The sequence below is a fragment of the Pan troglodytes genome, chromosome 8, assembly GCF_028858775.2.
Source record: "Pan troglodytes isolate AG18354 chromosome 8, NHGRI_mPanTro3-v2.0_pri, whole genome shotgun sequence".
In the NCBI taxonomy this organism is placed as follows: domain Eukaryota; kingdom Metazoa; phylum Chordata; class Mammalia; order Primates; family Hominidae; genus Pan; species Pan troglodytes.
In genome coordinates, this window is record NC_072406.2 from 57,884,481 (window position 1) to 58,028,659 (window position 144,179).

The following is a 144,179-nucleotide window of genomic DNA, read 5'->3' on the forward strand; positions in this document are numbered from 1 at the left end:
AATTCACGACCAGCAGAGGTATCAACAACTTCAAGTAGCCGTAACAACTACTTTAATTCTTTGCTAAAAGTTTTTCTAGGTCAATAAAAAAGAAGGGGTTAAAAAGTAAGAGTGATACTTCGATAAAGTTATCAATAACAACCAAGACCCAGAAAGCTTACCCAGCTAGTCAATGAGGACCCATGCATAAGGCTGTTACTACTAACCCCATGCTTTTTCCACTACATTACGCAGGGAGCTGAGCAGGGTCATCTTTCATCAGCAGTTTCTAAGACACGGGACACTACAGCTGCAGAACACAGCATCGGGGAAGGTCAAACCTATAAGAGCTGAACTCTGGTCAATGACAAATGTTTCTCAACATTTGTCATTGTTGAGACATTGGGTGTCTAGGTGGAGAGTAGTTGCCAAGAAGAGGAGGGAGGTTGTTCAGAATTGCTACATTGGGATAATTGTTATTCATGAAACCCAGAACTAAGTTCATTCATCAGCAACTTTATCTAGTTCTGGGGGTAGAACAGTGAGGCAGTTCCTCTGAATGTGGAGCTCTTTAAGCTGGGTAAGCTCCCCAATTTCCTTAAGCAGTGAGATCAGGTCTTTATCCCTATTGCTGAGCTAAACAGAAGAAAACAAGGAGTTGTCAACACATTTCCACATTAAAAGGTGCTCCACAGAAACTCTCATCCTCCTCCACGTCCTCTCTTCTACCACAGCTCAGTCCTTTCCATTTATTTACAAGTGCTGGCGGATAATCAAGAAACACTATCAGAAGCAGTGGTTTATTCCTGCAAAACAAACCTTACTTCTGCTCAGATTTACTTGATTCTACCCCTACAAGGCTGCAGCAGTGAATTGATTTTCTAAGAATTTAGATAACTTACTTATTATCTGCAACTTTGTGAGCTTCCCAATATCTGGTGGCAGGATTTCAAAACCATTGTCACTTAGATAGAGTGCGCACAGGGTGGCTGCAAATTAAACAGCAATATATAAACAGGGTGGCATGGAACCCAACCATTTGAGGTCTGATCAATACGAGGGAGTCAGCTTTGATTAATAACCCTGGCTTGGTGAAAAGCCTTTGACATACCTAGGGCTCCCAATAATAACAAGCAGGTCAAACTTACATTTACTGGCTTATTGTGTAGCTGGTGTGTCCAGGAAAACATCTATATCCAAGAGGACTGATACAATTAACAATGTGGGCACTAGCATTTTGGGGCACAGAGTTTCAACACATTTTCAAAAAAGATTGCTATTTTTCTCACAGATTACTTTTGATTCACTTTTATTTCTCCATTTTCATCCAAAGTAAAACAAAGAAAACTACTGTGCCACTTTTATGGATACCTAGGGCAAAAAGGTTCTTTCGAGGGAATACAACTATGTTAAAATAGACCTTTTTCTATGTAAATAGCACTGTGTTAAAAATTAATGAAAGGCTTTCTGGTGATGGAGGCTATAACCACAGCTCATCAGTTCCATAATCTGACTAATTATTACTACTTGTTTCTACAGCCTTAAGGCCAAAAGTAAATGAAGAAAAAGGGGCTAAAATAATGGCATGATGTTAACAGAGTAAATCCTAACTTCAGCGGAATATCAGCAGTCAGAAAACCTAACTTAAGCAGTAATATCAGTAGTCAGAAATTAAGCAGAATATCAGTAGTCAGAAATTTGTTCACAATTACTACACAATGATAATACGATTACAAACTACTGAAGGCTAAAATTCTAAAGCATCTGTTTATCCTCAACCAAAAAAGCTGAGTATAATTAGAGGTATGTTTTGTTTAACAGTATTTATTTATTTTTTAGAGACAGAGTCTCGTTCTGTCACCCAGACTGGAGTGCAGTGGGTCACTGCAGCCTCAAATTCCTGGCCTCAAGCAATCTTCCTACCTCAGCCTCCCGATTAGCTAAGATTACAGGCACATGCTACTATGCCTGGTTAATTTTTTAATTTTTGTTTCTAGAGACAGGGTCTCTCTATGTTGCCCAGGCTGGTCTTAAACTCCTAGCCTCAAGTGATCTTTGGAGCTCAGACTCCAGAACTCTATGTTAATGTAACATAATAAAAACAGGTGTTCCACTGCCCAAGAAAATATTTTACAGTTGGTTTCATGTGCTTGAGAAAGTCATAGAGATAATGTATATAAGGTAAAAAGTGAAATTTTAGAGACCAGCTCAGAAAATTCAGATTTTCTGAATGCCACATAAATTACTAATTGAAGAAATAGAACACTCATTTAAGAGAAGCAAACCTTGTCTGAAATAGTGCATGAGTTCCCAGAGGAAACCATTTTTTAATTTTCAAAAGCATCTTCAGCAAGAAATTTGTTGGCATATAAAAGAATAAAGTGTGTTCACCTATGGCCAATAATTTCTTAATGCCTGTGTACTGGATAAATAGGTCAATAAGAGCACTTTTTAAAAGGCTGGAAATAAGAATCCTGGCTAGAAAATTTAAGAATTCTGTTAGTGATTTATTAATAAATATTTTTATAAATAACTGATTCGGACTTCCTGGGCAAATATCCTGCAAAGAATTAATACCAACATGGGAGGATACTTTTTTTTGGCATGCTATTTAAAAAGAAAGTCAAGTCTCCTAGCTAAATGTGAGGCTTGATCTCATTTAGGTATATAATCTCTCTCAGAATGTTAATATGATGTTACTAAGTCCACTTCAGCCCAATGGTGTCACATAACGATATATCAAATGCACATAGTGCTGAGCTACTAAGGAATATTCAAAAGGAGTCTCTAAAGAAAAGATTATCTCTGTCCAATAATTTCTCTTGGAGTTTAGGTCCTGGCAAATAAATTTCACTCTGAGAAGGCAAAGTATAGTGTTGAGGAGATTTATAGAACTGAAAGTTTCTTACTCAGGTAGAAGTTTCCAGGGGGCCGGGCACGGTGGCTCACGCCTGTAATCCCAACACTTTGGGAGGCTGAGGTGGGCGGATCATGAGGTCAGGAGTTCGAGACCAGTCTGGCTAACAAGGTGAAACCCCGTCTCTACTAAAGATACAAAAATTAGCCAGGCATGGTGGTGCACGCCTGTAGTCCCAGCTACTCGGGAGGCTGAGGTAGGAGGAGGCAGAGGCTGCAGTGAGCCGAGATCACGCCATTGCACTCCAGCCTGGGGGACAAGAGTGAAACTCCATCTTAAAAAAAAAAAGAAGTTTCCAGGAAGAGAATTTTCGTTCGAGTTGTAAGTCAAGTCCAGAACCTCAAGAGCTGGCAGGGAGCAGAAGCCTCGTGGCAAAGTGTTCAGCCTGTTCATGCTGTTGCAGGGGGACAAAAATCTACATCAGGACACCAAAGACACATTTATACAGACTATCAAGGGCACCTCTGTTTCACAGGCTGAAAGTGTAAGAGAGTGCCATGATCCTAGAGTCACTTTATTTTTATTTTTTATTTTTTTGAGATGGGGCCTTGCTCTGTTGCCCAGGCTGGAGTGCAGTGGCACGATCTTGGCTCACTGCAGCCTCGACCTCCATGGGCTCAAGCAATCCTTCCACTTCAGCCTCCCAAGTAGCTGGGACCACAGGTGCACACCATCACACCCCACTAATGTTTGCATTTTTTGCAGAGATGGGTTTTTGCCAGGTTGCCCAAGCTGGTCTCAAACTCCTGAGCTCGAGCCATCCTCCTACCTCAGCCTCCCAGAATGCTGGGAGTATAGGTGTGAGCCACCATGCCCATCCTATTTTTTTTTAATTAAAAAATTATTTATTTAATATTTACATTGACAAATGAAGATTGTACATACCTATGATGTACAACATGATATTTCTGATATATGTATCATCCATCGTGGAATGCCTTAAATCACACTATTTATATATGCATTGCCTCATATCATATGCTTGTCATTTTTTTGTCTTTTGTGGTGAGAACGCTTAAAATTCACTCTCTTAGCAATTTTCAAATATACTACATATTGTTATTGACTGCAGTCACCATGATGTACAATCCATCTCTTGAACTTACTTCTCCCGTCTAACTAAAATTTCGTGTCCTTTGGCTAACATCTCCACAATTCCCCTCTCCCTCCAGCCTCTGGTAACCATTTTATTCCCTGTTTCGATGAGGTTTACTTTTTTACATTCCACATATAAGTGGGATGATGTGGTATGTTGTCCTATTTAAACTAATAATTTTAGAGAGCTTATATATTCCTGAAACATTTGGAAATTTCTTAGTTGTCATTTTTCTCCAGTGGTGAAATTTAATCATTGTTTTACACAAAAACTCAAACCATCACAAAATATCTGTCCTTGTAAAGAAAAACTTCCTGATGAATGTAGTAATAATATCTGAAACTACACACATGAAGCTTTGTAGTTTTCAGATTTTTGCTTTATTTCATTTCATTTTTTCCTTTTAGGAGGGAAAGTCATGTTTTTTTTTTTCTACAACTGTTAAAATTCAAAGTTATCTTCAATTAGAATGGTGATGGCCAGGGACTGGAGGGAGGGGCAATGGAGAGATGTATTTTAGTGGGTGTAGGATTCAGGTTTGCAAGATGAGAAAGTTCTGGAGATTGGCTGAACAACAATGTGAATACGCTTAACACCATTGAACTGTATACTACAAAGACAGTAATTTTTTTTTTTTTTGAGACAGAGTCTCGCTCTGTTGTCCAGGCTGGAGTGCAGTGGTGAGATCTCAGCTTGCTGCAACCTCCACCTCCCCGGTTCAAGCAATTCTCCTGCCTCAGCCTCCTGAATAGCAGGGACTACAGGCATGTGCCACCATGCCCGGCTAATTTTTGCATTTTTAGTAGAGAAAGGTTTCACCATGTTGGCCAGGATGGTCTTGATCTCTTGACCTCGTGATCCTCCTGCCTCAGCCTCCCAAAGTGCTGGGATTACAGGCGTGAGCCACTGCTTGGCCAGACAGTACATTTTATGTGCATTTTATCACAACTTAAAAATTTTTTAAATCGTACAATTGACTCTTGAGCAACATGGGTTTGAACTGCCTGGGTCCAATGACACATGGATATTTTTCTTCTGCCTCTGCTACCCCTATGACAAGAAGACCAACCCTCCTCTTCCTCCTCAGCCCACTCAACATGAAGAAGAGGATGAAGACCTTTAAGATGACCCACTTCCACTTAAAGAACAGTAAATGCACTTTGTTTTCCTTATGACTTTCCTAATAACATTTTCTGTTCCTTAGCTGACTTTATTGTAAGAATGCAGAATAGAATACATATAACACACAAAATATGTGTTAATCAACATTTATGTTTTGGTAAGGCTTCCGGTCAACTGTAGGCTATTAGTACTTAAGTTTATTCAGAGTCAAAAGTTATGTGTGGATTTTCGACTGCATGGGGGGTCAGTGTGGTGCTCCCTCCACCCATGTGTTGCTGAAGGGTCAATTGTGTGTGGGTGTGTGCGGGGGTGTGTCGTGTGTGTGTGTATCTGGTGTTGTGTGTAGTGTTATGTGTGTGTGTACGGGGGTGTTATGTGTGGTGTGTGGGGGGTGTGCTGTGTGTGTGGTGTGTGGAGGGGGTGTGGTGTGTGTGTGATGTGTGTGGGTGGGCGTGGGGTGTGTGTGTGGTGTGGTGTGTGTGGAGGGTGTGGTGGTGTGTGTTGTATGTGTGTGGTGTGTGTGTGGGGGTATGGATGTGGTATGGTGTGGTATGTGTATGGGGTGTGTGTGGGGGTGGGGTGGTGTGTGTGTTTACGCAGTATGTGTGTGTGGTGTGTGTGTGGGTGTGTGTGCATGTTTGTGTCTGTGTGTGTGTCTCCAATGAAGTCTAAGGGAATTTTTCTTTTTTTTAATTATACTTTAAGTTCTGAGGTACATGTGCACAACGTGCAGGTTTGTTACATAGGTATACATGCACCATGTTGGTTTGCTGCACCCATCAACTCGTCATTTACATTAGGTATTTCTCCTAATGCTATGCCTCCCCCAGCCCCCCACCCCCTGACAGGCCCCGGTGTGTGATGTTAAGGGAATTTTTTTTCTACACTATCTTTTATCCTTTTCTTTAAGCCCCTTATTTTTCTTAATGCCGTTCCCTTTGAGCATACTTAAAAGCCAATTAAAAATAAACTTTAATAAAAGTTGACAGATATTGAAAGGTGGAAGGGACTGTGACAATAAAAATCATTCTAGTCATCGATGCTTCTCATAACAGATCCAGCTCGGTCCAGTCCTACCAAGTGGGCCTCACCAGAAACAGCAGACAGCAGGGGGAAACCAAAATGGAAATGTGGGTTCCCCCTCTCAGGCAGAAAACGACCCAGACAGACTACACCCAGCAAAACTACCTCCACGACTATCTACTGCAATGACAGCAACAACGAACATTCTCCATGAAGTCACAATTTGTGAAGCACATTATGGCAAGTACTTGGCTTGTTGTATTACCTTGTAATTCAGGCAAGATGGAGCTTGTAATTAATGCTATCTTGAGATGAAAAAAAAGCCTGAGAGAGAGTAAGGAGCAAAGATTTCAGAAGTGACTGATGAAGGTGACATGTGTCTGGAAGCACCCTGTACCTCATGGAGGTCCTCCCTATAACTTGCCTCACTGTGTGGTATAATTCTTTATGCCATTTGAGGACAGAGGTATCCTTTAGTGAAACCCATCTTAGCTCCTTTCCCAAAGAACTGGGAGGTTTTTTCAAACTTTGACAACTCCGTCTATGTAGCTGTGTGATTAAATACAAAAAGCTTTACGCAATCAATAAAGCACCAACAGCCCCAAATGCAAACAACTCCAAAGAGAACAAGAAGGCAACTAAGATGCATTCATTGAAAAAGAAATGTTTAGGGCTGGGGGCAGTGGCTCACGCCTGTAATCCCAGCACTTTGGGAGGCCAAGGTGGGTGGATCACCTGAGGTCAGGAGTTTGAGATCGGCATGACCAACATGGTAAAACGGCATCTCTACGAAAAATACAAAAGTAGCTGGGTGTGGTGGTATGCACCTGTAATCCCAGCTACTCGGGAGGCTGAGGCAGGAGAATCTATTGAACCTAGGAGGTGGAGATTGCAGTGAGCTGAGATCGTGCCATTGCACTGGAGCCTGGGCAACAAGAGCAAAACTGTCTTAAAAAAAAAAAAGGAAAAGAAAAAGAAAAGTTTATGGCTCTGTCCTATGGTGCCTCAAACCAAACAGAAAAAAACCTGAGCTTATTATTTGCTTCCCAAACCTGTCTCCATCTGTTCTATTTTTCAGCTGTCCAACACAGAAACGTAGGTATCATTCCATCCCATCAGTTACTGTCAATGTTACCACCTGTATATTTTTCATATAAAATCCCTCCCTGCCTCCACAGTCACTGTCCTAGTTCACATGGGACATGAAGCTCATGTTCTTACTGGTCTCCTAACCTCTAGTTTCCATCCCTCCACCCTCTTCTCCACACTGATCTTTCATAGGAAAATCTGACCATATCTCATATCCACCACTTGGCTATGCAAATTTCTCAATGGTCAGCATGATAAAATTGGAGCTCGTTTATTTATTTACTTATGTATTTTTGAGATGCAGTATCACTCTGTCACATAGGCTGGAGTGCAGTGGTATGACCTCAGCTCACTGAAACCTCTGCCTCCTGGGTTCAAATGTCTCTCCTGCCTGAGCCTCCTCGGTAGAATAGCTGGGATCATAGGTGCACACCACCACACTTAGCTAATTTTTTTATTTTTAGTAGAGACGAGGTTTCGCCATCTTGACAAGGCTGTTCTTGAACTCCTGGCCTCAGCTGACCCTCCAGCCTCAGCCTCCCAAAGTGCTGAGGCTACAGGCGTGAGCCACCACGCCCATGAGGAGCTTGTTTATTTAGCACAGAGGACTTTCATTAGCACTTTTGATTCCCTGCCATTATTATAAACATTTATTTGTTTATAGTTGGTTTCCTCAACTGTAATGGAAGCTCCATCAGGGCTGGATGGCCAGTAGCTAGAATAATGCCTGGTACACGATTGGGAACTTGGTAAATCCTCATTCACTGAACAGCAGATATCCAGGATTCCCTGTCTAGCCTGACCTCTGACCTTACAGCCACCTGCCTCACACTTTATACTCAACAGTGCCAAAAAACCGACAATTCCTAGGCCCCAGGCAGGCAGTGCTGTGAGTGTTTAAATATGTCATTCGCGGCTGGGCGCGGTGGCTCATGCCTATAACCCCAGCACTTTGGGAGGCCGAGGAGGGTGGATCATGAGGTCAAGAGATCGATTGAGACCATCCTGGCCAACATGGTAAAACCCCGTCTATACTAAAAATACAAAAGTTAGCTGGGTGTGGTGGTGTGCATCTGTAGTCCCAGCTACTTGGGAGGCTGAGACAGGAAAATCGCTTAACCCTGAGAGGTAGAGGTTGCAGTGAGCTGAGATCGTGTTACTGCACTCCAGCCTGGCGACAAAGCAAGACTCCGTCTCAAAAATAAAAATAAAAATAAAAAAATTGGCAAATATCTGTCCAGCATCTATTGCCACTCCACGTCAATCACTAATTTAACCAGAGCGTTTAGTGGCTACAATTTAATGAGTATACGACTTTGCACAGAGACTGAAGCATGAGTGGGCAGTTTCATCTAATAGCTGTGCCAATGAAGATGGAATTCTGATGTTGCAGTTCCGGTTGGGGTCTATGGATGTATTCGTCTGTTCTCCCATTGCTATAAAGGAATGCCTGAGGCTAGGTAACTTACAAGAAAAGAGGTTTAACTGACTCAAGGTTCTACCGGCTGTATAAGAAGCATGGCAGCTGCTGCTTGCGGGGAAGCCTCAGGAAGCCTTTACTCATGGTGGAAGGCAATGCAGGAGCATGTGTATTACATGGCAGGAGAAGGAGAGCACGAGGCGTCTTGCAATAACTCATTCACTATCATAAGGACAGTACCAAGAGGGGATGGTGCTAAACCATTCATGAGAGCTCCACCCCCATGATCTAATCACCTCCCACCAGGCCCCACCTCCAACAATGGGGATTACAATTCCACATGAGATTTGGTGGGGACACAGATCCAGACCATATTAATGGAGTCTGATGGAGCCTTTAGACCCAGAACCATGGGGTTCTCTTCCCAGCTTGGCCACTAACCTCAGGGGTGACCAGGACCCAGTCCCTTAGCCCCTTAGAAAAGGCTTGGCTTCCTCTGTATAAAATGAAAGCACTAAAACCTGCTTTCCCTACCTCACAAATGTTAAGAGGATCAAGTGCTGCAAAGCAATACACGAAGACATGTTATCATTATTATTATTTACCGCTCCCCAGTTCTGCAACCTCAGTTGAACCAAAACTCCTCTCTTCACCTTTGCATAAAGAAAGACAGAGGATTGTCACCTCTCAACTACAGAGAAGAATTGCAAAAATGAATGAAGCAGCATTAGGGAATATATTCTTCCCTCCATGGCATGAAGGTGCTTTATAAACTATTCCTATTTAACACAGACAGAAAAAAAAATCAACCATACTACAACTTGTCTGTCAGTTCATGCTATGCAAATAAGTCCCTTCTTGGTCAACAGAACTGAGATAAAATTTTACTGGACACAAAATACAGTAAAAATTTAACTTCCTTATTGTGCCAACTATTAGCTTCTCAATTAGCTCTCAAATCTTCACTAATGTAGGCCACCAAAAGGATATATTAAAACAATAAAACTTTTTTTAAAACCCAAAACACAAAAAGAAATTAGAAATCCACTTCTGTGTAATGATATAAATGGAATCCCTCCCCTGGCCCTACCCAGCACGCCCCTTCCACTCTCTTTCTCTCCATCCTTTCCTCTCCACTGATACTCACCCAAGGTTCAGGTGTTTGAGTTTTTGAAGCCTGCTGATCTGTGTTGGCAGCTCCTCGATCTGGTTATTTAAAAATTTGAGCACTTCCAAATTCTTCAGTTCTGCTGTGTTTGGTGGCACCACCATGGAAACATAAATGCTGAGTGTGAATCTGGGAACGGAACTCCTAGCAAGGGATGGCAGCAGCACACTTTGTTTTTCTTCAAAGCTAAGAAACTTATAACTCCAAAAGGACCATCGAATTCACCTATCGGTCTTACTTATTTTTTACGGGTTTTTCATAAGCAGTCACTCACTTCTGAGTGGCCGCTGAAATGCTCCTTCGTATATCATTAGCTAAGTGTTTGGCATAGTTTGTTTCAGACAGACAATGAAGAGGGAAACAGAGCAAAAAGGCACAAAAGAGAATTTCTGTACCATAGCAGCCTATAAAAGTGAATATTACGAAGCATATACACTTATAGCTGTCATATAGGATCTTTTAAGTGCAATTGTTTTTTTCTTTCGGTTTTCTTGCATTGCCACCAGAAGAAAGACAGCAACCTCCAAATCCCTTCCTGGGTGATGTACATTGAAGCTGTTTAACCCAGTATCTGAAGAGCTGTCCTCTTAACATTGCATTATATTAGCTCAATTTTAAATAATGAAATATTCAATCTCCCTAGTTTCTGATTTTGGCCTCTGGAGTAATGTATCTTGAGCAATACCACACACACATACAAACATACACACATACATACACATACACGCACACACAAAGGTTACATCAGATTAGCAACACATCGATATACTGTTATTATATGGAAATAAAAAAGTCAACTCAGTAACATGCTATGAACACTAGTGTGCAGATCAAAGGTGAAAATCAACCACTGGGGACCTGAAAGGTTCCTCCTTCCCTAGCATATATATACTTGAAAATACAAATGTAAAAGCCAAAGGCATCTTTATCTCAAAAGTACAAGCTATAAATTGGCAGTAGAAGGACTTTCCATAGGCTGTAATTCATCTATCCCATTTGCTATTCAATCATTCTACAAACATTTGTATGGGCGATAAGCTTGGCCATGGTTCATGTAAACTCTGATACCAAGACTATCCAGGTAACTAAAAACATGAACAGGGACCTGGAACCCAGTCTGAAAAAGTGTGATATCTCATATCAGTCAGGTTTACTTCCCATCCCATCTGCTTCCTCCAGGGGTGCCCCAGGAGGCCAGAAAACCAACCTGCTTGCCTGCAGTCAGACCTAAACTCAGACCCAAGAGCACTTGTGATCAGAACCAGTACAAAGGTGAGTGTAAAATGCCAAACATACATCTAAAATATTTAAGCAGCTAGCCATTTCAAGGAGACCAATTGATAACTCCTAGGGCAACAAAATTAAAAGGACAGGCACATTGCTAATTATAGTTTTGAGTAATCATTTTCAGCTTTCTGAAACGTCTACAGTATCGCTGACCTGATTTCTTTTAGAGGGAAGCCTTGGTGAAAGGTAAAAGAAACGTTTTCACTGGAAGAAGGGACTGCGAAGAATAAGGATTACTCTGAACTAGGGCACATGGGCAGGGAGCAGTGGTCTAGTGAGCAGTCCCTGGGTGAGCTCCTGAAGTGGCTGTTGATAGCTGGAAGTTCCTCCAGAACCCTCCCTCTTGGATACCTGCAGGAATTTAAAGGAATCCTACCTGTACAATATGGACACAAATGCACATTCTTAGGTGCACACTCCATGGAACACTTCTGTGGAAATGAATGGTATTCACCTTGTGTAAGCAATTATCAAGAAAATCACCAGGGCCAGGAGTGGTGCCTTACGCCTATAATCCCAGCACTTTGGGAGGCCGAGGCAGGTGGATTACCTGAGGCCAGGAGTTTGAGACTAGCCTGACCAACACGGTGAAACCCCGACTCTACTCAAAATACAAAAATTAGCCGGGCATGGTGGCAGGTGCCTGTAATCCCAGCTACTCGGGAGGCTGAGGCATGAGAATCACTTGAACCCAGGAGGCAGAGGTGGCAGTGAGCTAAGATCATGCCATTGCACTCCAGTCTGGGTGACAAGAGTGAAACTCTATCTCAAAGGAAAAGAAAATCACCAGGCTGTGTCTTCTAGGTCACTGGATGTCATCTTCTCCCCCCAGATCATAAAGTATATACAGTGCAGCTGCCCACAGACCTCATCCCTCCACTGTCCACCCTCCAGCTACCACTAAGCCTTTATCTGATTAGTTTGAAGAGCAATAACAAAAGTTAGTGAAATCAGGAGAAAATGATGATCTCAAATTAGCCACAAACCAAGAATAATGCAGCCAGAATTACTGTCATCTTCCCAAAGTTACTCTGCCAGTTGAATTAAATGCTCGTCTAAAGGTATCGCCTTTTTGACAGGATGAGAGATTATTTCACTCTCCTTGCTAAATCAGTCCAATTTAAAACCACAAATTATGCTAAATGTGGTTTAGGGCTTTGTCTTGTGGATGCAAACAATAACCTCATATTCAATTTACAAAACCTCTCCCAGCCTTTTGGTGAGCATGTGAATTTTTTGCTTAAGACTCCATTCAAGCTAGATGAGAAAAAAAATTACACAGCTAATATTCTCCCTAATATACAGAATTTTTTAAACCCCCAGTCATAGTGAAAATCTAAAGAAATTAACATGCAGACCCGTCTGGATGGGATGGTATTCACTCTTTGAACCAATACTTAGAGAATGCTGATTAGGTGCACAGCACCATACTTTTTACACATAGCATCTCAATACTTTGGGGATAAAGTAGGAGAGGAATGTTACTTAAGGAAAGTAAGTTACAAAAGATAGGGTATCAAAGTCAATAAACTGAAACAGGCCTAGTGCTTGGAATATAAACTACTCCCAACCAAACTAGTTGTCCAGAAAAAATAACCAGTTAGCAATATGAATTGTGTCATGACTAAATCATATACATACGTGGCAGGAACAATTTTAGCTATTTCAAAAAGGCCACTGCAATATCTTACCAGTCAAAATATTTTATTGGAATTTTCCAAATAGCTATAGGATGCCTGAGCAAGAAGCATTTAAAACCTAATAGTGCGTGTCAGTATATTTCTTATCATGTCTTTGAAACGTTCCTTTTTCATCAATCTGTCCAGCTTCTGACCTATGACCCCAGCTGACCTATGACATCAAACAAACTGAAGAGCAATGTGGTCCTTGGCCCTACAGTGCTGTGTGTGCCCTTACTCAACTCATAACCTCTCTGGGCCTCTGTAAAATAAGAAGACTGGATTATGACCATTTCCAAGGTCTCTTCCACTTTGTTTTAACATTCTAGGATTCTAAAAGGAGATGGATTATGAAAATCAATGATATGGCTTTAAATAATTCAACAAATGGGGCCCTCAATTGGGAAGCTTAGTCATGTAGAACTTTGCTTTTGACAAAGAATTGAGTATCATTTTCTGCCTAGCCAAAGACGGTTGCTTTAAGTTTGAGACTTCAGTTGCTAGGTTTGGGGGAACAGTCCCAAAGGACTCAGACATTCCCTGGCTCCTCAATGTCACATTTTGCTCTAGCCGCAGGATCACAGGACTGCTGGGGATGCTCTTGTCCCAGAGCATCTGCTGGTGTTTTGGAAAGGTGACAAGGATGTGGTCACATCACCCCAGAGACAAATCTCAAAGTTTCTTCTAGGCTCTGCAGCAGTTCCACCTAACACACCTGGCATGACCTTTTTTCCTTCAAGGTCTCCTAAACTGAAGAATCTGAATGTGATTCAAGAGTTTTGTCCATCTGATGTGCCAGCCCTAGACTTGGCAATTCAGCACCCCTGACTCCTGCAGCACAGTTTCTGGAAGGTTCCACAAGCAGCCCAAAGTGCCTGAAGGGCTCATTAACTTCTCTTTGGCTGGAAGCACCTCCACTTTGCTGGACAGGCTGGAGAAACCAGAGTCCATCTGTGCGAAACACTGGCACAGCCCCTTCCTGAGCAACAGCTTTATTCCTAAAAGGACATGTATCTACGGCCATTGGTTATATCTGCAACAGGCATGAGCCACCCGGCACTGCACAGTTGATGCACATTCACAAAATCAACAATCAATCAGCTCAAGAATAGGCTTCCCCCAACCAGCCAGCAGCCCGCAAACTATCTCCCCTCCACACGAAGAATCAAAATCAACTACTGTTATAACAATAGTTTCAATTCTGTTGAATTGAGTAAGGAAAATTCTGTTCTATGATCTAAAATTAATAATTCCACAACCAACAACTTAAAGCATTTTAGGAGTTTACACAATAATAATTAGCAGGGTGTGTTCTGGGGCTGGGCTATCTGATGGACAGCCACTAGCTATATGCAGCTATTTGAATTTAAACCTAGATTAATCAAAAATAAAATGATGAATGCTATTGTTTGGTCACAGCAGCCACATTTAAAGAGCTCAACAGCCACATGTGGTGTCTAGTGGCTCCACTACTGCATGGCAGGGATACTGACCGTTTCATCACCACAGAACGTTCTATTAGACAGCCCTGCTCTATGGCAGTGGGTCTCAAACCACGGAGACATCAGAATCACCAGAGGCCTTGCTAAAACACAGATGGAGGGGTATCCCAGAGTTTCTGATTTAGTAGTAGGTTTGGGGTAAAGCCTGAGAATCTGAATTTCCAGCAACTTCTCAGGGGATGCTGATGTTGCTGTTCTGGGAACCATATTATGGCTCAGAAAAGTTTTAATTCATTGGCAGCATCACGATTATCGATCCAACACATATGTCCCTTACCCCATGCAATAATGCGATGAGTATAATAATCAATCTTATCCAAATGAAGACGCCTACTGAGCCTGGGGATTGATGAGAAGTGGAACAAATGATACTCTAGATAGTTAACACGTTCAACGTGGGTGCCACAATCAAACCCTTTCTAGTCAACTTCTGCTTCCCCACACAGGATTTTATGGTAAGATCAGTATTGCTTAAGATGGACAACGTTCCAGAGGAGAAAAGCCTTGAATTCCCTAGCACACTGAATTAAGTCACTCGGTGGCAAATTCATCATGACCAAGGGTGGCCATACAAAGAGATGTCACCTGCTATACTGCTCAGCTTCAAAACACTGAGCCTTAACGGCAGGATGCTGGGTGGTAGTGATGGCACAGACAGACCGGCTTGGGTGCAGCTGATTAGGGGGCTTTTTGAGCAAAAGCATCTTGTGGCCCTTGAGGCAAAGAAACAAAGCTGTAAGGAGCGACAGACTCTGGGAGCAGCAGGCACAATGCAAAAACATAAGGACAGGAGGTCCGCTTGGGTGCAGCCCACGGGAGGGTCAGGGGGTCACACTTTGGTCTTTAGAGTCATATGGTTACCAGCAACAGTCAGGTTCTCTTCAGCTCCAGAAGGATAGCACTAGACCCTGCACCATGCTAACGCATACCCACGGCTGCCAGGAAGCCAGAAGCTGCTCCAAACACATGGCACTTTCCATCCACAGCACGGGCATGAAATCTGGCGGTGACCTCCACCCACCATCTCCACCAAACTTCTGGGGAGTTGGGGGCTGCACTACACCCAACTGTTTTTGCAGAAGCACCAAAGGATGTTTTTAGAGCTAGTGATTCCTGAGCTAGGGCTGGCCCAGAGCATGAAAGCCAGGGGACAAAGCCTCTTTGAAAAAAGTGAACTGATGGCTGAACCTCTGCTTCCAGTGATGGATGGTGAGTTACAGCAAGGGAATGAAGAGGAGGACTTAGGACAGGCAATTGCTCACAGCCAGGGCTAGGACAGCAGGTGGCACAGGGGCATGCCCGCCCTTGTGCTGCAATGGAGGCAACATACTGTGCCGTGCCCATTTCCAGGATGCAAAAATGCCACCAACCCTCAGGCCAAAGAGTCCCCAAAGAAACCACATGGAATGAGTCACAGCAAAATGAAGCTGAGTAGCATTGCTTCTAAAAACCTGACATACTGCTATTTTTAAAAAAGGAGGTTTTTGTCTGTTGCCATAACAAATGAAAATGCCTGGTCAGATGTTCACAATGTCGTATATTTCTACAGCTTTTTAAAATAAAGCATAGAAGGATAGAGGATGGTAGAGGATATTAAAATGAGCTTGTCACTTAGATAACTTAGTATATTACATTACTACAATTAAGTTACTAGAAAAACCACTAAAAACCTGAGAATAGATGAAAATGAGTGAGATTATTCATTATATATACGGGAGAGGGAAGGACCACTTATGAGAAAATGGTGAAAGTAAACATTTCCTTGCCCCAGCATTTGATGAATATGATACTGAAAAACAAGTGCCCCACTTTGGCCTGAATGAAGCAAGGGAGAAAAAAAACAAATTAGCAGAAACGAGATGAAATATGACTTGGGGCATCCGTGGTCAAAGTGAAAGCACAGGCTTTTTAATCTCTAGCCATAATAACTGGAGAACATTAGTCCATTCACAGCACAAAGGTGGTGTCTAGACTAATTATAGACATGCCAAGTCTTTCAGCAAATCATAGTTCTCAATGCCATTTTAATGATTTTACATAAAGAAGAATCTTCTCACTCTCGCGTAGGAATAATTAAACTATTCAGCACTTTATATGCAAAAAAGGTCATTTGTAGTTATAGTGATTAATTACCTTCAAGTCCTCCTAAGCACTTTATATGCAAAAAAAGGTCATTTGTAGTCATAGTGATTAATTACCTTTGTTTTCTGGCCAAAAACACAAGGTGGATAATGAACTTATTACACATTACCATAAGAGTTTGAAATTCGAAAGTATACTAATGATAACTGGCTTCACAGATTTTATGGAATTTCACCCAAAGCAGCTATTAAAGCAGTGAATTACAGTAGTTCTAGGTTATTTAAAGTTTATGAAACAGTGAAACAAATTCTCATTTAAAAGGTTCTACATGTTCCTCAAGGTAAACATAAAATAGCAAAATATCTAAGCATCTACCCCAAGAAAGGCCAACAAATATTATTAGCTTTATAAATAACAAAGTTCTCCAAATATTATTAGTTTTATAAATAACAAAGGTAATGCTACTTTCAGTTAACAAACAACAAGTATTTACTGAGAACCTGTGTCCCGAAAGCACATGCTCACTCTATCCTATTATGAGCCGCCTCAGGATTCTATAGCCTAAGTCATTTTAGTAAACAAAAATATCCCTGGCTTAACTCACTGCAACACAATGGTCCTACTCTTTCAGCAGCTATGTGAAAAATCAATTACATGAAAATTAGAGAAAAAAGGTATAAGCAAGTAATAAGGTAGATTTTAGTGTATAAAGCCAAACGTGCAAAAATATATGTTCCTGAGCTATAAAAAGGTGTATGCATAACCAAACAAATCTCCTAAAAAACTGACAAGCATAGATTTCTTCTCCTCTGAGGATATAAAAATTAGTTAATTTCTGAATCTTGTGTTAACTTCCAAAGCATCTTCAGGAGGACATATGAACTCTGAATTCTTGCAGGAACACCGCTTCTAAGTTGCACTCCAGTTCTGATGTGCTACCCCTCCAGCAAAGCCGTACATCAAAAAAGAGCTTTAACTGGGGAGCTGGGAGGGAGAAGCAGCGCTGAGAGGAAAGGAAGTGGCATTCAATGGCATTCAGTGGCCTGGGGAGGAAGTGACATCCAGCGAAGGGTAAGAAAAGGAAGGGTAGGAAAAATGCCCAGGAAATTCCAAAACACCGGGAAGAGAGAGAAAGAGAATATGAAAAAAAACTTCAACCCATCAATGGAGAATAACAAGCTCAGTGTTATAAAAGGAGTGATCTAGGCTCTTTTATATGAGTACATGTCTTTATTATGTATAATATATATGAATGTATATCTATATGTAAGCCTCGATTATTAACATTACGAGGTAGACAGTAAGCAAGTCACATTCTATCTTGCACTCTCTTACACGCACACATAAAAAGCATGTTTTGTCATTAGTTTCTGTCTTGTTTTACAATTAAGAATTAATCTAGGCTGGGTGCAGTGGCTCACAATTGTAATCCCAGCACTTGGGAAGCTGAGATGGGTGGGTTGCTTGAGCCCAGGAGTTTCAGACCAGCCTGGGCAACAGGGCAAAACCCCACCTCTACAAAAAATTAGATTGGCATGGTGGTGCATGCCTGTAGTCCCAGCTACTCAGGAGCCTATAAGGTGGAAAGATCACTTGAACCTGGAGGTTAAGGCTGCAGTGAGCCGAGATTGTGCCACTGCACTCCAGCCTGGGCAACAAAGTAAAACCCTGTCTCAAAAAAAAAAAAAAAAAAAAAAAAGGAATTAATCCAGCAAGAGGCCAAAACTGGACTGCTTCTCTTCCTACTGGACCTTATCTTTAGGGTCACTGCATGAGGAGGGCAGGAATGGGAGGGAAAGGAAGAGGCCCAGGGCTGGGAAAATCCACCAAATCCACATGGGAGCTTTGATCTTCCCCTTTGAACTAACACAACTATGGCTTTTAACCTTAGGAAATGTCCCTGTTCTTCTAATGGAATGAGTAAGGATCCAGAGCCACAGGAACACTTCGTCCATGGTGCTCCTAGATTGACCTGATGGGGCATCTCAAGTGCACAAGTGCACACATATATCACTTGCAGAGACAGCAGGGGACATGGTGGAGCAGCCACTTGGAAGCCATGCAGAAAGCTCTGTCGTTCCCTCGTTCTGGTCACTTAACCACTTTACACCTGTTTCCTCCACGTGATATAGAGTGGGGGTTCAACAAATTTGCTCTTTTCCCTTTCATCTCCTGCTGAAGTTATTACATAGGTGTTGTTCTTGATGGTCCCCAGGCTGTGGGGTACCTTGTATTTCTTTCTACACAGTGCTGGTTCAGTTGGATGAAAAGGAGGGCTTCACAGAGAAAGATGAGCATTCATCTCAACTTTCTGAAGGATGAGCAAAATTCAGAGAGAGGGGTAGGAACTTAAGATTTTAGAAAAAAACAGGTAACTAGAACAAAAAATATATAGGCAGGGGAAAAAAAGCTAAAGAAATAGCAAAAAATTAGACAAAAGAGGGTTCAGACTGAAAACAGCAAAATGCAAGGTCCATTAGTTTGTTAACTGGTTATCAATTGTATTCAAGTGGTTTTGGCCTATGAGGCTGACTGACGAAGAAAGCGAAAAATGGAAATGGGAAAGGTATTCCATTTAAAAATATCTGCATGTGTCCACACCATGTTCCATTCAAGCCTGGGAGCTAAAGATTACAAATTCTTATTTAACCAAATGTAAATTTAAGCAGATAAATAAGGTGGCACTTATCAACAATTTTTAAGAAGCCATTAAAAATGAGTTCTGTGATGCATTAAAAATTATCTAAAGTTTTAAACGAATTTCCAAGAAGCATCTCCTTTAAGAAATAGCATCACTAGGCCAAGGCAGATAGATAGCTTGAGGCCAGGAGTTCAAGACCAGCCTGGCCAACATGGTGAAAGCCGCCTCTACCAAAAACAAAAACTAGCTGGGCATGGTGATGCATGCCTGTAGTCCCAGCTACTAGGGAGGCTGAGGCAGAAGAATCGCTTGAACCTGGGAGACGGAGGTTGCAGTGAGCCGAAATCGTGCCACTGCATTCCAACCTGGATGACAGAGTGAGACCCTGTCTCAAAAAAAAAAAAAAATAGCATCACTATGTCCACACTGCATACAAACATACTAGTGTTATCTTCACCCAACTCTGGAGTTTCTAAATCTGAGCTACGTAGACCTCTAAAAAATTTGTGGATGAACACAATGGGATCCATGAGCCTGCTGAAATTAGAACCATCATGTGCACTTCTCTATGGATCAGTGTTGTAGTTTTCACTCTATTATTTAAAAAAGTCAGTGACTTAAGAAAAGTTAAGAAGGCCAGGCACAGTGGCTCACAGTGGCCTGTAATTCCAATACTTTGGGAGGCCGACGAAGGAGGATCACTTGAGCCCAGGAGATCGAGTCCAGCCTGGGCAAATTAGCCAGGCGTGGTGGTGCACATCCATCTAGGAGGCTTGCTTGAGCCCAGGAGTTTCAGGTTATAGTGAGCTAGGATCATGCCACTGTACTCCAGCCTGGGTGATAAAGACACTATATCTAAAAAATAAAAACATAAAAAAAGAGAAGAGATGCTCTAGAAGAATGTATGTACCTAAGTATCACACTTCTTAGTGTATCTCCTCTAACATCCTGTACATACACTCACATATACACACACACCAAGTTATTTAGGAGAGAGTGCATCAACTGAAAATCTATGTATAATATTTTGCTATTACATCAATTCTGTTTGATAGACATTCTATCATCAATAGCAAAAGAAATCTTTTTCAGGATCAGCCACGCACATGGGCCAACTATGAGTTGGAAAGTGACAGACTTACACTCCCCCATCTTATTTTCTCCACAGCCTGCCACCATTCTGAAGTTCTCACGATTGGGGTGGTTCCATTTAAAAATATACTGTGGAGGAATTAGCATGTTAGCTAGCTTCCGCTTAGCACAGAACAGGACCTCAAGAAAAAGGATTCTGGAACAGGTACATTTTGGTTGGTGGGGCCGAGAACAAAGAGAATGGGGGCAAGGGGGTGGCCACAGTCTACAAGCTGAGAATAGATAAGATGCCATCGGGCGGACACTTCTTCAACTTCACCCGCTGGCCTTGGGTTGCACTGGTTCTGGGTCCCTGGGTCAACAGATCCTCCCATGGGACAATCTCAGGAGCTCACTCACTAAAGCCAAAAATAGCAACACATGCCCAATTGCCAGTGATTTCTGCTCCTCTCCCTTCTGCCACCCTCCACCCTATTAAATGAAAAGAACATTCCATGCTCATAGATAGGAAGAATCAATATTATTAAAATGGCCATACTTCTCCCCCAAATTTACAGATTCATTGCTATTCAATGCATTGAATGTTAAAACCCAGATTCTCATCGTGTGCAATTTGTCAGTGGCCAATGTGGAAGAACTCAGAAGTGCTTCTTTAAAAATACTGAGGTCTCGGGGCAGGTACAGTGGCTCATGTCTGGAATCCTAGCACTCTGGGAGGCCGAGGTGGGTGCTCTGGAGTTCGAGACCAGCCTGCGCAAGCTGGGCAACAGAGGGAGACTTCATCTCACAGAAAAAAAAAAAAAAAAAGGCAGGGTGGTAAAGAAAAGGACAGGCAGCACCATTGCAAGGACAGGTAGCACCATTGCAAGCTGGAGCCAAAATGATATCACCCCTGATGGGTCCTCCTTTTTGAGAATCCCATTATCTCCTACGAATCCTGATGTTCTGAAAAAAATGTGTGAGCTGCTTGGCTAAGTTGCAAATGATGGTAGAGTAGATTCTCAGGACTGTATTTTCATGCTGTTTCCTTTCTTTCAATGTAGGAGACAATGACTTGGCCCAGCAGCTAGCAGTTCTCTGTGGCAGAGAGATCCCTGGGCCCATCTGGTCTACTGAGAGTACATGGTCATCCGCTTCACCTTGGACTCCAGTGTAACCAGGGCAGGCTTCAATGCATCCTTTCACAAGAGTAATGAGTTTAAATATTTTTTTAATCCCATGTTATCCCATCTCCTCTCCTTTCCTCTCTCTTTCTCTCTTCTTAATATAGTTTTCTGGGCACCAGGACGCAAGGCAAGTCAGAGGACATGGGTCTCTGCCCAGGTTCTGGATGGCTGGCTCCCCTTATGTCAGTGCTGAGTCCTGATCCAAAGCACTGTGGCCAAGTCGTACAAAAGTGTCCTGCCTTAAGGTCTCTGGGTGGGGCATCTTCACTCCAGAGGAGGTGTCTCCATGAAATGCATGAGAGAGAGCTTTAAAGCAATTTTTCAGCCTAACTAAGGGCTGGAACTAGAGCACAGCTCATATCCATAACTCATCGAAGGAGCAAAACGTCATCATTTATCCTTATAAATTAATTGGTTAAAGTCATCCATTTGAGGGTTGGCAGGAAGAGTTTGTTGCTCTTGAAATATGAACTTGATGAGTCAAAAACAGGCACCATATATGGGATGCCATCATGCACAATATGATTGAGACTTTTAAAACTTGACATGTGAAGTCCAGTAACAGCCTTAAATCCAAATCAAATGAAAGATAATAAAGTAGTCCATGGAAGAGTGAAAGACTCCCATGTTTTTAACTGTAAAACATAATTTTAAAGTAGATTCTCAATCTAACGTTAAAAATTAATCTAATATTTCCTCCATGCTTATATATACCTTTTATAAAGTAGGGAGTAACTGATGATAAATTGTGTTCCTCATGCTCAACAGAGGAAGGCTGCATAGTGGCTTAAGAACACGGGCTTTGGAATTAGACCTAACATAAATTTTCACCTCTGCAATTTAACTAGCTCTGTGAGCTGTCTACCTTTCCTTGCTGATGAGCTTCTAGTCCCTGAAAACTGGAGAATTAATGCCTGCTCCTTTCATCCTCTTCCTTCATCTCCTGCCCTCTCACTCTCATGTATATATTAATATGTATGGCAGTTCATTGTACATACATACATATGTGTATGTATATAGTGATGGTAGAACCATTGTAATTTATTTGTATGTGTGTATATATATGTGTGTATGTATGTATATAATATATATAAATATGTGTGTGTATCTATGAGTGTGTGTGTGTATATATATATACATGGCAGCTCATGGTCTAGAATATATTTCAAATTTAACCTGTGATATAATGGACTTTGGAGACTCATAAGCAAGGAGGATGGGTGGGGTATGAGGGATAAAAAACTACATGTTGGGTGTAATGTATACTAGTCAGGTAACCAGTGCACTAAAACCTGAGACTTCACCAGTATGCAATTCATCCGTGTAACCAAAAACCACTTGTACCCCAATTAGATAGATAGATAGATAATTCATAACAAAAAAAATTAACCTTTGAAAACTGAACACTTAATTCCCACCCTTTTCCATGCCGCTACCCCCGCCCCCAGTTCTACACTCCTCACAATGTTAGCAAATGGAAAGTACATTTTTCTCATTATTTAAGGCAAAAATCTTGATGTTATTTTTGATGTTTCTGTTGGTCTCATACTTAACCATCAACAAATCACACTGGCTCTACCCTCACAATGTATCTAGATTTCAACCACGCCTCTCCATTTCTGTTGCTACCAGCCTAGCCCATGCGCCTATCATCTCTCCTTGGCCTCAGGCAGTCCCCTTTTTATTGGACACTCTGCTCCTGCCCTTCCCTGCCCTCCACTCCTTACAGTCTAAGGACTGCACATAGAGTGATATTTTCAAATGTAAGTGAGATCATGCCATTCTGATGCCCAAAACCCTTCGTCTTCCTCTTCTTACTCAGAATAAGTCTTTTCAGTTTCCTGCATGACCTAGACATGCTGCTACCTTTGGAATCTCTCATTCTGCCTCATCCATTCTGACTTCCATGATGTACCTCTGCCACATCAAGCCTTTACATTAACTGTTTTCTGAACTGGAATGTTTTCTCCCACATAACCATCTGGCTTGATTCTTTTATTTCATTAATGTCTCTGCTAAGATATTACTCCAATGACGTGGCTTTTCCAACTTAACTCTAACAATAAAATACCCTTCTCCCTCCTCCCGTCCATTTTTCTTTATAGAATTTATCACCATCTCACATATTATGTATTTGTTTATTTTATGTCTTCCCCATCTATAAAGAAATCTTTATGAAAGTAGGTAATTTGTCTCCATTACTTACCTCTATATCCCATATCTCAGTCAACCACCACAAACTGAGTAGCCAATAGCATATGCTCAATACATGCTTGTTATACTAATCATTTCCTACACTCTGGCTTTATTTTCAAGAATTTTTATTGCCTACACTTTGAAAACCCCCCAAGAAAACTAAGAAAGCATAAAAATCCAGTTGCCAATCCTATTTAAATAATCTACCTTTGTTTCTTTGTGGGAAGGCTGCGGTGGATATTTGCATGCAGACACGGGATCATCACGTCCCCCAAGTATCCGGAGACCTACCCATCCAACCTCAACTGTTCTTGGCACGTCCTGGTCCAAAGTGGCCTGACCATTGCTGTCCATTTTGAACAGCCTTTCCGAGATTCTTCTTGCAACCAGGGGGATTACTTGGTGGTAGGTCTTTCTTGCTACCCTTTCTAATTACGTTTTCCATAGACTTCATTCAGAAAACAAAATGATAATTTTTCTCTCCTGGGACATAAATGGACAAGAATTATGTACTCTTTCTTTTGCAATGTAAAGGAGTTGATGCAATTTTAATTTGTCTTTCCAGCTAAGAAATGGTCCTGATATCTATTCTCCACCCTTCGGACCCTGTGGAGGAAATGGTCATTTTTGTGGCAGTCGTGCTTCATCGACTCTGTTCACCTCGGATAATCAAATGTTTGTCCAGTTTATTTCTGATTAGAGTAATGAAGGGCAAGGATTTCAGATCAAATATGGGGAAAAGAGTTTACGTAAGTATTTTCACTGAGAATTAGATATACTTTTCCTGCAATTGCTTGGTCTTCTTTGATTAAATAGATTTGAGAAAAAACATATAAAGTTTTCTTTTCTGAACTAACAGTAATGGAATTAATAAGAATGCCTACTCTCAAGTACTTATTATGTTTGATACATTCAATATCTCATCGTGACTACTTTTCAAGTAAAGTATCATTATTTCGATTTTAAAGATAAGTAAAATGAGGCTTGGACTTTTCCAAGGCCACATATCTAATTAATGACCAAAGTGAAATGTTCCATGAGTATAAGATACACTATTCTTCTTGATCCCTGAAATTCCTTAGACCTTTCCATTATAAGATGTCTAATTGTAAGTTAAATCTAGTTATAGAAACATTATAAGAATTACACTTGCCCTATTTTGTAATAATGTGTATGCTGTTTTTAAAAGAATACATAATCTTTTGATTCTATTATTACTGATTTAATTATATATTACCTAAGATCTTTACTTAATTGCTTGTACTTAATTACACTTGATTATAATTGCATTTAATTTTACTGTAATGATTTGATTTTGGTGACATTTGCTTTTTAGTAATGTTTAATTGAATAAATAAATAAATAAATAAATAGGCATCACTTCCAAAAAACGGAGTAATGTCAGTAGAAAGCAATATAATAATAAATTTTTGCTCTGTCCCACCAGAAGTTAGATAATATAGATTTCAAAATGATCCTATGACTTGTATCCCAGATTCCTAAATGTATTTATATATATATATATAAAAATATCAGTGAAATCATGTTTTATTGCACATTGTATGAAATTTAAAGTCAACATCATTTCTTCATTTTGCTAAAAGAAATGAGTAAGAGTGTTTACCATCTGACACACAAAAATAATCGAATAGCTGGAGTAAGGTCCAAAACACCAGAGAAGGGGCTTTGGTCACTTCCCAGTGCACAGAGCTCTGACACAAGGAGGGAGCTTTAATGCAGCTCTGTGGGCACCTGCACTATGGCTTTCTAGGCTAGGACCTTCTCATCCCTCCCTCTCTCCATGCTGAGCTTTGCAGCTGAGTCATGGATTGGCAGGTTTTCACCTGGTACCAAAGCATTTCAAGAGTAGCAGTGTCTTGAGTCTAGTGAGTAGATGTCAGCCCATCCTACAGGACTCTACTTTTCTATTTTTATTTATGATAAACTCAGTCTTTTTTTCTTTCTTGAGACAGGGTCTTGCTCTGTCACCCAGGCTGGAGTGCAGTGGTGCAATCTCAGCTCACTGCAACCTCTGCTTCCCAGGCTCAAGTGATTCTCCTTACTCAGCCTCCCTAGAAGCTGGGATTACAGGTATGTATCATCACGCCCAGCTAATTTTTGTATTTTTGGTAGAGATGGGGTTTCATCATGTTGCCCAGGCTAGTCTTGAACTCCTGAGCTCAGGTAAGCCAGCTGCCTCAGCCTCCCAAAGTGCTAGGATTACTGGAGTGAGCCACTGTGCCCAGCCAATAGACTTAGTCTTGATTTAAATTTTTAAAGTCAACATTTAATGGTAATTCAGATACACTAAGAGATACACTAAGGGTATATTTGACATTGCACCTCTTCTATTTTTTTGTGGACTCACTGTTCATGCAAGTATGGTCATGGCTGTTGCTTTCTCCCTATCTTTCTTGAAGCTTGTTATGACTGACGTTAACATCAGACTTAAACAAAAGTATTTTGATTTCACAACCTATTGTTGGCAACCTGAAACAACAGCATCACTCTTATTTCTCTCTACTTACCAACTCAATCATGTTCCATAACTATAGCCAGCCTTCTACTTCCCACATCTATCTGGCTATCTTCCCACCATATCTGCTTCCATGCCACTCTTATTTCTCAGCCTTTAACATAGGTCCTTTTGTGAACATCTTTCGACACTGAATCACCTAGTTTTATACCGTTTTTCTCCAGAGACACTCCTTCGCTATGGTTGATTGAGATTTCTAGGATCCTGTGGTAGATGCCTTTTATTCTCACCTGATTAATAGGCCTATTAATTAATTAATCAAACATTTACAAAGTGTTTCACATCATGAAAACTACTAGAGTTCTGGCAAGGAGTTCACAGCGTGGTAGACGAGACAGACAAGCAAAGGCACAGTTAGAACATGATGTAGGGCTGGACACGGTGGTTCATGCCTGTAATCCCAGCACTTCAGGAAGCCAAGACAGGAGGATCACTTAAGCTTAGGAGTTTGAGACCAACCTGGGCAACACAGAAAGACCTTGTCTCTACCAAAAATTTTTTTAAAGTAGCTGGGCATGGTGGCACACTTCTGTGGTGCCAGCTACTCAGTAAGCTGAGTTGGGAGGATCACTTGAGCCCGGGCAATTGAGGCTGCAGTGAGCCATGATCATACCACGGCACTCCAGCCTGGGTGACAGAGCAAGACCCTGTCTCAAAAAAAAAAAAAAAAAAGAACATGGTATATGGTATATGGTATAATAAGCGCTACGTACAGAACAGAAACACCTACTTCAGCCCAGGACATCAGAGAGGGCTCCAGAGGAAGTAGATGAAGAGATTTGCCAATCAGTGATAAAAAGATGTGAGTTAAAAGTCATATTTAATAATTTGAAAGAATTCACCACTGCTTTGGAATAGAGTCAAAAAGAGGTAAACATAATAGTGATGAAGCAGGCAGGAATCACTGTGCTCAGGGCCATGGATGCCACCATAAGTTAGTTAGATGTTAATCAAAAAGTAATGGGAGGCATTGGAAGATTTTACTCCAAAGCCTGAACAGTGTGATCAGATTAAAAACACTAATGTGGCTGCAACACTGAAAACATTGGAGGCAGGGAAGACTAAAGAGAGAGAGAGAGACCAGATGAAAGAGTAATTTAGGAAAAAATATTACTCCCTGAACTAAGGCAATGCCAGTAAGAAAGTAGGAGAGAGGGCATATCAAATATATTATCAACACGGGATAGAGTGAATTTGGAGGTCAGCTGGATGTGAGGCAGGAGGGAAGGGATGGGAGGAGCCTTAGGAGCAGTTGTTAGGTTTTTGGCTGGGTGGATCCATTCATCCCACAGACATTTATTCAGAACTTTCCATGGGACAGACACTGTATTAGGTCCCGGGGATATAGCAGTAAACAAACAAAATCCATGTCCTCATGGAGCCTAATCCTAGTGTTAAGACGTAGACAATAAATAAGTAAAATATATAACATGCCATATGGTGAAAGGTATCAAGGAGAAAAATAAGGCAGTAAGGGTGGATACAGAGTGTCCATAGGAAGAGGGGCTGATGCTGTCATCAGCAGACTCAGGTATGGAACTCTGGATGATGAGCAAATGAGAGTGTTCATTTGAGACATCTTCAGTTTGAAACTTCTGAATTACCCCCATTGGAGATGCCCAGTAAGTGGTCGGAACAGGAGTTTGGAGGACAGAACAGGGGTCTAGACTGAATCTGTAAATATCAACAGAATTTGAATTATCCAGAATTTGGAATTATCAATAGACTGCTTATAGTTTAAGTCATTAGGATGTATAACAGCAATTGGGGAATTATTTAGAGTGAGAAGAAAGGCCTACAGGAGGATTCCTGAGGGCCTTCAGCAATGTCAGGGAAGCCCTGAAGAGAGGCGCCCAAGAACCAGAGGCAGAATGATGCGAGGAGTAAAAGGAGGAGAAGAGCTTGGTGTCACAGAAGCCAAGCGACAAAAATGTAAAGAAAGACAATGTGATCAACAATGTTAAATGCTGTGGATATAAAATAATAATTTTAAAAGTTATTTGGGCATATAACTGTGAGGTGACTTGGGAGAACACGAGTGCTTTCATAGGGTTGAAGAAAGAAGGGCGAAAAGAGAGAAAGAGAGAGACAGACAGACAGAGAGATTAAATAGACCAGGATCCCGGAGGAGACAATAGGATGGGAACTTGATCCAGAGATACAGGAAGATAATATACAGAGGAGAAAATAGAGCGTAGAGATGTGGATGAATTTATTAAGGATAGTAAGAAATGAAGGCTAAAAAATGGAAGGGATTATTATGTAATTTCTTCTATTTTCTTTGTAAAGTGGAGCCTAATGTAGTGTGCTGAGAACCAAAAGGAATTGGGGAAAGTCAAGGGTTTATGGAGTAAAGTTACAAAAGGCTGTTGTAGTTTATATGAAAAGAAATGGGTGAATTGCTTCGCAGTGTTGAGATGGGAGAACATCTATTTGCAGAGGCATCAGTTTCCATGAATGAATGGATTGACTTGAACACAACCACGGAGTTGGTATTTTGCAAGGGAAGTCTGAAGGAAAGACATGAAGCAAGGGAGTTGGAGGTCATCAAAGGGATTTGCAATTTAGAGTTTCAGAGATGGGGGAGTTGGAGGTATTGACAGAATTCAGGATGTGACTGTAAGTGGATGAGTGACAGTGGACATAAATGTTGCTAGAGTTGAGCAGATCAAGTATCTGTGTGGCTAAGTGATTGGACAGGTTAATTTCACTGGCATTGTAAGTACATTTACTCCTGTCTGGTTTGTTTGTTGAAAATGCCAAAGAATATTTATTGATAATAGAAAAGTATTTTTTGATAATACTTTGTTTTTTTTAGAAAAGAAGTATTAAAAAGCTCCTTTATCTTCTGGCAAAACATGGCTAATAAATTGTCTGATGCCATTGATCTTGTTTCTCAAATGCATCTAAATCCCGAAGAAATGTAATGAATGAATGCTCCCAGAGTTGTGCAAAGATATATCTGCTTAGTCTTTTAAATATACCAAGATCATAGCTCTGCATCATTCTGCTGTACTGAACGCTCAGTGGGAAGTGGTAACTGCTAGCATACTTACATGCTTATCGAAGTGCTGGATATTTATTCATGCTTCTGTGATGTTCTGCCCCATGCACATGTGCCATAATCATTTGGTTGGCTTTAAGAAAGAATGAAATTTCCAATGAGAATAGATAGATGGTCTGGCAAATTAAAAAGTGTCACACCTGGTAGCTCCCTCCATAGCAAATCGAGAATTCATTTGCTGGAAAAAAAAATGAAGATCATAACAGATGAAAGGAAATTGAGACAAGTTACAGAGAAGTCGACTTTAAAAGATGATTTGTGTCCATTAAATGCATCTCCTTCACCAGATCGTAGACTGATTTAACTGTGTTTGCTACAGCCTGTGGGGGCAACATCTACATCCATGAAGCTGATTCTGCTGGGTATGTGACCTCCCCCAGCCACCCTGATAATTATCCCCCTGCACGCTGATTGCATTTGGATCTTAGCAGCTCCACCGGAAACAAGCATACGGCTGCAATTTGAAGGTCAATTCGATATTGAAGTAACACCCAAGTATGTCACTTCCATTTTCATTTTTTTCCTACCCGAAGTTAGTATTTTTTAACTGTCATGTCTCAGAACAATTCATTTCTTTCAGTAGCACATACTGCAAGGAAATCTAGGGGAAAAGTGAAATGCTTAATAACTCAGGCCTGAAAACAGTCTGCCAGCAACTCTCTCATCAGCTGAGCGGGTTATGTACATGGATACTGTCCTTTGTGAACCTAGACACTTCCTGCAAGGGACGCTGAGGGTGGCTACTTGAGATTGATGTTTATCCATTCTTCCTCCCACAGGAAATATATCGTGTTTCTGAGAGATGAATATTTATTTGCCCAGCCTCGTATTCAGTGTCACAAATGATAAAATGTCTGTTTAACAAATGGGAATTTGTGTGGTATGTCACCAGGGGTCACCAGTGTCAGAACAGTACTAAAGCACTTACAGTATAATTTCTCAGTCTTTATTTAATAAGAGTTCTGAAAGTATTACAAAACAGAGAGTAAGTCTTACTACGTTGAAGAGAAAGGAAAACTATACAGATTGTAAAAAAACTGTTTTTCTCTTTCCTTTAACAAAAGTGTGTATACGTTTGCATGAATGCAGCTGTGGTGCAAAACTTAGATATAAGAGCTTTTGTTGCTATTTCTGACACTGGATTTAATACTACTCTTCCACTCATGGAGCATTAATTAGCTGATGTAACTTCCTCAAGAAACGCTAGATACATGCTTGTCTACTTTTACGGACACAGAAAATTCCGGTTGGGACTCTCCGTTAGTCCCAATTACAGAGCTGTTAGAGAATTTATCTTTGTCATGTGAAATGTATCAAATCACTGTGTGGAACAAAATACTCGTTGTTTTTTGAAATTCATAGGGATTAATTTGAAAACAACATTTATATTTGTAAAAGCAATACAGAATATGGAAGGGAAGTAAATATTCTTCAGTGTAGAACATGTAAAACCTGTCTTTCTGAGCTGCTAATCAAAGAATGTATTATTAGGAAAAATATCATACAGCATTTTAATGTGACACATGGCTTACGCTGAGTCTATCATAGTCTTTTATGCTAAGAAATGAGGATTTAATAATATCTTCAAAGAAAGTAAGTGAAGTTGTCATTATCAAAATAAGTCAAGGCAATTGACCATGTAAATTTAACATAATTTTGTTTCCGCTTTAACTGTACTTCTAACTACCTCTAGTTGTGGGATGGAGTGGATTCAGATGCACCAATACTTTCCAAATTTTGTGGGACATCTTTGCCCAGCAGTCAGTGGTCCTTAGGAGAGGTTATGTATTTGAGATTTTGATCTGACAACAGCCCCAATCATATGGGATTCAAGGCCAAGTATTCTACAGGTTATATATATTTTTTAACTTTTATTTTAGGTTCAGGGGTACATGTGCAGGTTTGTTATATAGGTAAACTTGTGCCACGGGGCTGGTTGTAAAGATTATTTCATCACCCAGGTACTAAGCCTAGTATCTAATAGTTATTTTTTCTGCTCCTCTCTCTTCTCCCACCCTCCACCCTATCAAATGAAAAAAACATCCCATGCTCATAGATCGGAAGAATCAATATCATTAAAATGGCCATACTGCCCCCCCAAATTTACAGATTCAATGCTATTCCTATCAAACTACCATGACATTCTTCACAGAACTAGAAAAAAACTATTTTAAAACTCATATGGACCCCAGAAAAACCCAAATAACCAAGGCAATCCTAAACTAAAAGAACAAAGCTGGAGGCATCACAATACCTGACTTGAAACTATACTACAGGGGTACAGTAACGAAAACAGCATGGTACTGGTACAAAAATAGACACATAGACCAATAAAATGGAATAGAGAGCTCAGAAATAGGGCCTCACCTACAGGCATCTGATCTTCAACAAAGCTGACAAAAGCAAGCAATGGGGAAAAGACTCCCTATCCAATAAATGATGCTGGGAGAACTGGCTAGCAATATGTGGAAGATTGAAACTGGACCCCTTCCTTATACCATATACAAAAATCAATTCAAGATGGATTAAAGATGTAACTGTAAAACATAAAACTATAAGAACCCTGGAAAACATTTTTATGTTAAATGAAAGAGTTGTTATAGAATGAATATGTTAAAACTTTTTTTAAACCATGACTTTTTAAAAAGAAGTCATTCTATCTGCCTAATTTTAAAAATATTTTAATGCTAGAAATAAGGAGTGTAAATGTTTAAAACCACAGTCATCAACTTTAATTTCTCTTTTAATTTTTATTTTAAAATGTAATCTTAGTAAACTTGAATATTTTACATTTTTTTCTAACTTATCTGGGAAGAAATATGTGTAGTTAAATCAAACTCCTGTTTCTCCTGCTTACTATGAAATTCAGTAGTTCTCTCTTATCCATGGTTTCATGTTCCATGGTTTCAACGCCCTTGGTAAACAGAGGCCCAAAAAATAGGTGAGTACAGTACACCAAGATATTTTGAGAGACCACATTTACATAACTTTTCTTACAGTATATTGTTATGATTGTTCTATTTTATTATTAGTTATTGTTGTTAATCTCTTACTATGTTTAATTTACAAAGTAAACTTTATCATAGGCACATATATATAGAAAAAAATTGTCTATATGTCTATATAGGGTTTGGTACTATCCAAGGTTTTAGGCACTCACTGGGGGGACTTGGAATGTATCCCCCAAGGAAAAGGAAGAACTACAGTGTGTTTATTACTTTAAGTAATAAAACTATTTAAGAACCAGATAACTATATTTAGAACAATGTCTTTGAATTCCTCATCATATATAAAATAATTAAGCTTTTTTTTTTCTCTGAGTCTCTAGTGCCAAATCAGTCACTGGATAAAAAGCAAATATATCTCTTCAGGATTTTGATTTCCTTATTTAAAAATTGAGCAGTAACTTTGCTTGTTGAAGATTCACTGTAGTATGGTCACAATAGCACAGAATTTAGTATCTAATAGGTCTAGACACAAACCAAACAAATATTTAATATAGCAAAAGTTCAGAAAGCCTAGTTGTAACAATATTTAGCTACACCATAGATCATGTTATATCCTGAGTCAAGCTGCATATAATTCAATTAGCTATCACATCCAGCTAATAAGACATAATTGAATAGTAATTTTCAAGGCCCTGAGATATCAGTTACTGTAGTGAACAGTTTAATTGATAGTAAAACTAGAAATGGCAGGTGTCCCCTCTTCCAGCTAAGCTTGGGTTCAGTCTTTAGAATCAACACAGGGTTCTAGGCAGGTCACATGAGTCTACCAGTTTGTTCTTGAGATGAAACTTGCTTGCAACTAATAGCTCTTATATGGTGTCCCAAAAGAATTAATGTGACATTACAGAATATGCCATTTGGCCGTCATCTTGTTTACCATTATTGGATTGGACTTGTGGTATCATTTCTGTTTATATCAACCCTAGAATTCAAATAATGAGGAAAGCACTAACCATTTTCAGAATTTTAAAAACTTCAATTCATAGTCACTTGGCACCTAAGTTTTCACATGTGCTGGTGAAATGAAAAAAAAAAACAAACAAAATTTGTAATAGAATCTTTCTTTCTTTCTGTGTTTCTTTCTTTCTCTTTCTTTTCTTTCTTTTCTTTTTCTTTCTTTCTTTCTTTTTCCAGCTCAGTGTGGGGGAAGAGTAACAGGGCAAAGTGGTGTTGTTGAAAGCATTGGCCATCTAACGCTTCCATATAGAGACAACTTATTCTGTGAGTGGCATCTCCAGGGGCTCTCCAGACACTATCTCACCATCTCTTTTGAAGATTTTAACCTTCAGAATTCCTCTGGCTGTGAAAAAGACTTCGTGGAGATCTGGGACTATCATACTTCTGGTTAGTGAAATATATCTGCTCTCTTTGGGGTGTTTATTTTCGCATGTACTTATTCAGCCTCTGAAGTTTCTGCACTTCCGAGAAAGGCAAAAGCATGTCTATACTCTGCAGAGAAGTGCAGATTAATGAGCTTTGGGCAGTACCAGTGATTCTCTACCTCAATTCTACCATTACAATGGATGTCCAGAGCCCAGGTGTCATATAGCCTACCCTGGAGGCCACCTGGGGAGAGCAACGGTAGTGGGAAGGCAACCTGTTGCTGCTGAGGCATCCCATTGCCACATGCCATTATTTGAGGGGTGTTCTGTAGCTTGAGGCAGACAGAGGGTCATGCATGTCTCCTGGCAGTAGCATAAGGCAGATATTTGTCACTCTGTTTGTCTCAGACCACTTTTTCAACCAGGTAAGCAAGCCTTCCTCATTGTCCTGAGATATCCTTCCCCTAACTGGTTGCATTTTTTTCACTTCTTCATATATTTGAACATGTTAATTTTCATTCATGTTTTCCTGTTTTCTTGACAGAGAGTAACTTTTCTTCATGGGCAAGGTCTTGTTTTTTATTATTTTCTTTGTACACGCAGGACACCTCGAATAGAGGTTAAAAGAAATCAATCACCTGGACATATATATTTAATTATTTGTCTCTCACAGGAAACATCTTGGGAAGATACTGTGCAAACACCATTCCTGACAGCATAGACACTTCTAGCAATACTGCCGTGGTCAGGTTTGTCATAGACGGCTCTCTGACTGCCTCAGGATTCAGACTGCAATTTGAATCCAGCATGGAAGGTGATTTCATTGATTAATTCAAAACAACATTGAGCACCTGCATTGGACAGACACTATGCTAGGCACTGGTGTTACAATAGTTTGAAAAGCAAAATAAAACATGACCTCTATCTTCTTGGACCTTAATCAAAAAGTCACACTGATAAATGAAAAACTACAGCTGTGATCAATGCTATAAGGGAAAACTAGTTATAATAAGAGGATGAGAGTTATACTGCAATGCTCGCCTTAAGAAAGTCCTGTAGTTACTCAGAATTTGCTTTACTGCAAATCCAACAAACTCAGATGAAATAAAGATTTTGTTTGGAAAAACTGGATACTTACATTAACCTCCTGATTTTCCTGATTTTTTTTTTGTAAAAATAGGGTCTTGCCTTGGCCTCCCAAAGTGTTGGGGTTACAGGCTTGAGCTACCACTCCTGGCTGATTGCCCTGATTCTTTTTTTTTTTTTTTTTTTTTTTTGAGATGGAGTCTCACTCTGTCACCCAGGCTGGAATGCAATGGTGCGATGTCGGCTCACTGCAACCTCTGCCTCCCGGGTTCAAGCGATTCTCCTGCCTCAGCCTCCTAAGTAGCTGGGATTACAGGTGCCCGCCACCACGCCCGGCTAATTTTTGTATTTTTAGTAGAGACGGGATTTTACCATGTTGGTCAGGCTGGTCTTGAACTCCTGACCTAGTGATCTGCCCGCCTTGGGCTCTCAAAGTGCTGGGATTACAGGTGTGAGCCACCACACCCGACCCGATTTTCCTGATTCTTAAGTTCATTATATTCATTGGTCTCTTATATTTCTTGGGTCATGATGATAATTAAATTGCTGTCTGTGGACTATCATCCATGGAAGCCAGGGTTAAATATTAATAGAGATAGGAAATGAATGTATATATTCACTAAAATCCTCACGCACATAAATATGGAGAATAATTTTGTCTAGAAGGGTAATTTTTAAATACATGAATTTTGAGAGCTTTCCTGATGGAAGGAGATATTTTGATTTGATTGGAAGTTTTCTTGGCTTTTTTCCCCCACACCAGCGTGTGGTGGGGATCTCAGGGCTCTGCTGGAACATCTACTTCTCCCAACTACCCGAACCTAAATCCTCATGGCCGGATCTACGAGTGGAGAATCACCGCCCCAGAAGGAAGGCAGATCACCCTAACGTTTAGCAACCTGAGGCTGGCCACGCATCCGTCCTGCAACAGTGAGCATGTGATAGTAAGCGTTCCCTGTGGCCTGAGATGTTATATTCCATCATTTAAGGAGTTTACTGACCCATAAATCATAGTCAGAAAACTAGATCAGGAAAATTGCTGTCTATGCAACTATAACACAGACAAATTCTAAGTATTGTTGAGAGAACAAAACACGGTAAACTGTCAAAATAATTGTAAACATTGTTTTAAGAGACTATCAGCTATCACTCCATGCATGAGGGTCATAGATAGAATACATTTTAAGAGTGAATGATAATGACAAATGGCAAAACCGGGGAGGCTGTGGGAAGCTAAGCCTACAGGAGCACATAGATGAATGGGACCAGAGTCACAGCACAAGCCACCACCGAAAATTCTGAGCAGATGGGTTGTCCTGCATAATGACTGCTCTTTCCAGGGGTGCAGAGGGACTCCTGGTGGGAGAGCACTACTACCTGACCTCCATGTCGCCAAACTCCAGTGGTTTCAGATGTGCCCTCAGCACTCTCAGCTTCCTGCAGTGAAAGAAAGCAAATGAGATCCCTGAGTGTGAATAACAAATAGATTGTTAACTGTGTAGTGCTACACATACATATGTGTGTGTAGATAGGTAGACTGGATTAATATTAGTACATTTCTCCACCCAACTTGCCCCTTCTGCAGTATATGCTATCTCAGTAAATAATTCCAAACTTCTGGTTGCTAAGGTCAAAAATCTTGATGTCTATTTTGGAATACTTCCTCTCACACCCTATATGGCATCTATAAGCAAGTATCTTTAAAAATATTCACAAACTACTTGTTATATCTACTACTGCCACCCCCACCGTTCACTTGGATTATTTTATAAGTTCCCTCTGGTGCCCCTGCCTCCATTCTCATCTCCCTACATTCTCAACACAGCAGCATGTGATGGTTTTAAACCTCAATCAGATCATGTTGCTCCCTTTGAAAATCCTCTAATGGCTTCTCATCTCACTCAGAGGAAAATCCCAAATTGCACCTGTGGCCCACCTGGCCAACATTATCTGCTGCCCCTCCCTCTTCTACCTGTCTGTGTTATCTCAAACTCCCCTCTTCTCTGCTCGCTGGGGTCCAGGCACCTGGCCTCCGTTCCGTTCCTTGAATGTGCTGAGATGCTCCCTGTCCAGCTGTTGCCTTCATCTGGAATGCCCCTGTTCAGATGGCAGCCTGCTCCACACCCTCACTTCATTCAGGTCTCTGCTTGAATGCCTTTTAATCCATAGGGTGTAAGTACCTTATATTACAGACCCCACCCTAGCCTGACACTTCTCTGCCATGTTGTTTTATAGCACTTTACAACTGCTGCCATACATCATTTTGATTTGTTCATCAGTTTATTGTCTGCTTCCCCCACTAGAATGTAAGCTCCTTGAGCTCAAGCCATAGTTTCATTCACTGCTGGGGACTCACTGAATCCCCAATGCCTGTATATAATAGAGATAAATAATTGTTGAATGAATGGATAGTAGAGGTACTATCATTATCCCTTTAATAAGAAGCCACTTTTGTTTTCAGTTTAATTGTCTCCTGTTGGGTAGTGAATCTCAAAAATATGAAATATATTTGTAACTTATGACCACTTTGTATCACCTTAAAATGATCTCATTCAACCTTCAGATTTTATTTCCAAGTTCTAATATCTGAAGGACGGAACTATTGTCTTTCAGATCTTGAAAATAAGAAACCAAGTGTGTTTTCTTTTATTTGAGAGCCAGGAAATTTTGGACTAAGGTTGTTTATTATAAAGAAACTTTGTTTCCTATTATTGATTGAATATATATAAAGAAAGATGAAGTAGAAAAAATACTAACCACTCCCACTATACCATATTTTGATGCATTTTCTCATCTCTTCTTGGCAAAGCATATTTTAGGTACTTGTAATCATGTGATGTAAATCCACTTGAATTCTAATTTTAGTCTATTTTTCTGGTTATAAATATCATGGATGCTTATTGAGCAATATTTGGAGAGTTCAGAAAATAAAAAATATAAAGATATTTTTAATTCTACTCATCTATTACTAAAATTTAGATATATATGCTAACAGTTGTTTTTTACCTTTGAAATTATTTTTATAGTTTAAATCATACTGAATATAATGATTATTAGGAATTTTACAAGCAGAGTATTAACATGTCCTTTAGGAAAGAGAATACGAACAGTCATAGTTTTGGAACTCAAATAAAGATAAAAGTTATAGCCACAACCACAAATTCCAAAGCAGATCTTACTTGTCATCTCTCTATACCTTAGTTATCAACTTATAACTCTTGCAGCTACTGCTGGTGGGTTTTATGTCCTTATTTCTAAATAATATTCCTATTCTACTACTCCTTGCTTTTTTTGGACATTATCTATCCACATCCTACTCTGGAAGATGAGAATTAGCCCTCTGCCACCACAAATGCACATGGGGTATACACAGTTTATATACTTTCCCAAAGTCCCTCAAAATACATATGTCACAGCTTTTGCTGAAATTGTCATTCAGTTGACATTACCATGATTATGTAAACACCATTCACAACTGAGCCAAGTAGTGTACTATGGCAACATTTGCTTTTGTTTTCCCAAGGAATAATAATAATTGTGTCCTCTTTACATTTTCTTGGGTTTTACGCATTGATCACTAATTCTTCCACACCCTTTCCACCCTAGGTGTGCATCTTCACCTTCTGTAGTAAAACAAGTCAGTTCCATTTCTTTTCCTCAGTAATATCCTTCCTTGAGCCTTTGTCCATCAGCTGCAAGCCTGATGATAGCTGTCATTTCAGAATTTCCCTTTGCCATCAGATTTGCAAGTTCCTTCATTCTGCTCCTGGGCTAGAAAGCTGGCTTTGTGTTGCTATGTACATCCCTTTCTTGGTTAATTTCCTCTTTTGTGAGGCATACCCTCTTGTAACTCCCCAAGGAAATGGGCAAGGGCAATACATATTTTAAGAAATGATATACCTGAAATTATCTTTATTTTACCATTGTTCTTCGAAAAATATATATTTAAATATTTTATATGTTCACTATATTAATATATCCATGAATATATTAATAATTTTGAAGTTTTGTGTTGCTTATCTGGGGTCAGTTTTGTTCATGTTCCTATCTCATGTTTACTTATATTGGTCTCTGCCTTTTACATTAGTCACTTCCCTAAATATCTGCTGATCCTTGGCTATTCATTCATATTTAAGAATGAATTACCGAAAGGATGACTGGCATCTCTGTATGCATGAGGGTGCCTTGACTCTTTAAATAGGGAAACCTACAAACCTACAAATGTCATATCCACAGGTCTTTTCTCTTGGGGAGGTTAAAACTCCAGCAAGGAATCACTCTAAGAATTAATTTTTTTCTGAATCTTTAGCATAATGTCCACATTCCTTTTTCTAAAATATATTTTTATATGTTCAATGTTTATTTTGGTTCCTCTTTACTCTGCTCCAAACAAGGGCATGTGGGTTGGCCTTTGCCCCCACTCTATTTGATTGAGAATTTGCCAAAAAAAGGAAGAAGAAAGCTGAAAGAGGGAGAAGAAGGAGAAGGAGGATGAGGAGGAGGAGAAGAAGAGGGAGAAGGAGAGGGAGAAGGAGACAGAGGGAGAAGGGGAAGGAGAAAAAAAGAAGGAGAAGGAGAAAAGGAGAAGAAGAAGAAGGAGAAAGAGAAGGAAGAGGAGACTGAGAAGGAGAGGGAGAAAGAGAAAAGAAGAAGGAGAAGAAAAAAAAAGAGTAAAGAAGAAAGAAGATCTGCTGGTGCAGAGGCAGCTTTAATCTTCATTGCACTGCTTCGTGGCTAATGCCTTATCCACCTGGTCTGAGCCTAAAATTTCTCCAAAGCCACCTGCCTATCTGACTCTCTGTACAGACAGAGAAAATGAAAAGCTATGCCACCCGGTGTGACCTACAATATGACCTATATCTGATTTTGTCCCGTTCATAGCAAATTTTATAGCCTGTCCTAAATCTCACGTACCTACAGCCTATCCATTTGTATTCTGAGAGTTGTAGTTTCTGAGTACAAAAGGGATTAGAGGACAACGATGGGAATTGCATTCTGGTTGCTTCTAACAGCAGAAGTCCATGTGATAAATGGATGACTATAACATGTTCAGTCATTGTGATTCTACGCCAAAGGCAGACTCAGAGGCAGGATAACAGCCATCGATCATGGTTTCCAACATGTACTGTTAACCTTGCAGTTGGTTCTAATACCTTTTGATTTTGGCAATGTGATGCCCATTCCTGTTTTCAGTATTATAGAAATATTTGTCCTCATCTGTTTCTTTATACACTACTTCATGGTTTGGAATCAGAAGCATGGTTTGAATCCCAGTTCTATTATTACTAATTATTTGAACTTCAGCAAATTACATCATCTTTCTGAATTCTGGTATCTTAATCTGGAAAACAGGGATACTATGATCTGCCTGGGAGGGTGTTGTGCTGATTAGATAAGACAGACTGAGTAGATGATGAGCAAAGACTGGCATTTTTGCCTGCTCAGTAAATGATAGCAAACTCTTCTTCTGGTCCCATGAGCCGGAAGACACTTTAGACCAGAAGCCCCCAGGCAGCTAAATTTAATTAATTATAGTAAATTTTAAAAGCTGACATCTTTTGTTGTGGAGTGCATTCTCCTACTGCATAACTTTTAGTGCCATAGTCTGAGTCATTACTTCTAATCTTGAGTCATTCAAATCCTTTTAAACACTGGAATATCAATCACTCAATGAATTATTGTTTAGTTATTTCATCTAAATGTTTTTTTGATTTTGTACAGCATTGGAACAATGTTTGCCAATTATTGTAACTATGTGAATGACTACAGTTATTATTTAATATTTTGGAGTCAATAATAATCCATTCTTAAAAACTCAACTGAGTAAGAAAATTGAAGCTTTGAATCCATAACTAATAAGGAAAGAACTATTATGTTTAATTGCATATGGAGATTGATTTTTCAAATTACTTTTCAAGGTATTTAAAAATATCTGCTTGCTGGTCATGGTGGCTCACACCTGTAATCCCAGCACTTTGGGAAGCCAAGGCAGGTGGATCACTTGAGGTCAGGAGTTAGAGACCAGCCTGACCAACATGGTGAAACCCCATCTCTACTAAAAATACAAAATTACCTGGGCACAGTGGTGCATGCCTGCAATCCCAGCTACTTGGGAGGGTGAGGCAGGAGAATCGCTTTAACCTGGGAGGCAGAGGTTGCAGTGAGCCGAGATCATGCCATCGCACTCCAGCCTGGGCAACAAGAGCAAAACCGCATCTCAATAAATAAATAAATAAATACATAAATAAATATTAAAATAAACAAAAACATCTGCTTTATTATATACATCAAATCATCAGAAACTAACATTTAAGCTTCCTTTCCAAATAACAAAAGTCCTGATGCATTGTTAAGAAAAACTGCCCATCAGTGAGCTCTGCACACCACATTGTAAGCACGATGGCTTATCTCCTTTACATTGGGAGCTCGGTTTCCAGTTCCAAACTGTATAGCAGCTTTTAATCTATCACCACATGGCAGGAAGGCATTACTGCAATACTTTCATTCTAGTGAAATCACCCTGAGGTCACAAAATGTGTTCAGGGTAACATAGTGGCTTGTGGCACTGGGATAGAAACCTGCATTGTTAGGTCATTCATTTTAGGGGAGGGTTCCCATAGAAGAAAGTGGGTCTGGGCTGGGAATATCACCTCCTAGGAAATATGCAGTAAGACGGATTGTGTGTCTAAAGGTTAAACTCTTTTTTCCAACAGGTATTCAATGGCATTAGAAGTAACTCACCCCAGCTAGAGAAACTGTGTAGTAGTGTGAATGTAAGCAGTGAGATTAAATCTTCAGGAAACACAATGAAAGTCATTTTTTTCACAGATGGATCCAGGCCGTATGGAGGCTTCACTGCTTCTTATATCTCCAGTGAAGATGCAGATAAAGTGGGATGTTGTAAATGTACTTCATTTTAATCAGGTGCATTGCAGATGCCCCCCAGCTACTGCCAATGGCAGCAGAGCCATCCATTTTCTCTTTAGTGATCAAAGTTCACTTGGAATCTTTGACATAAGACAAACACATATAAGCAGATCAAAAACTTACTGCAGACAGAAAAAAGCTTTCTGATTTCAGGAAGAAGCTGCTATGGTGAATTTAAAACTTGTAATGCCATTAGATGAGCTTCTAGCACAGTTTCAGTCATGTTACCATGAGGATTGGTGTGACCTGTTCCATATTCCTTGGTCCATTATTTGGTGCTGAAAGAGACCATCTACCTCCTAGAAGGTAACTTAGTCTCGGAGAGTAATTAATTTTGCTGGGGACAGAACAGGCTTTATTGTTTCTGGTCGTCTATTCACACACGTATTTCCAGTGAAAATAAATGGGAGGTTTGATGTGATATAGAATATTTCAAAATTAAGCAAGATATGGCCTCTAATTATAAATATCCTCCTATTTCCTGGATTGGTGCTATTATCTAAGGGTTTTAAAATTTAGAAGTGGGAGTGAATATTTAAAAAAACCCACTAAGTTATTTCACTGGTACAGGAAGCATCTGTTCCTTTATTAAAAGGGGGCAAATTCATTGGTAGGCCAAGGTCCTATTATCTGTTTGATTTAAATTAAATTATTAGATCAAGTGGATAATTGCTAATCAAGCCATTAGGACCTGCCACCGTTATATTTGGGTATTCCTCTAAATTAAATATTAATGAGCACAGGGCCTCAATATTTGGACAAATTGATACAGAGCCAAACCCCAGCCACCTGATCTACACCAACAAGAAGATAGAGAAGTTGTTGATTTTTGCACATTTTTCCTTTTTAAACTTGCAGAAACTTCCATAATTTGCATGCCTTTTACCCATAATCCTGATTGCATCTAGAAAAACAAATCAAAGAAGTAATGTTGATGTTTTAGTTACTGTTCCTGTATTGTTTATCTCTTCTGTTGTGGCCTGAATCTTACTACTAGTTTCTGTTGCCTTCTGTTTTCTTAGTGTGTGGTGGGTCTCTTCCAAATACTCCTGAAGGAAACTTTACTTCTCCTGGCTATGACGGGTCAGGAATTACTCGAGAAACCTAAACCGTGAATGGACTCTCAGCAATCCAAATCAGGAAAATTCATCTGTTTATATTCATTTTGAAGATTTTTACCTAGAAAGTCACCAAGACTGTCAATTTGATGTCCTTGAGTTTCGAGTGGGTGAGTTCTAAGAACACATTCTCCCATTTATCTACAATATTCTTTTTATCTTTTTGTTGTTGTGGCTGCTGTTGTTGTTTTGAGACAGGAGCTCACTCTCTGCCCAGACTGGTTGTGGGCAGTCCAAACCTTGGGATAATTTGTTGTAGGAAGATTGAGGTAACCTCTTTTGCCCTCTTGGTGGTGGTGGGAAAGGCTTCAATCTGCCTGTTGAAAGTGGTCAACAGGGGTGAGGATATAGTCATGTTTCTTGAGAGGGGGCATATGAATGAAATCAATTTTCCAGGTTTGTAGTGGCCTCTGAACACTGGAAGGTGCCCTTTAGCTTGATTTCTGGGCTAAGTGGGTGGTCTGAGTGCTCCCTGGAAAGAAACTTGTTTGCAGATGGTACGGGCCTGCGTGAGTTGTTGAAAGGTGGTGGCCATGGCAGGAGACTGCAGGTGAGGTTATAAAAACTGAAGCAGAGGACGATAGCTGGTGTGAAAGAGGCTGTGAATGTGAGTGAGTATGGATTTTTTCTGGGACATGGGCAAAACGAGCTTATTGTCTAGAAAGAACCAGCCCTCCTTGTTTGTGGCCCCAGCCAAAGAAAGATTGAGGCTTTCTCCTTGTGAGTATGAGGGCTGTTGAGCTGGGAAACAGGTAGTATGGGCTGGGGCTTAAGGGCTGACTGTTTAGCTGCAGAACCAGCTAATGAGTTTCCTTCTGATAACAGGTTTGTTAAGAGCCTGGTAAGAAGTGCAAGATTGACAAAGGTAAGGTTAGTAGTGCAGGTAAGTGAAAGCTTGAATATAGGAAACCTCGGACCACTTGCCATTGCAGTGGATAAAATTTTCAAGATTTCGTTGAATTTGAAAGTCAAAGATTCCATTTTAAAGCCATTGACTACCATTGTCCAGTCGCTATTGGGGCCAGGCCAAGTTACAAAGGATATTGAACGTTTGGGCTTAATGTGAGGACTGCGACCTAGAGTCTGGAGGTTGCAAGGGAGAGAGTCAAGTGACGTGTCATGGGGAAACCTTCTTCAGGTGGATTTTGAGGCTTCACTGCAATACCAGCTTCCTGTTGCTGCTGCAACAAATTATTATTATTATTATTATTATTTTTTCAGATGGAGTCTCACTCTGTCGCTCAGGCTGGAGTGCAGTGGTGCGATCTCAGCTCGTTGCAAGCTCCGCCTTGTGGGTTCATGCCATTCTCGTGCCTCAGCCTCCCAAGTAGCTGGGACTACAGGAACCCGCCACCACACCTGGCTAATGTTTCATATTTTTAGTAGAGATGGGGTTTCATCGTGTTAGCCAGGATGGTCTCGGTCTCCTGAGCTAGTGATTCACCCGTCTTGGCCTTCCAAAGTTTTGGGATTACAGGCGTGAGCCACACACTTAGTGTCTTTAAACAACATATATGTATTCTCTCACAGTTCTGGAGGCCAGAATTCTAAATTCCCTCCCACTGAGTCAAGGTGGGAGCAGGGCAAGTGCCTTCGGAGGCTCTGTGGGAGAATCCATTTCCTGGCTCTGGAGGCAGCCTGCACTCCTCGACTTTTGATGCCCTCCTTGAATGACTCCAATTTCTCGCTTCCATCACTACACTTCCCACCACTCTCCCATCACCTGCTCTGCTCTTACAAGGATCAGTGAGTACATCAACATGCCACCTAAAGAAGCCGGGATAATCTTCCCTGCCAAAGGTCCTTAACTTCATTACATCTGCAAAGCTTCTTTTACCATATAAGGTAATGTTCACAGGTTCCTGGATCAGGATATGGGCATATTGAGGGGCCACTTATAAGCCTAATACAGCTAGGCTGCAAAATACTACAAGTAGACTGCAAAACCATTACACCCTCTGGTGTTTTAATGATTGGGAGAAAAACAGTTGGGATTTTTTGCTTTGGGGTACTTAACTTTGAATTTTTAAGGTCTAGGGTCCCTCTTAAACTTGTTATTTGTAAGGTCTAGCCCTCATCAACCCTCTCTTCCAACCAGAGGCACCCACTGCAGTGTTTCCTTGAAAGTCTGGTGACATGTCTAAATCTAAGTTCTGATGAGAGGCACAGGGCCAACCAGCAGCCCCCACGGCAGCCCCCTTGGCCAGAGAGTGCCCACGTAGGCCAAACCAAGTGACTGAAACAAGCTCATGGCTGGGAAGGAACACAGAGAAGGATCTAGGGCCTGGTGAGGGCACCATGGAGGCCATGGGGTGAGCGAGGTCTGCTAGGACAGTGCAGGTCTGCGGAGCTGAAGTGAGGCTGTAGAGCCTGGCCTAGTGCCACAGGAGCCGGAGGAAGCAGCTGGGGGCTATCGTCCTGGTCCACAGAGATGCTGGAGACTGTGGCACTAGGAGTAGCCCTGAGGCTGTGGGGAGAGCATCTCTACCCCACAGCATCTGGGGGTGACGGCAATTTCCTCACCTGACAAGGGCAGCTTCCAAGTCCCAGATGCTGGGCTTTTTCTTTGTACTCAGAGACTAGTGGGGGCAGTGACAGGAAGCCAGGGAGCCTCTCTTGCAACCTCCTCCATGCTCTGTATCCAAAGACTGAGGGAGGTGGAGCTGGCTGGGAGGTCGGGCACTTCATCCACCTGCTCTTTGATACTGGTCATCTGGAGGTGGGTGCAGAGGTGGTCCAGCCATTCCTGTTGTTCACGTCACCATAGGTGCACCGGGTACTTCTTGAGCATTGGGATGATATGCTTCACCTCCAGTCACACAGCTTGCAGGCACTGGGAGTGGTCCTCCTGCAGGATGTTCAGCTTCGACTTAGCCAGGTATGGAGGCATATGGCCAGCTTGGTCCAGGGCATCCACCAGGCCCCTCGTCGCAGCAGTATGGTGATGACAGAGTTGTGGTTGGTACAGGCCAGAATCTGGTCATTACCATTGCAGGAGACAGTGTAGAGCTGTGCGGCCCTTGTCAGCTGCACAGGGATCCGTGCCATCTTCCAGCAGCTGCCGCACTTTTTCCACATCGTTGGCACTGGTAGCATTGGCATTGTCTCCCTCATTCTCTTCAGAGCTGCACCTCTTTGCTCATGGGCCCGAGCCACCAGTGAGTCCTGGCAGTGAGCCTCAGCCGCCAGCAGCAATCTTGCAGCACAGCTCCTGGTGCAGCTCTGCGTCATACTGCCACCAGTCGTGTAGTAGTGCAATGGGGACTTGGCCCAGGAGGCCTCCTGGCCCGGGAGGCCCATGCAGCTGCCCCAGTGCAGACCCGAAGTCAGCGAAGGAGAAGAGGCCCCAGGTACCTTGCAGCTTTTGTTGTTGTTGTTGTTGTTTTGTTTTTTGAGGCAGGGTCTCGCTCTTTTGCCCAGGCTGGAGTGTAGTGGTGCTACCTCTGCTCTCTGCACCCTCTGCCTCCTGTGCTCAAGCCATCCCCTGGCCTCAGTCTCCCAAGTAGCTGAGACTACAGGTTCACTCCATCAGGCCTGGCAAATTTTTGTATTTTTGGTAGAGATGGGGGTTTCACCATGTTGCCCTGAGCTCAAAGCGATCCGCCCGCCTCAGCCTCCCAAAATGCTAGGATTACACGCCTGCACCACCATACCTGGCCACTCTAAAGTCTTATTTCCACACAGCTAAGACATGTTTTAGGAAGTCTGCTAAAATACCCCTGGAGACCTCCTTACTGTGGTCTCCCTTTTGTCGTGTTTAGTTTGATTGATCTTTTCTGCCCTCCTGCTTTTCAGAAATTTAAAGGCTAAAAAGAGGACCTAAACTTTAAAACTTCTCTTTTAGTCTCCCATTAAACTAATTGTAAGAACCACCAAAAAAGGGAAAAGTTCTTTGGAAAAATTATTTGGAAAGCAGTAAAATGATATGGACGTTAGGATGTAAAACATTGGATATAAGTCATTATATGTTAGTGGTGCTCTGACATAGGGACCTATTACTGAGAATCAACTTTTGCTCAATTTTCAGAGAAATGGAATGGTTGCATCACTTATCTATGTAAACAATTGAAGAATTGTCTGAAAGAAAATATGGTATGTTTAAACTGGAAAAGTCCTGTAATACTTTGTTCATGAGCATTTACACAGTGGAGTTACTGTTCATTTTGGGGGTACTGTGGACAAGCCCAGGGCTGCCAGTGAATCGAGTCATCCTTACACGTCTCTCTTTGTAAGGTGCTTTGCAGTGTCTGTCTAAGTATTAGAAACATTCTTTGTTTCTAGATTACTGCAAAGCTAAGGAAAAGCTATATTTCTTTAATTATCAGCTAGCATTTCTTTTAAACTTTTAGCATGGATATTTGGGGATTTATTTACCTATTTATTGCAAAGCCCTGGATTATAGAGATTTAACTGAAGATTTTTTAAACTAATAGTTTCTCTGAATCTGCTTTGTTAAAATCAGTATGCACCAGGATGTCCCTGTTGTCTCTGTTTTTATCTTAATGCATCACTGAGTTGACGTTAAATTTCAAATTCTTCTTTGCCCTTAATACTATTCTATCCTGAAGCCACCTTTATATACTGATGAAAGAAGTAAGCAATCTGTTATTATCATCTGTTTGTATATATCAAATGCTCACCTCACAATAGCATCAAACAGTGAAAAACATCACGTTTTATTGTTTTTATTTGGATAACTATTTACTTTGCAATCAACTAGCAAGGTATAAAATTGTATGATATGCAGAACTTTAACTGGATTGCTTTAAGTGAACATTTAAATATGATAAGCCATATTAATGATATTTATGTTAATACACTTACAATGAACATGTTTTGTTCATCATGAGTAATACAACCTACCCCTCAATGAAAATCTAGAGTTAAATTTGCTCATGAATTCAATAACTTTTCCATAATATGTTTAGTTATTTGGTTAAGGTTCTCTTAATGATTCTTTCACTTTTTAATAGTTTATGCCTTTTTTGCCTGTGTTTTTTATTGGTTTGTTTAAAGTAAAATCTCATACCATGTGATACCTGGAAGCACTGTAACCTAGTGGCAAGATCATAGGCTCTAGGGACACACTGCCGGGCCGCGTCTCTTCTCCTGTCTGAACCTTGGTCTTTTGTGGTCATGAGAACTGAAGATCTATCCTGAAGATTGGATAAGATAGTAAAGTGCTTCACATTAATTCCTGGCATATAAATACATAATAAATGCTTCCACTTTATCTTGGCTCACTGCAACCTCCGCCTCCCGGGTTCAAGCAGTTCTCCTGCCTCAGCCTCCTGAGTAGCTGGGATTACAGGCACTCACCACCATGCCTGGCTAATTTTTGTATTTTTTAGTAGAGATGGAGTTTCACCATGTTGGTCAGGCTGGTCTTGAACAACTGACCTCAGGTGATCCACCCACCTTGGCCTCCCAAAGTGCTGGGATTACAGGCATGAGCCACTGCGCCTGGCCTATATTCTTAATTTAGTACTATTCTGAGTAAAAATAATTAGCTATTAGTTTTATAAATTTACCATGACTATTTTATAAACATCAGTGCTTTCCATAAAGTGAAACAGGTTATGTTGTGGTGCATTTGTCTTTACCTTGTGCTGGCCAATCCCTCATTATGCTGTTCCCCTGTTGTAATACTTACATTAAATGTTACCAGTTTGTATTTAAGTGATTTATGTCTCCTGATTGGACTCTGACAAAGAGAAAAATGATGCTAGGAAGAGTACCAGGAGGTAGCCCCACAAAGATGGGATTTGGGCATAGGTTTGGTTATTCAAGTAGCAGTGCTTAGCTTCTTGCCAATGGGAAATGGAATGCTGGTAATTTATAGGAAGTGACCTCACAATGAACCAAGCTCCTGTTTGTTGATTGTGATGAAATGCATGCTGAGGCACATGCCTTGGGAGCTAAGTGGCAGCTATACTTCACCACTATGGCAGTAAAGATGACTTTAAAGACGGGCGGGGGATGGATCCTTTCAAACGTACTTGAGCTGGGATGCCCAGCTTGTGGAACGCACAGCAGGAGGTGAGCAGTGGCCGGTGAGTGAAGCTTCATGTGTATTTACAGTCCCTCCCCATCGCTGGCATTACCATCTGAGCTCTGCCTCCTGTCAGATCAGAGGCAACATTAGATTCTCATAAGAATGTGAACCCTATTGTGAACTGCCCATGCCAAGGAAGTAGGTTGTGTTGCCCTTATGAGAATCTATTGCCTGATGATCTGTCACTGTCTCCCATCATCCTCAGTTGAGACTGTATAGTGGCAGAAAAACAATCTTGGGCTTCCCACTGATTCTACATTATGGTAAGTTGTATAATTATTTCATTATGTATTAGAAAGTAATAATAATAGAAATAAAGTGCACAATAAATGTAATGCACTTGAATCATACTGAATTTATCCTCTCCATCCATGGTCTGTGGAAAAATTATCTTCCATGAATTCATCCTCTTCCTTTTTTTGCTGCCCAGGCTGATCTCCAACTCCCAGCCTCGAGCAATCCACCCTTCAAAGCCTCCCCAAATGCTGGGATTACAGGCACAAGCCACAACACTAGGTCAAAACCACGTTTCTTAAACAAAATAAAAACTTGGCGGGAAGATTGCTTGAGCTCAGAAGGTTGAGGCTGCAGTGAGTACTTATCACACTACTGCACTCCAGCGTAGGTGACAGAGAAAGATGTTATCTCAAAAAATAAAATAAAATAATCCCACTCTGCCCACATCTTAAAAAAATATATTGTCCGTATCTTCATGACTCTCATTCCTGGCCCTTAAAATTCTCCTCACACTGGACCTTTGTATTCATCCACTTGTTTGACCCCTTCTGGGACCTGACCTGTCCCAGGAAGAGTCCCCATTTTCCTCCAATGCACTTGTCTTCGAGTCTACCTGGCCAGACACCCAAGAGTTACCTTGAGGTGTTACTTTTCTCCCTTCCCACATCCAGCCTAGCAAGGCCTGCTGATTCTGCCCTGAATACAAATCCCAGACCATACCCCATCTTCCTTCACTGCCTTCCAGCGCTCAGTCAAAGCCATGCCACAGAGCAGCCAGGTCAGTTTCATTGGAAGTAGGAGGTGAAGCCTGTCATTCTCTGGTCTGTCATCTGTAGTGGCTTCCCACTGTACCTGGAATAACCTCACAGCCCCTGATCGGGCCTGTAGGGGCGCCGGTGAGCTGTGCCCTGCTGTTCCTCTGTCATCCCATCATCCCCTCTGTGGATTGCTTGCTCTGTGCCAGCCACCGTAGTGGTCTGTGTACCTTTCTTCCTCTCAAGTCACAGCCTCCTGCACTGTCATGCTGAGGGGTGGTGTTTGTGGAATGCTCTTTCTTTAGGGCTTTCTGTGCCTCTCCTTTCTATTTGTGTCACAGTTTAAACATGACCATATTGGAGAGGTCTCACTGAGGTCACACCTCAGCCTTGAGGCTCGCTGAACTCATCATCCTTTTATTTTCCACGAAGCAGTGCTGACTGACATTTTTCCTCTTACTGTAGCACAGTAAAAAACATCCAAGGTGAAGGATTAGAGCTTTAAAAAGTTTGGTAGTGTCCAGGCACAGTGGCTCACTCCTGTAATCCTAGCACTTTGGGAGGCCAAGGCAGATGGATTGCTTGAGCTCAGGAGTTTGAGGCCAGCCTGACTAACATGGTGAAACCTGTCTCTACTAAATACGAAAAGTTAGCCAGGCGATGTGGCCCGTACCTGTAATTCCAGCTACTTGGGAGGCTGAGATAGGAGAATTGCTTGAATTGCATTAAGCTGAGTTTGCACCACTGCACTCCAGCCTGGGTGACAGAGCAAGACTCAGTCTAAAAAAAAAAAAACGCGAGAAAAGAGAACTTTGGTAGTATTTAAGGAAAGCATACAGAATGAGTAGAAGTTTGCCAGGTGAAGAGTCAGGAGGATGATATTTAGCAGAAGGAAAATTTAACCAGATTGTGTGTTTGGCAGAAGGAACATCTGAAGGAACACCTGACGAGGCTGCACCCTTGGCAGAAAGAACACCTGACATGGCTGAAAGCTTGGTGGAAAAACCACCTGATGAGGCTGCACCCTTGGTGGAGGGAACAGCTGACAAAATTCAATGTTTGGGGAAAGCAACATCTGGAAAGTTTGAACAGTCAGCAGAAGAAACACCTAAGAAAATTATGAGGACTGCAAAAGAAACATCTGAGAAATTTGCATGGCCAGCAAAAGAAAGACCTAGGAAGATCACATGGGAGGAAAAAGAAACATCTGTAAAGACTGAATGCGTGGCAGGAGTAACACCTAATAAAACTGAAGTTTTGGAAAAAGGAACATCTAAGATGCTCACATGTCCTACAAAAGAAACATCTACAAAAGCAAGTACAAATGGTAAGATGCTTGAGTGAACTTTGTAAGGTTTATTGGCATTTCAGGTTTCTTAGTGAAAAAAGTGTGATATGGGAGTAGCTGGGAATGACTTGAATATCTAAATAAGGCAAGCTTAGGCAACACTTTTTCATAGTATAGAAATAAGTAGATATTATTCCGTAGGCCCTGGAAAAATTCTCACAGTACTTCTGGCTGTAAATACTAAGTGAACTAACTAACAATGGCTAAAACCATAGGAACCAAAGTTGTTTTGGTGATACAGAGATATTATAGGATCCCACATTTTTTTGTTTGTTTTTCATTTGAGACGGAGTCTCACAGTGTTGTCTGGGCTGGAGTGCAATGGCAAGAGCAATCTCGGCTCACTGCAACCTCTGCCTCCTGGTGATTCTCCTGCCTTAGCCTCCCAAGTAGCTAGGATTACAGGTGCCCGCCACCACTCCGGATAATTTTTTGTATTTTTAGTAGAGATGGGGTTTCACTATATTGGCCAGACTCGAACTCCTGACCTCATGATATGCCTGCCTTGGCCTCCAAAACTGCTGAGAATTCAGCCATGAGCCACCGTGCCCAGCCAGGACTCCACTTTTGGTTGGCTAATTAGCAACAGCTCCAATCATCATGCTCTCTCAAGACAATATTTAAAGGCTGGAAGGGCTGCTTTTGTTCACGTTTCTTTTAAATAGGGAGAAAACTTGGAAGCTTGCAGTAATCTTCCTGTGACATTTTATTGGCTGGATTATACCACATGCTCATTTCTAAACCAGTCACTAGGAAAGCAAATGTAATTACTGTGATTAGCTTAGAATAATGATTTCTCTTTTTGAGATGGGATGGGGTAGTGGAATAATGAATATCTAAATAAGCTTGTGTTTCTGCAGCAGGAAAGAATAATGTCTTTGCATAGGAAGCCAGCAATGTTTTCTGCAGGGATTCATTGGAAAAGTTTGAGCAAGGGAGTCACAAGATTAGATTTGAGTATCAGGGCATACTGGTCATGGTATAAGGCAGAGATTGGCAAACTTATCTTGTAAAGTGCCAGATAGGAAATATGTTAGGCTGCCGGACATGGTGGCTCACGCCTGTTATCCCAGCACTTTGGGAGGCCAAGGCACGTGGATCATGAGGTCAGGAGTTCAAGAACAGCCTGGCCAACATGGTGAAACCCTGTCTCTACTAAAAATACAAAAATTAGCCAGGTGTGGTGGCATGCACCTGAAATCCCAGCTACTCAGGAGGCTGAGGCAGGAGGATTGCTTGAACCCAGGAGGCGGAGGCTGCAGTGGGCTGAGATTGCACCACGCACTACAGACTGGGTGACAGAGCAACACTCCATCTCAAAAAAAAAAAAAAAAAAGAAAAAGAAAAAGAAATATATTAGGCCATGTGGTCTCTATAACAGCTATTGAACTCTGCATTGTAGGGTGAAAGCAGTCATAGATAATGTGTGAGCAAATAGGCATGATTGTACTCCAATAAAACTTTGTATAAAAAACCATTTGGTAAGCTGAATTTGGTCTGTGGCCTATAGTTTGCTGGCCCTTCATATAAAAGATAGATGGAGGGTAATTACATAAAAAGATTTAAAGACAAAGTAAGCTTGTGTAGTAATTCATGCTATAGTCTCCCTTTTGTTTTTTTGTCACCAATCTGTGGCCTAGTATCAATCTATTATGAAAGTTTGACCCATCCAGGATAAAATGAATCAAGTTCAGAAGCTCAGTTTACACATTTAAATATGTAAGTCTTTCTTTGCCATTATTTTATTTTGATTTGTTTTACTGAAATTTTTTTAACTTAAAAAATAACAGTAGTAACTGTTAGGGTTTCTTTTTCCCTGTGAAAGCCATCAGTTAAGGGGCCATGTCTAACTAGGCAATATAAATATAAAATAGTTTGTATTTCCAGTGGCACTGGAAAGATAAAGCAAAGGCAGAAAAGAGGTACAGTTAATATGGTTTAGTGATTATTGAGTTTAAAAAGCTAGGGGACAGATACAATCTCAGGTCATTCATAAGTTTCCAGATTGTGCATGAGCATTTACAATGCTCATGGGGAAGGAGTAGGAAATTGTCAGGTTAACAGAGAAGAGCAAACAGTCATGGGACAGACCAGCAGTTTTCTTTACATGATGAGTTTAATGAAACATTCATGTGGGATATTTTCAGTAGGTAATTGGATTATAGGCATTTCTAGCTGGAGATAGAACTCTGGTTGGAGATGTAGGCTTAGAATAATTTTATTATAATTATTGGGCAAAGCCATAGATCTCAATGAGCTCATCCGTGATGCAGAAGATGTAGAATAAGAAGAAAGCCATTGACAAAACCCTGGGAATATCAACATTTCACAGAGTCAAAGGACTTGGTAAAGGAGACTGAGCAGTGGCTAAAGAAAAGTAGGAGAGGAGTCAGAGAAAGTGATGTTGCAAATTTTTTTTAAATGTGAGAATTTCAAGCAGTAAGATTACTGAAAAGTGAATTGGATTTAACTTACAAGTTCTTCATTGGTAATCTGTTCAAAAGAATTATTTTAGAGTTGCTAGGTATACTGTTGATGTGGTTGATATTTCTGTTGTCCAAGAAGAAATCTCCCAAGATCCTACCTAACTTTTTGTAACTAAAGCAGCATACATACACAGGGTCTGGGAAATTATCTAGACTGGTGAGTACACCTGCCAACATTATTCCAGAATTGTCAAAACCTAAGGGTCATGTGTGAGGAAAAGTGTTGTCTTTTTTATCTGTTTCTTGTGGATAGTGGAGATCTGTGTTGTGTGTGTCTCTCACACGAACACACACACCCACATACACAAATAAGTATAGTAATTCACCCTTATCCATGGGGAGTATTTTCTAAGACACCCAGTGAATGTCTGAAATTGTGGATAGTATGAAACCCTATATATACATGTTTTTTCTATTTATGCATATTTATGATAAAGTCTAATTTATAAATTAGGCACAGTAAGAAATTAACAATAACTTATGATAAAACAATAACAATATATTGTAATCAAAGTTAGGTGAATGTGGTCTCTCAAAGTGTCTTGTATTGTACTCACTCTTCTTTTTCGTGTGATGACTGTGAGATGATATAATGCCTGTGTGATGAGATGAAGTCAGGTGAATGAGGTAGGAGTTGTCATGTGGTGTTAAGCTACTAATTATTTCTGGCTATCTGACTACATATCAGAAGGTGGATCATCTGCTTCATGTGGATCATTGAGCCATGATAATGTTGATGGTTGGGGTTCAGGAACAGACCATTTTGATGACTAATGGGCAGATAGCGTATACAAAGGGATGATTCATGACCTGGGTGAGATGGAACATGATGTCTTAATACTTCATCGTACTCTTTAGAATGACACATTATTTAGAACTTATGACTTGTATATTTCTGGAATTCCCAATTTAATATTTTTGGACTATGGTTGACCATGAGTAACTGAAATCATGGAAATCAAAACCATGGCTATTATATTGTGAAACATATGTTTGGTCTTCAACACTGTTTTCTGGCATACAACTCATAAAATGTTTAGAATCTCCAAAGTGATGTCTTTGTATGCTAATAATTGAGTGATGGCTGGCAGTCCCTAGGTAGCTTCAGGATAGGAGCTGGTCACAAAAAAGAACAAGGCATGATTAGTGTGTTGGGACTTTCAGCCCCACCCCTCAACCTCCTAGGAGGTGAGAGGAGATGAAAGTTAGGTCAATTACCAATAGCCACAGATTTGTTCATTCATGCCTATGTAATAAAGCTTTCTTAAGAACACAGAAGGACTGGGATCAGAGACCTTCCAGATAGTTGAATGTATGGAAGTGTTTGGAGGCTGATGTGCCCTGGGAGGGCAAGGAAGCCCCATGCCCCTTCCCCTATAACTTGCCCTATGCATCTCTTCATGTGTCTGCTTTGTGATACCCTTCATAATAAACTGGTAAATGTGTTTCCCTTAGTATTTGGGGCACTCTAGCATGTTAATCAAACCCAAAGAGGGAGTCATGAGAACCCCAACTTGAAACCAGCTGGTTAGATGTTTCAGAGACCGATTTGCAACTGTCATGGGAGGGCAGTCTTGTGAGACTGAGCCCTCCTCCGCCTGTGGGATCTGAGACTATTTCTAGATAGACAGTGTTGGAATTAAATAAAGGACAACCAGCTGGTTTCTGCTTCAGAATTGGTTGCTTACTTGTTGGTGGAGAAAATCCTCCACACATTTGGTCGCAGAAGTCTTCTGTTTTGATGATTGTTGTGGTGTGAGAGCAGAGGGAAATCATGTTGTGTGTGTTTCTTTCTACACATAGAGCAGATAAAGAGTGACTACTGTATACTCTGTTCTAACTGCTTCTAGTTCATTTGTCTAGAAATTGTAGTTTCTAAGATTGACACTGTCCACTTACACTAATTCTGCTAATAATATAATTTTCTGTCAGTCTTATAGGGTTCTGTTTGGATTATGACTATTGTATACTGTAGTTCACTTGTAGATATCAAATTGTGATAAATTCTATCTTTCCTTGCACTTGAGAACTATAAAGGAGTGGAAATAAGAGTTGTTAATGCATTAATTTCCTACCAATATTATGCTTAATAATAATTTTACTATAGTCTCAATGTATGGTCCCAAATGAATGCTTTATGACAAATCATCTGAGTCTTTGTAACAAAGTATTGGAGTATTATGCTTTTTTAAACAAGACCTGAATCATGCACGAAAGTGTGCATGATTCTTTTAAATTAAGTTGAAGTCTCATGATGTCTCCCAGGCTGCTTTCAGACTCCTGGGCTTCTCAGGTGATCCTCCTGCCTCACCTTCCCAAGTAGCTGGGATTACAGGCATGTGCCATCATGCCCTCTTATGTTTTTAATATTCTGTATTTTTTATTTATATTTGTTGATTTAATATATTTTACTTTTTTTCTTTAATAGTGGATGTGAGTTCTGTAGAGTCTATATTCAGGTAAGACTTTCCAGTTTTTTAAAACATGTATGTTAACTCAGAAAATATAGAGAAAAGAAACCACTATCTTTTGAGTGTTCTACTCTGGGATAGACAACATATTATGTGCTTAATATGTATTATCTCACATAGTCATCACACAGTTTTGCAAAGCATCTGTGCTACTATCACCTACTTTGTATTAACCAGGCAAATGTGGTTCAGAGAGGTTGATTAATTGGCCTATGATTTCATAGCTAAAAAGTAGCTGACCCTTGAGTTTGCCATCAGCCTACCTTGCTCCCAAATCCCTTCTGTTGCCCCAAGGCATAGATTGATGGAGACCTGTGCATCACTAGAATCAAGGTACAGGTCCAGATGGGATCAATTCACAAAGTCACATTTTGTTATACGTTACCTCTTTTTAGAGTTTTCCCTTAGAACACTGGTTAATCCAAGACTTTGTTCTAATATGTTTAATAGTCAAAGTGATAACCAGTACCTTGTTTTTATTACCAAAGTTTTTAGAGCAGACCTTACTTAGCTGTGGCCACAAGACATAGGTTTTTGTTTCATAAGCAAGACCTGGTGAATCCTATAGATGAATTATTTTACTCTTAGTGGAGAATATCTACATATAGATATATTAATCATATTTAGAGGCTATATCTTATAGATTTCTCTATTTACTGACTTCCCAGTTTAGTTTTTCTTCAAAGCAGTACCCTGCCTAGTTGCATGCACTCTTCATTTTTTTTTAGAGTCTTTTTTCTTCTTCCATGACTTTTCTATAGTCTTTTCCTGATTACTTTCTTCTCTGCTTTCCTCGGTGTTCTTTTCGTGTATGATTTTATTCTTTCCACCAGCCCCATTTTTCTATAGCTAAAATTAAAAGCACATGGAATTTTAGGATTGTAAGGACTCTTGGAGACTAATCAAAATACTTTCATATTTCAATCTGTATTTAATATCCTGGAAAAATGGTTGTTCAGATGGAGAATCTGAAACTCAAAGTGACTTATTTAAATATCAGAGGTAGCAGAAGTAATATTTAAACTCATTTCAAAGCCCACTACTCTTGTTTTTATAACATCATGTAAGTGAGTGTTTGAATAATAGAAAGAAAAGGGAATGGGTCTAATTAAACAAATGGAAAGGGATAAGAATGGAATTAGCTGGAGAACCCAGTGGAAGTAGATAAGAATGGAATTACCAGGGAAAGGCCAAGTTTGAAGAGAAACAATCCCAGGACTGGTAGGAGTAAGGATTTTACCAAAGAGATCAGAATATTGGATCTTATGACAAGTTTGATGAAGATAAATTAGAGGAACAAAAACACAGATGACATTGGGAGTTATCTAGAAAGTCATACTAAAATAGGGTTCAAAGGAAGTCCTGAATTAGGTCGCTGCTTTTTTGCTTGTTTAATTGGAGAAACGGACACACTTCATGCTTTCTATTGAAAGATTTAAAAAAAAAAAAAAGCCGCTGCAAAAAGTCTCTGCAAGCAGAGAGAAATGTCCTATTGTGTTCTTTCACCCCAAATCTCACAGGAGTGGCTTAGAGCCCCTTGAGTGCTAGGGGATTGAAGTTTGCTGAATTACATAGATCTGTGGCCCAGGGCAGGTGTCCCCTCCCCTTTGCCTCTTTTTCCAAGCCTCTGATGTCTTACCCATGTACATGTAAAGCAGGGGTAAGATTGGCTGTCAAATAAGTCATGGTTCAGTTGGGTTTTTGATAACATGCTTACGCTGGAGGTGAATGACTGACTGAGACTCCATTTAGTTGTTTTCCAGGAACAGGTAAATACAGAGCTTCTAGGTTGGTCATTGAGTTTATCTTTTCAGTAATCTGTGCTTTGATGAGCAGAATATTTAAAGGTTGGAGACTGCCATGAAGCTCTGCAGAAGAAAGATCTGGAAGTGGGAGACACTTTTACTATATATAGTGGCTCCCACTTCCAGATCTTTCTCTCTGTGTAAATATAGTATTTAGAGAAATCCAACTATCAGGACTCAGTTTTTCTAGCAGTCTCTCTCCTTGGGTATAAGTACCTATGAAGATTTTTAAGGCTTTTCTAGTTTATGTAGACCTGAATAAGGAAAGACAAGTACAAAATAAGTAATTAGATTTTATTATTTTTAATGTTTCAATTTTTGTTGAGAAAAACATTCCCAATAACAAATATACATTTGTGTTTTGACATTTGTAGGTTCAGCTTTTCAACATTTCAAATATTTCAGGGCACTCTCTGCAGTGTTTTAGAGTGAAGGGAAGCAACAGGGCCTTCTTAAGTGGTTTTTATGCTGAAAAACAAAGAATGTCATTTTCCAGTGACACAGATTAGTCTTTGAATCAGAGATAGATAATGGAGAAGAAACAAGGTAAATGTATCTTTCTACCTCATTTTAGGTTATCAAGTTTGTTCCAGTTTAGATATCAAAAGTTATGTCAGCCATTAAGTAGATTTTCAGTTCATCATTGAGGACAGTTTGTGAGGACGAATTATACTCAGGGTATGCCAATTATATTGGCTATCACTACTTATTATGGAACTAAGAGTCAGTCTTCATTGGATGTTATAGGTTGGGGAGGTAGAGTCAAAAATAGGTAACTAAAATCTTTTTTAAAAACAGAGGGCATATTTTAATTATACCAAGAAACATGATTTAATATACAAAGACTGATTTTTCCCAGATTTTGGTTTTTGTTTTCATTTTTTGGAGTGAGCACCAAGATATGAACTAGCAGATTTTCTTTTTAAATATATGAATTTGCTTATTTTTGTTGTATCTTTTTTTCTCTAAAGTCTGTTCAGCAAACTGACTATTGAAAATTCACAGTCTACAAAAGTTAAGGAAGACTTTAATCTTGCTACCAATGTAAAATGGTCTGTTATGAAGTTGATTTTCTCAGTTGGAATCTAGTTCTGTATAGTATTTACTTTTCATGTTTAGCAGTGGTGTAATTACCATTATTTCATGTTGGTAATATAAAGTTGGTCAGATAAAAACATTTTATGGAAATATGAGTAGTTGATTTAAAGTTTTTTTTTTTTACTTTAGTAAATAACAAATGATTGGTAAATATTTTGAGGGTGTGAGTGCCAACAAAAGCAATGGACTGGAGAATACACAGTGATAGGAACATTATATTAGAAAAAACTTTTCCACAATAGAGAATATATAAAATCTGGTAAAGGTTTATTTGGATAAGTGTGCTTACTGTGACTTTTAAAATTATTCTATTGTCACTTAAAAAACTCATGCTTAAATTTATATTTAATGGATCCAGTTACTTACTATAGTAATCAAGGAATCTCTCTGATACTGTTCAGTTCCAAAACTGTGCCACATAGCATATAGGGTTTTTTTTGCACGTATTATTTTGATATCATGTAGTTTTTAGGGGAGAGCTTTTTCTCAGTTTCTCTTCTTGGTTCTTTAATTACACCAAAATAATATTAGAAATTGTGAAAATTTTTTGGGGCATGGTGGTACATGCCTGTAGTTCCGGCTACCAAGGAGGCTGATGCAGGAGGATTGCTTGAACCCAAGAGTTTGAGACCAGTGTGGGCAACATAGCGAGACCTTATCTCTAATTTTATTTTTTATTTATTTTTTATTTATTTTTTTGAGATGGAGTCTCGCTCTGTCACCCAGGCTGGAGTGCAGTGGCGCGGTCATGGCTCACTGCAACCTCCGCCTCCTGGGTTCATGCCATTCTCCTGCCTCAGCCTCCTGAGTAGCTGGGACTACAGGCGCCCACCACCATGCCCGGCTAATTTATTTTATTTATTTATTTATTTATTTTGTATTTTTAGTAGAGATGGGGTTTCACCGTGTTAGGACAGTCTCGATCTCCTGACCTCATAATCCACCCTCCTCGGCCTCCCAAAATGCTGGGATTACAGGCATGAGCCACCATGCCCGGCCTATCTCTAATTTTAAAAAATAATTGTAGAAATTTAGAAATGTAAATTCTCTTTCTCAGAGTCTGTATTATTAAGGCATGCCAGTGTGTTTTCTAAATTATTTCATTAAAAGTATATTTTACACTCTTCATCTCAATGAAGAATGCAGGTTTTACCCCAAATAAACAACCAGTTTATGGAAGCAGAGATTCTTACTAAGCATATGGTAGGATTTTAATTTCAGAATTTTTAAATTGTAATTTTTAAACACATTGTTCAAAGACTTTTTACCACATTTGAAAATTTTAAATTTTGGAAGATTTTGTATTGAGTTGTTTAAATAATCGTTTTGAAGTTCTTGCATCACTATAAGATACTGCAGGTTAGAAAACATACTTGTGTGCAGCCTAGTGTACCTAGAATACAGTCTTGCCTATAAAAAGAGTTTTAAAAGGTTTTCAATGTGAATAAATAAGCAGAAAAATGAATTTTTATGTAATGAAATGTTACAAGTAAGATAATATGCATAATATATCTTATAATAAAATCTAATGCATTTCCAAAATATGGCTTAAATTTATATTTTCTTTTAATATTTAGAATGCATAAATTCATGTGAGTTATCTTGAGAAAATATGTCTTAAATAAGAAAATAAATCAGAGGTATGTAGTAAACAGGAAAGAAGGTTACACTATATCCTCCAAGTGGAGTTTAGATTAAAAAAATTTTAATATATTTTAGTCTCAAGTCATGTTTTGTTTTTTGTTTTTTGTTTTTTTTTTTGAGACAGAGTCTCTCTGTTGCCCAGGCTGGGGTGCAGGTGTGCAGGTGGCATGATCTCGGCTCACTGCAACCTCCGCCTTCTGGGTTCAAACAATTCTCCTGCCTCATCCTACTGCGTAGCTGGGACTACAGGCGTGTGCCATCACACGCAGCTAATTTTTGTATTTTTAGTAGAAACAGTGTTTCACCATGTTGGCCAGGATGGTCTTGATCTCTTGACCTCATGATCTACCAGCCTCGGCCTCCCAAACTGCTGGGATTACAGGCGTGAGCCACCGCACCCAGCCGAAACTCATGTTCTATTAAACATATCATTTCAAGGAATACATTACTCTTTAGAATTCTGATTACCAAAACTTTCTTCAGGTGAAAAGTTTACGAAACATTCCTTTTTAAATTTTGTCTCTCTGTAGTAAAAATGTTCTAGCTTTTAGGTATTGGCTGAAGACCATGTTTAATTAATTGAGTGTCTTATTATATAATAATGAAATTAAAATCTTTATTACACAGGTATTAACAAAATAACTAATTGTAATGCAAATACTGACCAGCATTATAGGAATATATTATGAACAGAAGTCTGTATTTTACGTATTTCATCACATGTCTTATATAGTAGTTGTTTTTCCTTTTCTTTCATGACTGAAGCTCATACTTGATTGACTGGTTATGTCTCTTGTTTGTTTCTCCCTCCTCCTTCACCTTTTAAAAATGATTTACCCCAGACTTTTTTCTCACAGAATACATTTCTTCAGTGTCTGCTTTTTAGGGCATCTCTGTCTCAATTGTCAGCATATTTATTTACAGGTTTCTATTTAGTTGCTATGTATTATTTTCATTAATCAATCATTGCCGCCCCCCATGATTTATTCTTTTTTTTCTCTGTTTCTTGGAAGAAGCAGAATTTATACAATTATTTATACTTAGCTTTTTGCCACACAGAATAGAAACAACCTATGCTATTTCAATGCAAACCCAGTTAAATAAGGTACTATTAAAAACTAAGCTCTCACACTTTTCCATACAAGAGGTAATTAATACAACTGTAAATTGTGAAGAGATATTTCAAAATATAACATGTAATTTAACATTTTAAATTTTAATTATTTCTACAATTCTATAATCTATGTAATGGTAAATTTTTGTCCTAGGTTATTTTGGTTAAAAAAAAATCTAATGGATACCACCATATTTGTATAATAATAAATTAGATGAAGGGGGATGAAAGGAAATTATTCATTGAAGAAGGGTAAGATAAACATAGAGACTACATGAGAGAGTCAAGATGAGACAGACTATTATAAAAACACAGCAAAAATAGTGGTTTAAATGAGAGCAGAAACTCTCTAGAATAAAAGATATAATAATAAATTATTTAAAATAAAAATTAAGAAAACATAGCCAGGTAATAAAACACTGCTCAGGTGTTTTCGACTGACTTATAGCTGATTTTAACAAAAAGCTGAAAGAAAATATAAGGACGAGTATAGGTAAGAGCAATTTGTTGTACTCTTTAAAATATCTAGTAGAGAATAATTTGAATGTTTCTAGCATAAAGGAAAGATAAATACTTAAGGTGATTAATATCTCAATTATTCTGATTTCATTATGTGAATGTATTAAGTTATTATATGTACCCTCAAAACATATACATTTATATTGTGTGAACAAAAAAATTATTAACAAGGAAAGAATTTAATTCTCACTTCATGTTTTATATTTAATCTAGTCATACTTATATTAATGCAGAATGCAAAGTTAAATTGGTTTTAGGCCTTGTCAGCTTTATTGTGAATTATTAATTTTTGACTCTTTGGTTTCTGGTTTAAGATTTCTAACTTAATGTTTGACATATTCTTAGGTTATTTAACTAGTTTATCCTACTCTTTGATATAACCTTGGTAGCTGTTTTGAATATTTTTGTTAATAGAGTATAAATAAATAAGCATTTTATTTAATCTTATTAAAATTAAATTTTCTGATCATATGAACAAGGTTCTTAATCTGCATCTCTTAAAAGAGAAAAATCTTTTTTCTTGAGACCACCATGGCTAACATGGTGAAGCCCCGTCTCTACTAAAAATACAAAAAATTAGCTGGGCGTGGTAGCGGGCGCCTGTAGTCCCAGCTACTCGGGAGGCTGAGGCAGGAGAATGGCGTGAACCCAGGAGGCGGAGCTTGCAGTGAGCCGAGATTGCGCCACCGCACTCCAGCCTGGGCCACAGAGCGAGACTCCATCTCAAAAAAAAAAAAAAAAAAAAAAAAAAAAAAGAGAAAAATCACTTTTAAGCTACAACACTCTCAAAGAAATAAATGTAGAAATTATTAATCTCTAGAAATATTCTGACATCTTTTGCTCATAATATCTGTATGTAATGGTATTATATGCACACATCAAATGAATGTAATCAATCTTTGTGAATTTTTTAAAGTAAACTACCTATTATTATAGAATCATATGTAAGGAAAATTGTTAACAGAGCAAACAAACTTATCATTGGAAGAATTTTTTTGCTCTTAAAAAATATCTCTTGCAATCGGGATATTTTATATTATTTCCAGGAAGCCTTAACTTTAGTCTTCATAATTATTAAACCTTGCATATATATTTGTTTATTTCTAAAACTCAGGAATCCTGTCGACTTGAATTTTGTAGTTTCTTTCTTCACTTCTCCTGTAAATACTGGATCCTGCTTGACAATCATAGATGTATGTAAAAACTATTAAATCTTCAACTTGAATAATTATTGGTTAATTTTCTTTATATGAGATCTTTTCTCCAATTTTAAACTACCATCCTATATGGTGTAAATAGGCAATGTGAGCTAGCATTCTATTGTTTACAGGAACATAAGAAAAACATGTGAATTTTAAAACAGGGTTTCACATTTCTATCTCACTTTATAGTGGTACTTAAAAATGCCTCATAATTCTATAATTAGGTAAGCATTTCTCTTGTACAATTAAAAATTTCAAAGTTAATTTTTATAAAGTTTCTTTTGCAGAATCTTGGTGTTTTAGAATTAAATGTTTTCATTCAATTCAAAGACGCATATTGCAATGTTTCAGAAATAAATATTTACCTATATAAATAAAATTATTTTTTTGAAACAAATTTGGAAATATATAACTGAGAAACTTAATCCCATGTTTTTGTCTCTCCTTTGATTTTAATTTTCTTTTTTTTTTTTGAGACAGAGTCTCGCCCTGTCACCCAGGCTGGAATGCAATGGCGTGATCTCGGCTCACTGCAACCTCCACCTCCCAGGTTCAAGCGATTCTCCTGCCTCAGCCTCCCGAGTATCTGAGAGTACAGGCATGCGCCTCCACGCCCAGCTAATTTTTGTATTTTTAGTACAGACGGAGTTTCACCATGTTGCCCAGGCTGGGCTCAAACTCCTGACCTCATGATCCACCCGCCTCGGCCTCCTAAAATGCTGGGACTACAGGCGTAAGCCACTGCGCCCAGCCCGATTTCATTTTCAAAAATTCAACAGTCTGCATAGGTTACTTAATTCTACCCATTTAGCCTATCTTATAAATATTTATCTTATCACTATGTAATTTTCCTCATGTAGGTCATCTACTCATACTCCAAATGTATTTATCCAGATCTTTCTTCCAAGCCCCTTGGGTGCCCCAAATCTTATAGGTCTCAAACTGAAAGCATCATTTTTATTCTGTTCCTGTTTTCTGACTCTTCGTAATCTACTCTGTCATCTGGTTTCCCCATCCTAGGAAATAACACCTAGGAAGTAGCAGTGAAACACTCAAGCACTTAAACCTGCACTTCAACCCTCCCCCACATCCTAAACTTCAACCCTTTTCCATGTCACCCATCCAGTCACACACCTAATTTTGTATTTTCTACCTTCTTATAATTTTCCATATCTTATTACCATAATTAACTCTCTACCTATAATTTTGAAGTACTCCTTTCTAGTTTTGCCCCATCTCCCCATGTTCATCTATCGTTACATCGCTTGAACGGTCACCTTTCTAAAATGTATTTGTAATGATGTAACTCATCTGCATATTGAGTGAATACCCATTACACGAAGGGGTAAGTTCACATTCTAGCGTGACACATATCTTATATGGTTTGGCCCCATTTTATCTCTTCATCTGCTTCCTCTGACTGTTCCAGTTTTATGACATCATTTTGGCACCCCTCAATTGCCATGTTGTTTCATGCCTTATTATTTTACACATGCTATTGCACCTAGAGTCTTTGTATCCTGACTCTGCACTTTGTCTGTCCTTCCCAATATGGCCCCATTATGGCAGCATTTTCTATGCTTTTCAGGTAAAACTGATTGTTCTCTCCTTTGTGCCCTTCTGTATTATATTGACTTAAATTGTAGAACTGGTGAATTATACTTTTCTGTTCTTATTTGTTTTCACATGTCTCTAACATTTCTTGAATATAGGCCAGAATCTATCTTCTGTGTATATTTCCTGCTTCTCCCAGGATAGTGCCTGTGATTCGATAGATACAATGTATGGGTTTTTTTGTTTGTTTGTGTTTTGTTTTGTCTTACTGACAAATTGAGTGAATGAGTGAATAAATACAGTTTTTTCTGAAGTTGTTTTTTGGTGCTTTTTGGTTTTTGTTTGTAATAGAAGGAAGCAACAAAGACAGCAACTGAACAACAAGAAAATGATGTTGGCATTATTGAATGAGCGCCATAAGATCTAACAAGTAATGACAATTTTCTTTTTTTATACCAAAATAATAGAAGGGGTAAGTTAGTATCTCTGAAAATTTTTCTATGCTTAAGTGCTATTATTTAGAAAACAATTTTATAGACTGAAATACAATGTCTACCTTAAAAAATACTTTTTGCTATCTTTCATCATACTATCAATTTTCTGAACCTGCTTTGATTCTGAAATTCTATATTTGCTATTACTTTTTGAAATATTCATAAATGGAAATAGATTTGTATGTTTTTATAATTTACAGTAATAAGTGTTCTCATATATGTGTCTGTGAATACCATTTTGTAGATAAGATGCCCACATCAGAGTCAGGACAAAAAGAAGATACGAAATCACCTTCAGTTTCTGAGGTACCGTGTATTGTTGTTGTTATTTTAAAACTTAAGTAATGAGTAATCTTAAAACATAAAAAGATGACTTTATTGTCTCACGTCTGCATGTGTCCATAAGAAATTTTCTGACATTTATCAGAACATACTTTATAATCATATGCCAAGTAGATAACAGCTGCATAGTGCAATTCTGCTAATTTGAAGGATTAATTTACAAAGCCAGTGTAGAATAGAGCAAAAGAAAATAAGGCATAGAAGAAACCAGGAATCTATTTGAGTTCTGAAGGTAAGTTTGTCTAAAAACAAAATAATTTCTCTGCATTCATTTATGGGCAAATACATGATTCTGTGTATATCTAGATGTATGAAAGCTTTACTTGGATTCAGGGAGAAAGAGTTTAAACTGTAGTCTTAGTCTTGCTCAACTTGGAACTTGAAAAGATAATGCCTGGGACTTGAAAGTATTGGTATATTTTGATTATCCAGTATAGATCTGAAGGAACATTTCAGGAGTTGGATAAACGTGAGAAATAGGACACCTGTAAAACTATAACACAACAATTTGGTTGAGTAGTATTTTAATAAGTAGACATTCTTTTCACAAATAGAACTCTTTGAGTCCCTTTGTGGCAGCCATGTTTGCAACCACATAGGTATCAGATAATGATGTATTCCAAGGTCACAGCTATGGATGTGGAAGAGATAGGAAAGGCCTCACCACTTAAGATAGAAGCAGCAGCTGCATAGTGGTAACAGCAATGAGTGGATGTCAAAAGGTAAGTCTGTATTTTGATTCTGTCACTTACTAGCTATGGGAACTTGGAAAAAATCATTTAACCCAATCAAATACCAGTAACCTTGTGTATAAAAATAGTGCTCATATCTACCTCTTAGGTATGTGTGATGAAATAATGTTGTAACAAATGTGAAAACATTTTGTAAACTGGGAAGTCTGTATCCAAATGTAAGACAAAACGATCAAAGTGGCATTTATGTGAAAGCAGAATTGTTAGCACAAGAATAGGGAGTAAGAACAGGCATGTGGATTTCTAATTTTGGGTAAGAGGATGGTAACTTTCAGCAGGCTACTACTGCAGATTTTCCATAGAAATATAGCAGTTTGGAAAATTAGACTTTCCTGTTGAGATTTTCAATGTTTTGACCTGGAGTAATTTCTTTCTAAGTACCAACTGTGTGCTAGGCAGTGAGTCTCTGAATATCCAAGATGAGGGATTATGCTGCAGTAGTAGGAAGATAATAACAAATGAAAAACACTTATAAATCACTATACCTTTTTCTTAAAAACAAAACAGAGAATGGTTAGAGAAAATTGAAGAACTTTATAATTAGCATGGGTATGGGAGTGGCAGTGGAATTCTATGGTCAGAGTAGATCTTTCTGCGACTGCCATTCAATCTCCTGTCTCAAAGATGAGGAGTAAGCCATATGAAAGTCTAGGAGGAAGACATTCTGAACAGAGAACAGTGGACCATATTTGTTCATCATTTTGTTCTTAACAACCTAGAATGACTAGGAAGCAGAAAGTGGGGTAACCACCAACATCATCATCATCCTCATTATTCTAAGGTGAAGAAAAATCGGCAAATATGTCTGGCACATGTTAGATGTTTCACGAATACATGTTTTTATTTTTCTCTTTTTATGAAGGCTTGCTCTACTTTTCTGAAGTTATGTCTTAAGAATCAATTGCATACTTTATCTAATGATTGTTTTCATTTAAAAATAACATATTTTCCTTATGAATCTTTCATTTTATTCAAGCAGTTATCAGCAAAAACTTATCAAAATTATTCTTATTAAGCCTTTGTTTTCCTAAATGAAACAGATTTACAGAGTTCTTTTCCTACTCCGCATGACATACTCTGAAAATTCTCTTCATGCCATGCATAGTTTTTAACAAAAATTCTGTAATTATGCATATGTCAAATGTTTAATCATATTGTATTTTGTTTGCAATGCCCTATTATTTTTGGTGAGGACTACAGTGTAAGGCAGATACTTTGAAGTTAATTCCTTTTGAAATATACACACAAGTGAATTTTTTTGGGAATATGATTTATTTTTCATGCTCAGTAACCCAGTCAATAGCCACATGAAGATAAAAGATAAGCGTGATCTACAGAGCATATGCAAGGTTTTCTCTTGAAATGTCTTGGTTTTCAATATGTGAACAGCCTGAAATCTAATTGCCTTTAAAGTAAGGAAATGTGTTTTTAAAAAGATTTGAAATAAAAAATATTGATGCTTGTCATTATTTTTAAATCGAAATTATTTATTGAGGCAGAATGTGGTGGCTCATGCCTGTAATCCCAGTATTTTGGAAGGGAAAGGTGGGTGGATCACTTGAGGTTAGGAGTTTGAGACCCACCTGGCCAACATGGTGAAACCCTGTCTCTATTAAAAATACAAAAAAATTAGCCAGGTGTGGTAGGCAATCAATATATATTTGTTCAGTGTATGAATTAGTGATTGTTAAAATATGCTGTCCTTTATATCCCAAAGTACTAATATATTTTATTTCTATCTCCTCCTCAAGACAGATTCAACTAACCTATCAAAATTCTTGGGTGCAGTTCCTTCTCATGAAAGAGCAAGGGAACTTAAAAAATATCACTGTGAACAACTTACAGCAAAAATAAAACAAATGAAAAATAAGTTTTGTGTACTACAAAAGGAACTATCAGAAGCAAAAATAAAATTGCAGTAAGTGAATCAAAAGGTTAAATGTGAACAAGAGCTCTGCAGTGTGAGGTATGACATCCTAGTTTTAAATAAATATTTCAACTATTTATACTAAAATTATGTAGGATACTTTTTGTAATAGCTGACTTACCTTCTGAGGTTTAACTGCAGAAAAAAACCTGTCTTGCAGAGTGTCAAATTCCTTTAAATAATACAAGTTCTTAACTTTGAATACTTCTGATAATTAAATGCATATTTATTTAAATCACAATTTTAATGACTATATAGAAGGCCATTATTTGGAAATCCCATTATTTACTTAACAAATTAATTTTTTTGATTTTTAATTTTTTGTATTATAAGTGCTGCAAGGCATAACTGCAAGTAAATATTTTTCTACCTTTCTAATTATTGACTTGGAATAAATTCTTCAATATAAAAATATTTGGTTAAATTATAGGAAGTTTTAAAAAGTTCTTTGTTCATTACTTCCAAATTGTTCTCAAGAAAATTTATATTCATTTACAGTTCAACAAAGAGAGTGTGAAACGGCCATTCCTCGCCCCCCAAGGATCAATTTCCTTTAATTGTACACTTTTAATCTTAATGTGTATGGAATATAAGGAAAATACTTGTTTATATTTTTAATCTTTTCCTTTCAGAATTGTGATAACTAAAAGTGCTTGTTACAATGTCTCAACTTATAATTTATAATTCTTAAAATTATATTTTTAAAAATAGAATATCTATAGAATATTCTCAGGAAAAAGGAAATGAAAGGGCTTTGGGAAATTTTATCTGTCTAAATATAAGCAGCACTAATATTGCGGGAACTGGCCAGCAGCCCGCAATGCAACGGGGCTCCTTCTTTGTTCCCAGGCGGATTGGCAGGTTGAGAAATAAAAGACACACACAAGATAGTGAAAGCTGTGTCCAGGGGGGTCACCACCTTCTGGTCCTGTGATGCCGCCAATGCACTGGATATACCAGCATTTATTATTAAGTTTAGTGAGGGTGGGGATAGGTTAGTGAGGGATTTATGGTCATTTGATTATGAGGTGAGATGGTCACATAAGGATGAAGTAATTTAACATAACATCAGTATGCAGAAGTACAGTATACAGAGATAAGAATTTACAATATAGTGTGTGCATCAGCAATTTCTAACAGAGCCTTAAAACAGAAACAGTCTTTCCATAACCTATGATTAGCAAGATATTAATCACCAGTAACAGTTGCAGCAAAAGCTGGTTGCAAACAATCCATAGAAACAGGACGTGAAGCTAGACAACTGGTTAGACCACAGATTCTCAGAAGGGAGTATGCTTTAACCCTAAAGAGGCCTAGAAGAGCCGAGGCAAGATAAGGGCATTTATAGCCCCATCTTATCCATATGAACAGGCACCCCTCATGCGTTCGTTTATAGGCTCTCCACAAGAGTCGCATTCCATTCCCAGAGCTATGAACATCTGCTTTTCTGGGATAGGAATCATGGTGATGTGAAACCTCCGACTGCATATCCGTTCATAGGCTCTCTGCAGGGGGAAGCATATCACGCACTGTTGGCTTATTCTGGCAGTCCAACCTGGCATTATCTTTACACAATCCTGCATGCAATTTTGTATTTATAATAATCAGGAGTATTTCATCTTTTATTCCAAAGCAATAGTTTCAAGGGGTCTCCCTACACACTAAGGCTTCTAGTATGGGGTCTTGTATAGGTTAGACATCAGGGTGTAAATCAAATTTTTGTATGTAGTCAAAGTGATTAATCTTTTATTTTATGCTTTTGCATGTGTTGTAATCCAGGGAAAGTTTGTTTCAATTCTGAAGCTCTTAAATTCTCTAGTCATTTCTTTTTTACTTTCATGAATTCATTGTGTTCAAATAAATGTTTGAACTTTGGGGAATTTATGCTCTATAGCATTTGAAGTTTTGATTCAATGGTTCTTCAACTGATACCTACTTACAGAAACCCTTTCAGTGTATAAATGTACAAATTATTCTTTAAGAGGAACCATGATATCCCATTTTATTGAGTGCTAGCTAAAAATTTATTTTATTTAGGTTTCTCACACTTATGAAAATGTAAATGATCTCTTACATGAAAATGGCATGTTGAAAAGGAAATTGCCATGCTAAAACTGCAAATGGACATACTAAAACATCAGCACCAGGAGAAGGAAAATAAATACTTTGAGGACATTAAGATTTTAAGAGAAAAGAATGCTGAACTTCAAATGACCCTAAAACTGAAAGAGAAAACATTAACAAAAAGGGCACCTCAGTATAGTGGGCAGCTTAAAGTTCTGATAGCTAAGAACACAATGCTCACTTCTAAATTGAAGGAAAAACAAGGCAAAGAAATCCTGGAGAAAGAAATTGAATCATGCCATTCTAGACTGGCTTCTGCTATACAAGACCAAGATAAAGTGTGACATCAAGAAAAAACCAAGAACTTGCTTTCCACAGTGCTCATTTGCAAGAAAAATGAATGTTGATGTGAATAATATAATATATAACAATGAGAAGCTTCATCAACCACTTTCTGAAGCTCAAAGGGAATCCAAAAGTCTAAAAATTAATTGCAATTATGCAGGAGACGCTCAAAGAGAAAATACATAGGTTTTAGAACATGCACAAAGAGACCTAAGTGAAACATAGTGTCAAATGAAGAAAGCTGAACACATGTATCAAAACAAACAAGATAATGTGAACAAGCATACTGAACAGCAGGAGTCTGGAGCAGAAATTATTTCAACTACGAAGCAAAAATATGTGGCTTCCACAGCAATTAGTTCAGGTGCATAAGAAAGCTGATAACAAAAGCAAGATAATAATATTCAGTTTTTTGAGAGGAAAAAGCAACATCACCTCCTAAAAGAGAAAAATGAGGAGATATTTAATAACTGTAACCATTTAAAAGAATGTTTATACCAATATGAAAAACAGAAAGCTGAAAGAGAAGTATCAAAAAAAAAATATTTTTCAACCTTCCTGAAAGAAAATTTAAAGTCATATTTGGCCTTAGATAAATGCTGAATCTAGTTTAATATAGATAATAAATATATTTACCATGTCAGCTTAGAAACATGGCTTATTTCCACCAAATGCAAGTTAAAGCTGAGAGATGTTTTACTTTAAGACATTGTGTCACTTATGAAATTTTAAGAATTTAAGTTAAAGGTTTTTAATAGATTAACATTAATGACATTGGCTTATACTGCTGAAATAAAGGTTTTAATATCTCTTTGTGGTCACATTTTATGACCACGATGAAGCAGATAAATGGGAATGCCCATATCAGCAATGAGTATTTTGAAATTGATTCAACAATTTACTTTGACAGTTAATTCTAAATTTTCCAGAGGAACTGAAGTGTATTTGAAGTATATTTTGAAGTGCACATTTCTGCATCTTGTAATACTACTTTTTCAGTAAGTTTTTGTATATTTTAGTTGGTAGAATTTTATTTTCATTTATGTCAATTTGACTTAAATCTGAATATATCTGAATCTCAAATTATGTATTGTTATGACATCTTAATTTTTTAAAGCCATCTGTGTTTTATTAAATAATAGCTTAGGACAAATGTAGTGGATTTTAGCAATATCAAATTTGATTTAATCATCCCACTGGTATTTATAATTTACTTTGAATATTGTTACAAATAATTTGCTCATAATTTCTATTTCAAGGCTCAAAGACTGTCATGTGGATAGAACTTTGTCCCAGAGAAAGATCATTGTAGCTATCTGTGATTTATTAGCTTTGCATTGGATCCCCATTTTTCAATTCATGGGGGGTGGCAGGGTTCATGTATAGTACAAAAAAAGTGAGTAGAGGACAGAAACTTAGCAGCTGCGGTCAGGAGGGATGTGGAGACCAGGTTACCTAGGGCCTCTAAAGCCTTTGAAACAAAAATACTTTTATTCTAAGATAGAAACCTGTTGGAAAAATTTCACCAGGTGATTGAGTATGTGAGGAACTTTGATGTTGATTTGTGCTTCAATAAAAAAGAAGGAAAGCATTCCACAGCATAGAATTTACCACCACTAGTCCTGCCCACATATTTTCTTGACACTTCAGTAAGTTGTGAAGCATTACAGATTCATTAGGGGACAAATGACTAGTGGGATGAATCTGTTGTCTAGTAAGAGAGTACCAGTTTGGCAGGAAGATAATACCTTCTTGTGTCCTTAAGTGGATTCAGTAATAAGCAGGAATGTGTACACATAAAGAAAATAAGCTGAACCAATATATTTGGGGATATTTTTGAAAGTAAATATTGTTAATTTGATAAGGTGATTTACAAATCAATAACAAACATGTCAGGTCACTGTGAGACAACTTCAAAAAAAATTGGCTGATCTCAATAAACAATGTGTGTCTGAGGCTTCACTAGAAGCTGCATCACATTACCACATTAATCTCAAAGTTGAGGTACAGGATTTAATGAAAAAATGATTTCGAATTGAAAGTCAAGTATGTATTAAAAGTAACATGCCAACAGTGAATCTATAGCTGGTGAAATTATATAAATTGTTTTATGACACTAATCTCCATGGGGAGACTTCTTTTATATGTTCATTATAATTAGTTGTATTACAATTTTATTATCATTATAATGTGCTTATTTTTAAAACTGTGGCTATAATTCTGCAATGTTTTTCTTATAATTAAAAATTTTCTCATAATATCTACCCTCAAGAAGGTTAAAAATTATACATCATTTATCCCACAAGTTGAGAGACTATTCTTCAGATAAACAGTATTTTTCAGTGATTTATGTTGCCATGGTGAGGCAAGCGGTATTTAATCAGAGAAGAATGTTTAATGGAATATTCCAGAAAATTATCTGTCTGAGAGGCTGCCTTAAATACTTCCTAAAATGCTTGCTGAAGAGTCCGGCAAGATGAATATGACTTGGAGGCTGGGTGGCAGGCCGGTTTTTTGGAGGCCAGCCTACAGCCTGCCTGCATGGGAGTCTGGTCGAATGACAAGTCTTCTGGCAGGGGGAGAGGCTTGCTGGAATGCTGATCGAAATGCTGGCTGCATGGAAGGCCGGTCTTCAGGCTGGCTGGCTGGCTAGGAGGCTGACATAGAGGCTTGCTGGGAGATTTGCCAAGAACCCGGGTGAGAGGCGGCTGACTAGGAGGCTGGCAGAGAGTCCGTGTGAGAGGCTACCTCAAATTCTTGCTAATTTTGCTTGCTGAGGGCCTGGTAGGCTGAGTCCGGCTAAGAGCCTGGTTGTACCAGGCTCGCTTGTTAGGAGGCTGGCTACAAGATCCCGTGAAAGCCTCACAGCTCTACTCAACAAATTTCTCTAGAAAGAGGCCGGAGTGTCCAAGGGTTTCACTAGACCACACTTTTTACTGATGTTGGGCCGGATGTGGTGGCGATTAAGGGCAAGGGCGAGCGGCGGGGGCTGGGGCTGGGGCTGGGGCTGGGGAAGGGCGAGTGGGAGGAGCGGCCTCTCTCTTAAAAGGTGGCTGCAGCCATGCAGAGGCTCTCTGCCACTGCTGTCAAGGGCGTGACAAGCCTGGAGTGCCAGAGAGCCTTCACTCAGCTGGTCTACCACCAAAGACTCTTAAGTCATCCACTATAGGGATATCAGAAAGATGCACAGAGCTGCCTCCCGGGGCCACGCCTGGAAGCTTGCAGGCGATGATGTGAAGACGAGGACCATCGACCTGAACATAAAAGATGCGAAGAAGAGGCGCCGTGCCCTGCCTGAGCTGGGGCTGCAGGAGGAGGTGACAGCTGTAGGAGGATCGCCCCTTCAGCGTGGGGTGTGGTGGGTGCCCCCGGGACAAAGGCAGCAGGTGGAAGAGTGGGTCGGCAGCGGGGTGGAAATCTTGGGCCCCGGTGTCTGGGCCTTCTTCCTGGGCAGGCCCCCAGTCCTGGGATGGGGGCGCCCTGCAGGGCAGAGGGACAAGGCCACCTTAAAATCAACCCCAAACTTTGGCTGCCTTCTCCTTCACTCCCACTGAGGCTGTTGGAAACGCTGGCTGCAAGGGAGGCTGGTTTTGAGGCTGGCTAGTCAGGAGGCCGCCTAAGAGGCTCTCTGAGAGGTGTACTGGGAGGCTGGCCACGCCATTGGTGGCATGGGAGGCTGATTCTGAAGCTGGGTGGCTAAGCGGCTGGCTAACAGACTTACCTAGAGGCTGGCTGGAATGCTGGCCAAGGCGCAGGCTGCATGGGAGGCTGGTGTACTGAAGGACTCTCTTGAAAAGTAGCATAGAGACTTGCTGAGAGGCTGGCTCACTGGGAGGCTGGCGTAGAGCCTGTGGGAGAGGCTTTCTGAGAGGCTGCCATAAACGCTTGCTAAAAGGCCTGCTGAGATCCTGGCAGGCTGAATCTGGCTAAGAGTCTGAATGCAAGTCTGGCTTGTTAGGAGGCTGGCCTAGAAGCTGGCTGCATGGGAGACTAACCAAGAGGCTGGCGAGGAAACTGGCAGAGGGGCAGATTGTCTGGCTGTGCAAGAGGCTTGCTGGATGGCTGTTAAAAACGCTGGCTGCATGGGAGGTTGGTCTGGAAGCTGGCTGTCTGGGAGATTCGCTTAGAGACTTTCTGAAAGGCTGGATCGGAGGCTGGCTGTCTAGGAGGCTGGCCAAGAGCCTGTGGGAGAGGCTGTGTGAGAGGCTGCCTTAAATGCTTCCTAAAACGCTTGCTGAAGAGTCCGGCAAGATGAATGTGACTTGGAGGCCTGGTGGCAGGCCGGTTTTTTGGAGGCTGGCCTAGAGCCTGGCTGCATGGGAGGCTAATCAAATCACGAGTCTTCTGGCAGGGGAAGAGGGTTGCTGGAATGCTGTTCGGAATGATGGCTGCATGGGAGGCCAGTCTTCAGGCTGGCTGGCTAGGAGGCTGACACAGAGGCTTGCTAGGAGGCTTGCCAAGAATTAGTTCAACCATCGAGGAAGGCAGTGTGTTGACTCCTCAAAGATCTAGAAGCAGAAAGACCATTGACCCAGCAATCCCATTGCTAGGCATATATCCAAAATAATATAAATCATTATATTATAAAGAGACATGCACATGTATGTTCACTGCAGCACTATTCACAACAGCAAAGACATGAAATCTACCAAAATGCCCATCAATGTTAGACTGGTTAAAGAAAATTTGGTACATGTGCACGATGGACTATCATGCAGGCCTAAAAAGAAACAAGATCATGTCCTCTGCAAAGACATGGATGGAGCTGGAAGCCATGATCCTCAGAAAACTAATGCAGGAACAGAAAATCAAACAACACGTATTCTCACTTATAAGTGGGAGCTGAATGATGAGAACACACAGATCCATGAGGGGTAACAACACACAATGGGACCTGTTGTGGGGGCAGGAGGAGGGAGAGCATCAGGAAGAATAGCTAATCAATACCGGGCGTAATATCTGAGTGATGGGTTGATCTGTGCAGCAAACCACTATGGCACACGTTTACCTATGTAATAAACCTGCACATCCTGTACATGGACCCCAGAACTTAAAAGCTGAAGAAAAAAAAAATAAAGAAACTTTAGTGCTGTCCAGGGATGCACACTGAACAGAAAAAATGGCATGATGCTTGTGATTTGCTTTATAATATTCCTGTAAAGATAGATGAACAGATAGATGAACAAAATGTAGGACAATCTTGATCACAGAAATTGAATAATGGGTATTTTAGTGTTACTTTTACTATTTTCTCTACTTTTGAATAGGTATACAAATTGTAATTAAAAGATAAAAATAAATATATTAATCCCTGCTTTGAAACCACATACAAACAGTACTCTGAAAAGATTCAAGCAATTTACATGGTACTATATGGATCTCCCTCGCACCTCTGTATGTAACATTTAAATATTTTGCAACTGGCCAGGCACGATGGCCCATGCCTGTAATCCCAGCACTCTGGGAGGCGGAGGCAGGTGGACCACCTGAGGTCAGGAGTTCAAGACCAGCCTGGTCAACATGGTGAAACCCTGCAGGAGAATTACTTGAGCCCGGGAGGCGGAGTCTGCAGTGAGCCGAGATGGCGCCACTGCACTCCAGCCTGGGTGACAAGAGCAAGACTCCATCTCAAAAAATATAAATATAAATAAAATAAAAGATCTTCTTTCTTAAATTCTTACTTCATGTTATTAGCACCAAATCTGAAGGGCTCCATTACAGAAACTCTTTGAAATAAGAAACAAATGTATTTTTGAGAAACCACACAAGATGTAGTAATTATCATAGCTGTTAAAAGAAATGTGCTCATAAACAAATAACAGTAAAGGATTAGAGGCTTTCGGTCACACCAGGAAGTGATATTAATTATAATTCTTCTGTTAATTCTGAAAGAAAATATATAAACCTACTTCTAACAAACTTCCCATAAAACAAAACAACAACAAAACTCTTGGAGTTGAGAATGAAAAGCAGAAGTTCTAGAAAAGCAGAAGTTCTAGAAGTTCTAGATAGCAAGCAACTGTGGAACGCAGCGCACTGCCTTCTGCACTGCCCAGTTTCTGGCACCTGACTCACAGGTGCCAAATGGCTGCAGGATTACGACGTTGGAAGTAGTGAATATTTCCTCAATACGTGCAGTGGTTCATAGCAATGAAAAATCTAAGATTTCCTCTCTGCCTTTCAGGAGCTTTAAGGGAAGCAGCAAATACTACTAGCTTCTCACAAGTGGTTACGTTCCAAGATCCACCTAAAGCCATGAGCAGTACAAAGAGAGCCAAGCTTTTATTGTTTACAAGTAAATGATTAATAAACTGTTATTAATAAACTATTGTTTTAGCTATAATAGCCAAAATATTTTCCAATGGCCATATGATGTGAGCAAAATAACTCGACAGTCTCCTCCTTCTATGAGAAAGAAGTAAGCTTGCTTGGTGGCAAGGGTCAATGATTCTATTAGGTTTAGCTGATTCTTTATCTTTTTTTGTTAGGGGCAGGGTCTTACTCAGTTGCCCAGGCTGGAGTGCAGTAGCCTCAAACTCCTGGGCTCAGGCAATCCTCCCATCTCAGCCTTCCGAGCAGCTGGGACCACAAGCACATGCCACCACACTTGGCTAATTAATGCTTTTGCAGAGATGGGGCCTCACTCTGTTGCCTAGGCTGGTCTCAAACTCTTGGCCTAAAGCCATCCTCCTGCCTCGGCCTCTCAAAGTGCTGGGATTCCAGGTTTGAGTCACTGTGTCCAGCCAGGTTTAGCAGGTTCTTTTTACCATGCTCAATTTCCAAAAAAACACAGGAGGGCAGAGGTGAGGCCTCTCATGCAGATCCTTCTTCTCAGGTGTCATCTCCTCACGAATCCTAGTGACATCACAGTGGTATCTCTAATGATAAACAATGTTCACCACCTGACCTATTTTATTGCATGACTTAAAAATATAATGATTTGAAACGTGGGAGAGACTCTTTATTGATCACTGGCTGATTTATAATCAAGTGTTAGGGGAGATCAAATATCACAAAAAGTAATGAGGAGTAGAAACTTAAAATTTTCAATTTTTTCAATATATGAATTTTTAGAGACTTAAAGTAGTATAAATAGTTAAAAACTAAGTACATGAATCCTGCAAGTAACATACAAACAGTGACCTAAGTTTGTAGTTGCCAAATGAGTTGCACCTAAAAGCTGGCCTTTGAAGACTCAGTGAGTGCCACACACCCCACTTCAAATCCATAGGGATATAAAACGTCTGACAAATGCTGAATATGGTAACGACATGACATAATAAGTAATTAGAAGCTCCCAAAGGGGTTCTAGCACAGAATAAGCGCTAAATAAATAAATAATAAAAACAAGAAAAATGCTTAGTACCTTAATAAAGTAGTAAATAATAAAAAATGACAATGATAATAACAAGGAAGATGCTTAGTACCTTAAAGATACCTGACAGTTATTTGTTAAGTGGACAAGTGGATAAATAAAAAACATTTTTTAGGAAATTCTGTTGGAAAAAATGCAGAAATTCAATAGGGACAGCTCTACTGTATTATGAGCACCTTAAAGACCCAGACTATGTGTATTCCATCTTTGTCTCCTGCAACTTGCAAAACCTAACTTATCGTTTGATAATTTATCCTTTGATAAATATATAATAAAGATGTGCTCATACAGTTCATATTGTACCATGCATTGTGTCACATTTAGATATCACAGTAGCATTTTTGTTATTGTGAAAAATGTTTGTAATTTTATTATAATTTGTTGAGCCTAGAGTTAAGCTATTTGAATATTGATAATGATAATATTTTGGCTATTAGAAACAGAGTATCTTGTTGTAACAAAATTACTATTAACACACTAATTATCCAGCAGATAGAACAACATATCTTGTTCTAATGAAGTAAATATATCTTATTTGGTTTCAGCTTGGAATGAAGTTGATAATAGTGAGACCTTGTAGGTACAAGACTATGTAACACAACCTGCACTTCTCAACAAAAAATTGCTTTTCTGACTTCTGCACTCAGTAGGTATCTTTGGAAAATAATCTCCTATTGGTACTGAGGCACCCTGGCTAAGTTTTGTAATTCTTGTTGACATTTGTTCATGGTGCCAGAAAAGTATTATTAAGTATTATTAACTATTCTAAAGATAGTTACTTTTCTTTAAGACAGAGTCTCGCTCTGTCACCCAGGCTGGAGTGCAGTGGCATAATCTCGGCTCACTGCAAGCTCCGCCTCCCGGGTTCATGCCATTCTCCTGCCTCAGCCTCCTGAGTAGCTGGAATTACAGGTACCCACCACCAAGCCCAGCTAATTTTTTTGTATTTTTAGTAGAGACAGGGTTTCACCGTGTTAGCCAGGATGGTCTCAATCTCCTAACCTTGTGATCCACCCACCTCGGCCTTCCAAAGTCCTGGGATTACAGGCGTGAGCCACCGCGCCTGGCCAAGATAGTTACTTTCTTAGTGACACAAGTCACTATGTCACAAAGTTGATCCTTGAATAAGGGTTTTCACTGTAGGAGCCCACTAACAGACAGATTTTTCTTTTCCTTTGGCACTGCAAGATAGCAAGACAAATCTCTCCTCTGCCTCCTCCTTATCAGACTACTCAATGTGAAGGCAATAAGAATGAAAACCTTTATGTATAATAATTCACTTCCACTTAATAAATAGTGAATATATTTTTTCCTCCTTATAACAGTTTTCCTCGAGTTCACTTTATTGTAAGAATACAGTATATAGTACATATAAAATCGAAACTATGTGTTAATTGACTATGCTTTCAGTAAGGCTCCAGGTCAACAGTGGACTATTAGTAAAGGTTTGGAGGAGTCAAAAGAAACAGATTTTCATATGAAGCAGATTTTCAGCTGCATGGGGGATCAGCACCCTAACTCTCATATTGCACAAGACTCCATTGTAATTAATTCTCATTTACTAAATGCAAACCGTTTATTGTAAAAATTAAATAGAGCCCAGAAGTTCAATACCAGCCTGGGCAACATAAGGAGACCCTGTCTCTAAAATACATAAATAAATAAAACCATGTTTCTTCATAGGTTATTGTGGGAGTTCAGTCAGGCTGGTGGGAAACATTTTAAGATGAAGTTATAGGACATAGACACAAATCTTCTTGGAATGCCAAAGGTTTTGTAAAAGTCTCAAGATAGGGTTATGGCTGAAAGCAGCCTAATCCTTACCTTGAGTAAGTAGCTTAAAGTGGGTACAAAGAAAGGTAGAGTAGTTTATCCAAATAGCTTGTTTACTCATGTGGTCTTAAGACTACCCTTTGATCACCCACAGTCAAGATGGCTCTCCTGGGGTAGGGGCACCCAGATTAATTACCCACAGGTGTGTTGGCTCAAAGCCTTTATCATTAAAACTTTGCTAATAAATGCCCACAGGGCCGGCTAGCCAGGGCTGTGGCTGCTGACTCTTTACAGCACCTTCCTTGGTGCCTGTAATCGGCTCAGAACCCTTGCTGCTCTTTCACTGAATATTGGTGTCTGGGTATGTGTCTCATCCGTCATGCAGCCGGGGTCTGTGGGACAGACCACCGCAAGTTAAAATATTCAAATGTTACGGTTTTCTGTTATTAATTCCTACTTTTCATTATTAGATGGTCAATTCTTTGTGGCTTCTAATTCAGGGCATGTAAGCTACTTTAAAATTTGTAATAAAATTTATTTATAAATATATTAATTCATTAAATTGGATAACCTGATCATCCCCTATTACTGAGCTCATCAATCACACTAAGGGTTATACATTTTGTAACAAGCCTAAGTTGTTATGACAATTGAAGAAACATACAATATACAAACTTAAACACTGCATTACTTATTTATACAAAAGTATTATGTAGGATTTTAGGGACCATAATTAAACAAATATTTTTTCAGATAATATTTTTTGAGATTATAAGCTACCTACAACTAAATTCTTAACTAATTCTGAATTATAAACTAAAAAATTTAAATCAAAGCTATATATATATATGTATATACCCACATATATGTATATATGTAAACACATGCTATTTACACATTGCTTTTTTGAATTGCTTTTTTGTGATCAGTAGTTCCATAATCTTATGGTAGCACCACCAAGAGTAGTTTACTATCAGAGGTCTTACCTGGATTGCTATTTTGAGGATTTTTAGATATCTTTCATATATATCCCAAAAGTTGTTGATGAATGCTATGTATAAAAATGTAATAAATAAAATTACTATTTTAACACTGATATAAAAAACATTTACCAAATTTATTAAGTTATTAGGGTATTTCAGATAATATCAGAGCTAACATCAGAACATTACTTATTTCATAGACTTGGAGTTTATAAGCTCTATGAACTTACTAAGCTTTTAATTAAAGAAGAAATAAAGTAAGATGAAATACTCATGAATTGAGGGCAGTCTAACTCAGTAAATTAACTAGAGTTAGCTTGGCATAACGGAAAATGCCCCTAACTCAGAAAAACTCCTAGCATGGTAACCAACAGGTATTTTTTCTTGAACAACTTGCTTCTCTTAGGCGCAATGTCTTCTAAAAATGAGGATTTTAGAGCCTTATTTCACTAGGTTATTATAAGAATTTAACAAGAGAACATTTTTAAAATACTCTGAGAAATAGTGAAGCAATGAAATAATTTGTTCTTGAACCTTATTGCTGAAACTATTTTAAAATTCCCAATAAAACCCAATGTGTTGGCCTGGTGCAGTGGTTCATGCCTGTGATGCAAGCACTTTGGGATGCTGAGACAGGGGGATCACTTGAGCCCAGAAGTTCAAGACCAGCCTGGGCAACATAGGGAGACCCTGTGTCTACAAAAAATAAATTTTTTTAAAAAAACTATTTATTCATAGGTTATAATGTTCAAATGTTACAGTTTTCTGTTATTAATTCCTACTTTTGGTTATTATTAGATGTTCTATTCTTTGTGGCTTGTAATTCAAGGCATCTAAGCTATTTTATAATTTGTAATGAAATTTATGAATACATTAATTATTAAATTGGACAATCTGATTATCCTCTATTACTGAGCTCATCAATCACACCAAGGGAACAAAACTAATAGATGTCAGCATCTGGCTTGGACTACTACTAATCTTTCTCTACCTCCCTAAACTCTGAACCAACAAATCTTTCTTAGAATGATGCTTAATCACTATGTTCATTTTCAGCTGCTGTGGAAGAAAAAACCCTACCTTTATTTTTTGTAAGTTCCACAAAGAAGATGCCAGTTGGTATTTTCTCATTGGCCTACTAACAACATATTGCACACAAGATCCTATGTGTTACCACATCTCATTTCATAGATCACCTTACATAAATATTTTTCATATGAAAATCACAATTGCAATACTGGCTGTCACCCATTTTGCTTTGACTCACACCATTTCCTTGGAGCTAGTTAGAAAGTAGTCAAATGTCCTTTTGGGGACTGCAAGAAATATACAACACTTCACAGATTTCTGTGTCATCCTTGTGCAGGGACCATGCTCATCTTCTCGACATTGTTTCAATTTTAGTATATGTACCCCTGAAGCCAGCACAAATCCCTACTTTTATATGTGAAGACTCATCAGTGATGGATGAGGCTTAGCTCTGTTTAATCTAAGCAACCTACTTGAGATAGAGTGAAGTCTATTGAATGGCTTCATGGTAATGCAGAATTTGAAAATATTTTAAAAACCCGAGATAGAGATGCAAGTAGCACGGGAGATTTTTAACTTTTGGGAAAAAAAGAATCACTTGAGGGGACAACCACAAGTTGGAACCCACTACAACTTTGGAAAGATGACAGAGGATCTTACAGAATAAGATGAGACCTTCCACTACCTACAAAACGGTGCTACACGGGATATAAAGTGCCAGGGATATAGATCTGGTAACAAAATAAAAATGGAACTCTAATTCCTTCCTGTAACATTATTTCAACCTGACTTACAGTTTTAAACTGTCGCAACTAATATTTGCTAGAGAAAACAGAAAAGTCACTCAAAGGATAACTTATGAAGGTCTAGGTAAGTTCAGGCTAAGATGTGGGTTTCACATCAGGTTTTGAGTGGGAGAAGGGTCAATTTGCTCACTATGTGTGTGGCAAAAGATAAAAGTCCTAGCTGCCAGAGCAGGGTGCTGGTACTTTGGAAACAATGGCTGAGAATATATATGTGAACTTTAAAAAACTGTAATAAATTTGAAGTCTACATATGGATCACCATAAAATCTGTGTTAGTAAGGGCACCTGGTCGCAAAGGTCAATCATTACCAGACTGCAGGAACAGTTTCAATGGCAACGATGCAGCAACAGAATCAATGGAAACAACAAAATGAAGAGAATGGCCATTTCCCCCCGCCTCCAATTCTTCTGACTTACACAAAATGAATCTCTTCCTTGTACTTAAGGAACCCGTTAGATTCTTTTTAAAAATTCAAGTATTAAGGTATGGAAGAGAGCCCCCAGGGGACACTATCAGGTTTTCTGGTAAAGTGGACATTTCAAGACCCAAATAACTAATTAGAAAAATCAAAATTGTGACACTATGTTTATCCCATGCATAGGGGTTATACTTAAAATCAAGTACACAACATTAGGATCCCTAGGGATAAAGCTGTTGAAAGTCCTAAAATAAAGAATCCTGGACCCATTATTCCTTCTAACTAGTCTAGCTTTTTGACTAGTTTCTGGCCGATGAAGTGAACTAACTCACTGTCATTCAAAAATTACCTGAAACAAACTATAAAATCTCACCTAGTCTTTAAATGTAAACACCGATTAAGTCCACAAGCAACAGCATAACGTTCTGCAGTCATTCCACATGTATCTTCAGCACAGATGTCAACATTTTGCTGAAGAACCATGCCAACTATCTCTCATGCTCCATGACATATGGCAAGCATGAGGGCTGTGCTAAAATAACAAAGAGTTAACTTCATTGTTAGGAACAGAACCAATTTAATATGTGCCTGTCAGTGTAGAATTAACCATTTACATGTACTAACAAACATAACTATCTTGAGTGCTCAAGTGTTTATCCTTGTAAATCACCACCAAGGCTAAAAGGAAGGGGCAAAAAGACTCGTGTCCCACTGGAATATGGCATACTAGAATTGGCTAACATAAAGTCCTTTGAGGGGCAAAGACTTATGCTTTGTTCACTAACCTAAAAGAGGCAAAGATTTAAGTGAAGAATTATCTATTTCTTCCTTATTCTGATATAATATTTTGTACTTCAAAATCAGCTAGAAGTCAGACAAATAAGAGCAATCTGAAGGCTTAAAACAGTATTAGGAATAATGATATTAGTAGTAGTTATAGTAAGTTTACTTAATGATGCTGATAAGAATGTATGAAACACTGAATTAAATGCTGTTGATATTTATAATGTTACTTCAACACAATCGTCCTTAAAGGACATATTATTATTCTCCTTTTCATATAGAAAATCATAGTTGGTATTAACTAATGTTTGCAAGGTCACACCTATCAAGTGAGGAAGCTAGAAATTAAATTTAGTATTGTGTGAATCAAAAGCCTATCTCTTTTCTCTTTATCACTCACCTATGGCTTATCTTAATTAACTAAAATGTTAATCCAATTAAAGATGTCTTTCTTCCCTCTACCCATACAAATTAAAAATAAAAATACACTATGAATAAAAAAGAAAAAAATAATAAATTCACAGTATCTGGTGATAGCAATTAATAGTCACGTAGGGATAACCTAAAATTAATACTCTTCAAAGAAAACAAAGCAAACAATCATCCTAAAGACAAAATGATTTTAAACTCCTATTTATATTTAATATTGCTTTTTCTATAAGGCAGAATCTCACTCTGTTACCCAGGCTAGAGTGTGGTGGCACGATCTCAGCTCACTGCAACCTCTGCCTCCCGGGTTCAAGCGATTCTTGTGCCTCAGCCCCCCAAGTAGCTGGGACTACAGGCATGTGCCACCATTCCCGGCTAATTTTTGTATTTTTAGTAGAGATGGGGTTTCACCATGTTGGCTAGGCTAGTCTCAAACTCCTGGCCTCAAGTGATCCAACCACCTTGGCCTCCCGAAGTGCTGGGATAACAGGCAACAGCTACCGTGTCCAGCAAATATTGCATTTTTTAAAAAGTGTATAAAAAAACGGAAGTTAGAAAAATACTATAAAAGTGTTAATCATTCAATATTGAATTACAAAGTAAACTAAAAAAAGTTCATACTTCTTAAAACTAACACAGAACCACTTTAGCTTATGGAAGATAATGCAACCAAAAACATCAGATTACACATAAGAATCAATCAATATAATAAGAGAAGTCCTACTACATACTGCTCTTTATGTTGACCAGTCCAAATAATTGCTTTTCTTCTGATAATTTGTGTTGATATGTTTCACTATAATCTAATAATTTTAAGTAAATATTAATTTAATATTTCTGACTTGAGTGTTATTTCTCTAGAACACTACTCAAGTGTTTTTTAATTAAAAAAAAAAGAACTACTATACCATTTAAACTTATTAACTGCATTTGCATTTTTTTTGTCTGTAAAAATTCCACAATTTGCTCACGTCTTTTCATTATGGCCAGTAAAAGTGGTGTGAGGCTAGCCTGTAAAACAGTAAAATGATTTATAATTCATGAAATTACATATTTCTCAGCCGAACTGAATACTTTATATAATATCCTATGAACTTAAACACATAAAATATAAAGTCAATCAATAGCAATCCCTTCCTTCTCCCTTTTCTGTGCTGTCTCATGCACTGCACCTTATCTTGTTTCAGCCTCTGCATCACCAAATTAACTCTGGTTATCTCCAAAAATCATTATATTGTAATGATTTTATGGTTTCTCTTCTAAACCAAGAGCTTCTTGAGGGCAAGGGCTGTATCTTTTATCTCTATATCCTTAAACCCTAAGACATAGTAGTAAATATTTTGTTTTTGACTAAATTAGTAATCTAAATTATTACCTCTAGAGCAGTGTTTCTTAAACTATATTCTAAAAGATAATTACCTTACCAGAAGTAATGTACCCCAACAGATTCCACCATTATCTATGTTGAAGAAATATTATAAAACTGTGAATTAAATGTCCATTATTCAATAAATGACTTGAACTTTGCCTAATCCTTATTTGACAATATATTTTTGTGGCAGACATTAACATTTTACAAATTAGAATTTCAGGGATACAGTTTTGAAAGCTTTGCAAGAAAAATGGAGGTTTCCTCTGGGTGATACAAACTCGCATGATTCTCTTCTACCAATAATCCCAAGATCCCAGATGCCAATGTCAGGCACATCTGCTCTAAATGGGTCACTAAGGAAGTGGCTCTAAATTAAAAGAGTTTGGCTTCAAATGAACTTTGATTGCTTATTATTAAATAATAATGGGGTTTCTCCTATTACAAGACAACAGAATTTTATCTCAGCTATTAGAAATTCAGTATAAAAGTTTATTCTCAATTATAATAATCATCCTAGGATCCTAATGCATATCTTTTTAAAATGCAATAATCCATTTTTATTCTGGTTTCTATTGTAACTGCTACTTAATTTTTGGCAAAATATCAACAATATTAATAAAATGGCCTATTAATTAAAGTTCTAACTCATCTATGTGGATTAGCATAATATAAGCCACTAAATCACTTGAATTTTAAGGGACGATTCTGAGGAGAAGGATATAATATTTTCTACAATATGCACAACCTATTCAAATACAACCATGATTAATACAAAAAGGCTTAAAGTCATTCTAATAGAAGATGATTATTTATGGTTTATATACAGAAAAATCATTGTTTAAAAAATCTTCTAAATTCTAGAAGTAGCCCATTATTAATGAATTAATGTAAAATATAAACTATATATTATAAACAGCTATCAACTGTCTTGAATACCTTGAAATCTCTACCAAAATATACTATGAGAGAGGAATTGATAACTGAAATATTTACAGAGGCAAAAGAGGTAAGTTGAGGAAGTGATGTAACTAGGTGGGCACAGTAGCAAACTGGAAACATATGCTTTGTGTAAAGTTAGAACGTCTTCATAGCATACCAAACAGTCATATGGGCTCAAGAGACACCAGATTCAATCCTTTAAGAGGAAATCCAGATTTCTGCATGTCTCCTACATTTTACATGTTGACTCAATTTACGCAGGCAAATTTTGCTTTCCTGTAGTTTTACACTAATTGGAAAGAAAAAAAAACTTGGGTAGGAAACAATATTTGAAAAAGTTTTACCTTTAACAAATTCAAATATTTATCATAAATGCATAGAAAAGCCACACTCTCTGGTAATTCTTGTAAAAATATTAATATTTAAAGTAAAATCTTAGAAAATTAAGTTCTTTCAAACCATTTTCATTCAAGGAATGTTTGAGCTTCCAAATATAAAAAACCTTACATATGTTAATGTTAAAACAAATGGATTTCAAATATTTTGAAAATAACATTGGTTAACGTCCACCTTGTTTTGCACTTTGATGACTGCACCATGGGACAGCAGTTTTGCCACCATTGACAAATTCTCACTATAAACAGTATAATGGAGAGCCGAGTTGCCATACACATCTACAATATTTAGATCGGCACCAGAATCTGTGAGAATATTTGCACAAGCCTCCCTCTGGCATTGTAGAGCCTGTCAGTATTAAAACAAGAAGTAAATTATAAATTATGGGAAATCAAAATAAATATTCCACAGGTTTCACAAACTAGTTGTATTTCAGTGAGATAAATTCATTTTTATTCTATGTATTTAAACCAAATCCATCTCCTGCTGAAAAAACTGGCTACGATTTACCTTCATCAGAGGTGTCCAGTTTTTGCCATCAAGACGTCAAGCTGGCACTTTCTGTCTACCAGAAATGTTACTACTTCCGCATGGCCGTTGACACAGGCCCAGTGTAGAGCAGTCCTACGAGAGTGAGAGGACTTTTAGGCAAAGTATAGTCCACTGTCTCAAAACATACAACGATTTATGTAATTGTAAACATTAAATACCATGCTCTTTCTCTGCCTTCAAAAGAAATATTTAATATTCTCCTGAAGAAAGTACAACATTTGTTCACTCTTATTACTCACTGCATTAATGAAAGAGTGGCCTATTTGAATAGAAAGAGTTTGGCCTTTGGATTCAGTTCAACTTGGGCTTGAATATTACTTTAAGAAGTTTCACTTTCTAGCTGTCACTTAAACTTTCTGCACCTCGATTTTCTCATCAATAAAATGAAGATGAATACAGCAGTTATCTCACAGGACATCACTGTGATGCCTCAATGAGAATCTATGCAAAGTATTTTGGAGAGTTCTTAGCACATGTAACAGCTCAGTAGTTGTTAGATATAATTATTACTACTACTTAACAAAGGCAACATTTTAAGTAAAAGGTGCAATTATGCCTGCTTTGTGGTGTGCTTTAAAGGTTAGAGATAACACGGTATTTTAATGATTCTAAGATGCTCAATTTCTCATATTTTAACATTTCTGACATTGAAATGCCACTTATAATTATTTATTACAACTATATTTAGCAGAAATTTAAACAATGTTTTATTGGTGCATAAAATAAGGAGGCATCACACAATTCACAGTGCCTTCCAAGAAGTGGAATATGGTATATACAACAGGACGATGGCAGTCCTAGTCACAGGATTAACATTGAAAGAAATTTTAACTTTTAAGAGTACTACGCAAAAAGAGAGTTGAAATAAAAACAACTGTTTAATATTTAATATTAAATTAAATTAATATTTAATAACTTCTTTAATATTTTAAAAACTTCAAGCCAAAGAAAACTTGGGATTCAAATAAATAGGTATGGCTCATTTTATTCTGTATTTAGATTTACAGACTGTATGTAAATTCATATTTAAATTTATAGAACGCATGTAAATTAGATATTTCCAATGATTAATATTACTCTTTAAAGCTGTTATAAATGTCCAACATCGTGGGTGGTAGTTATCATTTACTAGTTTCCCACTTCAGAATTGTTTTTGTTTTAAAGATGAGAGGGAAAGCTTCAACTGAGATTCAGTCCTAATACTCCAATTTTAAATCTCTCACTTTGCTCAGGCTGAGCAGGTAACTGTGAAATTTTTAAGGAAGAAAAGGTCTTCAGAGTTAATAGGATGTCTCTTCTACATAATAGGCATTCAGCTTACATGTGATAAATGGATTAAAAGAATGGATCAATACAGTTGGGAAGTTCAATATCTTAAAAAACTGCTATAAATAAAGCACTTATATTTGCTATTTTATTTTTCTAATAATTACACTAAAATGATTAATCTATAATTATTGACATATACATAAGTCTATATATGTGTCTAATAAAATGTATATGTAAATCAATAACCACAGATAAAAGATTCTCTTCTGAAGATGCTAAAAGTTCACAGAATATACTAATCCACAAAAAAATTATAGAACATGAGAAATTATTTTTATCTGTGAAAAATTCATATTCCTGCACTTCTCAAAAATTATTTCATTAATAACAAACTTTTACTAACAGCATTGTACATGCTCAATGCAGAAATCACAGATAATAAAAAGGAAAAACATTTAAATTTAAACAAATGCCCTCAAATAATAAATTTTATCATATTTCGTACATAATTTCAGATAAGACCATAGTCTGTATGTGTAATCAAACTGAACTTTACCTTCACTTGATACACCAAAATATATTTTCAAATGTCAACATACTTCTGTATATATTTCTACCTTGAGTGGTCACATATTATCCCATGCTGTAAACTCACTGAAGTGTATTTATAAAAGCCATTATATCGATTCTTCTTAATACACTGATATTTTAAGCAGTGCTCAGAAAAGAAATTGTGTGTATGTTTCATTATTTTGTAAAAACATTTTAGTATAATAGAATTGATCACTAACAGGCATAAACAGTTTTTAAATATGGTACTTACCATCAAATTGTCTATTGAAAAGTCATCTGCAACTTAAACTTTAAGGAGCACTATAAATATCACTGCTTTTTATCCTCACAAACTTTGTGGACAGGAAACAGTATTTGAGTCCTCTTTTAACTTAAATGCCTTCTCTAACCAGGAACACTAAATATTGTTTCCTGTGTGCATAGGCCACTTACAGATCTTAAAAAAGGACTTTGCCCAATTTTAAATTAGAGGTCAAGTAGTTTTTTTAGATCTGCAATTTAGACCTCTAATTTATGTTGCCCAATTTTAAATTAGAGGGTTTTTTTGTTGATTTGAGTGAATTCTCTATAAAATGAAGATTTTTAAATCTAATATGTATACACACACGCATATACATATGTAGTAAATATTTTACAAGTATGCTGCCTTTTATTTTTTCTCATATGCACGGTGATTTAATTTTTGTTTTACTAAATTAACCTTCAGAATGCTTGCTTCTGAGCTTCTTAGAAAGGTTTTGTCAACATAAAAATGTATCTGTGTGAACAGGCATTTTGTTTTCTTCTGGTATTTTTATCATTTTGTATATTAAAAACTTTGGAATTCTGTGGCATAAAAATCTAGTTTTCTCCAAAAAGCAGGCATTTCACTTATGAAACTAGTTATTTTCCTACTAGTACAAAGTGTGACCATTATCAAGATCTAAATTCTTACATATATTTGGGTGTTTCTGGATTTTCTATTCTATTGTATCCATTTACCTGTTAGCAAACAGTTTGTGATTTTATTTATTTTATCTCATTTATTTATTTTTTGAGACAGAGTCTCACTCTGTCGCCTAGGCTGGATTGCAGTGGTGGGATCTCGGCTCACTGCAACCTCTGCCCACCGGGTTCAAGCAATTCTCCCGCCTCAGCCTCCCGAGTAGCTGGGATTACAGGCACCCGACATCATGCCCGGCTAATTTTTGTATTTTTGTAGAGACGATGTTTCACCATATTGGCCAGGCTGGTCTTAAACCCCTGACCTCAGGTGATCCATCCGCCTCGGCCGCCCAAAGTGCTAGAACTACAGACGTGAGCCACTGCTGCTGGCCCATCTTGTGCAAATTGATAGCACATTTTGACATCTAGAAGGGCAAGACTTTTCTACTCAATTACAAAATATTTAAAATGTCATCACAGTAGTAAAAGACAGCCTGTGTAATTTAAAAAAAAATGTTAAAACGATAACTTTATTTGGTTTATGTAAAACTGATAACTCGCATCCTGAGAAAAATGAGTCTTCTTAAATTCAAGAACATAAACCATCTTCCTACCTCAAAGTTTCCTTTCTAAGACCCCTCAGCAAAGAACATATTTACATAGACATTCATTGATATCAAAATGGATATTGGACTTCATCCAAAGAACTTTTAGCCAAGAAGTTCATATATTATAGGAATTATTTCATTATGCACCATTTCATAATGTATCTAACATTATCTTTTAAAACCTGTACATTAAAAGTAAAACCCTGTATGTACTTAATTTTGTGAGTTAAATCACTTTAAAATTTTCTACACGGTGCTCTGTGAGAGGAAGTGGAAGTGAAGGAGAAAGCAGCGAAAGTTTGGGGTTGATTTTAAGGTGGCCTGGGCCCTCTGACCCGCAGGACGCCCCCATCCCAGGCCTGGGGGGCCTACCCGGGAAGAAGGCCTAGACCCCGGGGCCCAGGACGGCCGACCTGCCGTTCGCCACTCCTCCACCTGCTCCCCTCGTCCCCAGGCCTCCCAGCACTCCATTCTTAAGGGGCGATCCTCCTACAGCCGCCTCCTCCTCCTGCAGCCCGGCTCAGGCAGGGCCTGGTATCTCTTCTTCACATCTCTTTTGTTCAGGTCGATGGTCTTCCTCATGGTTATCCCCTCCAGATTCCAGGCTTGGCCCAGGGAGACAACTTTGTGGATCTTCCTGAGATCCCCATAGTGGATCACGCAAGAGTCCTTGTTGGTGTAGACCAGCTGACTGAAGGGGCTCGGGCGCTCCGGGCCCTTCACGCCCTTGCCAGCTGCGGCAGAGAGCTTCTTCATGGCTGCGGCCACCTGCTAGAGAGAGCCTGTGCCTCCCGCTCGCCCTTCCCCAGCCCCCGCCGCTCGCCCTCGCCCTTCTTGAGTCCCCACACCCGCTCCAACACCAGTAAAACTTGCTGTCTGGCCAAGCTCTTGGACACTACGGCTTCTCCTGGGAGAAATTCGCTGAGCAAAGCCATTAGGCGCAGTGCATGCGCAGCTCAGCAGGCTGAGGAGACACGCGCCCTGGCCGCCCTCCCCCGGGCACCGCATGCAGGTGGCACCTGCCGCTGAGGCGCTGTCGGGCTGGCCTCCCTGGAGCAGAACGTGGGAGACGCCCTGCCACACGGTCCGCTTGACATAGCCGCCCCTGGCCCCTCCTCGACCCGCGATCCAGGAGCTGGGCCCTGGCGCTGGGCACCGTGCAGCCTCCTCGATGGCGCTGAGCGTCGGTTCCTGCCCTCCTGCAGCTGGGGACCCACCCCTGACTTAGAATCCCTGGACGCTTCTGGCCCAAGGATCCGCGCTGCTGGTGGCGCTGACAGGGTCCGGGTTGGAGCCCCTGCTGCCGCGTCCCATGTTCAGATGAGAGCTGCACCTGAGTCCACGGTGGAGGCTGCAGGGCTGGGCCCAGACCGCTGAGGGTCGTCGAGTGAACCGCCCTACCACCCTGGGCTCTGCTCTTTCTTGGCCGGCGCTAGCAGCTCAGGCTCGCGACCTCTGAGCCCCGTACAGCTGCCGAGATGAGGCACTGAGGCAGATTCCCGCCCTCCTGCCCTGACGTCCCACCGCCTGACTTAGGCGCAGTGGCGGCGTTCGACCCTAGGGTGCGCCGCTGCCGGTGACAAGGACAGGTTCTGGGGTTGCCACTGCTGCTGCCACGTTCGAATACCAGCTGCAGCTGAGCCCACGGCGGAGGCTGCACGGCTGGGCCCAGAGAGCCTGAGGGTCGCCGTGTGGCACACGCCCTCCCTCTCTAGGCCCTGCACTTCTTGGCTCGCGCCCAGAGCACTGGGTTGCGGGCTCCGGACACTGCAGACGCCAGGATGGGGCTGAGCGGCGGGTTCCTGTCCTGGTGCAGATATGGGGCGGACCGACTGACGTCAACGCTGTAGCAGCATCTGTCCCTGGTCCGCGGTGACTGGGCCCAAGGAGAAGAAGGAAGTTTAGGGTTGCTCGGCCATATTTGCCTGTTCGCCAAGTGCAGGTAGAGGCTAAAGCTCAGACAGCGGCATGGACGGCGGGTCCGTTTGACGGCTTCAGGTTGCTGAGTGTGCCCCCTGCTCGGCCCCAGCGTCCCTTCCTCGTTCACCCGCATCTGGAATATGGCGGTGGCGCTGGGTAATCTGCAGTCATCCTGGATGTGGCTGAGCTGCGGTTCTCTCCCTTGGGCTGAAAGGGAGACTTAGTTGAGTAGAGCAGATGGAGAAAAAGTTAGATTGAACTCATCCTGCTTAAAGACTTGCAGGCTGGGTGCAGTGCCTCGTGCCTGTACTTCCAGCGCTTTGGGAGACCAAGATAAGAGGATTACTTGATCCCGGGAGTTTCAGACCAGATTAGACAACACAGGGAGACTTCATCTCTACAAAAATAAAACAAATCAGACAGGCATGGTGGTGCATGCCTGTGGCCCCAGCTACTTGGGAGATTGATTGTGGGAGGATCACTTGGTTCCGGAGGTTTGTGGGTACAGTGATCTGTGATTGTGTCACAAACAAGGAATGAGAGGCCTTGTTGCTCCACATCCTAGACAGATTTGACATTTGCAGTCTTCTGGATTTCCGTTATTATTTGGTTATTTCTGCCCCTGCATTTTAAGCCTAGGCAACACAGACTCGCTCTCTAAATAAATAAATAAATAACTTCTAGTCACTATATCATATCTATGTCGAATTCTTTACACACGAAGCTTGCAGAGTTGAAACTCCCAGCACCCTCTAATTATGTGATAGGGACCATGTGATTAAAGTGGGTGACCACGTTCTTGCTTTTGGTCATTCCAATAGGTATGCAGTGGTAGTTCATTACTGCATTTCCCTAAGGAAATATTATGTGGACCATCATTACCTATGCTTATTTTTTATTTGCATATTTTATTTGGTGAGATGCCTGTTACAGTCTATAGTTCACTTTTTAATTGGGTTGTTTGTTTCTTATTATTCAATTTTAAGAATATTGGTATATTTTGGAGAAAATTCATTATTCAAATATGTTTTGCAAATATTTTCTTCGAGTCTGTGGCTTGTCTTCCCTTTCAATGGCTTTCACACACACAAAAAAGTGACATTTTAATCAAGTCCAACTTATCATATTATTTCTTTTAGGTACTGTAACTTTGGCGTTTTTCTAGAGATCATCAAACCCAAGAGAGTCTAGATTTTCTCCTGTTATTTTCCAGAAGTTTTATAGTTTTGTATTTGACATTTATGTCTGTGATTCATTTTGAGTTAATTTTGGTGAGGGGGTAAGATCTGATTCATTTTTTTTCACTTGTGGATATTCAGTTGTTCCAGCACCAATTTCAGAAGAAACCAATCTTTGTTTCATCATATTGCCTTTACTTTTCCATCAAAGATTAAATATATTGATTTGTCTCTATTTCTAAACTGTCTTGTTTCATTAATCTGTCTATTTTTTCATCAACATGATACAGCCTTGATTACCATAGCTTTACAGTTAAGTCTTGAAGTTGGGTAGTGCCTGTCTTTCCTCCAACTTTGTTCTCTCCTTCAATATTGTGTTAGCTATTCAAGGTCTTTTTCTTCTCCATATAAGCTTTAGAATTAGCTTTTCTATATCTATAAAATAATTCACTTCCATGTTGAGTAGAAGTGCATTGAATCCGTACATTGGGAAGAGCTGACATCTTGACAATATTGAGTTTTTCTATTCATTAATATAATGTATCTTCTCCATCTGTTCAGTTCTTTTTTGATTTCTGTCATCAGATATGGACAGTTTATGAAATTACATAACTTCCTCTACCTTGACCAAAGAACAGTGATGAATTCCTCATTCTGCAGCCAACAAGTCACCTGTGAGAGCCACGTGTCTAAACATAGACAGGAGGGTAAGAAAATGATAAAGAGATCCTGGGAAACATAGGAAATTCATGAATCAGCAACTATGTCTAAGTAACTCCTTTCCATATCCCCAGTGCACCTGTTGCTTCAGCCAATACCTGCTGGTGTGGCCGAGGATGCTGGTGCTCCTGGCTTTCCCGGCCCTGCCCCCAGGGCTACCTTCGGGTGTGTGCCTCTTGACCTTAGTGAGAATGTAGTTCTTTATCCCTACCATGGGTGAAATATTTTCGCAAATAAACACTTTTTAAAATAATGTCAACTTTTATATTAGAGGTGCTGCGTGTGCAGGTTTGCATGTGTCTTTTTGGTACAGTGTTGTATTTTCCTTCGGTATATACCCAGTAATGAGGTTGATAGTTCAATTAGTAGCTCTATATTACATTTTTTGAGGAATCTCCAAACTGCTTTCCATAGTGGCTAACCTGATTTATATTCCCAGTGACAGTGAATAGGAGTTTTCTATTGTCTGCAGCCTCGCCAGCATTTGTTAACAAATATTTATATATTTCAGGCAAAGATCATCTGTTAGTTTTTATTTCAGCACATCCTCTGAAGAACATAGTGTTTTTAACAACCAAAGATGATTCAACATTTCAAACTTGTTTTTTTATTTTTCTTTTTCTGACGCCATGTGGAACTTTCTGTCTGCCTCAGTTTAAGGTATAGGTTAAGAGCACTGTACCTTGAAGTGACCCATCTCAGTGGCCCCATGCAGTGTTCTATCCCAGAACTCTTCACAAGCTTTTGCCCTGTGTGACCAGTGTGGAAAGGAGCCCCCCCAGATAGTGTTTCACCAGGCAAGTGACCAACTAAAGAATTACCACAATTATGTGTGACTGTTCTCAAGGTTCCCAAACATACAGAGGGGGACAGTTGCAGGTAATAAAGCTTTATTAAAGGCAGTAACATCTCAACCCAGCAGGAAACATACTGTGGGCTATGAGAACAGGTTACAATAAATATTGTGGAAGAAAAATTCACTTTAATCAGATATTTGCCCCAAAATCCTCTTGCTCAAATATTAAATGTTCCTCCTGCACACGTGGCAATACCAGACTTACAGAAAGCACACGTGGTGAGAGACAAAGCCTGCTGCCTATCTGTGAGCTTCAGTGCCCAATGAGACTCAGCAAGCTGTTCATCTCTTCTTTCTACACTCCTGCTTTTATTGCACAGTACATTTTCATATATGTTTTATTCCATTTTTGAATGTTGTATTCCATTGGTCTCTCAGACTAATGATGAAACAATATGACACAATTTTAATTTCCAAGTCTCTACAATATTTTACAGGGGAAGTCACTCTCTCAATTTTCAGACTTTTCATGGATATTTTGTTTGCTCTTCTATACAATAAAATTTCTATATTCAGAACACAGATGGTATCTACATTGGAGTTAAACTCAACTTATTTAATTTTCGTTATTTATTTAAATTTTAACCTTAGGGGTACATGTGCAGGATGTGCAGGTTTGTTACATAGGTAAATGTCTGTCAGGGGTAAGGGTTGTTGCACAGATTATTTCACCACCCAGATATCAAGCCAAGTGTCCATTAGTTATTTTCCTGATCCTCTCTTTCTCCCCAACTTCCACCCTCCAGTAGACCCCAGTATGTGTTGTTTCCCTCTATGTGCCCACGTGTTCTCATCATCTAGTTCCCACTTATATGTGAGAACATGCCATAGATGGTTTTCTGTTAATGCATTCCTTTACTAAGAATAATGGTCTCCACCTCCATCCATGTCCTTGCAAAGGTACATATACACCATGGAATACTATGCAACCAAAAAATCAGCTTATTAATTAAAGTACCTTTGATGTCTTAATAATGTTGACCCTGCCTAATCATGTAATGTCATAATTTTCATTTATACAAATCTATTTTGATGTTTTCAAGAAATATTTTGCAACAATTCCATACAAATTGATTTAAAATAATTGTTCAGGAAATTTTGGCATTATCTGTTTTCCATCTATGAACATGAACACAAGACAGTCTCATTAATTCAATTAACATAATTTATTGTGTTAATGAATTTCCTAATTCGATGACTCTCACTTGCATTTCAGGCATAAATGGAATTCCTAATGATCTAATATTTTAATGGGTTGACACAATGCTTTTTAACATTTAAAAATTTTACTTTCATATAATATGTTCTTATTATCTATAATATTCTATACAGCATCAAACAAGTAAAGTTGTATCACTTTTATATATCCTTTCTAAAAACTATTGGGAATATTGGTTACCTTATAACTTTTAAATAGTTTAAGCAGTATTGGTATATTAATTAGTTCATGAGTAAAATTTTCTTCCGGACAATATAAATTTGGTGCTTTCTTTTGTGCAAAACTAATCTTAAATAAACGTTCTGTTTCTTCTATGAATACTACTTAATTTAGCACCTCTATCTCTGTGAGGTAAATGACCTTAAACTATATATTCCTAGACTATATATGAGCCACATTTTAATACTCATTTGCATTGAATCACAGAATTTTGTTCCTGTTTTTCATTTTAATATATGACTTTAAATTCTTCTCTGCATGGAAACCTGTTGACACCTCCTTTTCAAGCTCTTTGTGTGGTCCCATCTGTTTACAATTCACTAATACTTCGGCTCAGGAATTTCGGGGTTAACTGAAAATCAGATTTTCAGCAGAGGCAGATCTCAGGGAAGCACGGAATCTGGTAAGACACATGTGCTTTGCTGTCAGTCTTTCATGTCTCAGACTCAGCATTTCCAGTTCTCTCCATGTGAGCCCCTGTCTGCCTCCAGGGATTACGGAAAAACAGAGCCTCTCCCATTTTCATGTCTTTGAAGGTGCTTGGGTATAACGTTGTCATTTTTTTGGTAATTGGAAACTAAGACAAAGTTATTCAAAAATCACTATAACTCATCAAATATGTACTGTCCTTTTATCTACAGGTGAGATGACAATTGTAGTTCTCTGGGGAAGTAAACTCATAGGATCACAAACCCCTATCCCAGCGTCTATGCACTCAATGGCTGTTGTGAACATAAACCTGAGCCCATTGTCCCAGCAGCAGAAAGAAATCAGGTGAGTAGTTTATATTTCAATCGGTAAGCAGAGTCTATTGTCTGTGGATCAATAGACAGAATACGTGCTCTTTTCTTGAAAAAAAAAATTTCTGGGTCACAAACTGACCAGGACCAAATCCATGCATGAAAAAGGAAATAATTACTGAGTCGTGAGCTTAACTTTTGGAGAAATAATGGATGTCCAAGACCATAAATCAATCCGTAAGTGTTCCTAAATTAATTGTATGTCATTCTCACTGTTCATCATTGTTGAATTTTGATGTATGAAGCCATAAAATTTGTTTTCTGGGCACTGTGGCTCACGCCTGTAATCCCAACAATTTGGGAGGCAGAGGCTGGTAGAGTATGAGGTCAGGAGTTGGAGAACACTCTGGTCAACATAGTAAAACCCCGTCTCTACTAAAAATACAAAAAGTTAGCCATGTGTGGTGGTGTGCACCTGTATTCCAAGCTACTCAGGAGGCTGAGGCAGGAGAATCCCGTGAACCGGGGAGGCAGAGGTTGTGGTGAGCCGAGATCACGCCATTGCACTCCAGCTTGGCAGGCTGGGCAACAGTGCAAGACTCCATATCAGAAAAAGAAAAAAAAAAGGTTTCTGAAGGTTCTCTAGTATAATTTGAAAGTGAGGGGCGCCCTTCCACACCGCACGCTTGACAGAGCCACCCCGGCTCTTCCTGGACCCGCGATCCAGGAGCTGGGCCCTGGAGCTGGGCACCCTGCAGGATCCTGGATGACGCTGAGAGTCAGTTCCCTCCCTCCTGCAGCTGGGAACCCATCCAGTGACTTGGGCCCCCTGGAGGCTTCTGGCCAAGGATCCGCACTGCTGGTGGTATTCGCAGGGTCAGGGATGCAGCCCCTGCTGCCGCGTGCCATGTTCAGGCAGCAGCTACAGATGAGTCCATGCTGGAGGCTGCAGGGTTGGGCCCAGACAGCTAACGGCCGTCGAGTGTATGAGCCTTTCACCCTGGGATCTGCTCTACCTTTGCCAATGCTGGCAGCTCAGGCTCGCGACCTCTGGGCCCTGTACAGCTGCGGGGATGAGGCTTTGCTGCAGGTTCCCGCCCTCCTGCAGCCCAGGGCCCAAAGCCTGACTTAGGCGCAGTGGCAGCGTCCGACCCTAGGGTTCACCGCAGCTGGTGGCACGGACAGGTTCTAGGGTTGGCACCGCTGCCGCCACCTTCAAATGCCAGCTGCAGCTGATCCCACGGTGGTGGCTGCAGGGCTGGACCCAGAAGGCCAGAGGGTCGCCGTGTGGAAAACACCCTCCCTCTCTAAGCTCTGCTCTTCCTTGGCTCGCGCCCAGGGCGCTGGGTTGAGGGGTCTGGGCACCGTGCAGCCGCCAGGATGGGGCTGAGGAGCCGGTTCCTGCCCTGGTGCAGACATAGGGTTGATCCACAGATTTCTGTGCAGCAGCGGCACCAGTCTCTAGTCCGCGCTGCCTGGGCCCAGAGGGGAAGTGGGGAGTTTGAGGTTGCTTGGCCACTTTGCCTGTGCGCCAAATGCAGGCAGCCCCTACAACTCAGACAGGCACGGATGGCGGGTCCCGTTTGGACGGCTTCAAGGTTGTTGACTGCACCTGCTGCCAGACCTCAGGGTCCCTTCCTCGTTCACCCGCATCTGGAGTATGGTGGTGGTGCTGGGTAATCTGCCCCCATCCTGGATAGGGCTGAGCTGCGGTTCTCTCCCTCGGGCTGAGAAGGAGACTTAGCTGAGTAGAGCAGATGGAGAAAAAGTTAGATTGAACTCATCCTGCTTAAAGACTTGCAGGCTGGGTGCAGTGCCTCATGCCTGTACTTCCAGCGCTTTGGGAGACCAAGATAAGAGGATCACTTGATCCCAGGAGTTTCAGACCAGATTAGACAACACAGGGAGACTTCATCTCTACAAAAATAAAGCAAATCAGCCAGGCATGGTGGTGCATGCCTGTGGCCCCAGCTACTTGGGAGATTGATTGTGGGAGGATCACTGGGGCCTGGGAGTTCGTGGGTACAGTAAACTGTGATTGTGCCACAAACAAGTGACGAGAGGTCCTTTTGCCCCACATCCTTGACAGCATTTGACGTCTTCATTCTTCTGGATTTTGCTTATTGTTTGGTTATTTATGCCCCTGTACTCCAAGCCTGGGCAACAGAGAATCTCTTTCAAAACAAATAAATAAATACATACATACATACATACACACATACATAAAAGAATTCTAGTCACTATATCATATCTAAGTCGAATTCTTTACACATCAACTTGTAGAGTTAAAACCCCCAGTGCCCTCTAATTATGTGATAGGGACCATGTGATTAAAGTGGGTGACCATGTTCTTGCTTTTGGTCATTCCCACAGATGTGCAGTAGTAGCTCATTACTGCATTTAAGAAAATATTACGTGGAACGTCATTACACATGCTTATATTTTATTTGTACATTTTATTTGGCGAAATGCCTGTTGCACTGTTTAGTTCATTTTTTAATTGGGTTGTTTGTTTAGTTTTAATAAGATTGGTATAATTTGGATAAAATTCATTAATCAAATATGTTTTTCAAATATTTTCTTCCAGTCTGTGGCTTGTCTTCTCTTTCAATGGCTTTAAGAGAACAAAAATGTGGCATTTAAATCAAGTCCAGCTTATAATATTATTTCTTTTATGTATTGTAACTTTTGCGTTTTTCTCTAGAGATCATCAAACCCAAGAGAGTCTAGATTTTCTCCCGTTACTTTCCAGAAGTTTTGCAGTTGTCTATTTGACATTTACGTCTGTGATTCATTTTAACTTTGGTGAGGGGGTAAGATCTGATTCATTTTTTTTTTTACATGTAGATATTCAGTTGTTCCAGCAGCACTTTCTGAACAAACCAATTTTTGTTTCATCATGTTGCCTTTACTTTTTCATCAAAGATTAAATACATTGATATGTCTCTATTTCTAAACTGTCTTGTTTCACTAAACTGTCTCTTCTTTCATCAACGTGATACAGCCTTGATTACCATAGCTTTACAGTAATTCTTGAAGTTGAGTAGTGCCTGTCTTTCCTCCAACTTTGTTCTCCTTCAATATCGTGTTAGCTATTCAAGGTCTTTTTCTTCTCCATATAAGCTTTAGAATTAGCTTTTCTACATCCATAAAATAATTTGCTTCCATTTTGATTAGAAGTGCTTTGAATCTATACATTGGGGAGAACTGGCATCCTGATGATACTGAGTTTTTCTATTCCTGTATATAACTCCTCCATCTGTTCAGTTCTTTTTTGATTTCTGTCACCAGATATGAACAGTTTATGGAATTACATAACTCCCTCTACCTTGACAAAAGAACAGTGATGAATTCCTCATTTTGCAGACAAGTCACCTCGAAGGGCCATGTGACTAAACATAGACAGGATGGCAAGAAAATAATAAAGACATCCTGGGAAAAATAGGAAATTCAAGAAATAATAACTCCTGTTAGTGAGCTCTCATGAGACAGGATGGTTTTATAAGGGGCTCTTCCCCCTTTGCTCAGCACTTCTCCTTCCTGCTGCCTTGTGAAAAAGGTGCCTTGATTCCCCTTCTGCCATGATTTTAAGTTTCCTGAGGCCTCCCCAGCCATGCTGAACTGTGAGTCAATTAAACCTCTTTCCTTCATAAATTACCCAGTCTTGAGCAGTTCTTTATAGCAGTGTGAAAATGGACTAATACAATTTTCAAACTACAAATTTAAAGAACATACTACATACCTGGGAAATAATCAGACCAGAATGACCTATACCCTACACCAAGTCATACTCCAGTAAAATTACAGGAAATAAAATTGTATCAACAGGCTTTCAGACAATTTATGCCAGAAGCAATAAAGTAACACATCGACAGCACTCCAGAAAAGAAACTTTGAGTCTGTATACCTGTAAAATTGATTTTCATGTAAAAAGAACACAAATTTTTATGTACTATCCACAGGAAAAACTGGGAATATTATTCTCTTGATACCTTTCTGAGGAATATTTCAGAGTACAAGCTTCAGACAATCAAAATAAATAGAGATACATTGACCTAAGGACTCTTGATGTGCATAAAAGATAGAGGTGCCTGTAGAACTAAGACTATGTGAGGGCTAAAGGAGAGAAAGTATCATAGGAAATGGCTATATGTGCTGAAAATCTAGATACAGTTCAAGTTCCAAGGAGCAGGGAGCCATATTTCCACAGTTAAAAACAGATTAGAGATGTATCGCATTTCTGGTTAGCAAATAGAGTCTGGAAGTTGTCACTACCATGCTCACAGTAAGAAAAAGGCTGAGCAAACAAAACAAAAAACTATTCCGTAGATTCATCAGAAAATTGAGGTCACAGGGCAAGCCACCATACTGAAAACTAGAGACAGGCAAACACAGAGAATCACAGCATACTAGGAGCAGAAATACCTGCTGGAGCCAGCAATTGGTAAGGATGCTTCAAGGATAACTGCCTAATTGCCAGAGACTGAGTGGTAGACTAGTTTGAGAGATTAAAAACAACAACAAAAAACAACTTCTGGGAGCCTGGTCTTAAGGGGTCTCCTGTACTTTGCTGAGTTTTACCTCCAAGAGCCCTATCGGTTTCTCAGGGTGAAAAAATTAGATAGGAAAAAAAATCCCTTTGTGCTTCATGGAAGGGGAGAAGAGCAACCACTGCGAAATAAGGCCAAAGTATTCTGCTCTCCTTAACAAAGGAGAAATGATTTTAGCAGAGCCTAGGCTACCTGGGTTTTACCAGAGCCTGACCAATAGGAAGTAATGGAAATACCCAACTCCAGCCCGCTCACACCTTCCTGTCTCACTTGGGGGACATGCAGGGAAGTTGAGAAACAGCTGTGAAGGTCACAGCCAAGGCTCACTAAAGGACAGAGATCTAAGCACAGGGTTACAGAGCATTTCCCTTTTCCCGATCCTGTCTCGTCAGAAGGGCTCCTATAAAATAACATGGAATTATGGCAGAACTTCAATGCTCACACAGTATTTAAGGATTCAACAGGGAAACTCTAAGACAAAAGGGGAGGAAAAAACAAGGAAGACAAAAGAGAAAATGTTACCCTCTGACACCCACAGCTACAAAAATGTGAGAACTCACACTAAAAGCCTGTTTACCTCAGTTCATTTTACCCAATGCATCATGTCTGGCTTACAACAAAATTACAAGCTACTCTAAAAAGAAAAAAATACAGGCTGAGGAGAGAAATAAAGCAAAAGAAGTACACTCGGATATAGCAGATATTTTAAAGTTATCTGACTGGGACTTTAAAATTACTATGATTGATATGCTAAGAGCTCTAATAGAAAAGGTAGACAAAATGCAAGAAAAGATGGGTAATGTCAGCAAAGACAAAAAGCCCTAAGAGAGAACTGAAATACTAGAGATTACAAACACTGTAACAGAAATAAAGAGAGCCTCTGACTGGCTCATTAGTAGAATGGATACAGCCAAGGAAAGAATCAGTGATCTTGAAGACATGCCAACAGAAACTTCCTGAACTGAAAAGCAAAGAGAAAAAAGAAGAGTGGAAAAGTGAAACAGAATATCTAAGAAAATGGGAAAATTACAAAAGGCATACCAGCACATAAAGGGAATATAACGAGAGAAAGAACAGAAAAAAATATTTAAATAACTCAGAATATTCCAAAATTAATGGCAGAGACCAAACCACATATCCAAGAAGCTCAGGGAACACAAAAAAGGATAATTACCAAAAAATCTACACCTACACATATGACATTCAAACTGCAGAAAGTCAAAGACAAAATATTGAAGGAAGTCAGAGGAAAAAAACAACAACAACAACAACAAAAAACCTTACCTATAAAGAAACCAGAATAAAAATCACATTGGATTTTTCTTAAGAAACCATGCCAGCAATGGGGTGAAATATAAAGTGCTGAAGGGAAAAACACCCTCCAATCTAGAATCCTGTATTCAATGAAATTATCCATCAAATATAAAGAAATACTTTCTCACCAAAATAAAAATTGAAGAGACATAAAATGTGTTAAAAACAAGCTCGTCACAGAGAATAAAAACGATACAGCAGAAAATAGTGTCTACATAAAGGAAGAGTGTTAAAGAATGAATAAAAGTAATATAAAATGGTGTATTGTTCTTATTCTTTAACAGATAACAGATTGTTCAAAATAGTAACAGCAGCAATGTGTTGGTTGATTATAGTTTACGGATAAGTGAAATGAATGTTAGCAGTTCTATAAAGGACAACAGGAAGGAACTGGAAATGTTTGATTTTAAGGCATCTGCACTGGCTCTGAAGTGGCACAGTGTTATTTAAAAGTGAGTTGACATTCATTGTAAATGTATATTGCAAACTCTAGGGCTATCATTAAGAAGTTTTTATTCCTTGCCTTATCCTCCTTCTAAAAAAAATAAATTTTTGGCTGGGCGCGGTGGTTCACGCCTGTAATCCCAGCACTTTGGGAGGCCAAGATGGGTGGATCACGAGGTCAGGAGATTGAGACCATCCTGGCTAATACGGTGAAACCCCGTCTCTACTAAAAATACAAAAAAAATTAGCCAGGCATCATGGTGGGCGCCTGTAGTCCCAGCTACTCGGGAGGCTGAGGCAGGAGAATGGTGTGAACCTGGGAGGCGGAGCTTGCAGTGAGCTGAGATCGCACCACTGCACTCCAGCCTGGGTGACAGGGCGAGACGCCGTCTCAAAAATATATATAAATAAATAAATACATACATACATTTTTACATGTAAGTTTGCTGAGAGGAGAGAAAATGGAATATGTTTTGAGGATAAAAAATGAAATCATACAACATGCTCAGTTAAAGCCATGGAAAGCAGAAAAAGAGCAGAAGACAAAAAAAAAAAAAAGAACAAGGGCAAGAATAGAAAACACTTATTATGTAGGTATTAATCTAAGCAATATCAATGATCACATTAAATGTTGATAACCAAACATATCAATTAAAAGACTATAAAAGACTATCAGGGAGGATTTGTCTAAAAGAAAAAAAACAGGATCTAACGATATGTTATCTATGAGATATCCACTTTAAATATAAAATATAGAAACAAATTAAAAGTAAAGGGATGGAGAAAGATACATGACACTGAACATTAAGCAAAAGAAAGCTGGAGTAGTCATGTTAATTTCAGACAAAGCTGACTTCAAAGCAAGGAAGATTATCAGAAATAAAAGGGGATATTATATAATGATTAAAAGGTAAACTTTCCAAGAAGACACAGTAATCCTTAATGTGTATGCATCTAACAACAGTGTCAAAATAGTAAGACAAAAGCTTACAGAAATGCAAAGAGAAAGAAACAAACCCACTATTATACTTGGAGACTTCAACACTCCATTCTGTTAGTAACTGACAGATCCAGCAGGCAGAAAATCAGTAAGGACAGAGTTAAAAACACAACACCACCATCAATCAACTGGATATAACTGGCATCTATAGACTACTCCATCCAACACAAAAAAACACATTCTTCTGAAGCTTGCACAGAACGTTCATCAACATAGACCACATTCTGGGCCATAAAACACCCCTTAAAGAGAATAGAAATTATATAAGCTCTCAGTCCACACTGGAATTAAACTAGAAATCAAACAGAAAGATAGCTGAAAAATCCCAAAACATCTGGTCATTAACAACATATATCTAAATAACATGTCAAAGAAATCTCAAAAAATTTTTAAAAATATTTTAATTAAATGAATATACTACTTATCAGAATTTGTGAAGTGCAGGGGCTGGGCGCAGTGGCTCAAGCCTGTAATCCTAGCACTTTAGGAGGCCAAGGCAGGCAGATCGCGAGGTCAGGAGATCAAGACCATCCTGGCTAACACAGTGAAACCCCGTCTCTACTAAAAATACAAAAAGTTAGCTGGGCATGGTGGCGGGCGCCTGTAGTCCCAGCTACCTGGGAGGCTGAGGCAGGAGAATGGCGTGAACCCGGCAGGCGGAGCTTGCAGTGAGCGGAGATCACGCCACTGGACTCCAGCCTGGGCGACAGAGCGAGACTCCGACTCAAAAAAAAAAAGAAAAAATTGTGAAGTGCAGCAAAATCAATGGTAAAGGAAATTTATAGCATTAAATGCATGTATTACAAAACAAGAAAGTTCTATTAGGTTGGTGCAAAAGTAATGGCTAAACGGCAATTACTTCTGCACCAACCTTATAAAATCAATAATCCAAACTTCTACCCTAGGAAACAAGAAAAATGAGAATGAATTGAACTACAAGTAAACAGAAAAAAAATTAATAAATATTAGGGCAGAAATCAATGATACTTAAAAGGGGAAATCAATAGAGAAAATGTCTGAGTCCAAAATCTGGTTTTTGGAAAAGATCAGTAAAACCGGTAATCCTCTAGGGAGGCTAGCCAAAAAAAAAAAAAAAAGAACTAATTACTAACAACAGAGATGAAAGAAGGGCCATTACTACTGATTTCATGGATGTTAAAGGGATAATAAAGTAACATTATGAACAACCCTATGTCCAAAAATGTTATAACTTAGATAAAATGGACCAACTGCTGGAAAGGCATAATCTACCAAAACTCACAGGGAGAAATAGATCCTTTTAGTAGGCCTACATCTATTAAATAAATTGAATCAGAAATATTAATAACCTTCTAAAATACAAAGCACCATGCCCAGATAGGTTTACTCATGAATTCTATCAAACATTTAAGGAAGAAACTATACCAAGTCTCTACAATGCCTTTCAGAAAACAGAAGCAGAGAGAACAATTCCTAACTCATTCTATGAGGTCAGCATTAAGTCAAAGACATTACAAAAAGGAGAAACTAAAGAGGAACATCTCTCATGAACATAGATACAAAAATTCTCAACAAAGCATTTGAAATTAATTCAAAAATGTATTAAGAGTATACACAATGACCAAATGGAACTTACTCCAGGTATGCAAAGGTGGTTCAAATTCAAAAATAAAAGCAATCCATCACTTCAAACAGGCGAAAGAAGAAAATCCATATGATTATATCTATAGATGCAGAAAAAGCACTGGACAAAATCCAACACCCATAAAAACTCTTAGCCAACTAGGAATAGAGGAAAATTTTCTCAACTTAATAAAAAAAATCTACAAAAAACCTACAATTAATATGATACTTAATGGTAAGGAACTAGTTTCTTTCCTACTATGGTTGGGAACAAAGCAAGGATGTCACCTGTCACAACTTTTAGCCAAAATCATATTGGAAGTCTTAGTTAATGCAGTAAGAAAAAGCAGAAAAATGTACGCAGATAGGGAAGGATGAATTAAAACTGTCTTTATCCACAGATAATATGATGTCTACATAGAAAATCCCAAATCATCAACAAAAAAGAACTGAAACTAATAAACAACTACAGCAAGGTTGCAGGATACAAGGTTATATACAAAGACAACTGCTTTTCTATATAATTAGAATTTTAAATTAAAAACATATCATTTACATTAACACCAAATGAAATAGTAAGATATATAGCTAAAAAAATATGTACAAGATCTATATGAGAAAAGTTTCAAAACTAGTATGAAACAAATCAAAGACCTAAATAAACTGTGAGATATCCCATGTTCATGAATAGGAAGACCCAACATTGTTACAATGTCAGTTCTTCCCAAGTTGATCTACATATCAATTCCAGTCAAAATACCGGAAAGTTTATGGATATCAACAAACTGATCCTAAAATTTACATGGAAAGGCAGAACAGCCAATGCAATATTGAAGAAAATACAATTGCAGCATTGACACTGCCCAACTTCAAAACTTAAGAGTATGGTATTGGTGAAACAATAGACAAATAGATCACTGGAATAAAATAGCCCAGAAATAGACCACTCTAATACAATCAACTAATCTTTAGCAGAAGTGCAAAGGCAATTCAGTGGGAAAAGGAGTCTTTTCAACAAATGATGCTGAAACAGATGGACATCAACACACACAAAAATCAATCTAGACAAAGACCTAACACCTTTTACAAAAATAAACTCAAATCACAGACCTATTATATAAAACACAAAGCTATCAAAATTTCTAGATATAACAAAGGAGAAAATCTAGTTGACCTGAGATTTGGCAATGACTTCTTAGATACAATACCAAAGGCACAACTTATGAAGGAAAAACTTGATAAGTGAGACTTCATTATATTTAAAAATTTCTGCTCTGTGAAAGATATCATTAGGGAAAAGAAAGACCAACTCAAACAAGGAGAAAATATTCGCAACACACATATCTGATAAAGAACTGGTATCCAAAATATGTAAAGACGACTTAAAACTCAACAACAAAGAACCCAATTAAAAAGTACATAAAAGATCTGAATGGACATCTCACCAGAGAAGATATACATATGGCAAATAAGCATATGAAAAGATGCTCAGCATCATATAGTCACTAGGGAATTGCAAATGGAAACAATGAGATACTACTGCATACCCACTAGAATGGCTAAAATCCAAAACACCACCACCACCAAATGCTGGTGAGGATGTGGAGCAACAGAAAATCTCATTCTTTATTGGTAGAATGCAAAATAGTACAGCCACTTGAGATGACAGTTTGATAGTTTCTTCCAAAGCTAAACATAGTCTTATCACATGATCCAGTAATCACATTCCTAGGTATTCACCCAAAATCTGCACAAGAATGTTTACAACAGCTTTATTCATAATCGTCCAAATTTAAAAGCTGCCAAAATGTCATCCAACAGGTGAATGGATAAGCACAGTGTGGTACATCCAGACAATTATTATTCACTGCTAAAAAGAAATGAGTTATCAAACCACAAAAGGCATGGAGGAATCTTAAATGCATATTGCTAAGCAAAAGTAGCCAATCTGTAAAGACCTTATACTGTATGATTCCAACTATATGACATTCTGGAAAGGGTAAAATTATAGAGACAAAGGCAAACTAATATTTCAGTGGTTGTCTGAGATTTAGGAGGTAGATAATGAGGGAGAGGGGATGAACAGGTAGAGCTGAGAGGATTTTTAGGGCAGTGAAACTGTTCCATATGATACTGTAATGGTGAATACATGATGTTAATTTGTCAAAACCCATAAAACTATACTATATAGAGTGAATCTTGATGTTAGCTATAAACTTTAGTTAATAATAATGCATCAACAGCCAGGCCAACATGGTGAAACCCCGTCTCTACTAAAAATCAAAAAAAAATGAGCTGGGCGTGATAGCGCATACCTGTAATCCCAACTACTTGGGAGGCTGAGGCAGGAGAATCACTTGAACCTGGGAGGCAGAAGTTGTAGTGAGCCGAGATCGCACCATTGCACTCCAGCCTGGGTAACAGAGCAAGACGCTGTTTCAAAAATAAAAATAAAAACAATAATGCATCAATATTGGTTTAGCAATCATAGCAAATGTAACACACCAATGCAAGATGTTAATATGGAAAACTAGGAAGGGGAGATGGAGGAGAGATGTGAATCTGTACTTCCTGCTCCAGTTCTCTGTAAATCAAAAAGTGCTCTTAAAAAAAAAAAAAAGCCTATTTTTTTTCAAAGAGGGAGAATGAAGATAGCATATGCATAAAACAATTGTTTTTAACAATACTGACATTAGTAAAATTAGTATTGTTAATTGTGTGTTGGGTACCAAACACGTGATTGTGAGATGTTCTAATTCTATCATCACCAAAATCTGTGAGAGGCAGGGTTCTGAGAGGAAGGGAGAAGGCCCAGATGAGGCATAGAAGGAGTTAAATAAAAGCTTTGCAGTCTGTTATGTATTTCCATTGGAACTACCAGTATAAGCTCACGATGCTGGCAGTCTCATGACTTAAAGGGAGAGTGATTGGGAAGATCAGGAGCTCCCAACCTACTAACATGTCTTGCTTTGAAAATCTGTCAACTTGTACTGTCATATATGCACTTATCTATGTGAATACTTCAGTAAAGCTTTTTGGAGTAGGATTTTTTAAAAACTATGTGTAAGTATTTTCAGAAGATGAAGGTTCCTGTTTCCCTGGTTCAAATGGTATCAAGATAGGTAGGTTGCATCCCTGAATGCATTCCTAAATTGATACAGAATCATTAGCCCAGACAGGGCAGCTACCATAGCTTCTAGAACATGACCAGATGGCCATAGGCACTCAGCGTGCTCGCTGAATTAGCTGTTCATCTTCTTCTCTTCCACGGGGTATGTGTATATGACTGTCAGAAATGAGTAAGGTGAAACAGGATAAGCTAAGAACACTGCTTCTGAAGTCTGCTGGCGTGGGTTCAAATCTGGGCTCTACCACTTATTTTCTGGGTGACTTTGAGCAAGTTAATGAAGCTCTCTAAATCTGTTTCCTTACCTATTAGATAATAACAATTAAACTGTGAGGTTTGAAAGATTAATCCATATAGAGGGCTTAGCACAATGCCTGGGACATAGTAAATGTGTGTGTGTATTAATACACCCCATGCATATATGGCATGGTATTTCGATCATATTATCTATTATTTTCATCCTCCTAACAAAGGGTATACAACTTTATAGAATACAAATATATAATAAATCATATAGGTATCTTTGACACGGCCTAAAGACTTAAGCACTTACAGCTGTTTTATTATTTGTTCATTTATTTTGAAACAGAGTCTCACTCTTGTCACCCAGGTTGGAGTGAAATGGCGTGATCTTAGCTCACTGTAGCCTCCATCTCTCGGGTTCAAGTGATTCTCCTGTCTCAGCCTCCCAAGCAGCTCGGATTACAGGCATGGGCCATCATGCACAGCTAATTCTCATATTATTAGTAGAGACGGGGTTTCACCATGTTGGTCAGGGTGGTCTCAAACTCCTGACCTCAGGTGATCCACCCACCTTGGCCTCCCAAAGGGCTGGGATTGCAGGTGTGAGCCACTGCACCCGGCCTCACTTACAGCTGTTAAGAAAACCAAGTTACATAGACTACCATTCAAATATTGAGATTGCAAACCATATTACCATTCTCTGGTCTGCACTATGTCCTGAAAAACCATGAGGCCAAACCCCCGTAGCAAGTAATTGCCCATTCTGATGTGTGCCTTTCATTTGACCTCACCCTTAAAATTATAAGCTACACAGAGTCCAAAGGAATAATTAATGTATATGCAGAGAAATAGATGAAATAAAAAGGATATTTATGAGGTATGTGTACTATAACTAAAACTACCATTTAATGTAATTCGCGTTTATTCTGTTTGATACATGAACCAATATTTCCCCAACACAATCTTTTCCAGCACCATACTTGGTACTGTTTTAAGCTAATGTTCTAAGTTTGAAGACAGAAGAAAATGAATTAATATATGGTATAAAAAGATCTCACATCTGTTCATTCCATTCTGTTGAGATTAATAGTTTTTTAGGAAACCATGAAGAAAGTGGGGAGGGTTCTGCTAATATTGATCAGATGGAGATTAAGTTGCTTCTTATGTTTTCTTCAATAGTTGAAGCTCTGCAACCATCCTGTAAATCCAAGTTTCCAAGCTGGCAGCGTTTTCAATTATTATCCATACCAACTGTAGCACTGGTTATAATGGCAAAGCAGTGGGTGTTATGGTTTCTTATGGTGAAAATATAAGTACTTCACATCTAATAAACACCTTATCGTCATCTTAACACAGCAAATAATACTTTGTCACTAGATAATCTTAAAATTCAATATAAGGCTGGGTGCAGTGGTTCATGCCTGTAATCCCAGCACTTCAGGAGGCCAAGGCGGGCAGATCACTTGAGGTCAGGAGTTCAAGACCAGCCTGGCCAACATGGGAAAACCTCGTCTCTACTAAAAATACAAAAATTAGCCGGGCATAGTGGTGGGCACCTGTAATCCCAACTACTTGGGAGGCCGAGGCAGGAGAATCACTTGAACCCGGGAGGCAGAGGTTGCAGTGAGCCACGATCGCACCACTGTACTCCAGCCTGGGCAACAGAGACTGTCTCAAAAAATAAAAATTTGAAAAAATAGAAATAATAAAATTCAATATAAACTGCCAGGCTCTGCTTACATAATGCCTATCATAAAAAATACATTCAATAAATTGTTATTGCAGGATATAGAGTATTTTAATTATTACTGGAAAAATTACCAGTTTCCAAAGCATGTCTTTCATTCTCAACAGAAACTTGGCCACAAGCACATCCCAACAAAAATCCTGCTGCTGTTCCCCCAGCCACCCCCTGGGCTATCCACAGCTCTGAACTCACCAGTGTGTGGCCATAGCTGTTCCTCTTGACCCCAGCACACTGGGCCCAGCCACCCAACTTCTCCTGGGAATTCTGAATCAGATGAAGAATGAGGCAGTGGGTGTGCGGGTACGATGAGACCATGAGACAGGTGGGCAAAGACCACTGAGAAGTACCATCACTAAGATTTCCTAGAAATAAAGAGATATTGTTTTGCATTGGTTATATCATCACAGATAAAACGGTTTTTAAAATAGTTACGCACCGCTTAATTATGTTTCACTCAACAATGGACCACCTGGGAAGCCAGCGCAAGCAGATCGCTTGAGTCCAGGAGTTCAAGACCAGCCTGGGAGACACAGCGAAACCAAGTCTCTACAAAAATTATCCGGGAGTGGTGGCAAGTGCCTGTAGTCTCAACTTGGGAGGCTGAGGTGGGAGGATCACTTGAGCCTAGGAAGCCGAGGCTACAGTGAGGCAAGATCATGCCACTGTAGTCCAGCCTGGACAACAGAGTGAGACCTTGTCTCAAACAAACAAACAAACAATAGACCACAAATATGACAGTGGTCCCATGAGAGTACAATAATGTACTGTATTTTTGCTTTATCTTTTCTATAAAGACACAAATACCACTGTGTTACAATTCCCTGTGATATTCAGTACAGTCACATGCTGTGCAGATTTGTAGCCTAAAAGCAAAAGCCTTAGTCACAAGCATACCATCTAGCCCAGGGGTGTAGTAGGCTACACCAGCTAGGTGTGTGTAGGGACACTATATGATGATCGCACAATGACAAAATCATATTAAGCATTTCTCATAACATATCCCTATCATTAAGTGATGCATGGCTGTACTAATAGCGAGTATTATTAAGACCAATAGGTACCAGGTGGTATGCTAGGCCCTTATAGATATTAACTCACAACGACCCTATGAGGTGCTCTTATTATTCCCAATTTATAGATGAGGCACCTGAGGCACAGACAGGTTAAGCAACTTGCCCATGGTTACACAGCTAGTAACAAACAAAAAAGATGCTTACAAAAAAGCCACCGTGGCCACTGGGGCCGGAATGTCAGAGGACTGAAAAACAGTCAAATGTCATTACTGGCTCAGTTATACCAAAGAGGCTACAACTTTTGTTTCAGTGAAACATTTCCAGTTTTAACCCTATCCTACAATCAAAAATAGAAGTTGTCAGTTCCATCTTGTTCCTGATAGCTGGAAACTACTTCACTCTGGAAACCGGGAAGAAGCCTGCAGGAAGGAGACAGAGTACATGCTCTTTCTCCAGAGCTATGCTTTCTTCATTAACTAACCTGAATCTCTTTACTAAAAGCAGTAACATTCTTTCTCCAATAAATTTTTCCCAAGCACTACGCCAAGTAGAGAGACACTTCAGTTAGGTTGGATGGGATGGTGGGTCAGAACTGAGTATACTCAAGGGGCTTCCTAGAAGAGGTGACATGAAATGGAGTCATGTGAATAAATAAGTCCTTCCTTCTTTCAACAAGCACTAACTGACAAGGGGATAAGGGCTAGCTGGAGACAGAAAAAGGAAAAGAGCTTCTCAGGCCAACATGTGGCATGTTTAAAAACACAAAGGTGAGCACATACACACAACTCAGAGGAGTGAAAACATAAATGATTTTAAGGCCAGGCACGGTGGCTCACACCTGTAGTCCCAGCACTTTGGGAGGCCGAGATGGGTGGATCACTTGAGGTCAGGAGTTCGAGACCAGCCTGGCCAACATGGTGAAACCCCGTCTCTACCAAAAATACAAAAACTAGCTGGCTGTGGTGGTGCACACTTGTAATCCCAGCTACTCAGGAGGCTGAGGCAGGAGAATAGCTTGAACCCAAGAGGTGGATGGAGGCTGCAGTGAGCCAAGATCATGCCACTGCACTCCAGCCTGGGCAACAGAGTGAGATTCTGTCTCAAAAAACTAAATAAATAAAAAATAAATGATTTTAATAAAGGTTATAGCTAAAATTACAGGTTCTCCCCAGCTCTTTTATCTTTCCCCCAAAGAAGGTCTACATGGATGGCATGTGTTCCAGGCTTAACAAGATTTTGAGACAGCTCTTCCAGATAACCCATGATCATATTTGTTTATCATTTTGCCTGGTCCTTTAGAAAGACCACTTCCTTGAAAGCAGGTTGTTTTCCAAGATTTATCTGAAAAGTGTCAGTCTAACCTGGAAAAAAAATGATAAAGGCTTGACCACCCAGAGAGGGCAATAAACTTGAAGAGATTTAAAAATTAGGAAACAAACAAGAGAAATGAAAGAAAGTTCCTCTGGCTGCAGCTGGGATTCTGTCTCTATGGAAATGGAAGCTGATTACAGGGCCCTTCAAAAATCAGCTTCATCAACCAGCTGAAGACAGTTGCTGCTTGGGAAAGAGTTTCTGCAGTGAAATCTCTTTAATACACAAAATCAGCAGCATTACAATTATGCCTGGAAGCTTTTTTTTTTTTTTTAAAGAGACAAGGTCTTGTCCTGTTGCCTAGTAACAGGATCATAGCTCACTACAAACTCAAACTCCTGGGCTCAAGCAATCCTCCCACTGTAGCCTCCCTAACAGCTAGGACTGCAGACTTGCACACCACCCTCAGCTTGTTTTTTTAAATTTTTGTAGACATGGGGTCTCACTCTATTGCCCACACTGATCTTCTTGGAAGCTTTGAGAATGTGTGTGCAAATTACATGTCATGTTAAAACAAAAAGAAGGAAAAGAAATAAATCAGGACAAATTTTAAATAAATAGCTATCTATATAAATTAGAACCCTAGGCAAAAGTACCAAACACTACAGGTTCTAATAAGCCACACAAAAAATCCCAACACTGTTACAAATGCCTTACCCAGTCTAGTTAATGAAGCGAAATTCGTAGTTCAGGCCATTGACTATGTTGGAACTGGGTATGTCTGAGGCATTTGGGCCTGTAGCTGGATATTCACATTAATAGTTAACATTTAATGTACATTATTGCATCTAACACTAACTAGTTAATAACTAACATTTAATGTGCATTATTGCCTTTAAAGTGAACCATTAAACCAGTCTTATGAAGTGGTTACTTAGGTTACCATTGGTTAAGGAACTTGAGGATCAGGGAGGTTAAGTAGCTTCTCTAAGGTTACATAGTACTAAGTAGCAGAATTTGAACCCACATCTATCCAAATCCAAGTTCCCCTCATATGCTCCCTGTACTCCTCTGCCTCTTACGGTAGGAACTGAGCATTTCTAGAATCTGGCTGGACTATAAGAAAACTGTAAAACCTGTCTAATATCTGTCTCCAGCCTAAGAAGTTCTCCCCATCAGAAAGCTCTTGGTACCTAAACTCCTCAAAACAGCTTTCAAAGGTAATTTGCTGTCTCTAAGGAAGTGCTGCGTTAGAAGATACAACTCTCCCAAGAAGAAAGATAGGCATCTCATACGCTTAGTAGTACAATACCTTACTGTTATTTTCAAAGCTTAATTCTTACCTTTTGATAAATTAAAATAATGAAGGGAAAGCTTGAGATGCAAGAACTATTCTCTGTACATGCCAGTTAATTGTTCCCTGTGTTTAATCTGGATACTAATATATAAAACTTCCTGGTAACAGCTAAAATGTTATCAGTAAAGAAATATGGAGGAAGGTGTGGTGGCTCAAGTCTGTAATGCCAGCACGTTGGAAGGCCAAGATGGGAGGACTCCTTGAGCCCAGGAGTTTGAGGCCAGCCTGGGCAGCATAGCAAGACCCCATCTCTACAAAAAAATAAAACCATTAGCCAGGCGTGGTGGTGTGTACCTACAGTCCCAGCTACTCAGGAGGCTGAGGTGGGAGGATCACTTGAGCCTGGGAGGTTGAGGCCACAGTGAGCTGTGAATGCACCATTGCATTCCAGCTTGGGTGACAGAGCGAGACCCTGTTTTCAGGAAAAAAAAAATTACACTTATAATTAATGTAGCCAAGTGAAATATTTTAATACTTGTATATATTAAGCACTGTGTCACTGTGTGTGCACTGCTGAGAACTGAGCCCTAGTGGAGGCTCCGAAGAGCATCCTGGAACCCCGTAGGCTCCGAGGAGTCCCGAGGTCAGGGAGTTTGCAGAGAGCAGCCTTGGGTCAATGCTACAGAAGCCAGAGGAAGTGGACTCTTGACATCTCCAAATTCACTTCCACCCAACTTCCCAAAAAGCACTATTATTCTTCATTAGCTTCTTCTTTAGGAAAATTTAAGAATGATCTTGCTTTTCAGTACCCAATATTATACCGGAAATATACTTCAGGAAGCAAGTGGCTATCTTTTCTTCCCTAATAAAAGCAAAGGCTTCAAAGAGATAATAGAGCTCAACCGAAATAGCTAAGCCAATCTCCCCATTTATAAATATCACGTAAAGTCTCCTCTTCAAAAGCTGAAGGGTATAAAGCTCCTCTGCTGAAAGCAGCCTCTCTTCTACCCAGTGAGAACGAGTGCTGGAGGGAGGAAAGCCATGGGGGCCAAGGGTCCCGCTATGCCAGGCATCATCTTCCCTATCCCCTTCTCTTTCTCCTCTGTATCAACAGTGCTCCCAATAATGACCACGATCATGGCAGAGCTGGGCAGGGGCAGCAAGGGACACACTTAGATCTTCAGTTCCAGAGGCATCTGTTCTGTTGCTGACAGCGAGGACCCTTACGGAATGCAAGAGACCAACACACACCAAGGCTGAGAGGCTAACTAGTACACAACCTAAGTTTAATGGCACGTATTTTCATAAAGGCTATGAAACGCAAATCAACTACATTTCCTCCCTTTTCCTTCTGCCAAGGCGTATTAATGGCATCAACTCCAATCTCTGTCCCAGGCAGGTTTTCAAACCGGGAACAGCATGGCTTCACAGTAAACCTGACTCTGCCATTCTTTCCATGCCTAAATGGCTTTCCATCACCTTTCAGGGTCTCCTGAACATCTCCCTTCTTCTCTCGTCACATCCTGGACGTGATCTCACACACTCATGGGCCTAATCCATCATTCTTTCATTTTTTTTCATTCCTCAAACTATTTTTGAGCATCTACGGTGCTCCAGGCACTATTATTAAAAAAAAAAAAAAAAAATGCAAGCATGAACATTGCACTGCTTTTGTCTTCCCAATGTCCCAGTGGAGAAGGGAGACTTCTAGATTAAAAAAAAAAAAATCATTACAATCCTACGTGACAGAAGTCACAAAGCAAGGCACACGTCCAACTTCACAGGGCAGGGAGTGGCTATGTTAGCTTGGTGCAGACAGAGAAGATTTTACACAGGTGGTGATGTCTAAGCTGACTCTTAGAAGTAAAATGATTTCAGGTGAAAAAGACTGAGGGTGAGAGAAAACAGAATTCGTAAAAGCACCAAGATCTGAACAAGTAGGCTCTGGTCCAGAAAGGACAATAAATTCAGAATGGCTGAAATGCCAACTGGGACAATAAATTCAGAATGGCTGAAACGCCAACTGCATGGAAGGGTAAGGTAGTGTTCAGATTCGGAAAGGCCTTGTGCATCACGCCTAGAAACCTGGAGCATTACAGTCGGTAACGGACAACCTGGAAAAGTGTGGACAGGGTTTAAACCAAAGCCACGTCAGCCTGAAGGGCGTCCGGGTGCAGGGAGGGGATGGGGCAGGGCAGGGGAGTGGGAAGGGTCCAGCCCCGGTCCGGCCACGCAGAGAGAAGCAACCCCAAGTGCGACGCCGCACACACTCACCGCAGAGGGCAGCCCCTAAGAGGGTGGGCGTGCAACCACAGGCTTCGGCAGGACGCACTCCGGCTGCGACAGATGCCCTCGTTCCCTGCTACACCTGCACTAAATAACTAACACGCCCTGTCTCGGCACACCGCGCAGCTGCCAGCTCCACGCCCGAACCTACCCATATTAAGAGAACAGCTCGCTAGGCGTGGCTCCAGGGCCAGGTTCCGCCCTTAAAAGAATATGGAAGAGGCTGGCCAATCACATACGTTATTCGGCTTCGAGACCCCGCGCCACGCTGAGGTTAATTTATCGCCGTGGCGAACACTCCGCGGTTTGGAACTCTGATTGGGCCGAGCTTGGCGCGTGCGCGCGACGTTTGGCGCGTGTTCAGTTGATGGGTCGAAGTCCAGAGGGCTGTGGGGGAAAGCAGGGAAGTTTATGGCGCGACTGCGCACGGGAGGGTAATGGCTGAGGGTGGGTGTTGCGAAAGCTGGAAGTAAATTGCCTCCGAATGTTCCGCTTCTGTAACTGCGGCTCCACTCGCCAGAAGTTGCTACCCTGAGTCCCACAATGTGCCTCTGAAGGACCTTGTGGGGCACGCAGCCTCTCGCCCTATTAAGAGCTTCTCCAGGCAGGAATTCTGGCGTGGTCTACGTTTCTCCAGCGCCCCGCTGGAAATCTTTTTTGACAGGTTTCTAAGGCTGGCTTTTACCCCTGACCCTTTTGCCCTTAAGCAACAAGAACCACCCTCAGGTCTGGAAGCTACAAGTAAAACCCTATCATTTAAAGGTCATTTGAAAACACCACTAAAGCGATGTCTTTCCCGACTTTGACTTTTACATCTGTGAAACATAACATTCTGGCTCCCAGGAACCTCCCGCTTTCTCTTCCAAAAGCAACCAAATTTTAAATTCTAGCAAAACTGCTGCCCTCTGCCTCCCTCTTTCCTGACCCAGTCTGTTACCCAGCAATATCCTGTGCTTCTCTCACCAAAAACCCTGTCCTGAGAGACAATTTCATACTATGGAATAAAGATTGGCACCAGGCACTTTTCTCCTATTGTCACCTAAATTGATGATAGACGGATACCACCATATGCATTTATATATTGTAGATTGTAGCGGGGATCAAAGCTTTAATGAGATGTAAAATAATGTAATTCTAGCCCTGAACCAATTGGATTAAAAAAGGATCTGCACTCTTAAATTCGAAAGCAGAAACTTATTGCTTAAAAAACATTCCAGATGAAAGGGTTATTCCTGCATTAGTCTTCTTTGATCTGGAACCGTTCCTTGGCTTTTATATTTATTGAAATGACGTTATTTAAGAGTACAGACCAGGTATTGTGTGGAATATCCTTTAAAGTGAGTTTGTCTGATGTTCCCTTTCAGGTTATGAATTTTTGGAGAAACACCACTAAGTGATGTGTCTTTTCCAGTGCATGTTATCAAGGTAGAGATAACATCGGTTTCTCCCAGTATTGATGATGTTCACTTGGTTAAGGTGGTGTCTGCGAGGTTTCTTCACCATAAAGTTACTATTTTTTCTTTATGATTAAAAATAATGCTGGGGGGAGGTGCTATTGGATTACGTCCCTTTTCTCATCTAATTTTTACCTAGTAGTTTTAGCATCCACTGATGATTTTCTAACGTCATAATTTCATCTGTATGTATTAGTTGGTAATCTCCTAATACATTTATTTCTTGAATCACTAACTCTTCTAAAGCAAAAGAACTTTCTTGAAAAAATTAGAATCGTTCTTGTTCCATCAATTTCTAATAGTGAATCTTGACTGTGTAGGCTGAAGACAGTAGTACCTGTATTAGTCGGCTAGTGCTGTCGTTACAATATACCACAGACTGGATGGCTTAAACGACAGAAATTTCTCACAGTTCTGGAAGTTCAAGATCAAGGTGCCAGCAGATTTGATTTATCCTGTGGACTCTCCCCTTGGCTTGTGGATGACTGTCTTCTCTTGGTGTCCTTCCAGGGTATTTTTCTCTGTGCAATCATACCCTTGGTGTCTCTTCCTGTTATAAGGACACCAGTCCTATTGGACAGCCCCACTCTTGTTTCTCTATAATAACACCCTGTTTTTGTTTCATAAATGTACTCTCTTCTCAAGTATCACTGAGGATAATAGTTTTTAAACCTCTCTTCTGTTCACTAAATTATGTTTCTTCAAGGCTCCATTCTTATGTGTGTTTATCTAGTCTTTCCCCTAGAAAAGAAAAATTCTTCCCCTCTCTGGTGGTTTATTCTTTGTTGTCCTTTTGAGTTCAAGTGTGAAGATCTGAAATGGTTTTTCTAGATAGCTGGAGTGGTTTCATTCCTCTCGTTTGTGTGTATTGTTTTCCTCCTAGATCCTTGGGCTGATTGTTGAATTTCTTTAGAGGCAAGAACCCAGTGTTATGCCTGCAGGTCATCACCAGGCTACCTTTGCTGGTGGAGGGAAATGATGGATTGTCAGTGCCAGTTAAGGCAACTCCATGACTTTGGTTTTAGCTCCTCACACTGCATCTTCCAGCCCCACATCCAGATAACACCTGGAACAGAGAGTCCCAAACCTCCTGCATTTCTCTCTCAAAGTTATTTTGGGCTGCATGCCTCCATTCACTCCTGTTTCACAGGAATTCGTTTTCACTCCTGTTTGAGATAGTAAAAACCAAACTGTTTTTGCTACTCTTACACGCTCAACACTTCTGACACCAGAGATTCCCCCACACATGAAACAGTTCTCCAGCAGACACCAGCTAAGTGTCCTACAGTTTAACTTAATTCTGATACTACCTCAACTTACAGTCAAATCCCACAAGTTAAGGGTGCATTTCCACAAGACTGTCCCCTACTTTAGGTTGACTGTCACCTATACTTCTGACCACCTATAAATCAGTATTCCCACACCCCCTTCTCAGGTTTGATTAATTTGCTAGGGTGATGGTTAGCCTGTCCAGGGTCCTGATTGCTAGCAGTGAGACTTCATGGTGACACAACGTGGAATCAGGAAACATCCCTTGGCCACTAGATCTGGGAAGTTGACTCAATGTGTGTTTCACCAGATAACAATATTAAGGTTTTTGCCTTGGGACTGGCTCAGGAAATCAAGCAAGATGGACCTGGGAAGTGTGCTTTGTGAAGTTGGGAGAAATCAGCTGATAGTCTTGTATGGCTATCTGTTCTCTGCTTTATCCTCAGTGCACTTAGTATATGTCACATAGCTGATGCTCAATAAACATTTGGAAATGAGTGAATTAAATGTAAAGCAAAACCAGAGGATATATGATGGGTCTTACTAATGAGAGTAGAGTCGACTCTTTTCTCCTTCTTCCAGCTGAATTACTCAAAAACTGAATTGCTCAATAACTACTTCCCTTTGCTGTACATGAAAATGTCAGGCTTCCAAGCCTGTCAATCCCCTAACCCACTAAAAAATCACTGTTTATTTCCTAGATGGTTAGCCTGGAAGATTTTGTAAAGCTTCATTTTGTCTCTTTTTTCTGTATTTTTAATTTTAAAATTACATAATAATATTGATTATGCTTTCCTCAATTTCATGTACACCCCTCCCAGATATTCCAATATGCCTCCTAGAAAAGCATGCCCTTCTGAGTGGAAATGATACCATTACTCTAATGATGCAATCCATGATCCAAGCATCATTTTTTCGACAGCTACATCATGTTAATCTTGCTTTCAGAAAAGTACTATGTCATTTCATGTTATTGTTAAACTTTCCCTGTATTCTGTACCTTTGCAATTCATTTTTTAGATAAAAGAGGAAGATTTTATATCTATCACATTTCATCTGTTACTATTGGCCCATTTTTCTAGCTTATCAAGACCCTTTGGATTTGATGGTGTTACTCATTGCATTCGCTGTCCTTTCCAATAGAAATGTCATCCATAAAGTTGATATATCTATCCATAATACAAAAAGGGAGCAGGAATTTTTTTTGTTGTTTGTTTTCTTGAGATGGAGTCTCACTGTCGCCCAGGCTGGAGTGCAGTGGCGTGGTGTTCGCTCACTGAAACCTCCACCTCCCTGAGTTCAAGCGATTCTCCTGCCTCAGCCTCCCAAGTAGCTGAATTTTTAAGGTGAGGGTATTTTCTTTATGTGCCTCCATACTCTGTCCAGGAATAATTTCTCTGAAATTTGAGTATTAGAGTAAGATGAAGTAATATATTCCACAGCTTCTTTCATTCACTTGGTCTCATGTTCTTAATAACCCTTGATTTTGCATAATTAACATAAAGCAAATTTCCTTTGTAAAGGCTTCTGCTTTTCTAGAGGCAGTGAAAAACTTTATAAAAGCATTGGATGTTCTTATAAAAAGGAAGCTGATAACTACCTCACTAAGTTACATGTCTGGCAGCACTGGAGATAAGGATGTGCTATTGAACTTTCTACTTGTTGTTAAATGGCAAACTATATTGTTTATTTATAACTTAATATATTGTGTTAAGGAATAGGCAGTGGTGCTGCTTATGGAAACTTTGTACTCTTGCGAGTAAATATATAATATAGTTTGGATATTTATCCCCGCCCAAATCTCATGTTGAGTTGTAATACCCAATGTTGGAGGTGGGCCTGGTGGGAGGTGTTTAGATCATGAGGGTGGATCCCTCATGAATGGCTTGGGCCATCCCCTTGGTGATAAGTAAGCTCTCACTCTGAGTTCAGATGAGTTCTGGTTACTTAAAAGTGTTGGCACCTGCCCCCTACTCTCGCTGTCTTGCTCCTGCTTTCACCATGTGACATGCTCGTTTCCCCTTCACCTTCTTCCATGATTATAAGCTTCCCAAGGCCTCCCCAGAAGCCAAGCAGATATCAGCACCATGTTTCCTATAAAGCCTACAGAACTGTGAGCAGATTAAACCTCTTTTCCTTATAAATTACCCAGTCTCAGGTATTTATTTATAGCAATGCAAGAATGATCTAATACAGAAAATTGGTACCAGGAGTGGCGTTTTGTTATAAAGATACCTGAAAATGTGGAACTGACTTTGGAACAAAGTAATGGGTAGAGAAGTTGGAAGAGTTTGGAGGGCTCAGAAGACAGAAAGATGAGGGAAATTTGGAACTTCTTACAGACTGGTTAATAGTTGTGACTAAAAATCTGATAGTGATATGGATAATGAAGTCCAGGCTGCCAAGGTCTTGAATGGTAATGAGGAACTTAGTGGGAACTGGAGCAAAGGTGACACATATTATGCATTAGCAAAGAGCTTGGCTGCATTCTGTCCATGCCCTAGGGATCTGTGGAAGTTTGAACTAAAGAGTGGCAACCCGGGGTATCTGGTGGAAAAAATTTCTAAGCAGCGAAATGTTCAAGATTTGGCCTGGCTGCTTCTAAAAGCATATGCTCAGATGTGGGAGCAAAGAAATGACTTCAAGTTGGAACATATATTAAAAAGGAAAGTAGAGAGTAAAATTTTGGAAAATTTACAGCCATATGTAAATTTTGTGTACATGGAAAATTCTCTGCCATATGGCAGAGAAAGAAAAAGCTTTTTCAGGATAGGGATTCAAGCAGACTGTGGAGCATCCTCTTGCTAGAGATAGTTGTATAACTAAAAGGGAGTCAAGTGCTAATATCCAAGATAATGGAGAAAAGGCCCCAAAGGCATTTCAGAAAACTTTGCTGAAACCCCTCCCATCACAGGCCCAGAGGCCTAGGAGGAAAGAATGATTTCATGGGCCAGGCCCCAGGGCCCTGCTTCCCTGCACAGCCTCAAGACACTGCTCCCCACATCCTGGTCACTCCAGCTCCAGCTGTGTCTCAAAGGGTCCTAGGCACAGCTTGGGCTGCAATTTTGGAGAATGAGAGCTATAAGCCTTGGCAGCTTCCACATGGTTTTAAACCTGCAGGCACACAGAGTACAACAGTGGTAGATTCTTGGCAGCCTCTACCTAGATTTCAGAGGCAGTATGGGAAAGCCTGGGTTTCCAGGAAGAAGCCTTCTGCAGGGGCAGAATCCTTGCAGACAACCTCTACTAGGGCAGTGTAGCAGGGAAATGTGGAGTTGGAGGCCCCACACTGAGTTCCCACTGGGGCACTGCTTAGTGGAGCTGTATGAAGAGGGCCACCATTTTACAAGAGAGTGGAGAATACTCAGAGAGATTAAATAACCAGGAGAGCACAAGGTCCTGGGGATAAATGGAGAAAAGGTTCAGCGTGGCCAGGAGAAACAGAAGTTTGAGGCAAATGGGAGGGAAATAGAGAATCAGAGGTTACAGCAAATTTCTCCGTAGTCAAGGCAAGGTCTTTGGAGAAGCTCAGATTGACTTAGGGGCATGGCAAAAGTTAAACATAGGTGAGACTTGGGCCTGGCTTTGGAGTAGGGGAAAAGCAGGTACATCGGTATGTTAGGGAGGTGAGCCATACTACTACTAATTGACATAGAAGCTAGCATTTACTGATTACTTAATATGTTCCAGGTATTGTTCTGAGTCTTTACACATATACATAATTATTGTAACCCTGTGGGACAGGTAAAATAATCCCCTCATACAAATGAAGAAACTGAGCACTGAGAGATTAAGTAAGCACTTAACTAGTAAAGTTAAAATTCAAACTCAGGCAGCTTGTCTCCAGAATTGATTCTCTGGAAGATTCATATGTATATTAAATTCTTTTCCAAAATGTAAAAATTAAACTTGAAAATTTATGCCCCATAGTGAAAGACAGAGTTTTAATAAATCAAAAATTAATGCAGCATAATTGTGTACAATTCAATAATATTTATTATCCCTAATTGAACATTCACATGAAATTTATACTTCTATATTATCATTAACTTTTGTTGTTGTTGTCGTTTTTGAGACAGGGTCTCAGTCTGTTGCCCAAGCTGGAATAAAGTGGTTCACAGGGTTTCACTGCAGCCTTAACCTGCTGGGCTCAAGTGATCCTCCTGCTTCAGCTTCCTGTGTAGCTGGTACCACAGGTCCATGCCACCATGCCCGGCTAATTTTTGTATTTTTGGTACAAATGAGGTCTCACTTTGGGTTGCCCAGGCTGGTCTCGAACTCCTAGGTTCAAGCAATCCTCCTGCCATGGCCTTCCAAAATGCTGGGATTACAGGTATGAGCCACTGCCCCTGGCTATTGTTATTAACTTTGAAAAATGTATGTCACATATGCCATAATCATTTCCAAGTCTTTCAAAGATATTTTTTTAAATTTCAGCTCAAAATATTAGAATGAAATGCACACTCAAGACTAAAGAAGGTATATTCTATGCTCAAGAAAATGTACAAATATTGATTTTTTTTTCTTTTTGTGATGGAGTCTTGCTCTGTCACCCAGGCTGGAGTGCAGTGGTGTGATCTTGGCTCACTGCAACCTCCGCCTCCCAGGTTCAAGCAATTCTCCTGGTTCATCCTCTCAAGTAGCTTGGATTACAGGTGCCTGCCACCACACCCGGCTGATTTTTGTATTTTTAGTAGAGACGGGGTTTCGCCATGTTGGCCAGGCTGGTCTCAAACTCCTGACCTCAGGTGATCCATCCACCTCAGCCTCCCAGAGTGGTGAGATTACAGGCATGAGCCACCACGCCCAACCTACAAATATTGATTCTATCCATGGTTTGGTGAAAACCATAAAAGTACAGCTTATTCTCCATGGCATTGGCAGGGGTCGTGTATAAAGACGACAAAGTCCTGTCTAGCATGCTGCAGAGGGAAAGTGCTGAGTGAACATGCTGAGTTACCCACTTAGCAGTCCCAAGTTAATTGCAATGTGGATGGATGCCATGCATAAGCAGCATGAAATTTTATGAAGACCTGATTTGAGGAAGCCACAAAGGGAGCTATGCTGGTATCCTAAAGTTGAAAAAAAAGTATCAAATTATATACTTCACATATTTGAACCTTTTTCTAGAAATGTTAACCTAGTAACAAAGTACCACATAAAGAAATTTTATAGAATTTACAGTGAACCTGCATATATTTCTTGAAGTAACCTTGCAAAGAATGAATGCAAATGCTTTACAAAGAAATATTTCTGGGCATGGGGAGTTAAGGGAAAATGAGGAAGGACTGCTAATGGGTACAGGGTTTCTTTTGGGGAGTAATGAAAGTGTCCCAAAATTGGCTGTGCTGATAATGGCCACACAACTCTGTGAATCTACTAAAAACCACTGAATTGTATACTTTAAGGAGGTGAATTGCATGGTATGTAAATTGTATGTATGGAAAGTATGGTATGTAAATTATACCTCAATAAAACTGTTACCGAAAAATTTGAACTTCTTATTCAAGTTCTTACTGCAAATTTAATTTTTCTTAAAGAAACATATGTAAGTGAAATGATCACACTAAGTAAAATATACTATTTTCATCCTCAATGTTTATAGCTTCCTCTTGGGATTTATTTTCATATACTTCTGTGGAACAGTGTGTGTTTGTCTGTGTGTTGAGGGGTATAGATGGGTCCCCGTTTTCTCTCACTTTCTGTTCATTCATTTGGCAAATATTGATCAAGTCACTGCCACGCTGCAGGTATTGTTTTTAGTACTAGGGATATTAAAAAATGAGCAAAACAGGCAAAAAGCCCTGCTCTCATGATGCTCATATTACTGGGTTTTCCTGCCTCAGCCCCACCCCAAGTCATCAAAACACAGACCTATTTCCAAGATACTCACTAATTCAAGTGAGTATAGATTTTTTTCTGTAAGAGATATATCAAGGTATATGCAATATTTTTATTCCTATGCATGTCTACTTTTTACCTCCACTTTAATCTGCTTCCAAATTTCAACAACTTCTTTTATATTGACAAACTAGTATGGACAGTCAACAGAAGTTTTAGAATCTCCTTTGATTCTCCTTGTTTTTCCCATTATTCTTTCATTTGCTTGATGTTCATATTCTGTAGTTGCAAGGGATAGAGGATTTCCCTGTGAACAATGGTATTTACCATAACACAAAATATCTCCCAAATCAGGGGATGGTTTGTATTTATATTAGCAAAATAAGGAGCCACCTCTGTATGTAAATTGTATGTATATAAATGTAAGTTTACATTTTACATACATATTTACATGCATATTTACATACATACAAAAGTTGAATTGTATACTTAAGGAGTATACATAAAAAAGTATATGACTTTTGTATGTGAATATGCATGTAAATATGTATGTATGTAAAATGTAAAAGTTGTATGTATGTAAATATTAGCAAAATATTACAACTTACAAAAAGTTACATACTTACAAAAAGTTGTAAGTATGTAAATATTAGCAAAATAAGAGCTACCTCTCTATGTAAATTGACTATTTTATACTTATGTTTTACTTTTTTAAATTTATGTTTAACATTTATAAAGTGTTAAATCAGTGGTACCTTTAAGGAAAAAAAAATTACACATGAAATTATATCTACATTTATAAAAGAAAATGTAAAACTGGGAAAATACTGTAAACACCAACAGTTTAAAAAATTGATGTATCTCGCTATATATTACAGCTTAACGCGGCATTGGATTAAATGGAAATCACTTCTCTCAGTGACTCGGTTTTCTTTTATCTGCAAAGTCCAGGATATACTTGTTCTTTCCACCTTACGGGATTGTCACTGTGGGGATCAAATGGGGTTATATGTTTGCAAGCCACTGAAAACCATGCCCACAAAAAAAAAAAAAACCTGTCAATATAAAGTCATGATATTGTTAAAATTGTCTCTTTTCCTCCCTTTTGAAATGTTTGTAAATTTCAATTCAATGTCTAAGAGCTGGTTAGCTTCTAAATCTGATGTGTGGCACATTTACCGGGGTCTCCGTCTGTGGGCCTTCTGTGCAACCCCGTAATACAGTATCTGCTGGTCCTGTGATCACCATTTCTCACCAAGTAATGTAACTCCGTGTATAAAGATATCACTAACAAAAAGTTTATTAAGTGTTGTCTGTAGTTGCAAAAAGTTCAAGAGACCTAAATGTCCACTTAGAGGGGCTTCGTTAAATAAATTAGGCTGCACTTATGCAATGGAATACTCTCCAAAAACTAAATACGATGCACCAGTGTTTTTATTAATATAAGATATTAATGATGTATTGGTAAGTGGAAAAAACACAACATCAAACAGTAAAAAATATGCATGTAAAATATATGCAAAGATATTCAAAGAAAGGTGTTAAGAATATATGAGAATGCTAGGGTGTTAGAAAAATTAGTCTATTTTCTGATACTTCTGAAAATAGCATTTATCAATTTTATAAATAATATATTTTAAAAACCATCTAGATTTCCAGCTGATATAATTCTCTGTCTAGTTTGATTACAAAGCCTAAGTGATTAAAGAGCAGAAAAATTAGAAACAGATACCCACTTGCCAGCAGCCACTTTTCCCTTACTTACTCTCTTGTTTTTTGAGACAGAGTCTGGCTCTGTCGCCCAGGCTGGAGTGCAGTGGCGCAATCTCGGGTCACTGCAACCTCCACCTTCTGGGCTCAAGCGATTCTCCTGCCTCAGCCTACTGAGTAGCTGGGATTATAGGCGTGTGCCACTATGCTGGCTAATTTTTGTATTTTTAGTAGAGATGGGGTTTCCCTATGTTGGCCAGGCTGATCTTAAACTCCTGACCTCAAGTGATCCAACTGCCTGGGCCTCCCAAAGTGTTGGGATTACAGGTGTGAGCCCATACTCCCTTTAAGTATCTACTTGCACATAAAATGAGAGGACCGTAAGCACAGATGCCTGCAATATTGAATCAACATCAGATTCTGAGTTGTTGTTTGTAAAGCCCTGATATGAGCTTTACAAAAACAAACTATCAGTCACCATTTCTTCAAAGAATTCCTGCAATTTTCAGCAAGAAGTAGATAAAATAGAGCCAGGTGTCCAAATGTTCTATAGTTTTATTTATGCAGAAATAAACATGGGTATTCAACCCTAGGCGGTGCACTGACGTCACAGAGGGAGCTTTTAAAAAACAGCATGCTGTGGCTCCTCCCCGGGAAATCCTGATTCAATAGGTTTCGGTGGGAACTGGAAGTCTAATGTAAGTAACTCCACAGGTGATTCTGACGCAGAGCTGATTTTGGTAACTATTAATAGTAATTTAATGCAATGCCCACCAGATGGCACTCATGCTCCGAGAATAGAAAGGCAAGTCGGAAAACTGCTCAATTTGTTAAAGGCTGTGCTTTGTACTCTGCATGTGTCTGCCTTTAAAAGCCTACACCAGGCCGGGCGCGGTGGCTCACGCCTGTAATCCCAGCACTTTGGGAAGCCAAGGTGGGCGGATCACCTGAGGTCAGGAGTTCAAGACCAGCCTGGGCAACATGGCGAAATCCCGTCTCTACTAAAAGTACAAAAATTAGCCGGGCGTGGTGGCAGGCCCCTGTAATCCCAGCTACTCACGAGGCTGAGGCAGGAGAATTGCTTGAACCTGGGAGGTGGAGGTTGCAGTGAGCTGAGGTTGTGCCCCTGCACTCCAGCCTGGGTGACAAGAGTGAGACTCTGTCTCAAAAAAAAAAAAAAAAAAAAGTCTACATTAAGTGACTCATTGTCTAAACATAACAAATGGGAATATAAAATGTTTGTTCTACTCACGCCTCTGCAGTATGGTCCATAGGATGGAGAGCTGACGTTGGGCCCATCGTAGAGTGTGAGATAGTTCTGGACACAGTCTCCTGGATCGTCAATGCTGATGAAGTAAAAGTTGACAGTGAGAAGCCTTCCAACAGGAGCTACCAGTGCCCACTCGCAGTGCGTGTTGTTTGGATAGGTGCCTGGATAGCCAGGGCTGGTGAATGAGCCTCTGTCTCCATAAAGAGTTCCACCACATCCTGCAAGGAAAACAGGACAGGAAGTTTGATTCAACAATGTATAAGCCATCCAGTCTGGCTTGTTAGGCAATAAGACTTTATTTTCTTAAGGTGCTGAGACTCTGCAAGAATAATAGAGGCAGAAACCGCTTTTCCTGTTCCTCTTCTTTGGGCTACACCCTTTCTCCTCACTTCCCCTCTCTTCCCATCGCCACCACCACCTCTTCCATCCTCAACACACATGCCTTTGCCTGCATATCACGATCCAAGGACAACTTCCTCCAGGACTGTACTTTGAAAATCGGGGGTTGACAGCAGAATGGAAAACAATCAAACAAACAAAAACAAAACAAAACAAACAAAAACTTGATAAAGTAACTGTGGGAGAAAATCAAGTTGTTGCCTCTGTGCTTTCGATGGTGTGGAGATCTTTGCTTACCCTGAGTTGATGCCAATGATGTGAGTGAAGTAAAATTAGAAGGAAAATTCAGCACTAAACCAAGAGGAAGTGTGTGATTGCAGGTGGTGGCAGGAATGACTTCATTATAAAAGTAAGTTTACCACCCTAATAACTGACATACTTGAGGTCGAATACTTCAAGTTTTGGTGTTAATTTGTTCAATTTGTTAATCTGTATATGAAGGCTGTCATGATTTAGACTACATATAGACTACATATCTGTGGAGATCCAGATAGCCTCCAGGACAGGAAGAAGCTGGCTGGCATAGTTACGGAGCACCTGGCTGGGCCTCTGACCACTGAGGTCTAGTCCCATCTCCACCTCAGTCTAGCAGAGCATTTTGGGCAACTCATTAATCTTGGTGGGGTTTTTTTGAGATAGAATCTTGCTCTGTCACGCAGGCTGGAGTGCTGTGGTGTGATCTCAGGTCACTACGGCCTCCGTCTCCCAGGTTCAAGTGATTCTCTAGTCTCAGCCTCCCAAGTAGCTGGGATTACAGGCATGCACTACCATGTCCAGTTAATTTTTGTATTTTTAGTGGAGACAGGGTTTCACTAGGAGGCTGGTGTGGAACTCCTGACCTCAGGTGATCCAGCTGCCTTGGCCTCCCAGGGATTATAGGCGTGAGACACCACACCCAGCCTAATCTTGGTGTTTTATTTCCTCGTCGATAAAATTTGAGCATTGGAAGTCATCTTTGTCTTCCTTTGGGTGCCAAAATTCCATTACCCACGATTATCTTAATAGAACCATTTTCTTAAGGTATTTAAAGTGATTTCTGTTTATCTTTTTTTATTTGGAATGCATGTTGGTATTTGAGGACATTTCATAAAGGTATTTCTCCTCTCTTGCATTAAATGTATTGACATGACTTAAATTTTCTTTAGCTGTTTGAAAAGTGGCCAACCAAAAATATGAGAGGATACTTACTACCCTAAAAAAGCAATTTCTCTCCAGGACTGCCAACAAATGTCAGGGCCTGTGAGAAGCACAAGCATTCATATATATGCCAGAATGTGTTCATAAGTTGGATTTTTGGTAAATATTTTTCCTTAAATTCTCAATGAACTTCCTTGATGGTCAAACCAAAAGTCAAAAAGTCTAACAAAATTGAATTTACAAAGGAATTTTTAAATCTTCATACCTTATATGTGCTTCATATATGAATATATATTATTTTATAAACAGAAATAATGAATAAATGTAGAATTTAAAGTAATCTGGCCAGGTGCAGTGGCTCATGCCTGTAATCCCAGCACTTTGGGAGGCCGACACAGGTAGATCACCTGAGGTCAGGAGCTCAAGACCAGCCTGGCCAACATGGCAGAACCCCGTCTCTACTAAAAATACAAAATTAGCTGGGCATGGTGGCATGCAACTGTAATCTCAGCTACTAGGGAGGCTGAGGTGGGAGAATCACTTGAACCCAGGAGGCGGAGGTTGCAGTGAGCTGAGATCGTGCCACTGCACTCCAGCCTGGGCGACAGAGCAAGACTCCATCTCAACAACAACAACAACAAAATAATTTGTACCTTCATTGTTAAAAATCTCTATTCTTAACATGAATTAATCAGGTACACAGGTAGCTAAAAAATATAAGGTTACTTTGCCTTTTTCTATTAGACACCTTATGTTTTACTCACCTACACTGCTTTCCCGTACAAAGTACAAATGTCTTACCAGAGGGTGATGAGGTCCAGATGATTTCATATCCACGATCCGAAATTACACTATTACTCTTAAATCATAGGTATAGTTCATTATTTTGAGAGAAGACAGGGTTTGGCAGCAGAGTACTTGCCAAGTAATGGTGAATTGCTGTTACTTCCATTTCTCACCTTTAGGAAGGAGTCATTCATTATTAAACTTACACTTTCTTCTCCAATGTATATACATTACACCGTGAGACAATTTGAATGATGACACTTTTTGGAAAAGCTTTGTCTTTTTATACACATAAGAATGAAGGGTTTTCTGAAAATATATGCAGAAGTCATCTTCACTTGCAAAGGGGAAAAATGTCCCATGTGTAGATCAAAAAACATTTGTATTTGGATTCAGAAATATCTGTTAACCTGTAGCAATTAAAACATCAGTCTGCTTTTTTATATAATAGTTTGTGCTATGATCCTGCAGCCTTTGCTTTTGGGGAGACATTTGGAAGAATGTAGGTAAAGTGAATTTTTAAAGGGTGGGGATGGGTGGGGGCAATGTTGCCTGCCCTGTTTCCAGTCAACTATTATACATTTTTCATTGTGTGTGTGTGTGTGTGTGTGTGTGTATGTGTGTGCGCGCACACGGGTTTCCCATTGAAAATTACTTGGCTGTAAAGGGGCTATGAAAAAAATACAATGCAAAGTATAATAAAGTTCAGAACAAAAGGAATTTCTGTATGGGTGAAGGACAGAATTACAAATCTATACAACTTCTGACTGTTGTTAAACGTGTTTTAAAAACACATTCCGAGGCCTTGTTGCTTTTATGTTTCAACTCCTCATTTTTGAATAGACACATATAAAAACAGGAAATGAGTTGGTGTTTTGAGGGAAGAGAGAACCACACTGTGAATTCAACCATTTTCTGTCCCCCAGCCTGGCTCCTACCCTGCATTCACAACTAGCCCTGCTTCCAGGAGGGCTCTCAACGCTTCTAAAGGAAACGTTACACAGGCAATGTATGTTGGAACCAGCCTGACATGTAGAAATGCTGATTTTACTGATCCATGTATTCAAAACATTGGAAGTTCCTCTCTTCCCTTTGTAATTCCATGATTTAAAATTTGGTTAATTGCTGGTATCTTAAGTCACAGAGTTAAGACACTCTAATCTTGCTGGGCTGTGTTGATCAGGTGAGATTCCTTTTAGGTCTATGTAGTAGCCCATGGGAGAGACTAATGCCTTTCTAGTGCTTCAGGGATTATTCTGCTAAGTGTTTAAATAAAGTAGACTTGCCATGACAGAGTAGCCAGTTATCCACTAGTAGATAGGGGGGCTGCCATATGTAAGACCTGCCAGCACCATACTCTTGAGTTTGGGTGTTTTCACCTAGGGGTCCTCTTTTAAAATGGCGTTGCTCTGAGAGGAGCAGTGAGATACTAATTTTCACGGACACTGCCAACAACTTGTCTTATTCACTTTCGTCTCCTAGGAGGAATGGGGCCACCGAGAGCAGCAGGCATCCCTGCGACATCAGAGGATCCTGGAAGGGGAGGTGAAGGCATGAAAACAATCGCAGATTCCAGGCATGGTCTAGAGCTCGTCCCTCACTTGGTAGTAACACAGAATCCTCAGTCAGACATTTCTGTTCCCACGGCAGTTCACAAGAATGGAATGCTGAGGCTTCCTGGTCCAGCTGCCAATAAACTATGCCCACAGTCTTCCCACTGAGAGCCAGACAGAGCTACATTTTACAGGCCTAAGCTGTGGTTTCCTTTCTTTGCTTATGGGACAGGAAGTTTCAGATCCATTCTACGGAGTAATGAAGGACAGCGAGGAGGAAGAGTTCTTACTGTCCATGGCTGGAAAGCAAGGCTTTGCTTCCCAGCATCTATCAGGCAAATGGCAAATGTTGACTCTGATCAATAATGGTCCATTCAAGCTGGAGTGAGTTAAGAGTTAGTTGCACTGTGACTCCAGCCTAATGGGATTATTCCATCTTTCCTCCAGATCCCACTCGCCTCATTCTTTCTGCTTTACACTTCATATAAATATATGGATCTCCATGGTGGGGGAGGTACATAGGTCCAAGTTGAGTAACCTGACCGGCACAAAGAATACTGTATTTGTCTCTTCGTTTCCTCCCTGCTACATACGTCTTTTGGTTTCCTGTCATGGGAATATTCCTTTAGAAAAGGCATGAGCTTCCTCTGAGTGTTATTTATGGCACTACATGTTAAGGCTATTGATTAATAAAGGATTTAGATGAATTCCAAAGGGGAGAGCTTTCCAGGATGATAAAACTGCATCAGGAATCATGTTGAAGCTAAACCCATAGGCAAAGACCATGTGCCAGAACACCCTTCCTCACCAGGTCGGGCAGAAGGTGACAGCAGCCCTAGAAGCCAAATCAGATGAGGTGGGTTGCAGGCGAGAAAAGATGTTTTGTTGGGAACAAAGGCTGCAGCTACCAAGAAACTAGCAGCTGAACAGAAGCCCACTGGAAAGAATCCTCCCACAGAAGGAAAGAAGCCTGCTGCATACACCAGTACATTTGTTTATGCTACAAAGATGAAATCATCTTGGGCAGCTTATTTTGAATGAAGACCTGATCAAAGAGGCAGTGAGAAAAAAAATAAAACAAAAAATACAACTCCAGATCAGGTGTAGAGGAACAAGCAAACTTTTTGGAAACCTTACTGAAGCCTCTTGTATGGTGAAACAAAGCCAGTTTAGAGAGCATCGGGATGAGGTTTAGATTTAAATTCCACTCTCAGAGGAATTCAGCATCCTTATCCTTTTGAGTCTCAGGTTCCACCTGAGTTTATTTCCTAAGGATGAATGCATTTTCAACAGAGCTTGCAAAGGTCGCAGCCGCATGAGCTCTGGGGGTTTTCTGGCAAAACACAGGTGCTGAGTTCCACACACTGGGTCCGCATCAGATGAGTCTTATTCAGACCGTTTCCTGCCTATGAGCAATGATATTCATGTTCCATCTCACATGCTCAATGCAGGTGATGTGGCAGAAAGAGCACAGAGGGAGCTCACCAGGGGCTCTGGAAGACCCCAAAGGTTCAGGCCCACAAGGGGCATAGCTCTGCCTGCTCCAGGTGCAAGGGGGGCTTCTCTCTCAGTGTGTCCTGGGGTGGGAGTGGGGGGTGAATGGGTGGAGAATGGGCAAACAGCAAAGTCACTTCTGTGTCCAAATTAGAGCTCTGGAGTTGTGGTGGAAAAAGGACAGACCACACCTCCTGCAACAAGGGAGCACTTATTCAAGGCAACACTTGTCTTTAGAGGATGTTGACGATGCCCCAAACTTACTGTAGCTGTCAGGGAAATTAGGTGAGCTATTTAGTATCATTCAGTTTCATTTTACAGAATCAGCATGTTGTTCTTAGACTTTCCTCTGATCCTTTTAGGTCTCAACTTACATATTGCCCTCTTAAAGAAGGTTTCTAGTTCCCAGACTGAGTTAGGAACCCCTACCCCTGCTGGACTCAGTTAGTCCTTTCCACATTGTGCTGTAATTGGCTATACCCCATCTGTCCTTTCCACCAGACTAGGAGTTTTCCGAGGGCCCTGAGGTTCCCAATTTCCGGTGTTTGGACTGGTGCTCTGTAAATGTTTAGGGAATGAAAGGGTAATGAATAAATTAATGAAACAAGTAAGAATCATAGAGCATTAGAAGCACTAAAGAAAAGGTGTAAAATCCATCACCATTTAAATGATATTCAAATGCATATTACCTCCAAGAAATCGTTTCTGCATTCAATTGAGTTCTCAATGCCAAACAAATGAAAAAAGAGGGTGTGGTTGTGGGGGGCTGTGAGAGTAATGGTGCAATCCATGTCACTGTCATAGTTATCTGGCCATCCAGTACTCCTCAGGTTGCCAAATGCCTTGTGATAGTCTCTGTTGCAATCTTAGAAGAAAAATATGCATAATTAATGTATGCATTCCGGTGTTCAGTGCTCTTTCAACTTCACAGGAATAATTCAAAAAGATCATTACATGTGAACAAACTTTAGAAAAAAGTAATCCAGCTTCTTCGTTTACCTTTGAGATAATTGAGACCCTGAGCAGTGAAGTGAATTTCAAGCAGCACACACAGATGCAATGCAGCAGCTCGTTCACACAAACACCCCTACAGGAAGCATGACACAGGAGCCTTCTCCTTTAAAGACGAATACTCGAGGATCCTTTGAACTTTTCTGATCACATTGAGGTGAAGTGGCTAGCATTCAGACTCTCTTTTAAACAAGGACACTACCTCCAAGACAGAGTTTTGCGCAAGGATTTTAAATCCATTTGTGAGTTATTTGTGGGAAATCATTCTTTACCTTTTTTTTTTTTGTAAAAAAAAATCTAAAGTACTTTTGTTTGTTTAACCAAAGGCAGCTTTCATTTGAATCAATTCAAAATAAATATCAAATAAAGTGTTCTGTGAAAATAAACTTCTCAGTGATAGTAATCAGGTAACTCTTTTAAGGCTTTTTGATTTTTACAAAAATAATTTTCTAAGATTTTCAACCTTGTGAAAATACTAAAAACCTCTGAAATATAAACATTAAATGGGTAAATTGTATGATATGAGGATTATATTTTGATAAAGCTCTTGCAAATATATATATATTTCTCATAAATAAATATGTATATTCAGTGTGGTTAAGTGGGTAAATTAACAAAATAACTAGTATATTTTTAAAATCAACTACATGGACGTTGAAGAAAATGCTAGCATTCTAAGCATCTTGGTTAGTATTGTATTCTCTTTACCTCTTTAGAAACCAACTTTAGTAATTTGCTAAATTGGGCCCGGGTTCTAGTTAAGAGATGGGTGTGGTTTTTGTTAACAAATCCTAATTTACTCACGGGAGTCAATTCTAGAAATAATTGTAATTATTCTAGGAATATTTGTAATGATGGCAGCTTTTCTTAATAAAAGATGAAGTTCTGGGGCTCACCTGCTATCTGATAGGTGAAATTCATTCTAGAATTTCTGTTTAAAACTCCAGATTTGAAAATGACAATTGCAGTACTCATAGAAGAATAAAACACTGGCACAGCCGAAGCATTTCTGCCACAGAACTGAATTCTTGAATTTCCATGACTCTGAAATGAAATGGAAGCCAAATCATGTTAGATTTATTTTAGAAGAGAACAGCATAACAGAAATTAAACTGCCTATAAAAGTATGGCTTAAATATTTAACCATGGAAACTAGCTCTGTTGTTGGAAGTGCTCTGCAAGAAGACTCACATTGGCCTTGGAACTGATACAAGTCGCACCTTCCCAGAGGGGAGGGAGGAGGGGAGGCAAAGTTTCTGCTGAAACCACAGACACATCCCTGCTGAAAACAAGACCCCTCCCCTCTGATGTGACTTCCTAGTCGAGGCCTGTGCCATTGCTCTGAGCACCACTGGGCTGTTTGAGAGTTCACTGGATTTCTCCTCCTGGGGCTTTTGCCAGTCCTGAGCTCCATGAGACTAACAACCATCATTGCCCTGATCCAGCCCTTGCTACCCCTTAGCAAATCTAATCAGAGCCTTTGGTTCCACTGTACATCCCCAAGCCAGCCAGGGCCTGTAATGAGGTGCCGGTTCCCCTTTGTAACACTTGGGCAGCCCTCATTACCTCTCAAAAACCTGGAGTAAATGCAGTTGAATGCTCACCAGTTCTTGCATAAAAACAAGTTGTACCAAAGTCAGGGTATTTGCAGCCTCCCTGTCACAAGTATGTCTCTAATATCTGCAGTCCTTAGGAACCTACTGAAAGACCCAACCCACCTCTGCTTGCAAACTCCTCTTACTGCTCAGGACTTCCACTCCTCCTCCCAACTGTCTCCTGCTCTTGGTCCTTGTCTAACTTTGCTGTATCCTGTGAACTTTAACTGCACGGTCAATTATTCTCTGTATACATCCTCCGCCTGTCCACTTTGTAGCCTTAGCAAAACCTGTTTCTCCACCAGCCTCCTGGTAAAGGCCACTCTTTTCCCATGCTCCACAGTTCATTGAGTAGGAAGGGTGGGGGGTCAGCCTAGGGGGAAGGGAGGGATGCTCCACGTTCCTCACTGCAGCTTCCATCCTTGCCTCAAAGCTGGTTCACCTTTGAGGGTCTCTACGTCTGGTCAAATATATTCTCACCATTGTCATCACTCTCACTTACTTTTCTCCTGGTTACTTCCCAGCATTTATGAAAGACTTGAGGTGTCTCAGCTCATAGTAATCTCCTGCCCCCAATTTCCTTTCTGAACGCTTAGAGGTTTCAGTGTTTATACAGACAAGCCATTAAACATCCTCACTTTATATTTCTTAACACCAGTGACTTCCATCTCTGTGTCTCCATTCATTCCCAATGCCAGGTAGCTACTGTACATCCTCTATAACAGCCCTACACATCATTCCTTCATGATCTTCCAATTAGACCTTCTCTGTCTATTCTTGGATACCCTGAGAATCCCAGTTTCTCCCAGCTCATCCGTCAATGTTTGTTTCCTCCCTACCTACCCAGTCTGAAACCCTTGACTGTTTCCTGTATTCATTCAGTTGAAAACATTATTCACTCATGACAAACACTGGGTCTTACTCACAGCCACTCCAGCTGCTGTTATGTTCCAGCTGGTGCCCAGTGCTCTGTAAGTGGCACTCTGTGACCCGCTGAGTGGTCCACCATGATCCTCATTGTCTTAGCTTCATGAAGCAGGGGGAAAAGGCTTCACCCAAAGGACCTTGTTCCACTTGGCTCTAAGTCCTTCCAGTAAGGGTACCACTGGGTAATGGGGATTTTGTCCTGAAAACCATTACCAACAGAATGATGATAATCTAGCATCTTGTCCATCTTGAGAGCTTGGGAGCTCATCTCAGCGTCTATGCTTTGCACAAAACGGAGCAAGTCCAGGGCCTATTCAGCTGCCAGCACATCTCACACCTCTCCACATTGGAGTCAGACAAATGGAACTTTTCTCTCCCCAGCAAGACCAGGTGAGAAGCAGGGGACCCCAGATTTATAATGAAGAGGACCCTGAAAACTCAGAAGACAGCAAATGGGACTCTACTATTCCAGCACATGGGGCTTGAACATGACATTCTTGGAATGAACTGGGGAGGGTTAGTTGCTCCCCCAACTGCAGAAAGACAATCCAGGTATTCTCAGATGTTCTCCCTGGTATCCATCCTCAGTTCACGGCCTCTCCCTTTACATATTTTTCCCTGGATAATCTTATTCTTCTCATTATTTCAATTACTTATCATGATAATGATGATGCACAAAAATCTTTGGGCCTTACGTCAACATCCCACTTTGTGTCCAACTGTCTCCTCAACATCTTATTCCAGAGGAAATTCAGACTCAGCATTTTGTAAAGCTCAAAATGGCTTTCTTTTTTTTTTTTTTTTTTTTGAGACGGAGTCTGGCTCTGTCACCCAGGCTGGAGTGCAGTGGCGCGATTGGGTTCACGCCATTCTCCTGCCTCAGCCTCCCGAGTAGCTGGGACTACAGGCACCTGCCACCGCGCCCGGCTAATTTTTTTTTTGTATTTTTAGTAGAGACGGGGTTTCATCGTGTTAGCCAGGATGGTCTCAATCTCTTGACCTTATGATCCACCTGCCTCGGCCTCCCAGAGTGCTGGGATTACAGGTGTGAGCCACCGGGCCCAGCCTCTTTGTTTTTGTTGTTGTTGTTGTTGTTGAGACAAAGTCTTGCTCTGTCGCCCAGTCTGGAGTGCAGTGGCGCAATCTTGGCTCACTGCAACGTCCGCATCCCAGGTTCAAGCGATTCTCCTGCCTCAGCCTCCCGAGTAGCTGGGGTTATAGGCACACACCACTGAACCCGGCTAATTTTTTGTATTTTTAGTGGAGATAGGGTTTCGCCACATTGGCCAGGCTGGTCTTGAACTCCTGACCTCAGGTCACCTGCCTCGGCCTCCCAAAGTGCTAGGATTACAGGCATGAGCCACCGCACCTGGCCCTTTTCTTTTTATCTCTCTTATATTACCATGAATATAGACCTCTGAAACTGGTGCCAAACACCCTCTTCACTGATTCTCTTGTGTTCTGTATTGACCCTTTCAATTCAGCCTATACATAAATCCTACTAACTATATGTATTTCTCCAAGCATGGTCCATGGAGCTCTGGTATTGGCACCAAAACACCAGAGATGTTTGTCAAAAAGTCAGATAAATGGGTGTTATAACTCAGTCTCTGAGGGTGTGCCAGGGAGGATGCACTTTTAAGATGCATCTTAACACATTCTTAGGCACACAAAGCTTTGAGAGCTCTGGACCTACAGGACCAAGTACAAGTTTCTCGACACACCTGATTGGAGGGCTTTGTGTACAGATGGAAAACACATTAAGCTGGAAGTAACTTAGAAAATTATTTAATCATGGACTCATTATTTCAAGTGTTTTGCAAAAGCTAGTGAAAAGATGCGACTGTCATTCATCCTGTAATTGTTACCTGTGGTGAGTCCTGAAGCTGTAAGTAATTCTGCATGCAGTCTTATGAGCTCAGCTGTTAACACCCACACAGTTAACAGTTATCTTGACCTGCTGATGTGGAGGGGTGTCAATGACCCAAGTACAGATGGAAAATGGGACATCTGGGTCTGATGGATTGGGTGATGAAATATTTTGTGGGGTCCAAGTTGCATTGTATGTTCCACCACAAGGCACTGGGAAGAAAAAGCAACACAGGAGACAATTTATTCATGTCTCATCTCAGGCAGTCTTTAAAATTCTGTCTTCCTCATCTCTCACCCCAGAGGAGCTATATTTTCATCATTCCATTAAGAATTGGGGGTTTATATCCTTGACTAAAAATTGTATCAAATTTTGTACCACAGATTAAACATAGAGTAATTAACATGGTGTTTAGTAATTGACATTGAGTTTAGATAGTAATTGACATTGAGTTTAGTAATTAACATTGAAATTTCAATATAATAAGCAGGGCATTCTTTTCAGTGCCTAAATACATGTGTATTTCATAACATATAAAAATGCTTCTATTTACTCACTGTCCATGATGGTGTATGTAGCATTAAATCCTTCCCTTTCTAATGTTAAGTCACTGACAAATTGAACCATAAGGAAGTTACCAGAAGACATAAAAGGAGCAGGTACAGTGGAACCACAAAACGTTCCAGCCAAGTTGGCATTTTCACTAACCCCATGGTATAACTGAAAAGAAAAACAATTCATTACTTCTCCATTATTTACAAAAAAGTTGCATCTTTCACACTAAATTGGATGTGAAGTCGCAATAGGTCATGATTAAACATTTTTACATTGATGTTCTTAGAGGTGGTCTTAATTAAGGAACAGAATTATAATTGGATTGATTATATTATGACTTTCAGTAAAAACCTGGTATGATGCCTAACATTTTTTTCCTCTTTGGGAAAGTAACCTATGATTTTAAAAAGAATGTGTCATGAGAGTCCGCTCACCCACTGCTACCTTAACCACTGCACCCACTAACACTCTGGCCCTAGTTGCTCTGATCTCTTGCCTTGATGATCACTGGAGACTCCCACGAAGCCCCTGATTCTGTTCTTGTTCCTCTTAGTCTATTCTCAAAATGTCATCGAGAGGGATACTGTTAAAATGTAAGTCAGACCAGGTCATCGCTCTGCTGAAACCCTCCTAACTGCCCATCCACTCAATAGAACAACCAAAGCCATCACAATGGCCTTCTCTCCTCCTATCCCACCCCTGACCTTTCTGATCTAATTTCTTATTGTCTCCACTTTGTTCATTTTGCTTCTTGAGCCAAACCAGGCATGCTCCTGCTTCTTGGGTATGGCATTTGCTGTTCCCTTTGCCTGGAATGCTCTTCCCTGTATATCCACATCGTTTGTCCTCCTACATTTCTTCAGGTCTTTACTCAGACATCCCCAAATTGGCCGGCGTGATGGTACATGCCTGTAATCCCAGCTACTCAGGAGACTGAGGCAGGATAATCGCTTGAATCTAGGAGGTGGAGGTTACAGTGAGCTGAGATCGTTTCACTGCACTCCAGCCTGAGTGATGGAGCAAGACTGTCTCCAAAAAAAAAAAAAAAAAAAAAAAAAGATAGCCCCAACTCAATAAGGCCTTCCTTGTGTAAACTCTCCCAACATTCCCATCTCCTTTCCTGCTTGACTTTTCTCCACAGCAAGTATTACCTTCTTCTACATACTACATATTTAACTTTTTTTTTTTTGAGACAAGGTCTCACTCTGTTGTCCAGGCTGGAGTGTAGTGCTACAATCATAGCTCACTGCAGCCTTGAACTTCTGGGCTCAAGTGATCCTCCCACCTCAGCCTCCTAAGTACTGGGACTACAGGTGCATGCCACTATGCATAGCTAATAAAAAAATTTTAGAGATGTGGTCTTGTTATGTTGCCCAGGCTAACTTGTTTATTTCATTGTCTTTCCCGCTGAAGAGAATACAAGTTCCATGAATGCACAGATTTCTGTTCTGCTCACTGCCATGTTCCCAGTTTTTAGGTGTCTGCACATGAGAGGCACTCAATAAATATCTAATAAATAAATAAACAAGTGCTTTGATTCCTCTCTTCCACAAGCCCTCCCAAAATTGTTCTCCCTGAGGCTTCTTTACCTCAATGTTTCAAGCCTTCAACTTCAGTCATCTCTGATTCCTCTCTCTCTCTTCACTCCACATCCACTCCATTCTACCTTCAAAACATATCTCAGAGGGCTCCATCTCCAGGTGACCACCATTGTTCTTCACCTGTTCCCACTGAAACATCTTCTTAATAGACCTAATTCCGGAGCAGCCATAGTGTTCTCCACTGAATTGCCTGCATGTCTGCAAACTCCAATGAGATGCTGCTCCTGCTCTGACTAAAATGCTCCGGCAGATCCCCGTTGCACCTAAAGTAAAATTCCAGCTCCTTCCCACGGTCTGCAAGCCCCAGCTGCTCTGGCCTGTGCCCCCTTCCCAGGCCGCCCGCACCTCACTGCTGGTTGCACTTCCTTCATCCCAGGAGGACTCCTGCCCATGGCCCTGCTCCTGCAGCTCTTCCTGCCAGGAGACGTCTTTCCTCAGCTGAAGCTGAACCCGCACAGCTAAGGACTCCCTGTCATGGGCCCTCACCTCACATGTCACCTCCTCAGAGAAGCCCGTGCTATCGAATGTTGCCCTCCCCCAGCATCATCCTGTTTTATTTTCCTAATATAATCAAAACCGATCTTATTTATTGTTTATTTGCTTTGTCCGGTCTCTTTCCCAACAAGGATGTAAGTCCCACGGGTGGGGAGACGGAGACTCTGTCTGACTTCTTCACTGTGGTGTCGCCAGCACCCAGAACAATTCGCAGCCATGGCAGCCTTCTAGAAACATCCTTTGAAATAGTGGGTGCTTGGATTTCTCTCAAACACATAACTAGAAAACATTTGTTTTCTTCTGAGTAATCTTCATTATATATATTTTTCTTTTTCTTTTTCTTTTTTTTTTTTTTTTTGAGACGGAGTCTCCCTCTTTCTCCAGGCCGGACTGCAGTGGCGCTATCTCGGCTCACTGCAAGCTCCGCCTCCTGGGTTCACGCCATTCTCCTGCCTCAGCCTCCCGAGTAGCTGGGACTGCAGGAGCCCGCCACCGCGCCCGGCTAATTTTTTTTGTATTTTTACTAGAGACGGGGTTTCACCGTGTTAGCCAGGATGGTCTCGATCTGCTGACCTCGTGATCCGCAGTGCCCCTTTTCTGTTTCTTTTTTTTTTTCTTTTTCTTTTTCTTTTTTTTTTTTTTTTTTTTTGAGACGGAGTTTCGCTCTTGTCACCCAGGCTGGAGTGCAATGGCGTGATATTGGCTCACTGCAACTTCTGCCTCTGGGATTACAGGCGTGAGCCACCGCGCCCCGCCCTATTGTATTTCTAAATGAGTATCTGTGTGTATCTAACTCCAAATATTAAATTCATAACAGAGCTATGATGTGCTCAAGGCCACAGAACAGCCATGACCATGACCACTGACATTATCTTAAAGTGCTAGAATTATATAAGACAGGAATGGCTAAAACCAGTAATTTCAAAAGAAAAAGAAATGCACCACTAGATGGCACTGTCTTTCCAACTTAAATATGATTTTAGTTAATTCAGAATCCGAAGAAGCTCGAGTTTTCTAATCTTCACCCCCTTGTTTCACAGAATAGCACATTTGCCAAGTTTTAGATCATGCACTTTTTCTGGTAAGCAAGTTAAAATTTCATGATAATCATTGCTGTCTTTATGATCACGTTTATATTAGCAAGCATTTTTTTTTTTTTGACATGGAGTCTCGCCCTGTTGCCCAAGCAACAGGCGTGATGCGATGGCGTGATCTTGCCTTAGCTCACTGCAACCTCCGCCTCCTGAGTTCAAATGATTCTCTAGCCTCAGCCTCCCAAGGGATTACAGGCGCCTGCCACCACACAGAGCTGATTTTTGTATTTTTAGTAGAGACGGGGTTTCACCATGTTGGCCAGGCTGGTCTCCAACTCCAGACCTCGTGATCCGCTCGCCTCGGCCTCCCAAAATGCTGAGATTACAGGCATGAGCCACCGCTCCCGGCCGCAAGCATTTTTATTCTGGG

At 39.8% G+C, this 144,179-nt stretch overlaps 3 protein-coding genes, 1 long non-coding RNA gene, 1 other non-coding gene and 2 pseudogenes across 18 annotated transcripts; 2 read left to right on the forward strand and 5 right to left on the reverse strand.

Moving 5' to 3' along the window:
• Nucleotides 1-480: 480 nt before the first annotated feature.
• LOC107966728 (ras suppressor protein 1-like) lies at nucleotides 481-119,377 on the reverse strand. Its single transcript, XM_063780501.1, has 8 exons — nucleotides 119,338-119,377; nucleotides 117,988-118,211; nucleotides 117,747-117,821; nucleotides 44,632-44,648; nucleotides 9,794-9,958; nucleotides 3,166-3,290; nucleotides 878-968; nucleotides 481-610 (listed from the first exon to the last, which is right to left on the reverse strand). Exons 1-8 carry the CDS (start codon nucleotides 119,375-119,377, stop codon nucleotides 481-483), a joined length of 867 nt encoding a protein of 288 aa, XP_063636571.1.
• LOC134807059 (uncharacterized) lies at nucleotides 35,587-40,666 on the reverse strand. Its single transcript, XR_010146609.1, has 2 exons — nucleotides 40,549-40,666; nucleotides 35,587-35,912 (listed from the first exon to the last, which is right to left on the reverse strand). It is a non-coding gene; the product is annotated as an uncharacterized LOC134807059 (long non-coding RNA).
• On the reverse strand, nucleotides 45,092-49,574 carry LOC112204603 (ankyrin repeat domain-containing protein 54-like; annotated as a pseudogene).
• Nucleotides 48,384-78,753, forward strand: LOC450427 (ankyrin repeat domain-containing protein 30B-like). 14 transcript variants are annotated; one of them, XM_054659488.2, is made up of 8 exons: nucleotides 48,399-48,559; nucleotides 50,490-50,894; nucleotides 55,830-55,860; nucleotides 58,052-58,223; nucleotides 65,160-65,238; nucleotides 65,547-65,608; nucleotides 68,148-68,362; nucleotides 78,653-78,753. In XM_054659488.2, the coding sequence occupies exons 2-4, from the start codon at nucleotides 50,549-50,551 to the stop codon at nucleotides 58,107-58,109; spliced, it is 435 nt and encodes a 144-aa protein (XP_054515463.2). In that variant the 5' UTR covers nucleotides 48,399-48,559; nucleotides 50,490-50,548; the 3' UTR covers nucleotides 58,110-58,223; nucleotides 65,160-65,238; nucleotides 65,547-65,608; nucleotides 68,148-68,362; nucleotides 78,653-78,753. The 14 variants fall into 14 exon arrangements, with proteins under 14 accessions (XP_063636699.1, XP_016773659.3, XP_054515462.2 ...); XM_054659487.2 differs by lacking the exons at nucleotides 68,148-68,362; nucleotides 78,653-78,753 and adding an exon at nucleotides 63,167-63,245 and having other exon boundaries at nucleotides 48,386-48,573; nucleotides 65,547-65,573; XM_063780631.1 differs by lacking the exons at nucleotides 58,052-58,223; nucleotides 78,653-78,753 and adding an exon at nucleotides 66,244-66,366 and having other exon boundaries at nucleotides 48,399-48,573; nucleotides 68,148-68,242.
• Nucleotides 66,349-71,415, forward strand: LOC112204604 (ankyrin repeat domain-containing protein 30A-like; annotated as a pseudogene).
• On the reverse strand, nucleotides 82,185-82,291 carry LOC112204617 (U6 spliceosomal RNA). The gene has a single exon (XR_002938293.1). It is a non-coding gene; the product is annotated as a U6 spliceosomal RNA (small nuclear RNA).
• A 5,971-nt stretch (nucleotides 119,378-125,348) lies between the features above and the next one.
• LOC742325 (cubilin) lies at nucleotides 125,349-140,747 on the reverse strand. Its single transcript, XM_016918550.4, is given in 9 exon segments — nucleotides 125,349-125,543; nucleotides 129,275-129,510; nucleotides 131,630-131,742; nucleotides 131,744-131,787; nucleotides 135,351-135,526; nucleotides 136,569-136,716; nucleotides 140,063-140,119; nucleotides 140,122-140,276; nucleotides 140,622-140,747. Coding segments are annotated over 9 exon segments (1,128 nt in total). The 5' UTR covers nucleotides 140,713-140,747; the 3' UTR covers nucleotides 125,349-125,435.
• Between the last annotated feature and the right edge of the window lie 3,432 nt (nucleotides 140,748-144,179).

Excerpts from the sequence above, each read along its gene's own strand:
- LOC450427 (XM_063780629.1), top strand. The coding sequence starts at position 50,549 with ATGGCTGAAAGCTTGGTGGAAAAACCACCTGATGAGGCTGCACCCTTG. Across the intron at positions 50,895-65,546 it reads TACAAAAGCAAGTACAAATG|ATAAGATGCCCACATCAGAG; the intron begins GTAAGATGCTTG and ends ACCATTTTGTAG. Across the intron at positions 65,609-66,243 it reads AATCACCTTCAGTTTCTGAG|GTATCAGATAATGATGTATT; the intron begins GTACCGTGTATT and ends GCAACCACATAG.
- LOC107966728 (XM_063780501.1), bottom strand. The coding sequence starts at position 119,377 with ATGACGTTAGAAAATCATCAGTGGATGCTAAAACTACTAG. Across the intron at positions 118,212-119,337 it reads GTGGATGCTAAAACTACTAG|CTTTCGCAACACCCACCCTC; the intron begins GTAAAAATTAGA and ends ATTTACTTCCAG. Across the intron at positions 117,822-117,987 it reads GGGTCTCGAAGCCGAATAAC|GGAACGAGGGCATCTGTCGC; the intron begins GTATGTGATTGG and ends CAGGTGTAGCAG.